Source organism: Hemitrygon akajei, chromosome 19 (assembly GCF_048418815.1).
Source record: "Hemitrygon akajei chromosome 19, sHemAka1.3, whole genome shotgun sequence".
NCBI classification, from domain to species: domain Eukaryota; kingdom Metazoa; phylum Chordata; class Chondrichthyes; order Myliobatiformes; family Dasyatidae; genus Hemitrygon; species Hemitrygon akajei.
In genome coordinates this window covers 45,123,323-45,267,501 of record NC_133142.1, presented here as the reverse complement: position 1 = coordinate 45,267,501, position 144,179 = coordinate 45,123,323, and the positions used below count along the sequence as shown (strand labels likewise).

Here is a 144,179-nt window from a genome sequence, read left to right as displayed (position 1 = left end):
CTTCCTAGCATTCATACCAAAGCCAGCGTGGTAAAACACAGACCCAGCGTAGTCTGTTTCACAGTATTGGTTAGTTGTCTGTTTCCTTTCCTTATGTTGGAGGCCTTGCTGACCGGGCTTATTGAGGCAAGTAATAGAGGATGAATTATGCACTGCTGCCTGGCTGAGTGAGGACTATCAGCCATTTTAGCCAGGTCACTATAGTCCTTCATGGGTGTATTATTGAGGGCTATACAAACATGATCAGGCATTTGCTGCATGAAGCATTCTTTAAAAATAAAACAAGGATGGTGGTTTCCCAGGAGAGATAGCATTTGGTCCATTAGCTCCAATGGCCTTGCATTGCCGAGGCTGGACAAGTCCAAAAGTCTGTTAAAGTTGAGCATTCAGCGACTGGTGTTTATTGTGTTCAAGTAGACTCACCACTCTCACAGCCGTAGAGTTGCTGAGTGACGCTACCACGTTGAAATATTTGGTGTTGTCAGAGATTACTCGAGGCACGAATCGGGTCTCGGCCTGGCAACGGCATTTTGCTCCCAAATCTCTGACAGTTTCGAAGCAACTGTGTTGGCCAATAACACCGGAATTATCCCAGAGCCTCGGGGTCACTAATGTATGTTTTTGCCAATAAAACAAAGTGAGGCATTTTGTGCTTAGGAAAAGCTGTAACAAATCATCTATTGTACTTCAAAACCTGAACACTAAGCACGGTCACTGAACTTCACCTAATATGTCATCGCTTAAGACCAGGCTTTTAAAGTGCAAACCAACTCAATGTGGTTGCTGTGAATTGTGTATGTTTCCACGTATCACATTGCCCTACACTGGGAACAGCGAATGATGGTTCCCAAATTGCCATTTGACTTGGGCATCCAGATCAATGAATGCTGAAGCTGTTGTGCCCAATCACCACCTAAATCAGGTTGTCACTCCAGGTGGAAGGGTTCCCCAAGACCAGACATCTGAGTGTTCCCTCTAGGTCCTGGTTGACCCTTTCTGATGACTGACTGGCAGGAACCCCAATTAGCTCACAAAAGAGCTTCCAAAGTCTAGAGGCAAACTGCAGGCCCGCGATCGGAGATGATATCCTCGGGGAAACCGTGAATCCTGAAGATATGCTGTAATATGAGCTTGGCACTCTCTGAAGCTGAAGGTAGTTTGGGGTGCAAAGCAGCAGGCCTTTTCTTGCTGAGGACCTCCAGCAAGGCTGAATTTTCTGGAGGTACTCTAGACAAATCAGATGTACTGGGGTTAGAGGTGGAAGGTTCAGCAAGTGATTTGGGAGGCATATCAGAAGTTGTCTCAGGTCCTTTGTGGAGGCATTTCTTTTTACACTGGCTTGAGCAGCCCAGAACAACACCAGTAGACCAATTAACTCTCGGGTTGTGGGATGAGAGTGAGGGAAGACCCAGACTGAGTGGTATTTCCGGGGAGTGAATTAGATGCAGCTGGATTGATTCCACTTGCCTGCCAATCCTGAGCTTGAGCAGTGATGCTTGGGGTTGATCTACCTCGACACCAAAGGTCTCCCGTTCAGAGCCGTGGCAACAAGCTGCTGGTTGAGAGACACGAAAAGAGGAATTTTGGCTAGTCCGAGCTCCAAAAACATTCCCCACTGCACCGGAATCAACAAAAGCATCTAGGGAATGTTTTTGGTCTCCCCTTGAAAGCCACATGGGAGCACCACTCTGGAGGGAATTGAACCGTGAGTGAGGCCTACAACCATCACAGTCCTCCCTACACTGGATAGTCCCAGGAGTTTCCCAGCAGCTTGCGATGAGGTCCGATATCGATGGCCTCGCCACAGTAAATGCCACACCTCCCCCTCCTTTTCTGTCTCTTTCGGCTCAAGAGATCCTGATCCAGTCTACGTGTATAGGCTCCTTGGAGGCTGGAATCGGTGCTGTCGAGGAGGAGTCCTGGGATGGCGCATAGTTAGGGGGAGAGTCTCTTCGGAACAATCCCCTTCATCTGTCCCTTCTCCTTTCCATTAATTAGTTATCAAGTTGTATCGGCAGGTACATAAGATCCTCCACTGGGTTTCAGGCCACAAGGGCATCCTTTAACTGGTCACGCAATCCCTTATGGAATCGAGCAGTTAGTGCTGCCAGATTCCAATCACCGTCTGCTGCCATGGTATGAAATTCTCTGCAATAATCAGCCACAGACCAATTCACCTGGTGCAAGTTGAGGAGGTATATCACAGACCCATATTCTCCAGTGGGATGATAGAACACCCTCCTCAAAGTCTCTGAAGAGGTCTGCACTGGCACAGATGGGTGAGTCATTCTCCTGGCGTGCGTTGACCCAGGCAAGGGCTCTTCCAGTAAGGACCGAGATGATACAGGCTACCTTACTGTGTTCCAACAGGAAATTGGATGGCTGTAACTTGAAGGCCAAGGAGCATTGTATCACAGATCCTCAGCATAATTTCGGTGTTACCGTCATACCACTCAGGAGCTCGTAGGTGCAGCGATCCTCCCCAAATATTGATGGAGCCTCCAGCCTGAACATGCCCAGAACTGGCAGCCGCTCCAGATAAACTTGGATCCAGCCTTCCAGAGTCGGAGAATGGTGAGGACCTCCTGAAGCATGTTGTTATGTCTGCCTACAGTTGCTCCCAAACAGATGGCATCTGCTGTGAATCTGTTGCCCCAGTAGGCAAATTAGAGCAGATCTAAGTTCCTTCTCAGGCAGGAATTGGTATGTTTCATCACCAACATCTCAAAACACTTCATCACTGTGGATTTAAGTGCTGCTGGTCGATAGTCGTTGAGGTAGGTCACCGTGCTCTTCTTGGGCACCAGAATAATTGAAGCCTGCTTGAAGCAGGTGGCTACCTCAGACTGCCAAAGTGAGAGATTAAAGATCTCAGTAAACACTTCAACCAGTTGATCAGCGAAGGTTTTTAGTATTTGGTGTTACGTACCCGTGGGTATCTTGTACTTGTCATGTGACAGTGGTGTTGAAGCTATACTGGACTTAAGGTAATGGTCTTGTGATGGTGGAGTGATGTCATTTTCCCGCCAGTAGAGGTCATGTGACAGGTTTTTTTTCAGGGTATAAAAGGAGGACCCCTCCCTGTGAGGAGGGGCAGTTCGTGTCTGGATTTGCCATTTTGACTCCATGCCACTACGTGGTCTAATATTATGACGCAGTTTGGTTGAAAGGTGGAGTTTTATTTAATGCCTAAAGTTTAAAAGGTCATTGCTGGCAGTTTCTTTATAATACTGCCAGTTAAAAATCAGTGGAGAATGAAGATCGGAGTTCGAGAGCTAAAAGATCTAGGAAAGTCAATTTCGTCTGTGAAACAGATTTGACCTTGTTTGATTCTCATTCGGAAGGAATTTGTTGGCTGTGCCCGTGGTAACCCCTGTGAACAATAGCAGAAAGGGTTGGGTACAGTTTTGTCAAGGAAAGGTCAGTGCCTTTAAGCCGTTTCATTTTCATCTTCGTAAATTCTCCGGTAAAAGTAAAGTTCGACTGGGAACCGCAACAACATGACGTGAAAGAGAATTTAAATTGTCTAAAAAGTCTCTCCTTTAATGGACTGTAAGCATTTTGAACTTTTGCAGTACTACTTTGAAGAACTGTTTTTGCAACATCGCTTTAAGAACTGTTTTCGCTTTATTCCTTTAAGAACTGTTTAAGCTGCCGCACAGCAGCTGATTTCCGGTTGCGTTAGTCATTTGTTTACTTTTTGGGAGTTTGTTTTTCAGTGTTAAGTAAATGTTTTATTTGTTGTAAAAAAAAACCCCTGCCTCACTTATATATTTGTTGTTGCTGAATCCGTAACATTGGCCAGGTACCCCGCCTGGGCCAGCTGTTTTTCGTGGGTTCACGCTCCTGAAATCTGCTCGCATGTCGGCCTCAGAGTCTGAAATCATAGCGTCATGATGGTTCCTCCATGTTTTGACAGTCAAAACGAGCATAGGAGGTATTGAGCTCATCTGGAAGCGAAGCCCTACCGCCTCCTATGTCCCTCGCTTTAATTTTGTAAGAGATGATAGCATTCAAGCCCCACCACAACTGTTACGCATCGATTCGAGTTTGATATGGAATTTCCACTTTGCCTGTGAGATGGCTTTCAGGTACGTGAGATCTTTCTTCATCACCAGACTTGAATACCTCTGATCTGGCCCTCAGCAGTTCGCGGATATCATGGTTCATCCGGGGCTTCTGATTGGGGATGATTTTGTGGGGACACAGTCATCGACAATTACTTTAATAACATGCATTACAACCATGATGTATTCATTTAGATCTCCAGATGAGTCTATGAACATGGCCCAGTCCATTGACTCAAAGCAATTCCATAGCCATTTCTCTGCCTCCCGTGACTACCTCTTTGTTGTGCTAATCTATGAAGCTTTTCTCTTTGGCTTCTGCCTGTATACAGGAACAGTAGGAGGACAGCCAAGTGGTCTGATTTACTGAAATGCATTTTGGGCTTGTAACGGTAGGCATTCCTTATCTTATATAACAGTGATCTAGTAGGTTGGGACCTCTGGTGCTACAGGTTATATGCTGTTGGTAATTTGGCAGGATTTCCCTCAAGTAAGCATTGTTGAATCCCCAACTATGATTTGAAATGATTGGGGATAGACTATTTCTCGTCTGGAAACAGTATCATGCAGTATCTCTAGCGCTTGATTATAGTTGGCCACTGGTGGAATGTAAACTGAGGTCAGAATTATGGAGGAGAACTCCGTAGGTAAATAGAATGGATGCATTTGACCCTGAGGTGCTCAAGACTGGGGAAGATGAGTTTGATAAAACCACCACATTGGAGCACCACCAAGAGATAATTATGAAACACACACCTTACTTCATCTTTTGCGTTTTCTGAATCAGCAGTTCAGCCCACTTGGTAAATCAAGAAAGCTTCTGGTTTCTTGATTTACCATCCCACCATCCCAGGCCCCCGACAGTCCTTTCAGGTGAGGCACCACTTCACCTGCGAGTCAACTGGGGTGATATACTGTATCCAGTGCTCCCGATGTGGCCATTTATACATTGGGGAGACCCGCCGCAGACTGGGAGACCATTTCGCTGAACACCGGCGCTCAGTCCTCCAGCAGTGGCGGGATCTCCCTGTGGCCACACACTTCAATTCCACAGACCACTCCCAGTCCGACATGTCTGTCCATGGCCTCCTCTACCGTCAAGATGAGGCCACACGCAGGTCGATGGAGCAATACCTTATCTCCCACCTGGGTAGCCTCCTACCTGCTGGCATGAACATCCAACTCACAGACCTCTGTTGATACCCCTGCCCCTCCCTTACCCCCATCCCTATCTATTATTTCAGTCTGGTTCTCTCTCTCTCTCTTTTTTCCCCCCTCATTATAATCTCCCCCCAGCACTACCTTTCTTTCTCTTTTATTTTCCATAATTCTCCACCTTCCCCTAGCCCATTTCCCTCCAACCTATCACTTCCTAGTTCTCTACTTTATCCCTCCCCCCACTTCTTATCCCCCCTCGACCATCCCATGTTACTTCACTCCTGATGAAGGGTTTCAGCCCGAAAAGTCGTCACTGCCTCCTCCCATAGATGCTGTCTGGCCTGCTGAGTTCTGCCAGCATTTTGTGTTTTTATAAACTTCTGGTTTGACTGCTTTATCGGGCATGCAGGGAGACATCCAACTTTCGTTCAGACATAGAATACAACAGTCTTTCATTTCCCTCAGGTCCTCAATCTTGTTCTCCAATGATTATGCATTTGCCAACAAGATGCTGGGTAGAGGGGGCCTCATCCCTCTGTGTTTCAGCCTGGTATGGAGACATATTCCCCACACCACCCCCCCCCCCACCCCACCATCTCACTTCCAGCCATAGCAATGATCTTCCACCCACTTAAACATGATGTACATGTCTGGTCCACTGAGACTGTCAGATGCTCATGAAATCTGTAGATCATTAAGATGGTTTAAAAGTACATTGCTTAGAGGGAAATTAATTGATGCAGATTGCAGTGAGAGTAATTGAAAAGAGGTAGATTTAAAAGTATATTTAGAAGAACTGTCTGCACATAACAGAATATCACTGTGGTTCATGGCGCCATTTTAAATGGGCAAAGATAAACATATGGGAATGCCTGAGAATTAGTCTCAGAATGTTCATCTCTTACCAATTGAATGAACGGTGGCTTTCATATCTGATTGCACTGAAACAGGAATCATTTTAGCATTGGAGGGTCAATAGCCCTCTCACCCAATAGATGTCTGCAGCAGAGCCTGAGGCCAGGGGGATAGTGTTCTACAGTGTCATGGTATTTGACTACAACTCTCCAGAGTTAACATTAGTTCCAAGGCAAAATATTTCAAACATTACAAATTTGAGACCTGGTCATAATGTAAGAAGATATGAACATCACATATTCACATAAAATAAATCTTGTATTGTTTCTGATAGAAATTATATCATTGTTCATAGTTCAATTCAATAAGGAATGTAGTGGAAACCTAGACAATAGATGGAATATGGAATTTATTATCAACTTAAGTGGTCTAGACAAGTTGTAGACATATTTACTGGCGACCAAAGATGCTCGATTTAATATTGCATCTTCTATATTTCCCCAAACTATTTTGCAACAGTGGTAAATTCTGAATTAACTATAGGGCATTAACACAGCAAATTTCCACAAACTATAATATAATAATCATGAGATTAGTTTGAGAAATGATGAGTGATTAAATAAGACAGGATATTGTGGTTAGATCCCCCAGTCGTCTTTGAATGGTGCCATGTTAAAAGAGCAGACAAGGCTACACATTTTTTCTGTCACCTATGACAGTGCATTACCAGCTCAGTATAGCACTGAACAGTCAACTTAGATTTATGCTCAAGCCTACAGGGAGGAACAAACTCACGACATTCAGGCACTGATACAAAAGTGCTAACAACTGAGCCACTGCTGAAAGAAAACTAAATACACAGATAGGAAGTACACAAGGGGATAAGCGGATGAAATTAGGTAGGATGGGAGAAAACTAGTAAAATATTAATGTACTGATTGAATAATGTTTATGATTTTTCAAAGCTTTCACTCATTTAACATTGTTTTGGACAATTCTAGAGACAGCATGCGTGGAGCTCCTCAATAAATTGATTTTGTTTGAGGTTCTCATGCCACATGTATAACATTGTAGACTTCGTTAGAGGGTAACCTAGTGAGAACATTATTATTACAAGGATAGTGATGAATCACAGCCATTAAAGGTGACAAAGGACATCAAGGGACTTCATGAGTACACTGGTAGGGTGTCTCAGAACTTCACAATTAACTATTGTCTGTCTGAGATGTAAACCCAAACTAGAAACCATTAAGGTTTTGCATGCCAAGTTGCGTGGCTGCCTTAAAATATCAAACCTCGTACTTGTTGAAGTGGTAACCAAAATAATCGGGCAGGCTAGTCCCAGACCATTAATGTTGGTAAACTTGAGCAGGGTGGGGAGTTACAATAATGTGCGTTTATGAAGTCATAAAGTTGCACAGTATGTAAACAGGCCCTTTGGCCCTAACTCATCAATGCCGCCCACGATGCCTATATGAGTTAGTCCCATTTGACCCATGTCACCTAAACTTTTCCTCCCCTTGTACCTGTCTACATGGCTCTTAAGCATAGTAATTGTGTCTGACTTTACAGCTTGTCCAGCCAGATCATTGCACACATTCATCACTCTCTGTGTGGAGAAACTTGCTCTTTCAGTTCCCCTTTAAATCTTGCCCCTCTCACCTTAGGTATATGTCATCTAGCTTCAGATCCTCCTTATTAAGGACGCATAATTATTCACCTTATTGATGCAGCTCATGATCTTATGTGCTTTTATATAACTGCTATGTCTGCGTCCTGTGTTCCAGGGAAAGCAACTCCAGCCTATCCAATATGTCCTTCTAACCCAAGTTCTCCAGTCCTGGTTTCATTCCTTGTGAATTTTCTCCACACCCATCCCTGCTTAATGATATCCTTCCTATAGCTAGGCGACCAGAACTCCAGTAATTACTCGAAGTGTCTCACCAATGCCTTTCAGAACAGTTGTGACATGACATCTCAGCTCAACTCCTGTACACAAAGCCAAGCTCTGAAATTTTCAAGATAAAATATGCTAAAACAAGACTACTAATTATCATAAAAACAGAAAATACTGGCAATATTCATCAAAGTTCAAATCAGAGGACATATATGTCAGCACATACAACCCTGAGGTTCATTTTTTCTGACGGCATACTCAGCAAATATATAGAATTGTAACTACAACAGGATCAATGGAAGATCAAACAGAAGCCAATGAACTGTGCAAAAGCAAATATAAATAAATAACAAGAACATTAAATAACAGGATTAAGAGCTCTTAAAGTGATATCATTGGTTGTGGGATCATCTCAATGGATGGACAAGTGAGTGGAGTTATCTGCTTTTGTTCAATAGCCTGATGACTGAGGGGTAATAACTGTTCCTGAACCTGTTGGTGCACATCCCAAGGCTGTGAAGAGGAAAATTTCTGGCAATTAACTTTTGTTGAAACTATAGATTGTCTAATTTGTTCGTTTTTCTTCTGAATGTTATGCATCTAATGTTATATGCTTGTAATGCTGCTGCAAGTAAGTTTTCCATTGCATCTGTGATGACACATACTTGAGCGTATGACAAATAACTTCACTCAACTCGGTTTGGCACTGGAGACTGCAGGTGCTGTAATCTAGACCAAATCATTGATTTCAGATACTGCCTGACCCTTTGAGATCCTTCAGCAGTATGTTACTTTTTTATCATATGAATATTTATTTTAGTTGCAAGTAGAACAAATGGAATACCTTTGACAGGGTGGAAACCACAATTGTTTAGGTGATACAAATTTTGTTGGTGTCATCAGTAAAAGGATGAAGGATACTTGTTAATCGTAGCTGAACCAAATGGAGAAATGTGAACAGAAGGATATGAATGTGGGCTGCAGATTTTGGACCGATATGAAGATGTGCATGTCTAAGGATTCATACACATGTTAAAGAGCATTAAGGCTACATCCACACTGGACCGGATAATTTTGAAAACGCTGGTTTCACGTAAAAACAATAGGCGTCCACACTATGCGTTTTTAAAAATATCTCCGTCCACATTGAAACGGAGATTTTGGCGAATCTCCTCCTATTGCGTATGCGCAGGACACATCTATCAAAAACAAGCGACATGTTTGGTGTTGAATCTCGCCGTGGAAGTGCATGTTCGTACAGTTACAGATTAGAAAAACTTAAACGAGGGGCAGCTGTTGGCTCTCGTGCAGGAGAATTTAAAAGTAAAAAAAAACAAATACCGGAGTGTACGGAGGCAACCGACAGGGAGTTCACGGACAGATTGACCCGGCTGATGATGATCATTGAAAAACTGACTAACTCTGTTGCATTAAAGCACCTTGTTAAATGTATAAAACATGTCTGCATCAGTGTTATCTTGTATTTCTATACAATGTTACATTAAGCTGTTACACATCTATTGTCAGAGAAGTACTTGCATAAATAGGTAAACCACCTTCATACAAGCAAGGACAGAAAACAGGGCAAAGTGAGTATACTTATTTATTCAGTAAGTTATGGGTCAAAGTATTTGGTGAGTACATTTCTAATTCTTCTGGTGTCAGTCACATTGCCATCTGTTCTGAAATTGTTAGGTTGTATTCAAGAAAACAATGAAATGGCGCGCTGCCGTCTGACAGTGTTTTCAGATTTCTCCGGTTACGCTGTCCACACTGCTCTAGCCAATCTGGTGTTTTCCAAAATACACGCTTTGGAGAGCGTTTCTGAAAAGCTCCAGTTTCAGGGGACGAAAACACTGTTTTAGTGTGAACGGAGGGTAAAAACGAAGAGAAAAAGCTTCGGTTACGGATTTATCCGGTGTAGTGCAGATGTAGCCTAAGTTACCACACATATCCAAAAGAATCCCAAATTGATCTATTGTAAATCCAGATCAGTAGTACACATACTGAAAGGTCAATTGGAAGAGGAGTTAAACAGGTGAAAAAGGGTATTGGTCAGTCATGGAGTAGTAGGGCCACACCCAATGTAGATAGAACCATCAGTCAATAACAAAGAGATAAAATCCTCTCTGTATCAAGTGTTGTACTAAATTACTACTGATTTATGCCTATTCTCAACTAAATGTAAGTGAAGAAAATTAACATTGTTTGAAAGTTAACCCTCACAAGGGGTGTTACACTTTACCAAGACACTGGAGGAGGTAATAGCATCACAAAAGATATTCCAGTTAATTGTGAATAACATGTATCAGAGTCCAGCATGTCTATGCAAGTGGGCGAGGATTCAGATCCTGACAGTCTCAAAGGGAGACTGAAGTGTTACAGAGACTTCCTCAACAGAATATTAAGATGACAAACAGTAAGTGCACCTCCATGCAAATGAAAGAGTTTTGGTAGTGGTGTGTGCCTATCCTGTCTAGTTACAGCCGGTGAGGGAAAAGAACTGAGGCCATCGTTAGAGCTAGAAAGCTGAACGTCGCTGAGCTCCCATCACTTCTAAATGATCCCTCCTTGTGATTGCTATTTCCCATACCATAAAAAAGATCTGTGCTTTTGTGGTTTTAAGTTCTGCAGAATGGCAGAGATCAAGCTTTCATCTTCCCAGCCTGAGGGATCTATCACAACTTAATGCTTTTTTATTGGAGTCCATGTAAGAAGAGAAAGAATGCTGACATGTATACTTCACTATGCCAGGACATTTGCTTGTCCTCTCCAGTTCTTGGTTCCAAGCCAGGTTCTGTCATTTTGTGTGAATGGCTATTAAGTGTGACTCTGCAATACATATTTTGATAGCTTCAAGTAACAACTGAGTTCTAATTAGGGATCTAGTACGTATGGATCTTGCCAGCCACTGTATTCCTGAGCATATGCTGAGCTAGCAGCCAGCAAAATTATTATTCACCTCGGTAGAACTGGACACCAGGGATTCAATTCCGTGAGTGACTGGTATCACTGAATTCATGTGTGTCCAGAGTAAATGTTTTCATGTTCCCATTAATGCAAACAAAAATAGCCATTCACAAATCACTATGATAACGAACCTGATATTTTTCAACAGCTAATCAGCTACTTATTACTTGGCAAACCAAGGTATTCATCAAAAAAATGTCATTTTAAAAAATGTTGTATCAACCTATCCTCCCTATTAGGGATGGACTTGCTGCCAAAGTGCATATTTTCACTTATTTAACGTTACATCTTGGAGACATCTTAAAGCCGCGATTAAGGGCTTTTCAATCGCTGTCATTGTTAAGTAACAAACCCAGTATCCATAGTGTAAACGTACTATCAACATTAATAAACTAATATGATCACAATTTATTTTTGGTGGCATGTTTTGAAGTGAGAATATGGGCTGGATCATCAAGTGAACTCCTAAACCAAGAAAATGGATCTCACACCCTTGGAGAGATCATGAAAAAGGGGCATACTGTCCCAGTTCGAAGCAGTAAGTGCAACCTGAATGTTAACATGTGGCTATTGATGGCAAAGTGCACAATGGTCTCGGAAACAGGACAGTTCAGTTAGTGTTCTCTCCACTGCAATTAGACCACTTCCTGTGTAGCATGGGTTCCCAAGGCACTGCAAGGAAGGCTGGAGATCAGAGCATGTGTGCAGAGATGCTGCAATCTGAGCTAATGATTCCTATTAAAAAATCAGCAGATAAAGAGGTATGTAGGGAAGTCAATGCTTATTAAAAGCTACATCTTGGGGACTTTCCTTAAATTCACTTGAAGTCTTTGACTGGCTGAACGATTTGCTCCTTGTGTACGTTGAATGAAAATAAAAGTTCTGGATCATAAATTCTGCGACAGTTTCTTCATGTTGATGATATCATTGTACACTCATAATGGGGAAAAAGCCCCACTTGCCTGGAAATGCTTGGCTCAATTCCCCAGTGTGTGTGCGTGTGATCTAAGCAAGGAGTGGGCATCACATTTCAAAGCATGTGTGCAATGATTTTAGGAACATTCGAGCTTATGCAACTTGTTGGAACTGCCAGTTATTTGGCCTTTATCAATTCAACTCAGTCAGTGTTGTCACAGAAGGCGTTAGTTGAATTTTCCAGTAAATGCATTGGCAGAACAGCTCCATCAGCGCCACGATGTTAAAGTTCCAATGATTTTTCCCTGATCTTGTTGGAACATTATTGCTTTCAACTTCTGTTAGAAGGTTATTATCCCTGCAACACACACAAAATGCTGGTGGAACGCAGCAGGCCAGGCAGCATCTATAGCGAGAAGATCTGTCAACGTTTCAGGCCTGACGAAGGGACTCGGCCCGAAACGTTGACAGCGCTTCTCCCAAAAGATGCTGCCTGGCCTGCTGTGTTCCACCAGCATTTTGTGTGTATTGCTTGAATTTCCAGCATCTGCAGATTTCCTCGTGTTTGCCTTTCAAGTTTATTATCTCTTCCTGTTCTGCCCCCCCCAATAGTAATTATTTTAAATCCTACCAATGATTCCATTCCCATATTACTCCCAACTGCCCACAGATCCTCAGATTTGCACCCATAATGGTCCAATGACAAAAAAACTTGATTTAAATAGTCTATTTTAAAGTTTTAAATCATCCCAAGTCTCTTCATGACTATTATTAAAGAAAACTGATAGAGGTGTATAAGATGATGAGAGGCATTGATTGTGTGGATAGTCAGAGGCTTTTTCCCAGGGCTGAAATGGTTGCCATAAGAGGACACAGGTTTAAGGGGCTGGGGAGTAGGTACAGAGGAGATGTCAGGGGTAAGTTTTTTACGTAGAGAGTGGTGAGTGCATGGAATGGGCTGCCAGCAATGGTGATGGAGGTGGATACGATAGGGTCTTTTAAGAGACTTTTGGATAGGTACATGGAGCTTAGTAAAATAGAGGGCTATAGGTAAGGCTAGTGATTTTTAAGGTAGGAACTTGTTCGGCACAACTTTGTGGACCGAAGGGCCTGTATTGTGCTATAGGTTTTCTATGTTTCTATGTAAAACAATACCAAGGCCCATAAATAGATATTAAGGCAAATGATCAAAAGCTTCATCAAAGGAAGTGGATTTAAAGACTTGAGATGAAAGAGAAGTGGCGAGGTTTAGTCAAGAAATTCCAGAGCTAGTGATTAAGACATCGGAATTTACAGCAGTGCAGAGAATTCAGAGGGCCTTAGACCTAGAGAATATTATCATGGCAGCAGGTGTAAGGATCTTGAAAGGAATGGAAATGAATTTGAGAGTTTTAAAATTGAGATGTTATTTTAATTAAGAACCCAGGATCTGGCAAATCTTCAGAAGTTGAACATGCACAGAAGTGATGAGAAGAACTCTGTTCAGATTAAAGCACAATATTCCAAGGATATTGGAATAACTATCTGCTGGAGGGACTCAGAGGACCAAGCAACATCCATAGGAGGAAAGGAGCCGTCAACATTTCAGATCAAAGCCCTGTGTACAGGTATATTGGTGGATTCAAGTCCAATGATAGCAATGACCTGGATTAGAGTTTCAGCAGAGTGAAGCAGGGGTGGGGTGCTACCTGCTGAGTTCCTCCAGCATTTTGTGTGCGTTACTCTGGATTTGCAGCATCTGCAGAATCCCTCGTGTTTATAGTTAAGGGTAAAGCTTCCATCTGTTGTAAAGGTGGAAATTAGCTGTATTATTGATCTTGTGCATGCTTGATCCAGCCTCACCTCAGCATCAAAATAGACTAAGATTTGAAACAGATTTCAGGGAGTCATCGGGAATGGGATGAAACAAAATAGGTAGGCAGGACAGGACAAGGAGAGGGTTTTGGTCTTCTTAAGATTTTTTTGAAAGAAGTGTTATTACTGAATGTAAATTCAGTTTTAACTTATTTATTTTCCTTTCTCTGTACTCCAAAGCCAATTATTCCATAAGTCATGGCAATGCACACCACTATTTTGAGAAAAGCAAGCAAGGCAACATGTGATAGAGAGACTATTCAATAATTGAGTTGTAAGAGACAAGCGGTTACCTGAAGAAAGATTTAGCATCTTTGGCTTGAGGTGTTGCCATGGGAGATTTATTGCATGTTCCAAATATGATACTTGTCATTATTCACAGTGCGTGCTCTGGCTCACCTTCAGAAATTAAGCTGCATACAAATGAGTAAGAATTAGGTCTATGGGTGAAAACATGAATATCTAAAATTATGGGCTCATAATCCCCTAAACTGGCAACTATACCTTGAGGACGTTTTTGTGATGTGAAAGTGGAGAGCAAATTGCCTCTCAATTTAATTATAGACATACTGCATTAATGTTTATGTGCAATAATCCTGCCAAAGACATCAATCTCCTGGTTATCAAGGGCATCCTGGAGATAAGATTTCGATAAATATAGTAAGGTATAAAAGTCATAGAAGGTTAATATTTTACATCACTTGTGGGCACAGCATTCCCTCTTGCCAAGATTACACCTTAAAATAAATCCTCTAGCACAGTGCCATCTTCTGAAAATCAGCATGCTTGTTTTCAGTTTAAATGATTTTCATTTTAACAGAACTTTCCAGTTTGTTTTCCAACAGAGAAATAGTGGTGCAGAGCAGATATTCCGCCACTAGGTGGCACTAGAACTCGTGAAAAATTGAAAAATTAGCAGTCTTTTTTATTTTTTTATCTAAGTTCATCATCAAACAAACATTTCCATAAGATGTATTTCAGACATTGTACATATATATCATATAATCATATATGTCACAAATCTCCACATAGTATTTATCTGAGGTATACACTAATAGAAAAGAGAGGAAAGAAAAAACAAGGCAAAGGTGCAGTCTTATCCAAAAATTGTTCACCAAATTTGCAAGATTCTGTGGAGCTATTGACCCCTTTAAAGTCCTCCCTCTTGTGCTCTTCATATTCTCGACAACCTGCCGTCCAATTTCATTTTAAATTCTCCACTCCATACATCGTACCTGGTACTTTGCTTCATTGTTTTATCAATAACTGAGTAAAGGCATTGCTTTCAGCAAAAGAGCAGACAAATGTAATAATTAGGACCGCCTGTGGCCCCTTGAGGCTGCCCCACCATTCACTGAGTGACCTGATCAGAACTTGACCTTGGCTCCATTTTCCTTGGGGTGGTGCATGCCCTTTGGCACCCTAACAACAACCAATTTGAATGAAGTCGGTTTGAAACTACATAGTTCATCTTCACTGCTGCTGCTGAGCTGGCATGAGTAGAAAACAAGTGCTTTGGTATCTCAAACAATAACAGCATCAATAGCAATAACAGATTTTGGGGGATTTTTTGAACTTGTTCTCCTGCCCAAAACAGCAAGTGAATAAAAAATGATTCATATTGTGGCAAGCATTTGGTCAATGACGATGGACGAGAAAAGCTCATTTATCTCAAATAACAATATTATTGTGAGAAGCACAATAACAGACTGAGGCAATAGTGAGAACGAACTCAGTCACATACAGAATCAGGTTAATTATCAACGGCACGTATCGTGAAATTTGTTAACTTAGCAGCAGCAGTTCAATGCAATACATAATATAGATTAGATTAAATATTGAATAGGTTAAAAATTGTGCGAAAACAGAAATAATATATATTTAAAAAGTGAGGTAGTGTTCACGGGTTCAATGTCCATTTAGGAGGCAGATGGTAGAGGGAAAGAGGCTGTTCCTGAATCGCTGAGTGTGTGCCTTCAGGCTTCTGCACCTCCTACCTGAGGGTAAAAGTGAGAAAAGTGCGTGCCCTGGGTGCTGGGGTCCTTAACAATGGACCCTGCCTTTCTGAGACATCTCTCCTCGAAGATGTCCTGGGTGCTTTGTACCCGGGGTGGAGCTGGCTAAACTTACGACCTTCGGCAGGTTCTTTTCGTCATCTGGACGTACAGACAGGGGAGGTGATTATTACACACCTCGGTTACATTCAGGCACACAAACACACAAGCAAACAACTGTATAAACTGAGCTAAAATGTAACAATAAATGAACTTGAACATGCTCACCAAAGAACGCATTTTTTGAACAGGGTGCAATGAACATTGGAGCGAACTGTCGGCCACACTAACCGCTCTGTCCCAACTGAGGGGTCAGCTGTCCCCAGCAACCTCAGAGGCCACAACAAAGTCCAAGAGTCCTGGTGGTGGTCGACACTGCTTCCTGGGGTGCCTGGAGGTGTCTAGAGTCTCCCCCACAGGAGGCACTGTATGGTGAGGCAAATGGCAGGACACCCAGTATGTCACCTCTTTCCCTCAGCCTCGCTGCGTCGGTGGTGGCCAAAGGCCGATATGGTGCCACCCAGTCCCAGTGCAGCACGACTGCCTTTTGCTGTTGAGGCAAACACACCCGATATACCCCATCAGAGGTGCGGTCGAGCACCTCTCCCGGCCCCTTCCACTGGCTTCCCAGCTTGGGGAGTGGTCCCTTCTTCCGGGAGGGGCAGTAGACCCATACTTGCTTCCCCACAGTAAAGTCCTGTCCCGTTTTTGGTGGCCTCTGGCTCTGCTTTGGTCCTGCCAAACTGCATTGTGAACAGCCCGCAGTTGCCCCCTGAGGGGCTGCAGGTACTCCAACCTGGACTCCCAGGGGATCTCTGACTCGGGGGGGGGGGGGGGGGGATCCACCCGTGTGCGCAGCTCCCGCCTGAACACGGGCACAGCCGGCGTTCACCCAGTGCTCTCCTGACCTGCTGCCCGGTATGCCCACTATACCAGGTGGTCCCAGTCACACTGGTGCAGGCTGACGAGGATGGCAAGCTACGTGGCCAGCGCGTGGTTAAATCGTTCCACCAGCCCATCACTTTGCGGGTGAAGGGGGGGGCGGTCCACATATTGGAGATTCCCAGCTGCACCTCAAAGTTGTGCCCCCTGTCACCGTGGAGTTCCTCAGGGGCACCAAGACACAGAAGACCCCCTGCACTAGTCCCTCAGCAGTGGTGGTGGTGCTCTGGTCCGGGCCAGTCTACACCTCCGGCCATTTTGTGAAGTAATCAGTGGCCATGAGGATGTAGTGGTTTCCTGCATCGGAGCAGGGTAAGGGGCCCAGGACATCAACGCCTACCCGCTCCACTGGGGCCCCCACCGGGTACTGCTGCACCGACACCCTAGACTGGAAGCCCAACCAATTCTGGGCTCCGCATCCTGTCGGCACCCAGGCAATAGAAACGTTCACGCAGCCTGCCCAAAGTCTTTTCAACCCAGAAATGGCCGGCCCCCATCAGCCTATGCATCGATCACAGCACCCTGTAGTGGCGACCACCAGCTGCAGGAGACGGTGCCACTGTTAGAAAACTACCACTGCTGGAGCAGTATTGCCTCCAGCATGCCCCATTGAGAGTACGGGGCTTCGATCTCTGGATCCAGGGCTTAGACCTCCCCTGACGCCAGCCTCCATCCCACGCTCAGCCATCCCCTCACCCTGGCCAGCGTGGGATCACCCTCCTGCTCACTGCTGGAGGTCAGTGGTGGGGAGGTCTCCCTCACTGCCGGCTGCTACCTGAAGTGTCGTCACTGCCATTTGCCCCTGGGTTTGCTCCTCGAGGCAGTGACAGTAGTGACACTCGGTGGCCTCACAGGGACGGTGCGAGAGTGCATCAGTATTGCCGTGGTGTCCTCCGGCATGGTCTGTACCTGAAATCGTAGCCCTGGACAGCCTCCAACCACCCTGCCAACTGCCCCTTGGGACCACGAACGCTCAACAGCCAGGCCAGTGACACATGGTCCGTGCAAAGCAGGAACCATCGGCTGAAGAGGTTGTGGCTGAAGTAGCGGAGGGCCTGGACCAGGCCATGAGCTCCTGGTTCCGTGCTGTGCAGCTCAGGGTGTGGCTGAAGTACACCACCATGTCTTCTCCTCGATTCCCTTGCTGTGACAGCACTGCACCGAGGACCCTGTTGCTGCATCTGTGTCAGTATGAAGGGGGTGCTGGACTGGGGTACACCAGCACTGTAGCCCGGGTACGTGCAGCTTGGAACTGCTCGATGGCAGCAGTGCAGTTGTCTGTCCAGGTGAAGGGCCTCCTTTTCTTGGTGAGCTGGTGCAGGGAACTGGCGATGGTGGTGAAGTCCTTAATAAACCGGTGGTAGTATGATGTCTGCCCCAGGAAGCTGTGAAGCTCGGAAACATTGCAGGGGATGTGCCATTCCCTAACCACCGCCACCTTCTCAGGGTCCGTTGACACTCCTTCTGCGCTCACCACGTGCCGCAGGAACTTCGTCTTGAGGCACAACTGGCAGAATTTTATGGGGTTGAGGCACAGGGTTGCCTAGTGCATGGTGGTGAAGACCTTCTCAAAGTTCCGCAAGGCATAAACAAAAATGACAGATGTGCTCCAGGAGAACGTCCAAATAGATGAGACGGCAACTCCGCGGACTGTGAGCCAGCACCCTCTCCTTCAGTCTCTCGACTATGGCCAGGGTGTTCCACAGGCCAAATGGCATTACCCAGAAGTGCCACAGCCTTGACTGATGGTGAAGGCAGGCTTGGGCTGGACCTCTGGGGCCAGTTCAACCAGCCTGTAACCACTGCAGAGACTGAGAGAGCTGAGCCAGGTCGAATCCACGATACAGTCCAGGGTATCATCAACTTGGGGCAGCGGGTAGGAGTCCTTTTGGGTCACGGCATTGAAATGCCGGGAATCTACACAGAACCACTACAACCAGTCTTCCTTCCTGACCAGTGCCACTGGGGCTGCCCAGTCACTGCCTTCTCTTTGGCCCACTGCTCTGCTGCCTGGTGTTTGGGGAGGGCTAGGCCATGGGACCACAGGTGGATGGTCTGTGTGTCCCTGGTGTTGGACCAGCCCCGTGCATCTGCTGCCCTCGTCCCTGGCTGCGAAGATGTCAGGGTGCTGGTCCAGGAGGTCTTTCAGCCACCGCCTCCGTTTCTGATCCAAGCCCTTACCGCCATTTTTGTTGCCGTAGCCCTGCACTGCCCGGACGGTCTCACTGGAGTGCTGCTGCTGATGACAGGGGCAGGGTGGGCTGTGCTGGGGTGACCGGTGGTGATTATTGCCGCGTCCGCCTGGTCTGCTCCCAGGAGATGCCCTGCCGGAGGGCCACGGTTTCAGCGCCAAGGTAGAGTGCTGCCTCTGGCACATCCACATGGGCCTCCAGCCGGACACTGGGTCCAGGCCAATGATGCAGGAGCCCTGGGTGTCGGTTAACCACTCATCGTGCGCCTCTGTGTTTTCTCCCCACTGCAATGTGCAGCCGCCTTCTCCCTCGCAATCGCCGGTGACCATAGCCAACTGGACCGCCATCATTGTCCACCCAAGCGGGGATGGCTGGTTGATGTTGGGGATGGTTGATGGTGATGGTTGACCCCATGGTCACCAATACACAGCATCTGATGTCCTCCACCATGCAGTGCACGTATACCCCTTGCTCTTCACCAAAACGCCCCACCTGGGGAGGTGACAATCGATGGATTCTGCTGCTGGTCTCGGGCTGTGTTTCCCTCATGGCGATGCCCACTCGGTGTTTCCCGATGGCTACACTGGGCTTTTCTGCGCCACACCGATAGCCGAGATTACTCCATGGCACCCAGTGGGGCCGGAGCGGGGCTGGTCGAACCTGTCTCAAGGGCCACGCTCTGTCAGTTTACTCCTCCGCCTCAGCGACACAACCCCAGGCTCGCGGTGTGCGGGGTGACATTGGAATGCCTCGGGGGGGGGGGGGGGGGGGCTGAAGTTTCTTCTGCCCTCTCCGCCTCGGCCAGCGGTGCTGGTGATGTCAGGCGAAAATGCTGCCGAAGGCACTGCAGCGCCAGCACGTTTACAAAGGAGTGGAGGGCAAGCTCTTCTTGGGCCGCGGGAGGGAAATGGGGAGGGGGTCGGTAACTACGCTGGGCACAGCGGTGGAGATCTTCCGCGAATGCCTCCAGGCTTTCTCCCACACAGCGCCACCTGCTGCCCAGTTCCTCCCTCGTTACTTCCTCCAATGCTCAAAAGGCCACTCTGGTGCCACGTGGGTACACTCCTCAGCCAGCACCGGGTCGAAGAGGGCAAGGTGCACCGCTGTCTCGGTGGGGCACCACCCATTGTATCTGGGAAGCTTCAGGGAGGACCTTGTGGTGTGAATCGCTTAGGGCCCATTCGTCCTCGTCTTTCTCCGGCAGCATTGGTCGTGCCTACCGTGCTTCCGTCCTCCCATGGCTGCGGCGTCTTGGGTTCTCCGGCGCGGACCGCTTGGGAAGCGGGTGATGTTATCCGCCATGTACCCCGGGTATACTCGCCCCATCCCTGGGGAAATCACGATGCTTGGTTCCCAGGTTCTCCCTCCGGAGTGGGGGCCCGTCTTCATGAGCGCGGGGGAGGCATACTGGTTGGTCCCTCGACATTTTCCCTGGGTCTTAAGGCACTCCATCCAAAGTCGAAGCTATTCAATCTCACTCTCAATTACTGACACCAATGTGGCGAGCAGTCGGTCCACGATGACAGACGTGAAAAGCTTGTTTATCTCAACTGATGTCTTTATAGTGACAAGCACAATAACAGACAGAGCGCAATAGCTGGCTGCGTAGCTCCGGCCACTAGGAATGCTGGGACAAGCTGTCGAGCACGCCCCAGGAGCACCACAATATATTTTAATTTAAAAGGAATTTGACCCTTGATTTATAATGCATCAGAAAGACAAAAGTGGAGAGGATAATGTACCAGATATTGTAGAGCTGCTGCTGAATTCCTGGCCAGAAGTATTAACTTTATCTTTCTGCAGATACTCCCTGTCCTTTTAAATGTTTCCAGAATTTTGTGTTTTTATTGAGATGCGGTTTATATGATCTGGTCCATGGCTTAATGGCATTCATCAGCGAAGATGGGGCTAAATATTCTCCTTATTAAAGGTTGCTCACAAGAATTTGCCACATGGAAACTGTGAAACGGACTTCCTTTCTGACATCGATTGTTATCAGGCAACACACCAGTTTAATCTTTGAAGTGTGACATCAGCAAGATGCCCAAACAGCTAACCAACCTGAGGAATTCTTGCAGGCAATAAATTAGGAAGAATGATCACAAGAAACTAATCCTGGAATTTGCTGTGGTGACTGTGGTAGATGCAGAAACAAAGTAGCTAAGCTAGAATAATACTTTTTTAAAAAATTTAAAACCAATTACATACAGGTTTCCCCCCGCTATTCGAAGATAGAGAGTTCCCATGAAACGGTTCGTAAGCCTGAATGTCGTAAAGTGAAGAAGCAATTACCATTTATTTACATGGGAAAAATTTGTGAGCGTTTGCAGACCCAAAAAATAACCTACCAAATCATGTGAAATAACACATAAAACCTAAAATAACAGTAACATATAGTAAAAGCAGGAATGATCTGATAAATACACAACCTATATAATGTAGGAATACTTTTCTGCAATTATTGCAGCGCTGTCCACAGCAGCGAAAATCTCACGCAAGCGCTCTCAGCAGCACTCGTGGCAAAAACACTCGATGCCAGCGCTCTTGGCAGAAACACTTGGCGCAAGCACTTTTGGCAGCAGCACTCTTTCCAGTAACCTTTAAGCTATGAAGCTGCCAAATCATACCAAATAACGCATAAAAATACACAGCATTTATAAAGTAGAAATAATGTATGTACAGTGTAGTTTCACTTACTGGATTTGGGAAGACAGCGAGCACATTGATGATGGTGTGTTAGGCTGAGTCATCGGAGGTTGGGGTGGTGGGAGGTAGAGGAGACTGGGGTGTCATCTCATCGTCATCAGTTTCCATCAGGGCAGACAGGTCACCTTCTTCTATGTCTGCCTGCCTCGATGTCGAAGGTCGAGTTTCATCGTCTGCTGTGGCTAGTGTAGAAGGCTTGAGAAACGACAGTATGCTTGACTGCTTAGCCTCGCGCATTTTTCTATCATACAGTTCTTTGTAAGCACTCAAACCATCCTGCAAATATGCCCTAAACCTACGTACCCTTTCAAAATTAAAGTCAAACGCTTCTGCAATCATTGCAGCATTGTCAATCTCAGTGAAAATCTCACGCAATTGCTTCACGTTCAGTTCCTGGACATCTTCACTTTCGGGCCATTCGCTACTGCGTTCAGTTTCGATTGTTATCCTTTCCTCTTCATCAGCTCTTCATCTCTCAGTTCTTGGTCATGGAATGCCAAAACCTCTTCAACATCATCTTCGTCAATTTCCACAAACCCTTTGCCAAACTCACTCTATCCTTACTTCGTTCACCACGATCGAAACGCTTTATTATGTCTAGTTTTACGCTAAGTGTAACACCGTTACGTGCTCTTTTAGGCTTTTCCCATACCTTAGAACTCATCTTGCTAACGGATGCACAAACTAAGTCGACATAAAGCACAGATGTTCACAGACACGTGTTTAAGTAATGGCGGCTAGAATGCAGTTCTGGGGGAGGAGCTTGGCTGCTCGGGGTGCGCGCTGCCTTTTTTCATAACAGTGAAAACACCTTCTGTTAGTAAAAACAGGTAACTAATGTAGGTCTTTCGTAAAGGTGAGGTGTCGTAAAGCGAACGTTCAAAGAACAGGGGACACCTGTATTAGAATATATATTTTACATTTTCTTCAGATAAATCTTATATGTTGTCAGAGGATTTGGTTAACAATAAAATGTTCAGTATACTATTGAAAGCTCTCATTTGTCTCAAGCAAAAAGATCCATATTTTCATTCCTTTTTAATGAAACTGATTTTCTTGGCAGATTATTGATTTCTGAAGGTTATGCTGGAAAGAATCGCAAAATAATTGAGCATATAGAGAGACTGAAAGTCATTTCCACCTTATGGGCCGCCATATTTAACTGTATATGTGTATGATATTAGCTGCCCTAGGATGACAATTAGAAACAGTTTCAACGTCGTTTCATTTACAAATCTGGGTCAATATACCATTTGAGGATTTTAATGTATATTGGCATTTGTTGTCACTAAAGTGGTTTTTAACTTGAGTCTGTCAGATACCAACTGTTGAAAATTTTTTCATAGCCTGGGGAGAAGGGATAACCAGTGTAACTGACACCCGTATAGATAAGAAGGGAAGATATTAAGAGGGACATGTGGCAATTCTACAATAACTTGCCTGTAGATAAATAACAAAATAAAACATAGAAATGTCAGTGTGTAATGATGAGGTACTAAAATATAAATGTCTAAGCAGTTAATCTTGTGCTAGTCTGTGCAATTCTCAGTCTGAAACATCTCAGCACAGTTATATAATTGGAGTCTAAGATTTTAAACAGTGACATCTTTTTAAACAATTCATCCATCAAAAACAATCTGCTTCAGGTATTTTCACATAAAAAGCTGTGTCTGTTTTTTAGCTTTGATATTTTGGCAAACTAATACCAAGTTCTGCACAGAACCATCCTATGCAAATCTTTGTCCGTCTTTGATGTGTGCAGTTCTTCATTGATCCTCGTGTGTATTTTTGTATTTAAAGTTGAAAGTACATTCATTATCAAAGTATATATACTGTACATACCCTTGAGATTGGTCTTTTTGTAGGCTGCCTCAGAACAAAGAAACACAATAGAACCCAATTAAAAGACCCGCACAATAAAAGCCATCAAACACCAAATGTGCAAAAAAAAGAACAAATCATACAAACAATAAAAAAGTAAATGAATAACACACAGAATATTAACTACAGAGAATGCCTGCAAGATAATGAATCTTATGGTAGTATATGATGACATATAAATACTTGGATAATAAACTTCCTTTGAACTTTAAACTTTGAAATACATACTTAATGTCTGGCTCTCATAGATAGATAGTTATATTACTGCAATTATAAAAAGTCATTAGGCATAAAATGATATTGTATATCATAGGTCTGTAATCTTGTATAAAGTAATTTTAACAATGCTTTAAGTTATTTATTTTATGTAAATAAGCATCTTCATTAAAACAACAGACTAAAAAAATGGACCACAATAAGCAATTGTATCCCAGCATTGTAAAGCTTAATTTCAAGGTCATCGTGTTTATTTACAGATAAATATCGACCGTATGGCTCAGAAATTTAAAGAACAAAAGAATACAGTGGCATTGTTTAATAAGAGGGCTTAGCAGTTTATCCCATTTGGGAGTGCAAGGATTTATGGAACATTATATGGTAACATGATCCAGACTTTAGTAATGCTCCATTTTCTGCAAATCTCCTCATCATCCCCACCTCTACATCAACACACTCACTTGCACATGTTGGTTAACTCTTTGCGTGTATGAAAGTTTAGCTACAAATGATCTTGACAGCTCAAATACAAACTATTTTGAGGTTTGAGTTATACTTAAATATGGCAAATGACTTGAAAGATAATTGATTGATTAAATTAATTTAGATAACTTCGATAAGGAACATTTTTAATTTAAATTCACTGACAAAGATATGATCTTGGGTTAAAACAAAAGAGAAAAGCTTGTATGTGCGTGGTATCCTTCACAATAATGTTCCAAAGTATATTAGACCTCTACAGAATACTTTTAAAATTGTTGATCTAATGCAGTTATGATGAGGGTTATTGTAAAGTGTAAGAACATAAGAAAGGGTTTGATGTGTGTGAATTGATTGCCTTCTGTTCTCTAATACACAAGTAGCTATATTTGTAAAGAATTTTGTTAGCAAAAACACTTTTTGACTCATTTGAAAGGAACATGAGATGCCCTGTATGTGCATCTTTCTTTCAAAAATATTTTCCCACCATATTAGCCTGAATCTGTGTAACATCTGTTTGTGTGGCACCTTATAAAATTCCTTCTGAAAATCTGCATATATTACATCAATTCGTTCTCCTTAATCCATAGTGTTAGTTTCACCTTCACAATGTGTTTGACTCCTTTTGCTACTGAGAGTCACGATTTAGTCAGGTATCAATTTTACAAGTCCAAACTTGTTTAAATCGCTTATAAGCACTGTCTGCCAACATCCAATAACTCAGAGGTTCTGAAACTGAAATTCCTGCTTTGGAAAGCACTCTGACACAGCAGATAGCACTGCTGCCTTGTACTATAGCTCTAGTAATCAAGGTTCAATCCTGATTCCCCCCCCCCCCCTCCCCAGTGATGCCTCTGTGGAGTTTGCATGTTCTCTCTGCATGCAAAGTTTGTGACTGCATTTCCCTCCTGATGTCCTCCCACATCCCAGAAATTTGCCAGTTGGAAGTTTAACTAGGTCCTCTAGTGTGTGTCAGTGGCAAGAGAACTGGTGGAATTGAGAGTGACTATAATTATGATGATGTCAATAAGAATTGGTGTGTGAACATTTTGGTAGTAATGGTCCACTGTTCACCACAGATAGAGTTTTTAACGGTGAACTGCAGACCATTCTACTTCCCAAGGGAGTACACTGCCATTGTGATTGTTGTTGTTTACACCTCCCCCCCCCCCCCAATGTTAGCGTGCTGGGGAAGTGCTGCAGGAGCTCTACAACGTAATCTGCAACCCCACAGCCACTCACTCCAGTGGTGAGTTCATTGTTGCTGGTGTCTTCAATCGTGCCAACTTAAAAAGTCTTGCTACCATTTTACCAGCAAGTCGACACTGCAACCAGAGGAGAAAAAATATACCTGGTTTGTACTAATGTTTGTGGAGGCTTCAAGGCTGTCTGCACTGTGGCCCCTCCCCACCCTCACCTCAGATACTCAGACGACATGGCCATTTTGCCAATCTCTGTTTACAGACTACAGGTTAAATAAGTCAAACCATTTCACAGGGAAATCAGGACCTGGCCAGAAGGGGCCACCTCAGCGCTACAGGACTGTTTCGAAAACACTGAGCACATTCAAGGAGGTGGTTACCTATGTTTATCACATCAACATCAATGAATATGTAGGGGAGGTGATTAGCTAGATACGAAATAAATTGAGGACATTACTGTGATTAAACATTACGATGCCAGGGAAACCGGAAACCATGGCTGACTGCAGAAGTTCGTGCACTGCTTTGGGGTTGGGATGCTGCCATCAGATCTGAGGATAGGAAGACTATAAGAGAAGCAAGAGCCATGCTCTCTCATGCCATCAGGAAGTACAAGCATGAGTACACATAGGAAATCCAGAGCCACTTCGTGACAGCAGGGACACATATGTGGCAAGGTATACAAACCATAACAGATTAAAAGTTTATTCTGCACGTCAACAACACCTCCCTTCCAGATTGGCTGAATGCCTTCTATGCACAATTTGATACAAGGAATGATGAGACATTGAGGAAAGCCCCCTCTCCCCCCTGAGGAGCAGGCACCCCATCTGGCCACAGCCGGGGTGAGGAGTATCTAACCAGGGTAAACCCACATAAAGCTGTGGGGCTGGACAATATACCTGGTCAGGTGCTGAGGAACTATGAGGCCCAGCTAACAGAGGTCATAACTGACATCTTTAATACCCCTCTGAAACAGCCCACTGTTTCTGCAGGCTTCAGGGCAGCCACCATCATTCTGGTGCCTAAGGAAGCGATGGTAACTGACCCAAATGATTACCGCCCTGTGGCACTGACTTCAACAATCACGAACTATTTTGGGAGGCTGATAATGGATTGTAGAAAATCCCACCTTCGAGCTACATTCGACCCTTTCCACTTCGTCTACAGCTCAAACTGGTCCACTGAAGATGCCATAAACTCGGCCCTCCACTCTTTCATTCTCCCCACCCCCATGGAAAATGATGCCTTATACACCAGGATGTCGTTCATCAACTTCAGCTTGACATTTAACTCAATCATCTCTCAGAGGCTGGTAAAAACTGTGCTAGTTGGGACTCAACACTCCTATCTATGACTGGATCTTGGACTTCTTGATGGGTAGACCACAGTCAGTCCGAGTGGTCAGCAACATCTCGAACTCCATCTCACTGAGCTGAGTACCGGTGCCCCCCAGGGCTGTGTGCTCAGTCCACTGCTGTCCATGCTGCTCTCCAGTGACTACACTGACAGGTCCTGCCCAAACTGCATCATCAAGTTCGCTAGTGTGGTTGGCCTTATCAGCAGCATTGATGATTTGGCATACAGAGGGGAAGTAGACAGGATTGTCAAATGGTCTGAGAGCAACAACCCAAGTCTCAACGTGGACAAGACAAAAGGAATGATTGTGGACTTCAGGTAAACACAGTTCAACCACTCCCCACTGCACGACAATGGCTCTGCCATGGAGAGTGTGAAGACACAATGTTCCTTGGATGCACCTAACAGATGACCTGACCTGGACCCATAACACTACCTCATTAGTCAAGAAAGTATAGCAATGTCTAACATGAGAAAATCTGCAGATGCATGAAGGTTCTCGGCCCAAGACATCAACTGTCTACTCTTTTCCATAGATGCTGCCTGGCCTGCTAAGTTCCTCCAGCATCTTGTGTGTGTTACAACAGTGTCTACATATTCTAAAGAGATTCATGCATGCAAGGCTCCCCGTCCTCACTCTAACAACTTTCTATAGGAACACGGTTGACAGTGTCCTATCTGACTGCATCATTGTGTGGTAAAGAAGTTGAAAGGCCCTACAGAGAGTAGTAAAAACCACCCAGAGTATCACCGGCATCTCCCTCCTCACTATTTGTGACATTTACCAGAAGTGTTGTAGACAAAGGGCCCCAAGCACTTTTGAGGATCTCTACCACCCATCCTATAATCTCTTTCACCCATCAGGACTACTGCCAGACTGTGGGGCTAATGAGCACCTTGCCACCACCAAGGTCTTGTCATGAGGACATCGAGTTGTTTACTGTACTGCTTACTGTTTACCCATGCTGTGCACTAATGCATTTTGATCATATTTTAATTAACTTATTTATCAAAGTGTTTGTTTTATGTGCTGTGTGTGAGATACGTTTTGTGGGTACGCTATGGTCTAGAGGAATGTTGCTTCATTTGTTTGTAAGTATGTACAGTCAGATGACAATAAACTCGAACTTGACTAGATCGCAGAGAAGAAAAGTGGGAAAGTATGAATAACTAGTATGCTCAGATCCAGTGTAGAGACAATTGGATGGGTGGCTCTTCCATAAATAATTTAAAGGTAATTCCTCTTACCCAACTTCGGTTAAACATGAGAATTGGCGATGAATTGAGAAAGAAATGGTTACAGGGAATGAATGGGAATGGGATTAATGAGGTGATTTTGCGATTTGGTATTAGCTCAAAGGGATGACTAGTTTCCTCTTATTCATGAGAAATAAATCAGACAGGAGGCTTAATAAGATTCAACACTTCTTTACTATAATGCCAGTTTGTAATTATAGAGTCATAGAGTACAGCACAGAAATAGGCCCTTTGGCCTACAGCAGTTTTTCAATAAAATGCCCAATTAACTCTTTTGTCCTGGAGCAAGGTAACATTTTTCACAGTCTCAGTTTCTTTTCTGTAGACCTTGACAGCCGAGGCAGTGTATCAATTAACAGTCAATGTGTCTCAGTGCCTCGGTAATTACAAAGTTTGTTTTACACACTTTTTTTTTGTTTGAAAGGCCTTGTAGCCATTCTTCTCAAAGCATTTTGGGAGGATCATATAAGGGTAGACTATACATAATGAAAGGTGAAAGGTAGGGTCGCTGAGGAGCATTGTGCACAAAATTACTGAAGGCAGCAAGACAGGAAAATAATTTAGTTAATGAGGCATGCAAGTCCCTGGCTTTCGATAATTGGGACACAAAATATCAGAGCGGGGAGGGTATAGTACAACTACTGTGTACACTCATCTATTTGTACATCCAGAACTCCCATGGAACCAGCGAGAATTTTTTTAATGTATATAAGCCCAGACAGTGAAATGTATTTTCTTATACGAAGTAAGTATGAAAAGACATGGGGATTGGAAAGGTGTCTGCTGCATAAAATTTGTTCAAAAAACATCATTGCAAATCCAAACACCAGTATTCAATGTATACATCTTTAAATGACTTGCCAAACTGTAGCCTTCTCCTTACCCTTTTAAATAACAATACTTTACACTCCAATGCTATTTTTAAGGCTCAACAGAATTAATGTAAAATATAGAAAAAAAATCAAGTTAATAACTGCACTTATATAGGGTTGCAACCTGAAATATTGACAATGTCTTTCCTCTCTTCTAACTGTTGGGTTTCTGAGGGAAATGAAAAGGAATGAAAATAATGCAAAATTTGAATGAAAGCTTATAGGGACAAAGAGAGCAAGAAGCCTCAAATTTAATTAAAATGATCTTCTGGATCTTTTCAGACAGAGGGTGCACGTTTCAATTTCATCTGCATCACGGTTGATCCTTTAGGATGGAGAACGAGTTTAATGCTGGTCTTCAACAATTCAGAGGCCCATTGGCACAGCTGGTGGGGTCGCAAACTTCAGCTCCAGCCTTGGTTTAATCTGTGTGGAGTTTACTTCATCTTCCTGGGACCGCATGGGCTTTCATCAGGTACTCCCATGTCCTCCCACATCCCCTTGCTGTGTAGTTTTATTGGCCACTGTACTGTACCTTGCCCCTAGTGTGTGAGTGGTCAAATCTGAGGGTTAGTTGATGGAATTGTGGGAGAATAAAATGGGAGTAGTGAAGGATTAAAATGAATGGGTGTTGGATGGTCATTATGGTCTTAGTGGGCCTGTTTCCATGATGTGAGATTCCTAGAATCTGTAACTGAAGATCAATGAAAGGAATATGTTCTTCCTTAATATTTAATCCTATTAGATGTCATTGAATCAGAGAGCAAGAACACAGATCTTTCACTTCACTATGTTCATGCCAACCATTTACACTATGTGGTAATCTATGTATACCTGTCTGGACACGCCCCTCTGCTGACTGCTCCTGTGGCTCCTCCCACAGACCGCTGTATAAAGGCGATTGGAGGCACTGCTCCTCCCTCAGTCTCCGAGATGCTGTGCTCCGTTTTGCTGCTAATAAAAGCCTATCGTTCAACTCCCGTCTCTGACAGTTATTGATGATGCATCACACTAATCCTACAGTAATCCCACTTCTATTCTCCCCTCTGTGAAATCCCACAGATTTTCCCTTCCCCCATTGCAGGGCTGCATCTAAAGAATAAAATTTTCTGATGTAAAAGGAAGTGCTATATTAGCTGCAAACACATCTAGGACATTCTATGATTGTGAGTGGTTCTCTTTCCATAGAACCATAGAACATTACAGCACAGAAACAGGCCTTTTGGCCCTTCTTGGCTGTGCTGTACCATTTTTCTACCTAGTCCCACTGACCTGCACCTGGGCCATATCCCTCCAAACCCCTCTCATCCATATACCTGTCCAAGTTGTTCTTAAATGTAAAAAGTGAGCGCACATTCACCACTTCATCTGGCAGCTCATTCCACAATCCCACCACTCTCTGCATGAAGAAGCCCCCCCCCTAATGTTCCCTTTAAACTTTTCCCCCTTCACCCTTAACCCATGACCTCTTTTTTTTCTCCCCTGGCATCAGTGGGAAAAGCCTGCTTGCATTCACTCTATCTATACCCATCATTATTTTATACACCTCTATCAAATCACCCCTCATTCTCCTACGCTCCAGGGAATAAAGTCCTAACCTATTCAACCTTATGCTGTAACTCAGTTTCTCAAGTCCTGACAACATCCTTGTAAACCTTCTCTGACTCTTTCAACCTTATTAATATCCTTTCTGTAATTAGGTGACCAAAACTGCACACAATACTCCAAATTCGGTCTCACCAATGTCTTATACAACCTCACCATTACATTTCAACTCTTATACTCAATACTTTCATTTATAAAGGCCAATGTACCAAAACCTTTCTTTACAACCCTGTCTACTTGTGAAGCCACTTTTAGGGAATTATGTATCTGTACTCCCAGATCCCTCTGTTCTACTGCACTCCTCAGTGTCCTACCATTTACCTTGTATGTTCTACCTTGGTTTGACCTTCCAAAGTTCAATATCTCACACTTGTCCGCATTAAACTCCATCTGCCATTTTTCAGCCCATTCCTCCTACTGGTCCAAATCCCTCTGCAAGCTTTGAAAACCTTCCTCACTGTCCACTACACCTCCAATCTTTGTATCATCAGCAAATTTGCTGATCCAATTTGCCACATTATCATCCAGATCATTGATATAGATGAAAAATAACAATGGACCCAGCACTGATCCCTGTGGCACACCACTAGTCACGGGCCTCCACTCAGAGCAGCAATCCTCCACTACCGCTCTCTGGCTTCTTCCATTATCCAATGTCTAATTCATTATTTTAATATTTTAATATTGCTCTCTTTCATGCCTACTGTGGCCCAGTTCTCAGGCTTGGTACAAAACATATTCAAGGGCTTCACAGTGCCTCTTTTACCCTTAAATTCTCCTCACGTGAGAGTCCACCATCAACTTAGGCAATCTGCTTCCATCTTCACTACAACAAAACAGAGAATGTGAAGAGCACACTGGTGGACAAGCACCATCAATGCAAAGAGTTGATAATTTAGGTAATTTTCTTAAAGTCTGGATTGGCACATCTGGGGCTGCACCAAAAACCTACTAAAGAGATCATCTGGATACTGCATTTCACAGTTTCACAACGCATTCCATTCTGTTCATGCTGTGGAAATGACAGGGGAGAGAAGTGACTTCAGTAGATATGTAATTAAAGATTTAAAAAGATTAAAGATGAGATTTTTTTGTCACATCTACATCGAACATACAGTGAAATGTGTCATTTGCATCAAATCAAATCACTAAGGATTGTGCAGAGCAGCCCACGAGAGTCGCCACATATCTGGCACAGCATAACATGCTCACAACTCATCAACCCTAACCGTATGTCTTTGAAATAAGAACATAAGAAATAGTAGCAGGAGTAGACCATCCGGCCCATCGAGACTGCCCTGCCATTCAATAAGATCATGACTGATCTGTCCGTAAGCTCAGCTCCATCTACCTGCCTTTTCCCCATAACCCTTAATTCCCCTACTATGTAAAAATTCTATCTAATTGTATCTTAAATATATTTAGTGAGGAAGCCTCAACTGCTTCCCTGGGCAGAGAGTTCCACAGATTCACCACTCTCTGGGAAAAACAGTTTCTCCTCATCTCCGTCCTAAACTTCTCCCCTGAGTCCTGAGGCATATCCCCTAGTTCTAGTCTCACCTGCCAATGGAAACAACTTTCCTACTTCTATCTTATCTATCCTTTTCAAAATTTTGTATGTTTCTATAAGATCCCCTCTCATTCTTCTGAATTCCAGAGAGTATAGTCCCAGGCGACTCAATCTCTCCTCATAGGTGAACCACTTTATCTTTGGAATCAACCTGGTGAACCTCCTCAAGTATGGAGACCAGAACTGCACACAGTACTCCAGGTGCAGCCTCACCAGTACCCTGTATAGTTGCAGCATGACCTCCCTGCTCTTGAATTCAATCCTTCTAGCAATGAAGGCCAACATTCCTTTTGCCTTCTAAATAACCTGTTGTACCTGCAAGGCAACTTTTTGCGATTCATGCACAAGCACTCCCAAGTCCCTCTGCACAACAGCATGCTGCAATCTTTCACCATTTAAATAATAATCTGCTCTTCTATTATTCCTTCCAAAGTGGATGATCTTACATTTACCAACATTGTATTCCATCTGCAAGACCTTGGCCCACTCACTTAACCTATCTATATCCCTCTGCAGACTTGCAGACTTTCCACATCCTCTGTACAATTTGCTTTTCCACTCAGTTTAGTATCATCAGCAAATTTTGTTACACTACACTCAGTCCCCTCTTACAAATCATCAATGTAAATTGTAAACAGTTGCAGGCCCAGCACTGAACTCTATGGCATCCCACTCACCACTGACTGCCAACCGGAGGAACACCCATTTGTACCAACTATCTGCCTTCTATTGGTTAACCAATCCACTATCCACACCAACACACTTCTTCTGAATCCATGCATCCATATCTTATTTAAAAGTCTCCTGTGCGTCACCTTATTGAACGCCTTCTGGAAATCCAAGTATACAACATCCACCTGTTCCCCTCTATCCACTGCATTCATTACGTCCTCAAAGAACTCCAGTAAGTTTGTCAAACAGGACCTGTCCTTTCTGAATCTATGCTGCATCTGTCTAATGGAACCACTCCTTTCTAAATGTTTCGCTTTTTCTTCCTTAATGACAGCTTCAAGCATTTTTCAGAAGACAGATGTTAACCTAACTGGCCTATAGTTGCCCATCTTTTGCCTACATCCTTTTTTAAAAAGTGGTGTGACATTTGCTGTCTTCTAATCTGCCGGGACCTGATCAGAGTCTAGAGAATTTTGGTAAATGATTACCAACACATCTACTATAACCTCTGCCAATTCCCTCAGCACCCTGGGATGCTTCCCATCAGGACCAGGGGACTTATCTACCTTCAGGCCCTCTAGTTTGGTCATCACTATCTCTTGAGTGATAGTGATTTTATTGAGGTCCTCACCTCCCATTTCATCCATAACATCATCCTTTGGCATATTAGACGTGTCCTACACCATGAATATCGATACAAAATAGTCGTTCAATGCCTCAGCCATTTTCTTATCACCCAATATCAATTTCCCCTTCTCATCTTCCAAGGGACCTATGTTGACTGTAACCACGCTCTTCCGCTTTATATATTTATAAAAACTTTTGCTATCTGTTTTTATATTTTGTGCTAATTTACTTTCATACTCTATCTTCCCTTTCCTTATTTCTTGTTAGTTGTTCTTTATTGCTTTTTAAATTTTTCCTAATCCTCCAGTCTCCCACTACTCTTTGCGACTTTGTACACATGAGCTTTTAATTTGATACTATCTTTTATTTCCTTAGTTATCCAAGGCTGGCTCTCCCCACACTTACTGTCCTTACTTTTGACTGGAATATACTTTTGTTGAGCACTGTGAAAAATCTCTTTGAACGTATTCCTCTTTCAAAGTTAGCCTGAGGAAACCCATGCATCACAAGGAGAAAATACAAACTCCTTACAGACAGCAGCTGGAATCAAACTCCTGATGAAATAAAATATCATTTCTGTGCTTTTTTGTCTGCTTACAATAACATCCAAGTTTTTCTACATACTTTATTGACTCTGTAAAATATATATTTGTTCATGATCTTTATTAAGACTTTTTATGATACATACAATTTTTATGAACACACAATGTTCTGTGAAATACTGCAAATGTGGGGCAGAATCCTGTTTCACTTGCTATCCTTTTTTGGCTGTTACAAACCTACTGTTTTCATGATTTAAGAATATCTGGCATCCAAGCTCAAATTCTTGATACACCTTGATAATGACTTATTGTGAGAACAGCCAATGTTGATGAACTGCTTTGGTATTCGTTCTTCCTTTGTAAACTAATATGCAATCGTTCTGAGGACGGAGCCACTGACCTATTGTAGATGTTATGTAGCAAGACAAAAATAACAGTTTGGTGACCTTATCTGACAATATATTTATAATATCCCTCTGGGGTGCTGAATATAACTGCAAAGGATTTAATGTAATGTTCTGTACCAGGTCCCAGGTTTTGTAAAATGTAGGAGCATACTTTAGTGGTGACTCATAAAACAAAGTAGACTTCGTTTCTGGTTACATCCACTGGTTTCAGCACCACATACAGGCAGCGAGCTCCATAAGATAGCCAGGCTGCCACAGAGTGGTTCAACTTTTCACAAGGTCAATTTATACCCTTGTCTGGCAACTTAATTAAGAGCGTGCTTCATTTTTGAACCATCTTCAGCTATGCGTTAATGATTTTGTATTTGATATAACATTATAACATTAAATAGATCATATATCAATTTGGTTTAGTAAATCTAATTTGTGTAATGACTCTTCTGGTTTACAATAATCTCCCAGGCTAAAAACAAAATGCCTTGTCAGAATCATTGGTTTTCCTGAATGATCAGGATTAATCAATTGTCATAAATATTGCTGTTGTATTTCCACCAGGGGACAGCTTTGGCATTGTTTTCTGTAGTGCTTCAACCTTACAAGTAACTCCAACACTTGGTATTCTTGATAGACTATTGGAAATTACTTGAGTTTGTTTTCTCTCAAAAGAAAACTGATTATTATCGGAAAGTTGGAGAACTGGGAATGTGTGGCTAAGGACCAGTCAGAACACAGGCTGTCATTCACAAAATTTCTGCCGCATATTGAACGCCAGCGGAGAAAGTCCAAAAAGACAGCTTGCAGTGTAACAAGCATATTCTTGAAACATACTCTCTCTCTTTTTCTTATCTGTCTCACACACACACACACACACACACACACACACACACACACACACACACACACACACACACACACACACACACACACACACACACACACACACACACACACACACACACACACACACACACACACACACACCACAATAAAGCCCAGTTTTCTATTACCCTCCTCTCAATACTGGCAGTATGCCAGTAGTGATTGCTGAAATCACTACCAAGAAGCTCTGACAAAGTGTTGAACTGCCTGCCATTTTGATTGCCCCTGACTACTTTGTCATTCTTGTATATCCTTTGTGGTCTTATAGCTCCCAGAGTCTTCTTTCCATCTCCCACTACGAGTGATCCACATCGTCCTATATCCCTCCATTCCTCTCTCTCAATTCAGTAACCTTATATGACTTTCTGTTGTGCACTTTTGCCATCCTGTTTTCTACATGCATGTATTTTTCTATAAGCCTGCCTTTTTAATTTTCTTAACTTACCCTTACCTTCATTTCTGCCAGACTCTTGGAGAGAACCTCAATGGGTAAGGTCGTGTTCTAGCTGTGAAGCTGTACCCTGATGGAGTTAATCGTCTGTCCAATTATCCATAAATGCGAGTAAGTCAACAAATGGCCCACCTATACATGGCTCAAGGGAGCAACAATGAATAGTCACATGACAAATGGAAGGCTCTTAATTTAATGTCAGCTGAGAAGCTCCAAGACCAAGAAAAAACACTTCCTCATAAGTGACTGGATCATACATTCACTGACTCATTCCAACAATTTAACACTGGAGAGGAGAGAGACAAAGAATAATATATAGAAAACTTACATTTATGCAATCTTTTTTTATTTACTTACTTACTTACTCCTTCCTTCCTTCCTTCCTTCCTTCCTTCCTTCCTTCCTTCCTTCCTTCCTTCCTTCCTTCCTTCCTTCCTTCCTTCCTTCCTTCCTTCCTTCCTTCCTTCCTTCCTTCCTTGAATAGGCCCTTCCAGCCACACCACAATTTAATCCTAACCTAATCACAGGACAATTTAGAACAACCAATTAACCTGGCAACCAGTACATCTTTGGACTGTGTGAGAGAACTTACAACATCAGTTTTAGCATGACAGTGTCACATTTGAAGTCCAGCCACAGTGTTGACTTAAAGCTGATTACTACTTTCCATTTACATTTTTAGAACTGAAGAGTGACTGCCATTTAGAACCAGAAGTTAAACAATGAAATATTAGTTGGAAGTTTACTTTTAACCCTTTGATCTTTCTAATCTGTGACTATCCTTTCCAGGTTACCAGTGCTAGAAAGGCTCTCTTCAATCTGATGCTCAAATAACTGATTGAGTACATTCCAATGCTCAGGTTTTTGGGTGATTTTCTCATTGGAGTATTCACCTCATCAATCTCAGCTGCACATATTTCCCAAACCTCAAAGGAATGTCACCATTGTAATTGTCCATAAACACATGACAACAATGAATCAATTTCCATATAATAAGTCCATATTAATACCTCTTTAAAATTTTCTTCCCCACTAGCAGTTCTTGCCACTTCCTTGATGCAAGTTTGAATCACCGTCCCCATCGCTATTGGTTCATCTGGTCAGCTGGCAATGTCCCTCAATAAGCTGAAGATAGTTTGTTTCTTTCACAGGGGTGTTCACATTGCTTTTGATGCAGTGCATGACTTTACTGAAAACGAGTGTTGTAAGCAAACTTTTTGACCTTGCTGTCTTCATTAGCCTGTGATCTCACATTTTAAATATAGAAAATTATTTCCATCAGCTACATAAATTCACAATATAATAATATACAGATAAAATGAAACATTTACAAAAGTAAGAAAGAAAACAGTTCTCATGTTGAGGATTCAGTATTTACCTTTAATTCTAAGCTCCCAGAAATAAACATAAGGGTTGGTTATGTTCCTCCTATGGGAGTGAACACCCATTGGTGTGCTGTAATTCAACATTCTGACACCAATCATACGATATGCGTAAGTTTCTTCACATTTTTGTGATTCTGAACTCTGGATATAATTGTTCAGGTCTTCTCCCTTTTACTTTGTTAAGGATTTGCCCTGACTGAGAAGAATTGACACAGCTTCCCAATTTTTGTGTTTTCCCAGAAAACTAACTGAACAAGGCAGTTCAGTCTGTTCTGTCAGACCATGTGATTTTATCAAACAAATATACAAATAATTCTAATAACATTAAGTATAACACGAGTAGCAATACTGGTAGGCTTAGTGATCCTAATTATATTGTAGTAGTAACACATACACATTATATGCTTATACCCAAATAGTAAATAAAAGACATTGCATCAGCTCGACCTTGTGCCAATATAATGCTTCACAGACCTTAGATGCTCGAGGTTTTTGATGCATTGCTTTTTCCAAGGAAATAACAGGAAAATAAGTAAAATGTTGTCAAGAGTATGGCATTCCTCAGGGAAAGCTACCTTTCTCCTCCTTGTAAGTTCTTTACCATTGAATAACATCACACACAAAATACAGTAAAATAAATGGTTTTATAGTCAAAGGTTTAAACCATAATTTAGAGCGCTGTTCAGAAGCAATGAACATTATTCTATGTTCACTAGCCGATGCAAAGTACATTATATAAAATCTTAAAAACCATATATATATATGAAGTTACCCAGTTTAGAAAATTAAAATATAATATTCAAATGGGTAAGAAAAATATTATGCTTGTCGACTCATCTTTCTGTGGGATTGTGCTATTGGACCAACTATTCATGACACACGTCTCACCACCCCCCCAAGATGAGGTGAGAAACATGCTACATGCTTACCCATACACCTCGTTAGTGATCCAGACTAGGAAAAGGAGAGGAGCAATGATAACATGATCAGGTCAGTCCTGCTCTTCACTCTTTTGGGGTTGAGGATGAACCAGAGCAATAGATAAGGAGGCGAGTACAAGGCAGTGTATAGCAAAGCAGATATAGTCTTACAAGAGATAACCCGTAGTACTGCAGGTAAATGTGCAATAGCTGGAAAGGTTTTTGCTACTGTTTTAACAGGAGCATCAAGCCAGTCAGAGGCTTAGTATGAGTCTGCAAAGGAAACTTGTCAAACTTGTGTGCCTCAGACATCTGACTATGTCAGTTCAGTTACTCTCATCACGTATCAAGACATATTCTTTTAATTTATCTGAGTTTTTTCCAGTCATTGTTGATGAATGTCAAGTTCTTGTAGATATTCATTGTTGTATCTCTCATAAATCATTCCTTACAACTGGATTTGTTGTGTTTCTATTGTGAGGTATCAACACAGATTAAATAATCAAATTGTTATAAGGGTTATTGCCTTTATAAATGTTAAAAATTGTCTGGTCCTCAGTATGTCTGAACAACTTCTGTCATCAGAAATTTCACCGTCCAAGTGAACCAAAGGATCACATCAGTGCTATTATGAAAGGCATAACTGTCCAGGGATGGCTGTGCAGACAACTTTACTATAATATTTTATGTAAATCATGAACATTGTCTAGGACCAAATCATTATTTCTCTCGGCCTGTTGATGGTAACACAATGCAGCTGCATACACCCTTGTAATTGAAAACTTGTCTGTGTATGTAACATTGTCTGTTTGGGAAGTAATGCTTTCCTGGTAACCCAAAAATTCAGCAATTGGTCTCCAACAGTAACATCTGTTATAGGCTTGTTTCACCATTTTCCATCTTGTAGTCAAAGCCCGCCTGAGATATAATTGAATTCATAAGGACACCAATAGTTCTGAACTAATTTTCATTGTAAGGTATTTTTTTGCACCACAGCATGAACTAGTCATGACTGTTTGGTTAAGGGCTAACAGGAAATCTGGGTAGATACAATAGTCTATGGGACTAAAATCACTGAAAAACTTATTGGACTTATGAGTTTCAGTTGACCAGGGAAGTAAACATTTTTATTTTGTTTTTCATTTTTCCATCTTATCCTCCCACAGATCAAGGGCTTCAGTGAACCATTTAGAACATAACCCAGAAATTCAGAAATTTGTCATGTTATCACGACATTTAACAATGAAGTGGAATAGTGGCCATAGTTGGAGAAATGGAAATGTCTAAAATCTTTGTATTATGTGTGTTCATATATTCATTGGCAATAAAGAGAAAGTGCAATGAGATATCTGTCTAATGGAGAAATCTTCATTACAAAAATGAGAGTTTTCACAATGCTCTAGTTTAACAATTCCAATGTCATGGTCCCATGAGAGGGACCAGTCAATAACATAACAGTGCATATACTTTTCTTTAAGTGTAGAGGGAATTCCTCTATTAGTTTACCTTCAATATCTGGGGTGGATTCTTTTAGTTTTGTTAGGGTGTTATTATTAATCATCTCTGCAAGTGATTCTTTGCCTCTCCATCTATCTACGCTCATTTCATCTGCAATGTGGTAAGAGTAAATGTTTAAGTGTACCGGAACAATTAAGGGTTCCAGTGTATTAGTTTATATATATGGCCAAGAGGTAAGGGCCATTTAGTGATATTTAAATTAGAATCATCATTGTTCTCAGAATCAGAATTATAATCAGGTTTAATATCACCGGCAACTGTCATGAAATTTGTTGTCTTCGTGCATGACAGCAGTAAAATGCAATACATAACATTAGCGGAAAAAAACTGCATTACATTAAGCATATACAGTATATAGATACATTAATTAGTTAAATTAAATAAGTAATGCAAAAGTAAAACATTTTTAAAAAGTATTGAAGTCATGTCCATGGGTTCAATGTCCATTCAGAAATCAGAAGGCAGAGGGAAGGAAGCTGCTCCTGAGTTGTTGAGTGTGTGCCTTCAGGCTGCTGTACCTCCTTCTTGATGGTAGTAATAAGAACAGAGCATGTCCTGGGTGATGGGGGTCCTTAATGCTAGGTGCTGCCTTTTTGAGGCATTGCTCCTTGAAGATGTCCTGGAAGCTAGTGCCCATGATGGAGATGACTAAGTTTAAAAGTCTCTGCAGCTTATTTCAGTCCTGTGCAGTGGCACTCCCCATACCTCATGGTGATTAGTTAGAATGTTAGCCAGTTAGAATGCACTCCATGATACATCTGTAGATGTTTTTGAGTGACACATCTACTCTCCTTAAATCCCTAATGGAATACAATTGCTGTTGTGCCTTCTTCGTAGCTGTGCTGATATGTTGGGCCTAGGATAGGTCCTCAGCGATATTGTCACCCAACAACTTGAAATTGCTCACACCTTCCACTTCTGATCCCTCTATGAGGTCTGGTGCGTGTTCCCTTCACTTACCCTTTCTGAAGTTCACAATCAGTTTTTTGGTATTACTGACATTGAGTTGTTGCTCTGATAACACTCAACGAGCTGATATACCTCGCTCCTGTACACCCTATCATCACCGTCTGAAATTCTGCCAACAATAGTTGTATCATCAGCAAATTTATAGATGGTACTTGCACTGTGCCTAGTCACACAGTCATGGGTTTAGAGAGAGTAGGGCAGAAGGTTAAACACACATCCCTGAGGTGTGCCAGTGTTGATTGTCAGTGAGGTGGAGATGTTATTTCCAATCCACACAGATTGTGGTCTTCCAGTTAGGAAGTCAAGAATCCAGTTGCAGAAGGAGGTACAGAGGCCCAGTTTCTAGAGTTTTTAGATCAGAATTGTAGGAATGATGGTGTTAAAAGCTGAATTGTGGTCAATAAACAGCATCCTAACACAGGTATTTGTACTGTCCAGGTGATCCAAGGCCGCATGAAGAGTCAATGAGATCGCATCTGCCACAGGCCTATTGTGGTGATGGGAAAATTGCAGTGGGTCCAGGTCCTTACTGAGACAGGAGTTAACTTTAGCCAATACCAACCTCTCAAAGCACTTTATCACCGTAGATATGAGTGCTACTGGACGATAGCCATCAAAGCAGCTCACTCTGCTCTTCTTGGACACTGGTATTATGGTTGCCCATTTGAAGCAGCTGGGAAATTCCAACTATAGTAATAAGAGATAGAAAATGTTGTTGAATGCACCCGCCAGTTGGTTGGCACAGGTTTTCAGAGCTCTACCAGGTACTTCATTGGAGCCTGTCACCTTGCGAATGTTCACCCTCTTGAAAGACATTCTGATGCATCCTCAGAGGCAGAGAACACAGGGTCACTGGTGCTACAGGGATCCTCATAGCTGTGGTTTTATTCCCCCTTTCAAAGCATGCATGAAAGGTGTTGTGCTGATCTGGGACTGAGGCATCACTGCCGTTCATGATGTTAGGTTTTGCTTTATAGGAAGTAATGTTTGACAAACCCTGCATGCGATTCTGCCTCCAAATTCATACAAAATTGTTCCTTTGCTCTTGAGGTAGCCCTTTGTAAGTCATACCTGGTTTTCTTGTATAGTCCTGGGTCTCCAGACTTGAATGCCTCAGACCTGGCCCTCAGAAGACTATGAAACTCCTGTTTCATCCACAGCTTTTGATTTGCATATGTGCAGTCAGTTCTTATAGGCAGGCAATCATCCACACAGGTTTTAATGGTTAGTGACAGCTGTGGTGTACTCATTCAGACTCAAAGATGAATCCCTGAATACAGTTCACCAATTCAAAGCAGTTCTGTAGATTGGATCCCCTTAATCTAATATTATCTGATTCATTAAGTTTTAGGGATGTCTGGGGCAGATGACACAATTCCCATAATAAATGCGACTTCATCTGCGAAAAAGCAAATGGTAAGTATTTCAGCACAGAACAATATTATTTTAGAACATACATTAAAATTAAAATATAACAAGTGCAATATTTATTCCTGGAGTTTGACTCTTTCTAACTCTGAAAACAGCAACACAATCTGCATGTGTTATAAGCAATATGTCTTTAAGATCTTCCATAAATTAATAGGAATTTTTTCAATGCTTTTCAGGTCTAAATGTGTGCTTTATCTTTTCAATACCTCTCAACACCTCCCCCAATTCCCGTTGGCGTGTAGGAGTTTTGTGGTGGACTCATGCACCTAATATAAGGATTCCACTCTTTCTGGGGCCGGTTTGATGCTACTTATGATGACAGTTTTACCTATAGTCTTTTCCCCCTCCTGGTCTCGATTAGCACAGTTCTGTCATTGAGAACCTGGTTAATGAGACAAGGAGTTTTCCAGTTAGGATGGAAACTAGGATTGGAATTATTTTTATGGAAGTTCTTTTTTTGGACCCAGTCCACTTTTCCTGTCTCCAAATCAGGTTCTTTTGATTTCTTTCTTAAATTCCTATAATACAAAGAGTTGTATTGGGTGTAGGCGATGGTTAGCCTGACTTAGCGATCAGGAGTGTATTTAGGTGGACATTGTATATTAAAAAATAAGGTTCTTATGATAATAATATAATTATATTAATAATTATTAATATAAATCAAATTATAAATTAATACAATATACATATTAATAATATAACTTATAATAATAATTCTTATGTACTTCTATCTTCACAATAAGCACTTTGTTTATGGACATTTGCACTTCAGGGACAAGTGTAGCCTTCTTTGCCTCCTTAATCTCTTGATTTCTTTGCACCGCCATGCCACTTGATTGCAGCTGTCCTCCACTTGTATGCCTTGAAAGCCTTGCTCACTGAAGGAAGGCCATCAGTTGGCATGTATGCAGGGGTGCCAGCATATGGGAATATATAGTTTTGGAGTGCTGTGACAGTTGTGTTCTCAGTACAAGAAGTTGTGGAGACTAATAATGTATATCCTGTACAAAGATCAATTATCACAAGAATATATTTATGAGGTTTCCAATAAGGTGGGCTGCCTTGGGATGCCAGAAATAGGCCTACATAATCAACTTGCCTCACCTGCTTTAGTGCTGTTGGTTTTGTTTGTCTTATCAGAGTTAGTCTTGTGACTTCTCCTTTATTATAGACCAGACATTCTTTACAATTTGAAAATTAATTGCTTATAATCGCTAAATGTGTAAGGCCACCAGTATAACATGGTGAATTCTCCTGGAGTGGTTTGTCTATCACCATGATTATGTCTGAATCCTTGGCAGGCTTCTTGAATCAGTGCTTCCTACTTCCAGGCAGGAGGCATTTGTTTCTTTTCTCAGGATGTCATACCCAAACCTTACTTTCACCATCAGCTTCATATTTGTACCATGTTGGAAATCTTATGGAATTGGGTTTAGTAGTATCTAATAGAATGCTTAAAATATCATCCAGGTTACTTCTTATTTGTTGCTTAGTTACCACTAAAACCCCAGCCTTCCTTACCATAGTAAGGTCTAGCCCAACAGCTTGTTTCACTTTTTTATTGGCTAACTATTACACAGAGCTTTGTAAGAGGCCTGCAGTATGTCCTGGGATGAGTAACACCTGTACTAATAGTCCAGTCAATAATAATTCACAAATATACTTCCACTTGGGCAAATGTAGGAGCAGTTTACCTCTGCATGTTCTCTATCCAGTATCTGAGCAGATGAGAAGATCTCTTCCTGCCGCATTCCTAACATAATCAGAGTCGGCACATATCAGGACTGTTCTGTTGTATTTACTTGTTTTAGACATAATTCTAGGACTTTAGCCTATGCAAATTGAGTATGATGACTGCAAATATGTTTCCCTAAAGGATGCACTTGCAACTCCTAGTTCCAATTCAGTTTCCAAGAAAAAACTTTCCTCTTATCATCAGGAACAGGAATTATAATTGAGTGGATCCACCTTCGTGAATTTTATCCGCTGATCCATCCGTATTTGAGATTTGTGCTCTGAAGGATGCCATAGAGAAGATGGTTCTGTATCTTTCATGAAAGGTAGGGTTTATAAGTCATAGCTCTCAGGAATGTATTCCCACTTTAAGGTGTCATCGTGTAAAAGTATTTGCCTTTTCCCATATCCAGTTATGGTAGCTCTCTATTAATTTGTCGGAAATTTGCTTTCATTTTTCAAAACTGCAAACTCTACTGGTATAATAATTGATTTGTCCCCTTGTCTTAATGAAATGAGTGCCTACAAAAGCATTGTAAGATATTACTTTAAGTCAATAAGTTTCTGTTCCATTGGGATGAAATTATATGAGGCATAGGGTGTGGAGAATTGTGTTTCTCATCTCACATTACAGAAGATGGCTACAGTGGTTTTTGGAGAAACATGAATTTGCAGAACAAGAGATTTTGTTCAGTCACTTGTCCGGATCTCTATTGCTTATTGAACTGTTTTCATCAATTTCTCTAGTGTCTCATAATCTTCTGAGGTAAATCTTTTTGGTTCACATCTGGCATAAAATGGTTTTAAAAACTGAGCATATTCAGATATGAAAGCTATAGCATAATTCAATAGGTCTAAAGATGAGTGAATGGCTTTAAGGGTATTTGGATATCTTACTCGTGTGATTTTTTTGTCTAAATTCAGGGTAACTGTCATACCTAGCAAATTTACTTTTGTACAACAGAGTTGAGATTCTTTAATGTTAATTACATTGCCTCTTCCTGTCACTCTCAAGAAGTGGGTGTGACCAGAGGTCATTGGCCAAGGTTTATACTTTTCCATGTCAATCTTTGCGGCATTTGTTGTAATGTCTGTTGTTTCAAAATGGTGAGGTTGAATTTTTACCAAAAATACAAGCCTTAGCATATGGAAAGGCGAGTCTAGGTATGCCTGTTGGCCAGATGGAAAATTTTGAGTAGAGTTGTTGCTGAAAATCTCCTGTGCAGTTTTTATTATATCAATATTAGCCCTCCCCTTTATACTTTATTTTCCCTGAGCTGCAGAGGAGGGAGTGAACATTTGGGATGGGCCTTGTCCCATTATATACGTAGAGGGTGAAGGACGAGACAGGTCTCGTGGTGTATGCTCACTTTCATACTCCTCTCCATAATATCGATAGGACCTCTGAATGTGCCCTCAGTCCTGGAAGGAGTATTTTGGTCTAAGACTTTCTTCTGCATACAAAGGGAGTGGAGCTAAAGGTCTCATGACTAGCCACGGAGGTTGTGGGTGAACACCTTTTCCTAAGGCAGGGAACTTGCTTGGTTTGTTGATTACGTCTTCCCTGCTGAGAGGTAGGTGTAGGAGAATGCTGTAAGTGTGATCAGCCCGAGGAATAAGGTTGGCTTGATGATTTTACTTACCGACCCTACATTCCCTTTCGAGGGAAAAGGAAAAGCGGAAGACTCTGCGCTGACACATTGTTACCCTTGTGCGGGAATGGGTGGTAATCCTGCTACCACCATGTGGGTACACGGGATCTCTTCAACAGCCTGAAATTGGTCAAGTATCAGGTGTTGATTAAGGGCAGTTCTGCATATGGTACTGGGGTTTTCACTAGGATAAAGGGGTAACATTATAGAATGAATTGGGCCCCAACCTGCCCTGGCCATTTGTTCCCTGATCTTATAAGCTGTTATTAAGCCCTGGCTTTTGATTATTTTACTCAATACAGTACTAAGTCCACCGGAACATCAGCACCATTTATTTGTTCATAAACCCACGCGTATCTCTGACATGGGTTTCCACACTCATGTGGAGGTGGTACCAAAGCTATAGGAAAGCACATTAATAAGAATTGCTCAATATGTTGGGGAGTATGACTGGCCTAGAAAGCCTGTAACTGCCTGCCATTCTGCAGTAGCCACTTCAGAATTCCTTCGGCGTCAGCTGGAGGCATGGTGCATACTGCCTGAAAACTCTGAATAAAGTACAAAAACTTGATGGGAAGTTTGTATTGGGGAAGCTGAAGTGGCTCCCTGTACAACAACCAATCCCTGTATTCTTTTACTGGCTACCACTTGAGTGACTTCATACGATATTTCTTTGGCTATCCTTTCAACACAAATGCAGCTTGGAGACACAGATTTCAGCTTAATATTCAGTTCATAATTAATGCTGTAAAACTAAATTCTCTGAGTACATAAAAAACCTAACTTTAACACATCAGTTATTTGAAATGCTAAGTAGCTGTTTCCATCTGGTCTGCAAGCTTCCTTGAAATAATAACTTAAGAGTCAGGTTGTCTGATTTGAAACAACCTAAATTAAACAACCCATTGACTTATACAGCATCTTGAGCAGCAGTAAAGCAGGTGTAGTGAGTTACATTTTACTTCTCACAGACACAGCATCTGTGCTATAAATAGAGCTTGTTTGCAAAGCTTTTCTTAACTTCAATCTGATTACTGATTTACATTTACATTTTAAGAACTGAAGACTGACTCACATTTTGGACCAGAAGTTAGTTCTAAGATTACTTACAACTGTTTGATCTTACAATCGGCAGCTGCTGTTTAGAAAGCCAAGATCAGCAAACAACCAAAGAGTGAATATCAATCAGAATACAAACATCCAACAGGACCAACTACATAAAACCTAGGGCAACAAGAGCAGGTCAGGGGCTGGGTACTCTTCTCCTGATACCCTGAGGCTTTTCTATCATTTATGAAGTACGTCAGGTGTAATGGAATCCAATCTATTTGCCTAAGTGAATGCAGTTTGGATCACCTTCGGGAAGGCTCTCCACCATCCAGTAGGTAACAATTCATCCAAAATATTCATCCTCCCTGCCACAAATGCATAGAGCTTGCACTATGTAAAATCTACAGAATACACTGCAGTGATTCATCAAACTTAGTCCAACAGCACTTCTGAAATCCACAACCTCTACCACCAAAATAATTAAAGGTAGCAAGAGAAAATGAACACCATAACTTACAGCTTTTCCTCCAAGTTGCACAAATGTTCACTTGGAACCATCAAGCTGTTCCATCATTCTAAAAATAAATCTTGGACACCAAATTGGGACAGCACGGTAGCATAGGGGTTAAAGGAACAACACCTGAAACCCAAGTTTAATTCTACCACTATCTATAAGGAGTTTGTAATATTCTCCTCTGACTGCATGATTTCCTATAGGTGATCCGGTTTCCTCCCTCGTTTAGTAGGTTATTTGGTCACATGGATGTAATTAGGCATCATGGACTCATGTGCTGTATCTCTAAAAACAAAACATTTCTCCAATCTATGGCATGAGGAACAACGATGTTCAGTTTAAGTTTTAATGCTCCAGAATTTGGCACCCAATGACTTCACAGACTGCTAATTTATTACTAATACATTCCCTTTAAAAAAAGTCAGCAAGAAGCATGAAGAATAGGCATATTCTCAACCACATGTTTTCCCAATGCTCTGATTTTGGTTTTGCTTGAGTAGAATGAAAAGAATAAGACATAAGCACTTGGGCTCATCTTCAACAATTGACCTATGTGTCCCAGTATTAAAGGAAACAAAGCAGCAAATCTTTGGTTTGTACCTCTGGTTCATTTAATAGGAATGGAATTCAATCATGAAAGAAACCAAATCAGTCAAATAGGGCACATTTGCAAAGAAGAATTTGAAAATCAAGTCCAAGGTATGTGAATATAAAGGGTTCTTTCCTAAAGCTAGGAGACAGCCTTAGATAGCAACCTCTCTGGAGCTGACATAATAGAAACTATACCTTCATGGATCATCATTTAAAAAGATTTTTACCATTTTATTGCAGTTCATAATCACTCCAATTTAAACGATAACACTCATGATCTCCGTGGACCACAATTCAAAGAGGTGAATGATGTCAGCACAATGTTAAGAACATTTCCTTACCAAATTAGGAGCGTTAGGAATTTGATATGGGTAACATATCCATTGTAATAATTCCCTGAGTTAAGAGACTGGAGTCAGTAAAGCAGAAATACTTTCTACCCTCTACTACAGTTTCTTATCAGAAGGATGACCACAGGAAAAGATTCATGTGGAATATGAAAGATGTTTTCTAAATAGGGTTGCTGAATCCATTCAAAGTAAAATATAATATCTATTAGTTTCTCCGGGCAACATTCCCTTACAGTCTAGGCAGCAGCAGTTAAAACAAAAAGCACAATTTTATAATTTTTCTGGAAAGATGATAGGATCCAAATCCATGGATTGAATTCAATGAGAACACCCATCTTTCAATAGCTCACTTTGTTAGGAAGCTCTGCAGCTGACAGCATGATGCAAGAAATCCTCCCAAAGAGAATTCCAGTGCAGATCTGCCTAAACCATTAGGATAAAAGAAAAGGGCGGAAAGAAAAGAAACAATGCAAGTCTTGACTTTAACTCCCATGACACAGTCAAGCACCTCAGCCAAATTGCTGTCCATTACTGTGGCAATATGTTAACATGTGGATATTGTGCAAAAGGCACAGACTACAAGTAGGGGATGTGGTTTTCTCCGTATGAAGGTTCTCTTTGTCCAAGTCTCTCAGCTGTTTCACCTAAATCTTAAAAGTAAACAGAGTGAAATCACAGGGTGCAAAAATTGCCAAATTAACCAAAATTGGAATTCATAGGATATCCCATTCATAGGATATGTTGTGTTTCATCAACACATTCCAGGTTAAATGTTCAAAGTCCAAAATTCTAAGTAAATTCATTTTCTTGCAGGCATACTCAATAAATCCATAATAAAATAGGATAATAACCATTATGTGATGAATGAAAAACAGGACCAACTTAGATATTCAACCAGTGGGAAAAAGAAAACAAATTAAGTAAATACAAAAATATATAATAGTAAATAAATAAGCAATAAATATGTTATTACACTAGTCTGATATTTCCTGTGTTACGTATTCAGGCAACAATAAATATAGATGAGCTAGGCAAAGGTTTAACAACAAATAACATGTTTATTAAACACTGAAACAAACCCCCTCAAAAGTAAACAAACCCAAACGTAACCGGAAAACAGCTGCTGTGCGACACATTCACAGTTCTTAATAGCTTTGCAGTCCCAAACAGTCTTTAAAGCGGTATTGGGAAAAAAAACAGTTCTTTAGAACGATATGCCGAAAGTTCAAAAGCTCACAGTACTTTTAAAAGGAGAGACTTTTTTAAAGCGATGTAAATTCTCTTCCACGTCGATGTCCTTCGATTCCCCGGCGTCGAACTTTCCCACGAAGAATTTTATTAAATATAACGGCTTAAAAGGTACTGACCTTCCTTCCACACTATTCTCAATCTCCCGCTATTTCCAGCGGAGACTAACACGAGAATAGTAAACGAAATCCTTCCGAATGAGGATCAAACAAGGTCGAACTTTTCCACCTTCGAAAATCGATTCTCCTCGATCTTTACCTTCCAAACTTTTCTTCACTCTCCATGGCAAAGAAACCATTGGCAATGACCTTTTAAACTTTAGGCATTATATAGAACTTCATTTTTAACTAAACTGCGTCATCACATTAAATCACGCAGTGACATGAAGTCATCTTAGCAAATTCCGCCACGAACTGCCCCACCTGACAGGGTGGGCCTTCCTTTTATACCCTGTAGAAAAAACCTGTCACATGACCTCTACTGGCGGGAAAATGACAACACTCCACCATCACAAAACCATTACCTCATGTCCAGTATAACTTCAACCCCAGTCATGTGACAAGGGTACCACTGTCACGTGTCACGGGTACGTAACACCTGCCTTGCCTATCCCAGAGATACATTGCTAGTCTCACTGTGCTTTCATTTATAGTTTTGTTTTAAAGTCTGCGTTACTTATTTTTCTTCCAGGGGAGTAATTGATTCCAGGATTGCTTCCATTTTGATCAGCCAGTGTCAACACTCAGCCAGATACAAAACATCTAATCCAGCGTCCAACATAAAGACAAATTACTGTTGCCTTTTCTCTATCCCAGAAAAGTAGATGGTCCTGCCATACTTTCCCACCACTGCATCCTGTGGTGACTGAATCAACTTACCCATTGTGCTGTGGACTCAATGGGAACTCCTTTGTGACTGCACAAACTTATTACAGAGGACAGAATATACTATCTTCTCATTGATTTGCCCAGAGATTTCTAATTTAAACTCTGGTTCTAGGAACCCTCATAATAAACTAAACTTTGCCCACATCACTAAACAACAAAAGATCTGAAATGCCAATATTTGTCTGAAATTATTTCAGTGTGCTTTATCCAATATTGCTTCCTATCAGCATTAACCAGCTTGGCTCTGTAATACACTATGCTGTCCATAAACGCTGATGAGGAACTTTTCACCCTGTTTCAAAGTCAGCTGACCAGCAAATTAATTTGTGTTAGTGATACTCCACACGAACTCTGCAACCCTTGAAACTAGAAAAAAAAAGACCCTGTAACAAGGTTGGAAGAGCAACACCTCATATTCCATCTGGGTAGCTTCCACCTTCATGGCATGAACATTAATTTCTCAAACTTTCGGTATTTGTTCTCCCCCTCCCCTTCTTCTATTTTCAATTCCCCATTCTGGCTCCCCTCTTACTGCTTCTTTTCCCCTCACTTGCCTATCAAAACCCTCTGGTGTCCCTTCTCCTTCTCGTTCTCCCATGGTCCACTCTATCAAATTCCTTCTTCGGCTCTTTGCCTTTTCCACCTATCACCTCCCAGCTTCTCACTTCATTCCCCATACCCCACCCACCCACATTCCCCTATTACCAGACAGCCTGTACACCTTCCCCTGCCCCCAGCTTCTCATTCTGGCTTTTTCATCCTTCCATTCCAGTCCTGATGAATTGTCTTGGCCAGAATCATTGACCGTTTATTCCTTTCCATAGATGCTGCCTGACCTATTATGTTCTTCCAGCATTTTGAGTTAATCTGAATTTCCAATATGTACAGAATCTCTTGTGTTAAGGAATCACATTTCAGTTTTGTGCTTACTCAGCTGCCAGGCCTTTTATTTTGCTCACAGGTCAATATGGACACTGGAAGCTCTGAAACTGATGATACCATACAGACAAATACTTGTTCTACATTGTGTTGCTTCCCTGTCCAGACTCTGCAGTGAGCATTACCAACTACCTGAGTGGTGGGTTCCTGCTCCCTACCAAGGAGGAGATACTTCCAGTTAAACACAGTTTATTTTATTTTTAATGATATGCATTTAACTTTGGACAAACAGTCCTTAACACATATTTAAAACTCACAGCAGATTTCTGATTTACAAAAGATTTCCAAATTTAAAAATATTATAAATTACAATGGATTTCCATACAGTAGATACAATCCTAATGAACTGAAATAATATGTCAACAAGTTGCAGATGAACAAGTTGTCTTTCACAGAAATCAAACACTGAGCAATGAATTCTTGTTTTTCTTTCTATCTCTCTGTCTTTGTGCCATTCTCCTTCTTATTCCTAACAATCCCCAGTGCTTTCAAACATTTATATGGTTTTGCTACTAGTTGACATTATCTACATATGATGCTTTTCCAGATACTTTTGCAGGGACAAAGTAATTCACACAGATGGTCTAAAAGCTTCTAGGACAGAGATCCAAGATACCCAAAATTAATGCTGTGCTGGCTGACTCTCTGAGTACAAAAATATTCCAACTATTGATCGATTAGCAATACCTACGACCATATTTGAAGTACCGGTACTAAGTGATAAAATCAGCCCGGTCTGAAATCTTCTTTTAACTCAGTCGCAATGGTGCAAATAAATTAGCCAGTATTGTCTGGTTTGATGCAGGCCAATTAATATTAAACATGGGACTAAAAGATCTCACTATTTACTTGTTTACAACAAGAAGCTGAGCAACAATATATGAAGGACACTTCACATTCACAAAAAAATAAAATCAAAGCAATAGTGATAAGCGTGGATGCTGAAAAAGCATTTGATTTGGTTAATTGGAATTTTCTTTACAGAGTTTTACATAGATTTGGTTTCCAAGACACAATTTTTAAAAAATTATTATTTATTTATTAAATTTTAGAAATTACAAGGAATAAATGTGATGATAAAATAGTAAGAAAAATAATATTAACCCTCCCCCCTCCCCTTAACCATTATCTAAAGAAAGAAAAAAAGGAAGGAAGAGAAAGATTGCCTGCATATCGGAGGATCCCCACATGCTCCATGGAGTTCAAAATAATTTTGATATTTATTTTTACTTTCCCCCATTACTTTATAATTTTATCTTCAAATGACCTATGTATTTAATCCTATCTTTTGTAAGTATGGGAACCAAATTTTCAAAAATATATCATATTCATTTCTTAGATTGTACGTAATTTTTTCAAGTGGAATACAACTATGTATTTCATTATTCCAACGATCCATAGTTAAATATAAATCAGACACAATTATTAAAACAATACAGACACTATATGACAATCTTACTGCTAGGATTAAAATCAATGGATACTTATCAAATAGCCTTACCCTAGAAAGGGGCACGAGACAGGGTTGTGCATGGTCACCACTACTCTTTGTGTTATATCTGGAACCATTAGCTCAATACATCAGACAAAATGAAGATATCAGAGGAATTACTATTAAAGGGACAGAGCATAAATTGGCTTGTTACGCAGATGACATTTTGATCTATCTAGGGCAACCAACATACTCTTTACCTAAGTTGATGCAATCCTTTGAACAATATGGTCAATTATCAGGATACAAAATCAACATAGATAAAACCCAATTACTTTCATATTACTATAGCCCACCAAGAGAAATTGAAAGTCGATACTCCTGGGCATGGCACACAGAGTCTTTCAAATATTTGGGCAACATTATGCCAAAAGATTTGGCAAAATTATCAGAATGTAATTATCAGCTTTTATATTAAAAAAAAATTAAGGAAGATCTGGCAAGATGGAACCTGATTCCTTTTTTCAGTCTCAGTTCAAGGATTGAGTCTATTAAAATGAATATACTGCCCAGACTGTTATATCTCTTTCAGACACTACCAATAGAGATTAATCAAAATCAATTCAATGAATGGAACAAGATGCTATCAAGGTATATTTGGCAGGGTAAAAGGCCTAGAGTTCGTCTCAAAACTTTGCAATTAGCAAAGGAAAAGGGGGTTGGGGCCTACCTTCTCTTAGAGATTATTATTTTGCAGCACAGTTGAGAGCTGTGATATGTTGGTGCAACCCATCATATGACGCTCAATGGAAAAACATTGAGGAATGGGTACTTCCCATCCCCAAACAAGCAATTTTGGCTGATAACAACCTGCAAAGGTACATAAATACTATTGATAACCCATGGGTGAAATTGACTCTTAAAATATGGAAAACTACTATAAAACAATATAATCTAGAGGGAGATATTGCAATTCTTAAATGGTGTGCATATGACTCAGATTTTACACCAGATAAATTGGATGCTAGATTTAAGGACTGGACAGCTAAAGGAATAACAGTTCTTTGCAACATAATGAAAGAAGGAACAGTCTTCAGTTTTGAAATGCTTAAAGAGAAACACTTATTAGAAAAACAAGATTTTTATCGGTATTTACAGATGTGACAATATGTTAATAAGACACTTAAAAATGTAACCAATTTACATTTGATAGAGCTCTTTAGAAAAGCATATAATTCAGATAATGGTAGTAGAATCATTTCAAGCATGTATAAGGTGTTGTCAAATCTTAAAACACATTCAACTTCATACATTAAAACAAAATTGGAGAAGGAAGGAGGGATAATGTCTGAGAAAGAATGGACAACAATATGGAGATATCAATGGAAGTGTACCAGTTCACAGAAATGGAGGGAGTTTGGATGAAAAAACTTGATAAGATATTTTATTATGCCCTCTCAGAAATCCCATTATGATAGTAACCTCCCTGTTTGCTGGAGAAATTGTGGAAATCAAAATGCAAATCATTATCATATTTTTTGGGACTGTTATCAAAAACTATTGGAGGGGGATACACAATGCCCTACAAGACATCTTTAAATGTGAAATACCCTTAGAGAGTGGTGGTGGCATCTGTCGGTCTCGAGAGACCATGGATCTGCGCCTGGAGTTTCCAGGGCGCAGGCCTGGGGAGGGTTGTATGGGAGACCGGCAGTTGCCCAAGCTGCAGGCCTTCCCCTCTCCACGCCACCGATGTTGTCCAAGGGAAGGGCACTAGGACCCAAGCAGCTTGGCACCGGTGACGTCGCAGAGCAATGTGTTGTTGTGCCTTGCTCAAGGACCCAAACACGCTGCCTCAGCTGAGGCTCGAACCAGTGACCTTCAGGTTACTAGTCTGATGCCTTGCCCACTAGGCCACGTGCCAACCTTAGAGAGTAAAACCATATATTTTGGATATATACCTCAAGAATGGTTGAAAAGAGATAAATATTTAATGAATATACTGTTGGTGGCTGGTAAAAAGACTCTTACTAGGAAATGGTTATCACAGGAGAGCCCAACTTTAAATGCATGGATGGAAATTACAATGGACATTTACAAAATGGAGAAGATAACAGCATCTGTTAACCATAAGCTGGAACAATTTGATTCATACTGGGAAAAATGGTTTAACTACATAATGCCTCATAGGCCTGATTTTATTCTCACAAATCAATGAATATGTTGTAAAAAAAAGATCACTCCCTACTTGTACATAGTTCTTTCCTTTTGTTTGTTTTTTTTTCTTTCCACTCTTTTCTATAAGTGTATATATGATATATATGTACAATGTCTGAAATACATCTTATGGAAATGTTTGTTTGATGATGAACTTCAATAAAAAATAAATTCCAAAGAAGCTGAGCAACAATAATTGGTTAGAAGTTTAACTTTGTCATAAACAACTATGACCCTTTGGGAATGTCATGCTGCTGTGGTGGAAAGCTGAGGTTAGCAATAAGCCTCCATCACATACTCAACAGTGGCAAAACACTAAACTATGGTAGAATATAACTGAGGGCATCTCTAGAATGAGTGGTATCGATTCTCTTCACAGATAAGACCAAGGGCTATAAAAATGAGAGGAAAATATCCAGGTGGATGTAAGGAACCAGGAGAAATTGGAGTGAAAAACGTTGTGTCAAAGGTTAAGGTTCCTCCAAGAGGGCCACAACCTTGTGCTTTGGAGGCTTGCGTGCCTCAGTGATTCTGAGAGCTATGCTGGCTGGAATTAGGGCTTTGCCTCTTGGTAGGGTCACCCATGCAAAACAGGTTAAAGGATAGAGGCCAGTAGTCCACTGTCCTCCAGGTTTGGGGGTTCAGTTCAGTTCAGGGCTAAGAACCCTGACTGATAAAACAAAATTGTCACAGAAACAGCAGTAAGAATTCTTCCACACCTAAGTGCGACGGTATTCTTAAGTCTCCACCCGGGACTTTGAAGACTGACCGTAGTGAAAACCAAGAAGAAGCTCCTGGCATGACGAAAGAAGCCGTGAACACCACGGGAGACGGAGGACCTTCACTGCTGCCCGAAACACCAGCGGCGTAACGGGCAGCACGTAACTAAGTAAAGGTTGTGTTGTGGGAGTGAATGTTGGTAACGCTAGTCATGGAGCAAATACCGGGCCAGGGATGAAATGCCACAAGATTCAGACCGTGACGGGCGAGAAAACTGTGGAAGGCACTCAAACATTTCGGCACAGTGAGTTAACGGCGGGGGATAAAAATCATCATTCCATCGATGGTGAAAGATCGCAACGTACGCGCAGCTTCATAGCTCTCTGCTGCCTCATGAGAGCTGCGCAAAAATGAACAGTCAGTTGGGTTATTCTACGAAAAAGAGAGGCATTTAAATCTGACTAATAGTTTTCCTTTCAATCCTGTCCATTGATTCAACAAATACTTTGTGGGTTGGTGTTTATGTCTCGACGGCATTACCGGAAGCCGCTTCCTTGAATGGGAAAAAAGCCGATGATAAGAAGCAGGAAACAACCCCTCATCGCCGGGCTGAAAAAGATGAATCAAACATTTTTTCTGCAGTGGGTCAATGGGGAGCTGACAGTCCGTGTTGACGTCAGGTCTGCGAGGAACGGGCGTTCCCCAGGGCTGGACCTCCAATCTCTCTCGTGGAAGGCGGGGAATCCCGTTCCCTTACACCTTGTGATTCGCTCCCGCAGCTATCGAAGCCCTGCCTTCCCACTCAAATTAAAACTACCTCTGGACTCCTGGTGCAAAATTGAACTGACCTGTGGAACCGGCGTGCTCCTGAAGACTGATAAACTCAATCGGAACATCCGAGTACTTAGAACAGAGCAAGAGGAGGGGAAGGAGGCACAGATTCTGATCCGGACGATAAATACAAGGGTGCTGTGTAACAAGTTCCACATGGATCTGAGCACGGGGGTGCAGAAGGTAAGCCGAAATGGTTTGAAGTCTGCGGCTGGAGTTGTTCAGCTCGCTCTCTGAGGCGATCTGAAACAAACTGCTTAGGTTAAAGGGGATTTTTCCAGCATTCGTTTGTGGTCAGAGTTCACCTAACTTAGCTGTCGAGTTACGATCGCAATGTGATCCACCTCTGAAAGGTATTTGCACCAAATGTACTGCCAGTGTTGTCTGACCACTTTAGATAGCGGGCCGATTGTTCGGTTTCTTCACTCTGGTTTAACGCTAGCTACCAAAGTGGATTTGGTACTGAAACTGATGCCCATCCTAACCCTCTCCTCGATCAACTCCCTCTGGGCACTGACGGAGGTGAATTATTTGGTCGTCGTTAACCTGTTCTTTGCGTCGATGGTGACAACTAGAGGGAGAGCCGAGGCTGGAAATTTGGAGTAGCACGCACGCCAGCAATCTTTATGTGTTGCTCTTTGAGTCGGTGGCATTGGGAGCTTTCCTGATCTACCGTTACCCAACTTGCGCGGGATATTGGGAGCACAGGGAGCCAGACCCCTCGGTGTGGCGGGGCAACAGAGGAATCTCAGAGTAAATGATATTATGCGGGGAGTGAGTAAATGGAACTTCGGGATCTGATTCACAGGCTGCCAAAAAGAGGGACTACTCTCAAGAACCCCCCCCCCCCCAACCCCCGGAATCGGTCAGATAATAAAGTTTGCTTTATATCGTTATACCATGAGTAAACCTGCCGACTAGGAGTTAAGGGTCACTTCTTCTGTACACGCACACGATGTCTATTTTGTTTCATTTAGTCAACCCCATGCTATGTTTGCTGCCCATGGGCTGGGGAATGAATGGGGTGTTTATACTTAGTTGCAAGGTCCTCAGGTTATATGTATTATCGTTGGCGGGACGGAACGAGTCCATGAAAGTGACCAAGTGGCATTTACGGACAGCCGGAGATCCTAAATCCAGATTTTTGTTTAGCAGGTACACTTTCTAAAGTTCTACTCTGACATGGAAAGTTTGCCTAGTCGTTCGCTTTAGAAAATACCGTTCGTGGAAGACCACTGAATGTCTGATTTGCTTCTGATTCATACAGGGCTTGTAGTTTTGTTGCCCATCCGCAGACGTTTTTAATTCAATTCAATTCAATTTCTCATTCCTCAGCACACGAGTGTAAAGGAGAACGAAATGATTGCTAAGAAATCATTAAGAAACACGATAAGAAACTAGAACGCAATAAACATAAATGTAAAAGCAAACGGGCGGTACGGTAGCGGAGCGGTTAACACACCAGCGTTACAGTGCCGGCTGTAAGACTGGAGTTCCATTCCCGCCGCCCTCTGTATGGGGTCGCCCCGTGACCACGTGGGTTTCCCGCGGGTACTCCGTTTTTCTTCCATAGTCCAAAGCGTACAGGGGATGCTTAGTGAGTTACAGGCTATGCCATACTTGCGGGCTGCCCAGCACGGTCATCGCTGATTTGATTGACGCTAACAACGTATTTCATTGTATGTTTTTGTTTTGGTATACATGTGAGAAGGGTGCTGTGGGGTGTCCAGGGAGGGGCACCACCTCTGGTGAAGGCATTTCACTCGCTGTTGGTCCCCAGTGTCTCCGAGTAGCTGCATGGCATGCGTCAGTTACCACACCCCGTCCACCGCTTCGACACGCGGGCTAAACCAAGCGAGGGTAGCCCGGCGACTGTACAGGGCATGCCTGACTGAGCATGCGAAGCCGGCTCTGGTGGGCTGGCGGATGAGATCTACAGTGATATCCAACGGCCAGGAAGGCGGTAGTGCCGGACGCTCCGTGGAGAGCGAAAGGCATGACAAGGCACAGAAGACGACGTGGCCATGCACTGCAACCAAGGAAGACCCCAGTCTGTGACGCCTGTTCGTACCACTGGACCCAAACTTCTGCGGCTGAGAGCGTGGAACTGCCCGGAGCTTTTCCACTTAAACAAACTCCCGCACAGATCTCCTGTCATCGTCGAACACGGACAAATACTACACGTGACGAATAAACCTTATCTTTAAATGTTTAATCGTATCCTCTAAAACACAATGTACACGTAACTGATTTAGATCACCAGGTGAACACGCTAGTCTCCTTAAGGAAATGGATTGAATCCTTGTCTGCTTTTGGGACTAACATGCTAGTGGTTGAAGTAGAACAGTCCATTCTCTCAGTATCCTGGGCTGTACTGCAACCAGTGTCGTTAACCACGCCAAACCTCTGTGCACTGAAGCAGCTGACTGTACCGGAAGCGCAAGATGAAGACCTTCCCTTGCTACAGAGGTGCCGGCCATCTGTGATACTGGAAGTTTCAAGATTTTTTTAAAAAAATCTTTGAAAGTAAAGGAACAACTGATCGAATCCATGGTCTTAAAAATACTTAATCATAAGAGATACTGCTGGAAATCCAGAGTAAAATACACAAAATACTGGAGGAGCTCAGCGGGTCAGACAGCATCTGTGGGAAGGAGTGGAGTCCACGGTTTGGCCCTCCCAGTTCTTTCATTAGGACTTGGGGGGGGGGGGGAGTCAAAAAAGATGGGGGCAGGGGATAGGTGAAGCCAGGTAAGAGGGAAGGTAGGTGGGAAGGAAAGTGGAGTTGAAGTGAGAAGCCGGGAGGCGATAGATAGAAAAGATAAAGGAATGAAGTACAAGTAATCTGATGGGAGATGAGAGTGGACCATGGGAGAAGGGTGATAGGCTGCTGAGGAGAAGAGTGGGGGGTAAAAGGGGAACCAGACAATGATATTTTTTGAAACAATATATGAAATTAATCAAAATATATTTATTATTGTGGGTACTAGAACTTTTTTTAAATTAAATCAATTTCAATGAAAATCAGGTGTGCATTCTAATAATAAGAAGGCAGTAAGTGGCCCCAGCCTTATGGCAGGAATCAAACATTACCCACTTAGAGAGACATAGAGTTCATCTTGTACATGCTGACTAGCTGTCAAACTGTGCTAGTCCTATTTGCTTTTACCACTTAGAGTACCAGTCAGCAGACCTGGCTATCTCCACTATCTTCAGTAGCACTGGTAAAGTCACATCTTTTCCTCATTGTTGGATCTTCAAGCATTTGATTAATTTGCATTTTTGGCTTGAAGCAGAAATAGTTTTGTTGTTGACATAAGGAAGTTGTCAGGAAATGACAGCCAGCAGAAGTGACTTCTGGCGGAAGGGAAATTTTACACATTACAACATGAAAAGGAGGCAAGGGCAAGAGTGATGATACCAGCACAATTTTCCATCCTTTTCAATCAGAAGGTTGACAGAACAGAATATTTGAAAGGAAGAATGGCTTCCATATAGATACTGCCTGTAAGCACAGGTGCAAATAATTTTCTGGAAGATTTGATTTCTACAAATCTTTTGCAATTGTTCAACAGTTTATGCGGAATGCTGTGGAGACATTTACATTTGTGTTTTCACAAACTTTTTATTCATTGCAAATGGTTGAAGAGCTTCAAACCATCATCCTCCTGCCAATCTATTCCATCTCCCATTTTGATTGGTTAAAGGCACCCCTTCCAGTGTGACCATTTGATATATGGTGCTGGGTCAAAGAAATGAATGATTGAGAGAAATGCAGCTGTAATTTTCTGAATGGAAAATGTACACATGTCTGCTGTCAGCCTGGACAATATGGCTGAAAGTTGCAGTAGGCAAGACAGTAACCAGATCCCACATTATTTGCTGTTATTACACACTCTGTGCAGTTCTAGGGAGATATGGAATGGAACCAAACCCTTCAGCCCACTGAGTCTGCACTTAAACACTTAGTTAATGCTAATACTTTCTGAGCTCACTTTACTCTCTTTCATTCCTTTTAACTGTGTCCACAATTTTACCACTTGCCCACATGCAGATGCAGTTTATAGTGGTCAGCTAACCTAGCAATGTGCATATTTTTGAGAAGGAAACCAGGGCACATGGAGAGAACACATTGTTTGGTGGTCTTTAGCAGTTGTCCCTCAGTGCCACCTTAGTGTTTTCTCTGGGATTCTTCCTTAAGAAAGGAGATGGAAAGTAACGTTTTAAATCAGAGATGTGGTGTAACTGTAATGATAAGCTTCAATCATGCAGCAGTTCTTTACCATGGTGTTGATGTGTAGGTATTTTGAGATACTTCGGTCCGGTATGAGAAAGGGCTCTTGACTTATCCTGTCCTTTTCAACACCTTTTGACTTCAGCTGTTGTTATTAGTTACCAATCCCTATTTGTACTCGTGACAGAAGTTTACTTTTCTTAAATCATAGATAAATCAATCTCAAAGGTCAAATTGATTATGGAAAGAAAGCACCAAGGTTAAGACCTTATAGAACAATTTTAGATAGTAAAGCCCTAAAAGATGGTAGCAATCTGAGCAAAAAAAAAACCATGTAATATTTCTTCACTTCCAAACTGATGAGAAGGAGAAGTTGATGCATTTAAGATAGGCGAGCGGGAGATTTTGGACACACACTAGCCATTAATAACTGAAGGACAGTGAAGGCGGTGGAAGTGGATTGGTAAAATGTATTGGGGATGAATGGCAAAAGAAGGTTATTAGATGAAGACAATTTCTTTTCTGGCTCTCTGTATAGGAATATGAGAGACAGGGTGAATGGAAAGGCTGCCATAGATATGCTAGCAATATTAAAGCTGTGCGTTAAAGAGATAGAGAGATCACAGTGTGGTGTGTCTCTCTCACACCATCTGTTTCTAACCACTTCCTGGCTGCGAAAATGTTAGCAGCGGAAATGTGTAGCGGTGATGTATGATGGAGCACACATGCATTTCAAGAGTCTTGGCTCACCAGGTGACTCCAGGCTCTTTCTGATCCATACCAGCACCTTCTTTGTCTTGGCAGCTGTCTCTTGTAACCCTGCCCTTATTTACCATTATTGCTTTGCAAATCAGTGTTTTAGGAACCAGAAGAAATACTTGTCTCGTGGTCAGGAATTGATTGTATGATTCTTACTTTACTAACAAAGGATCCTTTTGGTCATTTTGAAGTATTTGTTGGGTGAACTGGTCACTAATCACAACAACACATCTAGTGACTCTGAAATTAATCTGAATGTTTTTGATTTGCTTTGCACACCTTCACAAATTTCGCTGGCATCAACATTAAAAACAGAAAGAGAAAATCAATGTTGTTTACCTGAAATAGTTAAATGAGTTATTTTTATGGCATTTGTGACAATTATATTATGCCTATAAAGTTAATATCAAAGAGTTTACGCTAATTATTGGATCAATGCCTGATGGGAGTCTTGTTAACTCCATACATATGCAAAACATTGTTTTTCATTTAGTACTGGGATGCCAGAATGAGCTAATTGACTGCAATCATAATGCTCCTGATTAAAAATGGAAGGGGGAAAATAAAGAGGGAGTCCTGCTGCAGTGTTTCCAGTGGTTACTTAGCAAGATTTAACTACTCAGGCTGCATCAGGGGAATTGAACTTGTAGTTAAACTGGATAGTTAGAAGGAGGTATGTGCGTATTTTATTGACAGTCAGGATGAACAACCAATCTGCTGAATTACCCTGGACCCACCTACTGTTGGACTTGGTCGCTCTGGCCGCTGCAAACCCCACTAATATTTTTTCCCAGATGTGAAGGGCTGGACAAGCTGACCTACAGCACTCAGAAAACACTTGCTGAAGTGGAAAAGGTTCCAAAAAACAAGAGGACCTTGGACACCACATCCTGAGACTCCACTCTCTGGACCACACTGAAAGCTGTTACTGCTCCAATGTACAATTACAATGACAGGAAGAACGCAAGCTAGACCTCACTGGGGAGTCTTTTAATGATTTTTTTTTATGTTTTGCACTATGCTGCTGCCACAAAACAACAAATTTCATTGCATATGTCAGCAATAATAACCTTCATTCTGATTCTGAACTCATTGGCTGTAAAAAGCTTTGTTAAACTTTTGCACATGCCTGACGGAGACACTTTGAAAAGCTCCAAGTATATTTAAATAATCTAAAATAATTAATATTTTTTCATTGTGTAACACTAAAAAATCAACAGAATTAAAATACTATATAATAATGTGAGTTAAGCCTCTTTTACTTTCAAGATATGCTTAAACTAATCCAAGACATTCATGACCATAAAACAACACTAGACAAAGGGGAATATTGGCTGTAATGGTATATATCTATTAGGTAATTTAAATTATGTACAATGAAGTAATACTGAACCAAACAGTACTCACAATCTGTTTTATTGAAACCCTAGAGAATCACTCCAAGTGAGTGCAGTGTGGTCCCATGTTCCCCTCCTGCGTCCTATAGACTGTAAGTCCATTTTCCCCAGTTTCTTTCTTTCTCTCTCTCTGTCTCTCTCTCATATTAATATATTTGCATTAATAATGCTTAGTTGTTAATAATTGCTGTTTGAAATATTAGCATTAAGCATGCTCTGAAATGCTATTTTGTTCCAACAAAGATATTGATACAACTTGGCCCAGTGCTGTGACACTTAGTGCCCTGCCTGCCACTTCCACGAACCCATGTTCGATCCTGCCCTTGGCTGCCCTAGGTGTGGAGGACTTCTTCCCCCTGACTCTGTCATTTTTGCAAGCTTATTTTCCTTGGATTGCGAAGGATGATTTTGACATGATGTCATTCTGGAGAAGGACTGAAATATCTAATGGCAGAAGACAAACATGTGGAAAAGTAGTAGCCAAGTGGGAAACCTGCCAAAACATTTACACCAATTCAATAGCCCTGTTCAATAAATTATGATGGGAAGTCGAGGTATGAATGTGTTCTAGAGGTATTAAATGTTTCCTCAGAGAGAGAGGGAATGAGGACTATGGTAAATTAGAATGAGTGCTGAAGATCCATCAAAAAGGAAAGAGCTTGTTAGAACGAATGTTTCTCATGTTTGACTGGCACATATCAATATGTAAAGGCAGCTGAGATATGTTAGAAACAAGAGAAAATCTGCAGATGCTGGAAATCCAAGTAACACACACAAAATGCAGGAGAAACTCAGCAGGCCAGGAAGCATCTGTGGAAAAGAGTACAGTCAATGTTTGGGCCAGCCCAAACATCAACTGTGCTTTTTTCCTCAGATGCTGCCTGGCCTGCTGAGTTCCTCCAGCATTTGTGTGTGTTACTGAGATATTTTAGCCTAGACTTCACCAATATCACATAAATCTGGAAGGGCTACACTAATTTCTCAAATGTTCTGCTTTTTCCTCATACTGCCCATTTACTCCAGTTGTGATCAGGATATCTATTTCTGCGTAATCAATGTCGAATACTCTTGCTGATATATTGGCCTGCAGCTGGTGGTTACAATCACAGGAAAACTCAGCATTGGCTATCATTACATGTTAACCTGGTCAATCCAGAGTTTGCTGTTAATAATTCCTTTCCCCTCCACAGCCTTCCAGAATTTAATCTTCTGAAATCTCAAGAGCATGTACAGGAATGTCAAAATGATCATTTTTGACAGGACTCATTGATCATATTGTACACATTTAGCCATGTCAAAACATCAGCTTGAAATAAGCAGCCATATGTTCACCATTTCAACATGAATACACGTGTTATGAAGCCAAAAGAATAATTGAATCCACAGAATTTTCTACATTTGCCATAGTTGGAGTGGAGTAAATGGTGCAGCTGTCAGTGTACGAAGGGGAGCAGAAAAAATTCCACACTCTACCAGGCCAACACAAGCTGACAGCTAATGGGAATAACCTGCCCCACAGCTAGGAGAACAGGCACCCACCATTTCTAACCCTGTAACCAAATACAGCTGCGCACGTTCCAGGGATCACCTGGCTATTTCAATGCAGTCATCTCTTTTTTTTTGGTCAGCACATTGTTCTTGGTAATGTTCATTCTTAATATGCAGTTGACTGGGAAACATCGCCAAATGTGTGTATGAAGAGAGAATAGCCTGAGTGAAAAATATTGAAAATTAGCAAGCTTAGAGATGAGAGTATCTAACATTTCACACATGACAGCACTTTGGCAAAAGCACAACTGAGTTTCAGTTTAATCTGCATTCTCTAGAAAGGATGAAAAATGCCTTCTTTTTCCCCTGGCAGAACTACATATAATCCATGATTATACACTTAGTGACCACTTTATTAGGAACTTCCTGTACCTAATTAAGTTGCCACTGAGTCTGTGTTTGTGGTCTTCTGCTGCTGAAGCCCATCCACTGTAAGGTTCAACGTGCTGGGCGCTCAGAGAGGGTCTTCTGAACATCACTGTTGCAATGTGAAGTTATTTGAGTTACTATCACCTTCCTGTCAGCTTGAACCATTCTGACTTCTCTCACTAACAAGGCATTTCTGCCCACAGCTGCTGCTTACTGGACGATGCTTTATTTATTTTTCACAACTCTGTAAACTCTGGAGACTGGTGCACATGAAAATCCCGGGAGATCAGCAATTTCTGAGGTGCTCCATCCACCCTGACTGGTACCAGCAATCATTCCATCGTCAAAGTCACATTCCTTCCCAATTCTGATATTTGGTCTGAACAACAACTGAACTTCTTGACTATGTCTGCATGCCTTTACGTATTTGGTTGCTGCCACATGATTGGCTGATTAGATAATGAACCTGTGTACCTAGTGAAATGGCCACTCAATGCAGATCGTTAAAGGACAGTGCTGACTCCAGTGCTGAAAGCCAATATTAACATATTTACAGTGCCTTAAGGAGACTTATCATGAAAGTCTGACATTTCATAGGCTGTGATTACTAATATTGATCCACTAACATGATGTATATCAGTCACAAGTTTCAACACGTATAGTGAACCGGACTTCTTCCATTGGCAACACATTACCAGCAACCACTGATCAAAAAACTTCTTATGAAACAAAATGGGAGCTATGCTTTCAACATTCCTTTGAAAATACCAGACTGAAACAATCCAAACGTCCATGGGACTAGTCCAATGACCACAGGCAAATTCCGCTGCCTGATCAGAGAAAGATGAAAACATGTGTCTCCTCCCAACCTCAATGGAATTCCAAAGCAATTATGCATTTTTACATTATTTTGATTTTTGCTTTTCAAAAGTCTGCCACCGGATTTTTAATACAATATAAATATTTAATGAAGTACAAATGGGACATAACCAGATTAATTGAATTGATAACTTATAAGATTAAACACACGAGTTCTGAAATCAGCGTAACTACGCAGTGCTGTGATTTTCCAAAATGCAAACTGCATTTTGATCTAATATTAAGTTGACCAACTATTGAGTCTGCAATTGGAAAGGGACACGAATATAATTGTTTACGCTAGGCACTAAAATACCTACATATTTATAACTAAGTTTAATAAAATATGTTTTCTACAGTTTCTAGACGAAATTCGAATTAAGTTCAAATTCATACATGAATATAAACAAATGAAGCAGCATTCCTCCAGAGCCAAGGTAGACACGTTATCAACGGCAGATAGCACATAGGTTTCTGATTTCAAAAATGTATACTGTCACAAAGAAAAACAAATGAAGCTCAAGTCCCTGAGTGGCAGGACTGTAGATTTTCATGGTGCAGCTTGTTCTTCCACTGAGCAAACATCAGAGGCAGTGCCTTCGAGAGGGGCTTAGCACCCCCCCCCCCCCCACCAGCAACCCAGCATGAATTCCAGTGCGCCCAGCAGAGTCGCCTGCTCTCTCCCATGGGTGGCTGCAACAGGCTGCTGCACCCAAGGTGGCTCCATGGACGAGGCATAGCCCTCACCACAACTGAATCAATAGAACTCCCCTGCCATCGATCTTGGCAATAAACCAATGAACTGAACTTACAGCAATCTACATTACCAATGTCCAACAGGGTCTTGCAATCCCAATAAAAAGTCTAAGACAATCACTCGCTCCACTTGTTGGATCATGCACTGTCTTGACACAGTGGTACACAACAAGCCCAGGTGACAACACAATGATACACAATATGTCCAGCTCAGTTTCTATTGAACAACTCACCTACGGTATAGTCCTGCAGTACTTGATGTTCATAGTGTCCAGCAGTGACTTGTGATTCTCAAAAAATTCTCAAGATAGACAATTGCCCCTATGATTGGGTCTGGAGCTTCCTGGAAGCTACCAATACTAAATATAAATGGCAGGGAAATGATTTACAGAAGCATATATATTTTAGATAATCATTGGGGATGCTTCCTTTCCTAATTGTCACCTTGGCCTCAGCAACATCCCAATGTGGGCAATTCCAGGGAATCAGTCAGAAATCAGGTGCTTACTAAATATTCCTGTCAAATTCCCAAGAATATTATATTTTACTGGGTAAGCAGGAATGAGCTTTTAATGACAGACTAAATCATTATTATTGCTTGAACAGCCATTATAGTCATAAAAATCAAATTTTATGATATACTTGTTTTTTCAGAAAAATATTCAGTTTAATCTATTTATCTTTTTCAAAAGAAAAAAATGCAGATTTCACCACAGAAATGTAAAAACCAAATAATGTGACATGAAATGTTAGCAGTTTCCTTTTCCACCAATGTTGCCTGACACACAGAGTTATTCCAGTATTTTCTGTTTTTGTCTATTGACTTTGAAATGGCTATTGATGATATGCTGGAACCTACCTTAATAGCACAAATGCATTAATAATTGTTTTAAAATTAGGTTCAAATCACAGCATCCTGCTCTCTGATTTGGTGCCAATGAGAATTAGTTGTCTACATAGAAAGGCTATTCAGCCCATCACACCCATGCTGATCATTAACCACTGATTATACTTTAAGATCAAAATTAATTTATTATTAAAGTATATATACAATGTACAACGTTGATATTTGTCTTCTTGCAGGGAGCCACGAAACATAGAAACACAATAAACCTGTTCAAAGAAAAGCCCCATATAAGACCATCAAACACCAGATGTGTGGGGGAAAATGGACAAATCGTGCAAACAATGAGAAGTAAACCAATAACATTAATCACCGAATCCTCAAAAGTGAGTCCTCAGAGCTGTGCTGATGGTCATCCTCAGCACTGCTCCGATGGCCGCAGACCACAGTGCAGAGATAGTCCAGCCCAGACGTGCACCAATCAAATCTCACACATGGTGAATAAGGAAGTAAACAAAAAACACTGGGAACATGAACTGCAGAGTCCTCAGAGTGAGTGCACAATTGTGGAGCATATTCCGCCTGAGGCGAGCCCATCCAGAAGTCTAATGGTTGCAGGCACCAGCTGCTCCTGAACCTGGTGGTATGGGACCTAAGTCTCCTGCACCTGCGCCTAGACAATCATGTCTCACTATAACTACTGAACCAAAGGGTTACCGTTTCATAGACCATAGACACACGATTCATCTGATGGGTGGCCTCTTTGAAACATCCAAGATTCTGGGATTTGCAGGATAGATGCCAAGCAATTTTTAAAAAAATATAGTTTAAAATATTTGTTTTCTCTAACATAAGCAAATACAAGGCTGAATAGAAATTTCAAAAACAGAGTAACTGTGCTTGTTGGAAAAGCAGAAAGCGAAGAACTAAGCTTTGGATCCCAATGTTTCCAAATTGAAGAACATAATAACTCAATCTGAAAATATGAAAAAAATGCTAGTGGAAAAGTAGTTATTTATTAATTGCCTTCTTTTATTATTGAATGCAATTATCTCAACCTGTCTCTTCTAATTTCAAAAAAGAAAGCACATTGATAACAGTAACCTCTTTGCCTTCCTTTAGAACTTTCCAGAACTAATGAGATGTCCTCTTTCTTCAAAGCAAGGGGCTTTCTTTCCACTGCTGTCAACGTTGCCCTCACCCGCATCTCTTCCATCTTGCACGCATCTGCCCTCACCCCATCTACCCACCACCCCATTAGGGATAGGGGTCCTCTTGTCCTCACCTACCACCCTGCCAGTCTCTATGTCCAGCACATAATTCTTCATACCTTGCACCATCTCCAGCGGGATCCCACCACCAAATATAACTTTCCCTCCCTCCCACTTACCACTTTCTACAGGGATTGCTCCCTACATGACTTCTTTGTCCATTTCCCCCCCCCCCCCCCCCACTGATCTCCCTCCTGGTACTTATCCTTGCAAGTGGAACAAGTACCACACCTGCCCCTACACCAATTTGCTCATGACCATTCAGAGCCCCAAATAGTCCTTTCAGGTGAGGCAGCACTGCACCTGTGAGTCTGTTGTGGTTATCTGCTGTATCTAGTGTTCCCAATGAGGTTTCCTGTGTATCGGTGAGACCTGACATAGATTTTGAGACTGCTTCACTGAGCACTTACATCTCCATCTGCCAGAAAATTCAGGATCTCAATTCTACTAGCCATTGCCATTCTGACATGTCAGCCATGGCCTCCTCTACTGCTGCGATGAGGGCACACTCAGTGTGCAGGAGCAACACCATATATTCTGTCTGGTTAGCCTCCAACCTGATGGCAAGAACATTGAATTCTCAAACTTCCTGTAACTGAACCCCCCTCCTTCACCATTCACCATCCCCATTTCCCTCTCTCAGCTTATCTCCTTACCTGTCCAACACGTACCTCTGGTGCTCCTCCCCATTACTTTTCTTCCATAGGCTGTCCTTTCCTATCAGCTTCCCCTTCTCCAATCCTTTATCTCTTTCAACATATCAGCTCTTTACTTCAACCCTCCTCCTTTCCCAGTTCACCTATCAACTACTACCTTGTACTATATGCTCCCCTTCTCCCACCACCTTACTCTGACTTGTCATCTCTTTTTTCCAGTCCTGAAGAAGGGCCTCAACCCAAAACGTTGACTATTTCCTCTTTTCCATAGATGCTGCCTGACCTTCTGAATTTCTCCAGCATTTTGTGTGTATTACTTTGACTTCTACCGCCTGCAGTTTTTCTCTTGTTTGCCTTCCCATAGTTGAGGTAAACATTCTTTTGGCTGATACTTGAGAGAGTCAGGCCCTATGTTAGGGTCATAAGGCAAATCCAGCCTCCTGAGATGTCAGTATCCTTTCAATGATTATACTTAAGTCTAACTATTTCTGTTTCAAATGCGTTTCTGTTTGCTTAGCAGAGCATGCTTCACGTAATCTCAAACAAAATATTGTGTAATGTTAGAAACTTTCAGGATTTTCTGAAGCCAAAACTAATATTACTGCAATTCTATGAATGCTGTTCAGCTTATTACATTTTACAGTTGAATTTTCGTACAACATTGCTTTCAGGAATTCCAGAAATGTTAATTGGAGACAATAGAAGTATGTAGCTAGACTAATTTGATGCTCTATGTAAATTTGCTCAGACCCAAGTGGGATAGAGAATTAAAATGCAACCAAAAGCTTGTGGTTGTTCCTGCAAAGTAAAGGCAGGTATTCTGTGAAGTTGTTAGTGTTTAGGTTCTCCAAAAGCAGAGCATTGCATTGAAAGTGCAACTAAATTGCTTCTGACCAAGGACTCTTTTGGTCACTGGATGGTGGGAAAGAAAGGGGTAAAAGGACAGTGATTGATAGTGGTTGTATGAGAAACTACCACAAAGAGGGGAATGATTGTTGGAGATGGAAGAATGGCCCAGACACTCATAAATCAGGGCAGGTTGTTTATCAGTTTTCATAGTGAGAGACCAGTCAGGATACCATTGTAATACACAAGACAGGACAAAACAATGATGAGGATGAAAATTTCAGCAGCAGGTGAGCTGAAGCATGGTCAAAGATTTAGAATTAGAAGTAGCCAAGCTTAATGATACTGTAGGGATGGGGTTGTGACCTGAAACTCATTACCAGCAATTATGATACAGATAGGCTGGTTTAATTTCATAGAACACTGCAGGCCTACAAGATGTTGTACCAACCTTTTAACTTTTACTAACATGCCCTGCTAAACAAACAGAAATACATTTGAAACAGAAGTAGTTCGACTTAAGTACCTATGCTGGATTTGCCTTATAACCCTAACATTGGAGGCTGACTCTCTCAAGTGTCAGTCAAAAGGATGTTTACCTCAACTATGGGAAGGCAAACAAGAGAAAAACTGCAGATGTTGGCTATCAAAGTAATACACACAAAATGCTGGAGGAATTCAGCACACCAGACAGCATCTATAGAAAAGAGGAAATAGTGAACGTTTTGGGCTGTGACCCTTCATCAGGACTGGAAAAAAGAGGTGAGAAGTCAGAGTAAGGAGGTTGGGGGGAGGAGGGGAGTTAATAGATGAAACTGGGTGAGGGGGAGGGGTGAAGTAAAGAGCTGAGATGTTGATTGGTGAACGAGGTAAAGGATTGAAGAAGGGGAATCTGATAGGAGAGGACAGAAGGCCATGGAAGTAAATGAATGGTGAGGAGCGCCGGAGGGAGGTGTTGGGCAGGTAAGGAGATAAGGTGAGAGAGGGGAATGGTGAAGGAGGGGGTGGGTCCTAACTGAGCATTCCAAATCTAGTTGTAAGAGAGAATGATGGAATTAGTGGACTAGAAACTGATGAGGAAAGTTTCCATTGGACTTGTTCTTCAGTATTTTGTTTGGTAAGATTTTAGTTCATTCATTGCTGGATGTCTGACAAGCAGTGTGGAAGTTTAGAGACAGAAGCCTCTAGCAAGGCCTTTGACAAGGTCGAATGTTACAAGCTGGTTAAGAATTTAAGATCACATGGAATCCAGGGTGTGCTAGCCAAGTGGATATAAAATTAGTTTAGTGGCAGGAGTCAGGGAGTGTTGGCTGAGAGTTGCTTTTTAGATTGGAGACCTGTGACCAGTAGGGTGCAATAGGACTCCTGCTATCTGTCATGTATATTAATTTGGATGCGGATATAGCTAGTGAGGTTAACAAGCTTGCAGATGACACCAAAATTGATAGAATAATGGAAAAAGATGTCAAAGCTTACAATCAGATATAGACAAACTGGGAAAATGGGCAAGACAATGGCTGATGGGATTTAACCCGCACATGTATAGGGTGGTGTATTCTGGGAACTTAAACCAGGACAGGCTATACATGACCATGGTTCTTAGAAGTGTTGCTGGACTGAGACGAACTAGTGACACAAATACATGGCTTCCTCAAAAAACAAGTAAGCAAGTTGATGAAGAAAGAATCTGGCATGATTGCCTTCTTTAGTCAAAATATTGAGTGTAAGTGTAGAGATGCCATTTTACTATTGCCAGAACATTGGTTCGGTAGCATTTGGAGTATTGTGTGCAGTTCTGGTCACCATAAAAAAGGCAAGGATGTGATTAAGCTAGAAAGAACACAGAAATGTAAATGTAACAAGGATCCTGCAAGGATTGAAGGGCTTAAGTCATCAGGAGGGATAGAATAGATTGTGTCTGTTTTCTCTTGAGTGAAAGAGGCTTACTGGTGACAAGATGGAGATTCATGAGAGACTTAGTGTAGAAAGCTAGTACCTGTTTCTCAGGATAGAGGTATCTAAATCTAGAGGGCATAGGTTTAAGATAAGAGGGAAGAGTTTTAGAAAGGTTCTGTGGGGTAAACCTTTCACACGAAAAATAGTTGATATCTGGAATGAGCTACCAGATGTAATGGTGGAGACAGGAGCAGTAACAACATTTAAGAGGCATCTTGACAGATACTTGAATAAACAGGGCATAGAGGGACATCTAGTTAATGCAGGAAAGAGAGAATAGTATGGGATAGACATGCATGATGGTCAGCATAGGTATAATGGGCCCAAGGGCCTGTTCCTGGGCTGTACTGCTTTATGATTCTATGACTCCTGCTTCATTCTGCCAGTTCCTTGGAAGCTCGCCTAAAGTTGAAGGAGTTAAGCCAAGATTGAGCATTCCAGTATGGGTTGTTGGCTGTTATCAAATTTATTCTTCACCACTTACTATCAAATATATTTGCAGTTCATAGCAAGCTTTCTCGTGTTTAGTTCTCTGAACCTAATATTTGTAAGAATAAGTATCTGGCCTGTTATTAAATTCTACTCCCTTTATTTTTGTGATGTGAACATTGCTGACAAGGCTAGTATTCCTGTACTAGGGAATTTGATGGTAAATCATTTTCCAGAACGGCTGCAGTCTAGGCATTGAAATGCAACCATTGTGTTCTCAGCTCAGATAATCTTCAAGTCTATCTAGATAAAGTGAGAGGAGATTGGAGCCAGCTCAATCATATTGTCAACTATAATTGCATAACATTTATATTTCATTCCGTAAGCATTGTTACAGTCCTTTCTGGATCGCTTAGCAACACTCAGAAAAGTGATTTGTTTTTTCTTTGTGTGGTATGGCATGGTGAATTGTTATGCAATATTCAGTGCTCCATTTGGAGGACCACATTACCTTGAGTATTGCCCGCCATCTATTCACCGTCCTCAACCTCACACAGCATTGCTGGTGTGATTTTCTTTCCAACTCCATATATGTAGGGCCAGTCGGGCCTCAATCTCTGTTCCAAGTACATTCTCCTCCTGAGCCTTGGGAGGATGACTAAGAGATATGTATTCAAATACGAAAATATGCAACACTTAGTTGGTCATAGCTGAATTTTATGGCAGTGGATTGAATATCATGTCACACTACACACCATATCCATGCCATTCTACCACAGCCTTTATGTGGTAGAATTTTTCAACCTCCTATTATTTAGATATCAGAAGTTTAAGATTTGTTGGATATAAACCTTCACAGGTTTATAGCTGGGGCCTGTTGGAAATTTTTAACATGTATGGATCATGAAACTTCGTCCTTGACAATATCTCTTTTAACTTGCCAATCTTGCTTGCATTTGGTTTTACCTTTTGTAAAAACTGTTTGCATCACAACTTCCAGAATGCAGCCATATTTCAGTGAACAATATGTTGAGTAATTAAATATCTGGGCAATGATAGCATATTAAAGGAAGTATACTCGAGTTAGAGCAAAGTATTTAGAGCAAAGTGATGACATTAGCTTTTTCATATTAATAGTTGATAACAGGTATACTTTGTTAAACATTGAGGAATTGGAACTCTTCATCATTTTCATCTAAAAATTTGTAGAAATCACTTTTGAATGCAGTAACATTTCTAGCCATATTATTAATTTAATATGATTTGCACCAACACTATTTCACATTAATATCCTAGGCTTTTCAAGCAAACTCTTAACAAACTATACTGTCTACATTTCTGTTCAACAGAGAGGTCAGATGTAAGTATCAGTCACTGATGACTGAATATTATGTCAAGGTTAAGTGTGGGTGAAGGAAGTGGAGCAGAAGAATCGAGCTAATAGGAAAGCATTTTCAGAAACACAATGGGCCGAAAAACCATCTCCTTATGTGGTATCCGTGCATGGACCAACATGAATTCTTTGCAGTTAATCAGCATAAATGTCTACAGTGTTTTCTGCCTAGAGTTTGTTCATTGCCATATTCAAAATTTCTCACTATTCTGTGGAAGTATTCATAAAAACATGGGTTTGGCAGACTTGTGACAGAACAGATTCTGAATAGTTGGTTAGTTAACTGTGCTCATTGGGTTGACTGTTTTTTTATTAATTCTTTAAAAAAAAATTTTTTTCAGATGTCCATTCTCCATCAGGCTGGAAAAGGAACCCCCTGTCTTGGATGTAGAGGGATGTGTAAATCGTTTGAGCCTCATCCTTGGAGGTAAATTGACTATCTGGATCCATTCGGAGCCTATTTGACTCATGGTGCTGTGCCTTTTCTTTTTGCAAAACCTACTTACTACTCTTCCTCTAGATGGATTTTATTACTCTTTTCTACTGTTTATTCGGTTTCCTTTCAAAAGTTACTATTGAATCTGCTTCCTTTACCTATCCAGCCAGTGAGTTGCAAGGACGATGTGTGGATGCTTTTTAAACATTTTTTAAAGGAAGCTGTCCATTACTAATAAATGAATATTTGTCATATTTAGTAGCTGCTGGATAAATGCAAGTTAATGCAACTTCTGTTGACTTCAGTGTCCTAAAATGAGAAGCCTTTTACTTGATAATGTACAGTATAATATACAGGAGAAGCAACACCTTATTTTCCGTCTGCAGCCTTCAACTTGATGACAGGAATATTGATTCTTCATTCTCCAGTTTAAAAAAAATCTTCTTCTATTCCCCACTGTCGCCTTCTACCTCTTCTCACCTGCCTATCTCTCCCCCCACCCCTCCTGGGCCTCTTCCTTCTTTTTCTCGTATGGTCCACTCTCCTCTCCAATCAGATTCCTTTCGCTCCAGCCCTTTACTTTTCCTACCCACTATCCTCCTTCCCCTACCCCCACCCCCCAACTTTCTATTCTTGTATCTTCCCCATCATCTCTAGTCCTGAAGAAGAGTCGCAGGCTGGAACATTAACTTCATTTCTACAGATGTTGCCTGACCTGCTGAGTTCCTCCAGCATTTTGTGTGTGTTGCTCTGTATAATTGAACATGTTCTGTTTTCTAACCTATTAACGAGGTAAGGTTTGGACACTTAAGCCTTTCCTTTTGATTGTAAAGAAGCAATTCAGAGCACCGCCTGGGTGCCAGACCCTGACTTGAAGCATAAGCAAGTATAGATGACTTGAATAATTTTAATTTGAATTACAAGTGACTGAAGCGTTCTTGTGTTCTCATTTTTACTTTTTTTAAACTGACTTCTGTACCTGCAATTTGGATGATCATTCAGGTGCTATAATTAGTAAGTTTGCAGATGACTCCCAAATTGGTGATGTGGTGGGCAGTGAAGAAGTTGTTTGAGGTTACAACAGAATCTAGATCAACTGGAAGAGTGGGCAAGGGAATGGCAGATGGAATTCCAAATCAGAAGCAGGTATTTTGCCACTGTCTTATATACCATGAAATTTGTTGCTTTGCAGCAGCAATGCGGTGCAGAAAAATAAAATTGCTATAAATTAACAAATCAATTAAAAGTGCAAAAAAATTAATGACTTACTGTTCATGGATATCGTTTGGAAATCAGATGGCAGGGAGGAAGAAGCTGCCCCTAAATCACTGAGTACGGGTGTTCAGCCTCATGTACCTCCCCCCGATGGTAGCAACAAAAAGAGAGCAAGTCCCAGATGGTGTGAAGTTCCTTAGTGCAGGATGCTGCCTTCTTGAAGCACCACCTTTTGAAGATGCCCTTCATGGTGGGGAGGATTGTGCCTATGATTCAACTCCAACACATGGGAAATGATGCAGTTTGGGAAGTTAAACCAGTGAGTGCCAGGCCCTCGGGGAATGTTGTAGAACAGAGAGCCCTAGAAAAGAGGTGGTAAAAAAGGTGTGTGGCACATGCTGGCTTTTGTTACATGGGGCACTAAACACAAGAGTTGGGCCTTCGTGTAACAATTGTTCAAGTTGTTGGTGAGACTACACCTGGTATATTCTGGGCAGTTCTACCTGCCATACTATAGGAAGGATACGATTAAGCTGGAGAGGGTGCAGAAAAGATTCAGAAACATGTTGCTGGGAATGGAAGGCTTGAGTTATAAGGAGAGACTGGTTAGGCTGGGGCTGGTTTCCCTCAAGTGAAGGAGGCTGAAGTGTGACATGTAAGTTTGTTGAAAAGGTTTAAAGTGAGAGGCGAAAGATTTTAAGGGGATATGAGGGGCAATTTTATCTCACGGGGTGGTGGTATATAAAATAATCTGCAAGAAAAAGTCACAGAAGCAAGAACAATTACAATGCTTAAAATAAATTTGGACAGGTAGAAACATAGAAAACATACAGCACAATACAGGCCCTTCAGCCCACAAAGCTGTGCCGAACGTGTGCCTACCTTAGTGCTACCTAAGCTTTACCCATAGCTCTCTATTTTTCTAAGCTCCATGTATCCATCCAGGAGTCTCTTAAAAGACCCTATCGATTCTGCCTCCACCACCGTCGCCGGCAGCCCATTCCACACACTCACCACTCTCTAGTAAAAAACGTACCCATGACATCTCCTCTGTACCTACTTCCAAGCACCTTAAAATTATGCCCCTTCATGCTAGCCATTCAGCACTGGGGAAAAGCCTCTGACTATCCGCACGATCAATGCCTCTCATTATCTTGTACCCCTCTATCAGGTCACCTCTCATCCTCCATCGCTCCAAAGAGAAAAGGCCGAGTTCACTCAACCTGTTTTCATAAGGCATGCTCCCCAATCCAAGCAACATCCTTGTAAATCTCCTCTGTACCCTTTCTATGGTTTCCACATCCTTCCTATTGTGAGGCGACCAGAATTGTGCACAGTACTCCAAGTGGGGTCTGACCAGGGTCCTTTATAGTTGTAACATTACATATCAGCTCTTAAACTCAATCCCACGACTGATGGACCTGGATAGAAATGATTTAAAGAGATATAGGCCAAATTCAAGCAAATAGGACTTACTCATGAAAGCATCTCTACAGTATGGGTGTCCTGGTGAAGGGTCTCAGCCCAAAACATCAACTGTTTATTCATTTCCATAGATGTTGCCTGACCTGCTGAGTTCCTCCAGCATTTTGTCTGTGTTGCTCTGTTAGTATGGATGAGTTGGGCTAAAGAGTCTGTTTCTATACTCTGTAATTCTAAGGCGCTAATGAAAAAGCTGAAGTATTTGCAAAATTGCTTAACAAAATGCGAAATAAATGATCCATCTCAACTTCTCCTGCAATTCTGCAATCCATGCCTCCACTTTCCTTAACAGAAGCCTGATTCCAACCAATTCAATTTATTTCACATGATCTCAAGAAAGAGCCAGGAGCAAAGGCTATGGGACCAGGCAACGTCACAACAGTAGTACTGAAGATTCATTCTCAAGAGCCAGTAGTGCCCTTGGTCAAACCATTATAAGTACAACACTGGTACCAGGATGACAATGTGGAAAATTGCCCAGTTATTTCCTGTTGACCGAAAGCAGAAATCCTATCCAGCTAAATTACTACCCAATTAGTCTATCCCCAATCATCAGCAAAGTGAGGAAGTCATCAGTGATAGTGTTATTAAATTATGTGTATTGATGTCCAGTATAGGTTTCACCAAGATCACCTTATCACAACCTCAGTCCAAACACAAACAAAAAGAGTCAAACTAATTGAGATATGGGTAAGATTTTCATTGTCTTCCCCCTAAACTTTCCCTGCTGTGGAATATAAGTAGGAATCATTGGGTAGTAGGCAAAAACCTTGTCTTTACCTACCTCATGCAACTCAACATTGATAAAGCAACCAATTTTATCCTGTTATTGCACATTTGAACTTGACTTTCTTCACAGAAGTAACTGAAAGCTGGTTAACTTATCATAAATCATCACTCTGACAAAGGGTCTTCAACATTGAAACGTTAGATCTGGTTCCCTTTCCACAGAAGCCTATCTGCTGCCTATTTTCAGCATTTTCTGTTTTGATTTGAGATTGATAGCAGATTTTCCCAGGACATTAATCATCAGTTAAACTAGCTCAGCTGTCAAAAGTTTTTTTTGGGGGGGTGAACTTGTTTTACTCTTGCTTTTTAAATTGTTTGAATAAGCAATTTAATTTTCTTTTTTCTATAAAATACAATGGTTGGTTTAAAACACAATAAAAATAAATTTAATAAGATATTGGACTTCGGTGAAACCTTTCAATCTCAATGCTTCTGATTTGTTACGATCAAAAGAAAATTTCCCACATTATTCTTTGAAGCAGAGAGCTGTATTGTGGGTATGGTGATGTGGCAGTTACATTACTGGACAAATGCAACAACATGAATTATAATCACACCAAGGCAGCAGGAGGTGCTAAATTCAGTTCATGAAATAAATAAATATGCACCAAAAATGATGGTAATCTAATTTTAGGACTGTTGCTGAAACCCATGCAGAAGTGTAAGTGTATCAAAGGGCTTGCAGTATGTTTTGAAAATTTGTACATAGTACATAGAACATTGAACACAGCCTAGGAATTGGCATTCAGACCACAATTTTCCCCTGAACTAATTAAGCTAATGAAATCTAGTTCCATCTGGCTACCTATGATCCATTTCCCAAAATTTTCTGCATATTCATTGCTTATCTAAGATCCTCTAAAATCCCACTATCGTATCTGCCTCTGCCACCACTCCACACCCACATCCTCCTCTCTCTGTGTTTAAAGATGAATTTCCCTCCTTTTACCTTAAACACAGGCCCTCTAGATTTAGACACCTAAACCCTAGGGCAGGGTTTCCCAACTCTTATTATTGCCATGGACCCCACCATTAACCAAAGGGTCGGTGGACCCCGGTTTTGGAACCCCTGCCCTAGGGCAAAAGAAATCAGCTGTGTACTCTATCTATGCCTCTCATAAGTTTATAAACTTCTGTCAGGTTTCCCTCAGCCTCTGCCACTCCAGAGAAAACAACCCTAATTTGTCCAATCTCTTCTCATGGCACATGTCCTCTAATCCAGGCAGCACCACTCTTATAAACCTCTTCTACACTCTCTTTAAATCCTCCACATCCTTCCTATAATGGAGCAATCAGAATTGAATTCAATATCCCAGATGTGGCCTAACTAGAGTTTTATAAAGTTGCACCAAAGCTTCCCAACTCCTTAGCTCAGTCTTCAAGCATGCCTTTCTCGTTCTTTACTATCCTAACACTTTCAAGGAGCTGTGGACTTGGATCCCAGGATCTCTGTATCCATCAATACTGTTAAGGTCCTGCCAATAAATGCGTACTTTCCCTTTGCATTTGCTTTCTGAAAGTGCCACACCTCACATTTGACCAACGGTGAAAAACTATTTCCTCAAAGGCTGGGGTTCACAACCTTTTTTATACCATGGACCACTAAGCAAGGGGTCTATGGACCCCAGGTTGGGGTCCCCTTGCCCTATGAGAATCCTGAGTAATGAAACTGAGTCTTGCTCTTGGAAGTTGGGTCATTCAGGAGTGATGTCCGTAAGCAAAGGATGTGAGAACTTGGAATTCTTCACCCAAAAGATTACAGCTTTGTGGTCCGTAGAATTCCTCTGGATTATAGCAAAATCAATGCATTTTTTGAAATTGAGGGAATGGTGGGGGGGGGGAGGGAGGTGGAGACAAGAATAATGAGCTAAATCAGGATACTGCTGGTAAGGTTGATCAGCCATAATCTTGTTGAATAGAAGTAAACACAAAAGAACTGAATGGCCTGCTAATTTTCAGGTTCTTATTAAAACCATTAATTAATTTGGAGCAAAGGTAGTTAAAAGATGTGGAGAAGCTGATCAATTATAATTTAATTAAAAGGCAAAGCTACCTCAAGGGACTGAAGAGATGAGCCCTGTTCCAAAATTATTATCAATTTTTTGTCTTTATTTTAATTTCATATGGTTGGCTGATCTTAGATTCAACTGCAAAGCACCAACAAACACAAACTAATACAAACACATGGTGAATTTTACACACACACACACACACACACACACACACACACACACACACACACACACACACACACACACACACACACACACACACACACACACACACACACACACACACACACACACACACACACACCATTGCAATTGCAAGATTTTATTGACATTGGAACTTGGAAACCATGCCTCTCCTATTCATGGGGAAACCAGCAATTTAGTAAAGGTTGAAGGTTAATTGCCTGGAGAGACAGGAGTTGCTTCTCGAAAATATTGGTTTAATTACTCTGGGGCTTTTACAGTATCTGTAAACAACATCTGTCCACATTTTTTTTATAAACTAGCAATCTGAAATGCTTACAGATCAAGTTAAGTTTTCTGCAGCTCTAAGTTGTCTTTCCTCTTGGGACAGAGGGTGGTGGATGCTGATGAGGAGGGAGACCCTGACAGATTGAGTATGAATCTTCATTTGAAATTCATTACTTAAATTTGATTCTCAAGGTAGTTTCTGTGTTTTTTTTTCTGGTTGAGTTTTTCCAGATGGGAAATAAGGCAGCTTTCATAAGTGTTTTCTTAAATTTTAAGGGACCGTGGAGCTGGCAGTGTGTAAACACTGGCTGGCCAATGCAACAGTCCAGCAATATTTCCACCCAATCCCATGAGTGCTGACATCTGTGTGGTTAGGAATGTGCAGAAAATCAAAACCCTAGCCCACCCTTCCATAGATTGATTGAATGCAGGGATGTTACAATCAGGCGAGAGTTCCTTGCTCAGATAGAGTCATGTAGCATAGAAGTGGGCCTTCTGGCCCACCAGGTTCAACCTGACCCATTTTGTCCATCTAGACCAGGGTTCCCAACCTGGGGTTCAAAGACCCCTTGCATAATGGTATTGGTCCATGGCATAAAAAGGTTGGGAACCCCTAACCACCAATCCCATGAAGTCTTAAACTGAGTTTACTATTAAGTGTACAAAGTACACTGAGGTACAGGTACAATGAAAACCTTGCTTCCAGCAGCATCACAGGATTCAGACAGCACACAGAACTTAATTCGTACTTAAACTGTGCATAAATTAGACAAGACAATGGTGAAAAAGACTCTATTTTTACACAATTAAAACCAAATCCATGGTAATGCAAGAGCAGGTCTACAGTATTTCTCTGCTGTAGTATGATTAGGGTTGTACAGGTTGGTTCAAGAAACTGATGGTTGTAGGCAAGTAGCCTACCTGAACTTGGTGGTATGTGATTTCTCAAGCTTCTGCTCCTCCTCCCTGATGGGTAACAGTCAGAAGAGGGCACGACCCAAAATCAGGCTGGTGCTAGATTACAGGACGGGGAATTCCTAGAGTGCCTACAAGATGGCTTTCTAGAGCAGCTTGTAATATAGCCCACCAGAGGATCAGCTATTCTGGAGTAGGTGCTGTGCAATGGACCAGAAATGATTAGAGAGCTGAAGGTAAAATAACCCTTTGGGGAAAGTGATCATAACATGAGCGAATTCACCCTGAAACTTGAGACTAGTTAGGATACTTTCCACAGTGTATTGGTAGACATTTATTAGAGTATTTAGTAAATTTCAATAGCTCAATGGCTCCATTTAATATCAGAGAATGTATACAACCTGAAATTCTCAGTCTTTGTAGATATCCATGAAACAGAAGGAAAAACCCCAAAGAATAAATGGTAGGAAAACATTTGAACCCCCAAACCCCCCTCCCCTCTCCCACTCACAAGCAGCAGCAAAGTGTCAGTCCACCCCCGACCTGCCTCAGCAAAAGCATCAGGCCCCACCACCCACCATGCAAGCAAAAGCAAAGCCATAACCTAGAGTCCATCAAAAACCACTGATCATCCCAACATCCCACTGGCTCTCTCTCTTGCACTTACTCCTGCCACAGCGGGACAGCAGACCAACAGCTTGCTGTTTCAGTATTACAGTCTGCTGCATTGCTTTATTTCCAGTTTCTTTGACTCTGGAATCAGCAGCAAATTCTCTCTCACCGTTAAGAGAGAGAGAGAGAGGTCACTCGAGTGCAGAGGCCTCTGACAGCTGCAGCTGCTGCCTCAATGGTTTGATCTCCTGCGATGCTTCAGTTGGCGAGGAACCGAGTCATCCACAGGGCCGCACCCTGAAGGTACACGTCTTCCAGGCTGCTCCTGGAGATACTGAAAACGCTAGGCCGTTTGGTGAGCCCCAAGAGTGGGAACCCGCCGCCGTGAAGAACGGCAGTTGTAGATCACGGGCTCCAACAGGACCCCAGCCACCTTGAAAAGGAAAGAAGAGACAGTAAAGAGAAGAATTTAAACTGTTGCGCAGATAAATTCAAAAGATGTCTCACTCTGGTGCCATCATTAGCTCCTCCTATTGGGCTACATCCTTCTATGGTAATTTAAGTGTCTATCTAAATCCCCTTAAGCATCATAGTTATATTTCATTACACTATCTCCTCTGACAGTGAATGCCAGATCTCAGCCACTTCTGTATAAAGTAAGCTTGCCCCTCAGATCCCCTTTAAAATTCTTTCCCTATTTTATTTTCCAAAGTACGTTACACATCTGGTAAAATTCACTGTGTGTGAAATGCATGGAAATAAGTAGCAGACTTGCAATTCATTTTATTCCCAACCTGTTTGAATCAACATGTGGGTCATCGGAAGACTGCAGGGTGTGGAAGTTGTCATAGGGAAAGAGATTAATAGGAGTGTCCTATTATTCCCCAAACCTTTAGGCTTGATCTTGTATCTGTCATTACCCTATGGTCTGTTTCTAGAATCGAATTAGGTCTGAATTGAGGCTTGCTTTTCTTCTTTTCCTGCCAAAATTTGTCTTAAAACTTGCTTTATTAGGGATTGTGTCTTGCCAATGAAATACAGGCTGGAAAATGTCCAGATGACAGTGTTAATTTTAAGTCGGGAAACATGGTTCACTATTTTTTGGCATGGAAGATCCATGAGGATAAGGAGTCTTAATTTGTTGCAGGGGTTAGAATTAAGCAGTTTTCACTTTCACATGCATCTGCACAATCCAGCTCGGTTCCTTTCACATGGTGGATTCCTGTTTTTCCAGGTCTTTAGTTGTTTCAGGTGTTTCTGAAGCTGATGTGCTGTAGGGAAATTTCTTAGAAGTTTGTTATTTCTTATTCAAAATTTGCAACAAAAGAAAGCTGAGTATGGAAAAAAAACTTGGAAAATGTTGGTGGTGGGGGGTGTGTGTTGTGGCTGGTGGGAAAAGTGAGAGAAAGAGAAGGGACAGCTTATTGCCCCTTGATTTGAGGCAGAGAAAATAAAACAGACAGTATTGCTGGTAATGTTGCTAATTTTTTTGTCCAACTGGGACTGAGAAGGCAGTGGAAAGAGAAGTGCCGGCGAGATCTCATTAGTGGGAAGAGTGGATTGGAAGGGAAAGGATGTGGCACAAGGGATGACATCTCCCCCCTCACCAGGCTTCACTATCACCTTCCAGCTTGTACTCTTTCCCCTCTCCTCAACTCCTTATTCTGGCTTCTTCATCAAAAATGCCAGTCCTGAAGAAGGGTCTCGGTCCGAAATGGCAACACTTTATTCCTTTCCGTTAATGCTGCCTGAGTTGATGGGCTCCTCCAGTGTTGTTCCGCAAGAATGTGAACTTTGGGGATCCACCTGAGGTTTTATTTTTCGTATGTCGCAAAAAGTAACATCATGGCATATGCGAGTGATGGTAAACCTGATTCTGATCTGGGTCTCCATTATGGACTGAGAGTGCGAATGGGACAGGGAGAGGTGAATCATGGTTGGGAAAAGGTGAAGGGACAGGGGTGGGAGCAGGAAGCACTAGAGACACATTCTATAATAGTCAATAAGCCAATTGGTTGGAATCCAATGACTTTGCCTGGTGTTTCGGGGCTGGGTGTGTCTGCACCCACACCCTGGCACTCCTTCTCTGCCACTTGTCCCACACCCCTCCTACACCACTCCGCCCTTGCCATTCACAACTTCCTTTACTCTTGCCATTCTTACAAACTTGCTCTCCCTCTAAGTGAACAAATACAGTCTGTATTTGCAACAATATATACCCAAGCTATATATATTTGCCTAGGACTTTTGCACAGGACTGTAGCTTGGCAGCTTTCTCATGTGTGGAATAGAAAGGTCGGTGCAATAGAAAGGTCTGTCACTTTAAGCTTTGTCTCCAAAAAGGATTTTGCAATCAGTTGGATGTGCATTGTTGCTCAGCTATTTCAGTATATCTCAGCAGTTCACTCCAACTTCAGAAGAGTTCCCTTTATGACATTGCAGTTCTTGAATTATTTACTCTGGAGAGCTCAGAGGTGCGAACAGATCAGAAATGTTGTTTTGTGCCAGGTTTAGAAAAACACTCTGTGCTCATGGGCTCTTCCACCTGCAAAGAGGAACTGGCCAATTTCTCGTGACTCTTGACACTAAGAGGGAAGCAGAAACCAAGCTGCTTATTTCAGTCTGGCTTGAATCCCAGCTATGTTCCCAGATGTTATTAAGGCAATGTTTTTGGACATTGTCTAATAGGACCAATGGTGCAATGGCTTGCTGTAGAGAGGCTGAATAGTCTGTATTCTTAAATGCAGACTTTATTGTTCTAAGTGCAGTTTTCCCAACAGATGTTGTCCAAGCTCTTCAAATCCTTTGATCTAATCCTGTGGCATGACTAATTCTATTGATCTGCCAGCTGATGGTCATTCCTTCACAGAGAGATGCAAGCTATCTAATGTTACACTCTTACTTTTAACACAGAAAGATATGCAAGTCATGCAAATGCAGTCAAGAGGATCACAGCCCGCACTCTGATGCTGAGGATGATCGGAAAATTGGCCGGCTCTTGGCTGACTCCAAATATTCCAATCTGACAGCTCGGGTGAAGGGAGGAGACGGAGTTCGCATTTATAAAAGGAACAGGATGATTATAACCAACCCTATTGTGTCCAGAAAAGATCCAACTTTTGACACAGTCACGTATGAGTGGGCCCCACCAGGTCTGACCCAGAAACTGGTAAGCTGATCTGCTCAGCAGAACAGAGGCTGTTCTGCAAACTTGTTTTACTAGAAGTTTCAGCAGTCTTTTGGCCACATGGAGACATTCAGAAATGTCAACATGGTAACTGAGGATTATTTTATTAAAGTAATGTCATTTTAGGCAGCCAACTGGATTCTCTTTTTCACAACTGACTCAAGACATTCTGTGCTCACTATAATCTGTTGGCTATGGCTTAACCAAATATGCATATAAAACAGGAAATATGTAGTTTACATACTTAGTTTGCAACATCTTGTGGGTTTTAAAGGTCCAATATTTCATATTTTTTAACGTTTTACAATATCCCCGGAATAAGCCTTCCAAATAGATACAAGCATCAGAGATGTCCAGTCCAGTCAGTATTAGACTTCATTCCTAGACTCAGCTAAGTTTATTGATCCCAGCTGAATGTTTTACTTGGTCTAGTGAGAGAGAAGTGTATCCTGGCTCCTACTCATTATTGCTATTTGGCTCAATTATTCAAACTGATAGATGGTGGTTCCTAACAAATTGCTACCAGCTACTGTTGTCTCAGGAGAACTTCAATTTTCATAACTGTATGGAAAAAAATTTAGAAATCTATGATGTCTTGAGGTTAATATGTATACATTTAACTGCTTGTTCCATTTCTGGGCACACTGAGTCCAGGGGTACATCAGTGACAATCTGCAAAAAGGTCCAAATGCACTTTGCATCCTTCCATCAGCCTTATATCAGAAGGTCCGGCATAGAAACAGTGACCCACATTAAATGGTTGGAATCACCAGCTATATGATTTAATGTGCTGTATTTAAAACTTTAGATTAATCTTTTAAATTATATGACTTTCAAAGACAGTTTAAATCTGAAATTAGAAAGTCTCTGCAGCAAAATTAACAGTGAAATATCAAAAGCCCTCCAGGTGTCCTGGTTATGGGCTTTCAGGAAATGCTGCCTGAACCCTACTTGTCACTCATCCTTTCTGAACATTAGGTGCCAAGGGTCAGCTGATTCAGAGTCTGGTTACTTAGCACATTCCTAGCTTCGCCTCCCTATCCCAAACCCAAATATGATCTCTAACTCCACACATCCCTGTCTTTAAACCCTAACCTGACCCCTAACTCCCCCCCCCCCACTGTCGCCAAAACCATCCCTACAAACATGAAAAAAACTACTATGTCTGAGCTACAACCTCAATAGTGACCGCAGCTCAGTACCATCTTGAAGCGCTTGGTCATCGCTCAGTGTCGGGTAAACGTAAATGCAGTGGTGAAAGTGGGAGGTGGTAGAGTGGGATTGTGTGGTTGCTAGCTCTGGGTAGAGGAGCCAGTTCAGAATATTGCAGCTTCACACCTTCACCTACTCAGGGTCAAACCCGACTTCTCTGTTGGAGTTTGCTTGTTCTCCTCACCACTGTGTGGCTTTCCACTGGCTGCTGCTGTATTTTCCTACAACCCAAAGAAATGCAGGTTGGAAGGATAACTGTCCACTGTTGATTGTATATGTAAGTGTGTGGTATAATCTAGAGGTAATCAATGGGAATATGAAGAGAATAAAATGGGATTAGTGTAAATGGGTGCTTGCTGGTTGGCACAGATTCAGTGGGCTGAGGGTTTTTTACTATGAGGTTTGACTCAGACTCAATTAATAGTGGTTGCTGAAAGGTCAAACTTCAGAAATGGTTTTACATTGTTGGTTGGCATGGATGAACAGCCTGCAATTGACCCGTCCTGACCTACCAGATTAGAATGGGCATTGAAGTCCATGTTTGTACAATAGTTTGAAAATCTGCTGATCTCATTGGAATGGTGGGAAGAGAGCCACAGTTGATCTCCATCTCTATGAGTCAGAGGATTGAGAATGAACTAGGAACTCCACCCCTGCATATCACATCCCAGAAGAATCAGTGGCTGAGAAATAGCTTAGTTAAAACAACAAGTTTAACTCAGTGCAAAATGAATCATGGCACGTTCGGAAAACTAGTAGAAATTATTTTCTGCTTCATTCTTGAGATGAGTTACTTCCCAATTGTGACCAAACTATCAACAGCAGATTTTTTTTAAATTCCTGAATGAAGTGGCGTGAGGTTATGTATTTGAAATATGATTTTGAAATGTTTGAAGTTTAACTGTGAAGGTTGGAGCTAGAGCAGTGACATTAATAAGAGTTCCCGTTGACAGTATCTCATCTGTTTCCCGCACTTTTCCAATCTCCGGACTCTTCTTCCAAACGGAGCAAGGATAAAGTCACCCTGGTCTTCACGTTCCACCCCATCAGTCTCTACATTCAGCAGATTACCTTTAGAAATTTCTGCCACATTCAACTGGATTTTCTGGGAACATATTCATGCAGCCTTTCTTATTGCCTATAAAGTCACTTTTAGGTTAAGAGGCAGTGGACTGTTACAGGACTTGGTCTGGGACTCCAGCAGGTCAACCTCATTTATAATGAATGGGCTGATCAAGTGTGCTAGTGATTCAGTGCTAGATGGAGTGTGGGAAGGAGAATGGAACTAGATTGGCAGGTTAAGACAATGGCTAAGGATGTGACAGTTGAAATGTTGCAGCAAAAATAAAGGCAGAGTATATTTTAACTGGTGTGAAATTGAAAATTATGTTAGTCTTGAGAGGCACTTGCGAGAAATTTGCATGAATCTCTGAAAAGTTAAGGTGCAAGTGTAACACGCAATTAGGAATATATGGAGGTTAAAATGATTATTTAAAGCATAAAGCATTTAAATAAAAGCCAATATCCAAGAGCTGAAGAGCTGATAAATACAGAACATACATTTAATGGCATTTGAAAAAGAATCAGAGGTGATTTTCTTCTGAACAATGAATAATTAAGATTTCAAATTCATGATGAATGAGCCAGTGGATGCAGGCTTGATAATGGCTAAAAGTGTTGGAGAAAACATCAGGTCAATACCGCAAAATGTAGGAGTAGAATTTGGCCATTCAGCCCATTTATTCTGCTCCTACATTCCATCATGGCTGATCTGGGATCCCACTCAGTCCCATACACCTGCCTGCTCTCCATAACCTTTGATGCCTTGACCATTTAGGAAACTATCAATTTTCACTTTAAATATACCCACTGTCTTGGCCTCCACCACAGTCTGTGGCAGAGCATTCCACAGATTCACTACTCTCTGGCTAAAAAAAAATCCTCCTTACCTCTGTTCTAAAATGTAATCCCTCTGTTTTGAGGCTATGCTCTCTAGTTCTGGACACTCCCATCACAGGAAACATCCCTCCCCATCCAGTTTATCTGGTCCTTTCAACGTTTGGTAGGTTTCAATGACATCCCACTGCTTTTCTCTAAATTCTAGTGTGTACAGGTCCAAAGCTGCCAAATGCTCTCAGCATGTTAACCCCTTCATTTCCTAAATCACCTTTATGAACCTCCTCTGGACTCCCTCCAATGATTACACATCCATTTTGAGATAAGAGGCTCATCACTGTTGACAATACTCCCAAGTGTAGTCTGACTAGTGTCTTACAAAGCCTCAGCATTATCTCCTTGTTTTTACATTCTATTCCCCTTGAAGTTAATGCCAACATTGCATTTGCCTTCTTTACCAGAGATTCGACCTGCAAATTAACCTTCTGGGTATCTTGCACGAGGACTCCTAAGTCCCTTTGCACCTCTGATGTTAGAATTTTCTTCCCATTTAGATAATAGTGTGCAATTTTGTTCCTTTTACCAAGACCTATTATCATACATTTCCCAACACTGCATTCCATCTGCCACTTTTTTGCCCATTCTTCCATTTGTCGAAGTCCTTCTGCAATCCCATTGCTACCTCAGTACTACCTACCCCTCCACCTATCTTTGTATTATTTGCGAACTTTGCCACAAAGCCATCAATTCCATTATCTAAATCATTGACAAACAATGTGAAAAATAACAGTCCCAATACTGACCCCTGAGGAACACCACTAGTCACTGGCAGGCAACCAGAAAATGCCCCCTTTATTCCCACTCGCTGCCTCCTGTCTGTCAGCTATCTAAGCCAGTATCTTTCCTGTAATGCTAAGGGATTTTATCTTGTTAAGCAGCACCTTATCAAATGCCTCTGAAAATTTAAATAAATGACATCCACTGCCTCTTCTTTGTCCACCCTGCTTGTGACTTCCTTGAAGAACTCTAACAGATTAGTCAGGCAAGATTTCCCTTCACAGAAACCATGCTGACTTTGACTTATTTTATCATTAGTCTCCAAGTACTCCAAAGCCTCATCCTCAAAATGGATTGCTTTTTTTAAACTGACACAAATGACAGGCTAAGAGAATAATTCACTGGGAAAAAAAAACTGCAAACTGGAATAATAAAGGGTTAGGTAAAGATAACAGTTGGTGAACCTTGTACTGATTTTAATGGTTAATGGCTCAAAATCCAGAAACCAAATTCCATTTGGCAATTAGACTATGAGTAACGTGCATTCATGTGACCAAACATTGGACTTCTGCTTGCTTCCTGTTAAGCAGCATGCATATCAATTAAAAGTGATTATGTACTTGTCTGTTAATCCTCTCATCAGATTGGAATGGAGGTAGAAATATGGAATCTAGCAGGAAATCCTTTCCCCGGGATGTCAGTGATAAATTGACTGCTTCAGTTGTCTTACTCACTAAGCACATTAACAGTGCAGGACTTTAAAATGAATCAGATCATGGCACTGCATAATCTGATTTAATTGTGTAGTCAAAGCTCACGTTTGTCCTCGGTGTGGTATTTCCCTTGCTTTACTTAGTTGCATTCACTCGGCCATTGACAATCACTCTCAATGTGAAAAATGCAACAGTTTTAGAAAGACAGAAAAGTTACCTAACCTGATATTGCAAAGCAAAGTGATTTAAAGAGAAACTGTAAGTTCTGCCTGTAAAGCAGGAGAGGGAGAGGTTCTGTGCCTTCAACCTGATTATCGCCCAGTGTCCTTCAGAAATTGTTTCTCCCTTGATTTGGTTTGGAAACTTAAGCTACATTTAACTGAAGATCTCACACATATCTCACCCAATTCACCTTCCTAACTTTACGCTAGATGCCTGACGGGAGCTTCACCCAGTAGAGCATGGCTTCAAGCCACACCCCTAACCTTCTCCAGTCGGAGGACAGAAGTGTAGATGGGATGGTGATTATGGGTCCTATTCTCAACTGGAGGCAAAAATTCCCACAGCCAAATATGGTGTTAATGAATAACAGCAAGGTGTGGGACACAGGCTTTATTTTGTTTACCTAAGCTAGGTATTTTAAGGTGTTCTGAAATACCTCAACGATTTTTCCAAGATGTGACCTATTAACTCAGTACATACAGTGGGATAAATATGGGCCTTCTGATCTCTAGTGCTCTAGACTAAACAAGTCAGTCCACCACAAGTCAAATACATAACCATGCCTAAGGGTTTCTCATCCATTTTTCTCTTGGCTTTGGAAGTTTAACTCTGTGAGGTACAGCTGAGCTTAAGGCTTGAAATGCTTACTTAAAGGGAACAGAAATAAAACCAAAAACTAATGTAAATACTTAAACAGCTCAGATTGGATCTGTGGAGACAGAAATAGAATAAACGCTTTGAGTCAATGACCCTTCATTAGAAATGGAGAAATGAGACAACAATTTGTAGAGAGTGCAAAGATGGAGAACAAAGAAAACATTTGTGTACAGGAAAAGAGCAAGGTTGTCCAGGCTCTCTGAGCCAAGAACAAAGAAGACAAAATAATATTTTGGGGCACATTGAATGCACATACAGCCATTGCTGGGAATCTGAAAGAAGGACATACCCAACATAAAGGAAAAAGCAAAATGGATGACTTTGCACGAGAGATGGCAAGCCCTGACACAAACAGAAAAGGCTGGTTATCGGAAATTGTTGAATTCAATGCCAAGTCCCAGGGCATGCAAAGTGTCCGTTGAGGTTCATTGATGTCAATGATTGCAGAATCTTTAAAAAATATCATTACTAATATTGTCCTTCAGTTAGAAGGCACCTTTGAACTCAGTTTTTGAAAGTTTGGATTATGGAGCGTTGTCTGGGTGTGAAGTTTGTCCTGAGATTCCCCCTCCTGTGTGAGAGCTGCATTTGAAGTCTGTGTGATGGAACACTGCCTGCAGCTTCTTTAGATTTGTTCAAAGCCGTATAAGTTGAACAGCTGCCATCTGCCTTTGGTTTTTATGAGTCTCTGTGGTGGTCATTCTGCTTATTGGGAGATTATCAGGATCACTGCAGCAGTGCTCGTATCAAATCCGCCTTGATTAATAGCCATCTAATGCTACCTTGAATTTCTAAAAGGGATCAGTGATGTCATTGAATCAAATGATCGCTGTAAGTGATGGATCTTGTGCCATTATCAGTATGAATATTTTGTGACTGATCTGGCAATTTGCCAAATTTCAGATTAGATGAATCATTCTCAAATGAAATTCCAGCTAAGGAATGCTGCAGAAGTTTTAAATGCACTTTAGTTAGTGATTCTCTTGAATAAATTCGTGTTTTTACAGCTTGGAGTATAGTCGCCTGATCTAGTTCGAAGTGCCAAGAGGCCCATATGCTCTGATCACCACATTATATATTATGTATGTTTAGCAGATTAATGGCAATCACTGGGAAATTGAAAAATTGATTGAATATGACCATCAGATTTTTATATTCCCTTGCGCCCTCTTGCCCTCTCACCCTCTGTTTGTCACTCTGTCGCCCACAGTCTGTCACCCTGTCACTCACTCTTTCTTCCACTGTCGCACTCTGACCCACACATTCTCTCACTCTTTCACCCACACATTCTCACTGTCTCCCGCTCTCTTTTTCTCTCCATCTAGATAAAACCTGCAGTTATCACAGTTCTGTATAGCTAATTTCGGGCATAACAAAAGTTAGTAGCCAGCGAACTAATTTATCTGGTCTTTTCCTGAAAGAAATGTCATTAATAAAATATAACAGCATCTCTTGTTTGGCAGGAACTTCTACGTTTCTTCTTCAACCTTCCTTTCTCTCTGTTTTGGCAGTTTATTCTATAAATTGAACAGTCTTGTTAATTTAATGATTTTTTTGAATATTAATGCAGCTATTTTTTAAAACTGCTAGCAATGGAGAAAGAGACTCAACCTATTCATATGTAAATGCACTAATCTGTCACCTCCCTTCATCAAAAAATACAAAGAGAAAGCCAGTCATTTGGGGAGCTGGATATTCAAATGTTTCTGTCTGCAAACCAATTAACCCCGAGAAGACCTTTGAAATTTACAGAAATTAAGCTGGTAGCCTTGTGGCTATCTTTAAAAACATCTCTGTTGGTTTAACAGCGGAGTTCAATGGTGTGCATTACATATTCTTATATTTCTGCAGCTAGGATAAATTATACATCTATCCTATAATACTGCTGGAGAGCCCTTCAGTGAACATTAAAAATAAATAGTGTCATTTGTTCCTAGTTATTTGATCTTGGCAGAGATTGCTATGGTGTTGTTGCAATTTCCCACGGACCCTTAGGTGCAAATCAGGGTTGCACTCCTAGTCCCAGATGACTCCCACCTGGCAACACATGAGTCTGGAGATTGTCCACATTGTTAGGAATAACAAGGCTAGAATCCATAATTACAAATACCCAGTACTTTTCTCTGGAAATGCTGTCCATCAGATTTTTATGCTTCAGTGTAACTAAAACTTCTATGTATGCACAGTTGAAAGGTTGTAGGCTAAGATACCAACTGTAAACTCCATTGCAGGACTTGTAGTTTTTCACAAATAAAACCTAAGGCACTTTAAGTTTAATGAAACCCGCAACACATTTTATTGAGCTAGAAAACCTAAACACAAAAGCCGGCTAAGAATCTTTAAGCAAGAACATGGTTGTGAATTATGTAGATTTCTCCCAATTACGTTGCCCTACACAGGCCCCCCAGAATTCACTAAGACCGGCATTGTGAGCCTGTCTGGACAGGCTGTCTGACAGGCCACCTGGCTCAGGTCCTGTGTTCCACGCGTGGAAGAACAGTAGGTGCCTCTGGCACATCCAGAGGTGTGCTGATGTGCTCATGGTCATGTTGTGATGCTAGCTAGGAGCATGGAGCAGAATACTCCAAATCTTGGTGGGCCGGTTTAAGTTGATCTACCGAAATATATTCAGGTTTACCCCTCTTACTTATGATAAAAGACTTGTCTGCCTGTTCCAAAATGTGGAACAGGCCATCATAAGGGGGCCTAAGGGGATGCTGCTGTGCATTATAGCAGGTAAAGATAAATGAGGCAGAATGTAGGTCAACAGGAACCTAAGAGTGCTGTACACCATGAGGGGAGGTAGGAATAGGTGAAAAGAAATTGAATTTACTGAGGAGGGTAGAAGTCAGTTGAGAGGCCGACCAGATGATTGTGGTGTCAGGAATGAAATTACCTGGCACTCGTAATGGTTGCCCTATACTAACTCTGCCATGGACAACTGCAGCTTCTCTTTTGGAGCTGTTCTGAGCCCCAGCAGGACCCATGGGAGATGATCATACCAACACTTCCTCAATCAGGGATGCTCTCAGAGCACATAGGTAGCTGATTGTAACCCCTAACTAGATCGACTTTGGAGAAAGTTAACTTCTCAGCTACACGTGCCAAAAAATTTGGATTTGTGGAACTGGATAATGATTGAGGTTGGTGCACCCCTATTGTCGGTAATCAACACACAAGGCAGCAACTACCGTCGGACTTGGGGACCATATGGAAAGGTGAAGCCCAGGTGCTATTTGACCTGCGCACAATGCCAAGTCTTTCCACGTTGGCAAACTCAGCCTTGGTTATCTTGGTCCAGTCTATGTGCGCGGGCATGGGCTGGTGGGCCAGTAGTGAGAATGTGGGGCCTAATTCCATGCTTTGCGACTACAGTAGAGAATGTGAGCTTGGTGATGTTTGGGAATTCTCCCAGCAGTTGAGTAAATTCACATGCAGTGGTGCGTGCGCTTGACAGAGTCATTGTGGGGAACTTACTGGAGAAGCAGGGTAACGACCCAAAGTCCTTGATATCCACAAGCCAACGGTTCTTCAGGTTGACTAATAGTCCTTGGGCACACAGGGAATCAGCACTGAGCAGAGGTCTAGCCACTTTAGCCAGGGTGAAGTCCCGTGTATAACATCACCCACTGAAGCAAAGTTTCACCCTTTGTGTCCCATGAGTCTGGATCCTGCTACTGTTGGTGGCCTCCAGCGAGGGTTTGGTGCTCTTTGCCCTCTCGTCAATAGACAATGCTGGCAGCACACTCTCTTGAGCACCCATGTCACACAGGAAGTGTTGCCCTGAAAGGGTGTCTGTAATGAACAGTAGACAACCCTGGCAGCTGGAACTCACAGTGTTCACAGACCTCTGATGTCCCGATGTGCTGGCACTGTCGAAGCTGCAAGGTGGTTGGCAGTTCCTAGCGTTTGTACCAAAGCAAACGTGCTAGGAACACAAGCACAGCATCATCTGTATCGCAGCTGAGCACATCGTTATGTTGAAGACCTTGATGACCAGGCTTATTGAAGTAGAGAAAGGAGAAGGAATGATGCACTGCTGCCTGGCTAAGTGTAGACTATCAGCCATTTTAGCAAGCTCCCTATAGTCCTCCATGGGTACATTAGTGAGGGCAATGCAAACTCGATCAGGCATCTGCTACGTGAAGAGTTCTTTAAAAATAAAACAAGGATGGCGATTTCCCAGGAGAGACAGCAGCAATGTCTCAGGCATTGCTGAGACCTGGCAAGGAGAGCAACTGTTATGTACGCTCAGACTCCGATAGTTCAAAAGTCTATAAAAGGTGAGTTTTCAGCGATTGATATTTATCATGCTCTGGCAGGTGTTCAAGCAGACTTACCCCTCTCACAGCTGTGGAGTTACTGAGCGCCGCTACCATATGGTAGAATTTGGCGTCAGCAGTGATTTCTCGTAGAGTGAACTGGACTTCAGCTTGTGTGAGCCAAGGGACGGCATTTTGCTCCCAAAACTCCATCAGTTTCAAAGCAACTGCCTTGGCTAGCACGTTCAATAATTCGGGAATTGCCCTAGATCATGCGGTCACCAGTGTAGCTTTTCATAAATAAAACAAAGAGAGACGACTTCTATTTAACAAAACCGGCAACACATTTTATTGAACTCCAGAACCTAAACACAAAAGCACAGCAAAATTCCTTGTCAGACCAGCCTCTCAAAGTGAAACCCTGACTCAATTTTGGTGGTCGTAAATTATGTACATTTTTCTCAATTATGGGACTCACCATTGGGTCGATTGGTAGAGCAGTGAAGTGGTCCAGGTGCATTTCAGTTTACCCCATGGAACAATGGGATTTGAATGGGGTCTCTAACTCTATAATGGTGTGGAGCTGTTGGGGAAACAGTTCATTTAGACTAAGTAGTGAGATCAAAGTTAGGAAGATGTGGTAAGTCCAAGAGTGAGACAAAGATGGAGAGAAATGTAGGAAATAATGACAGGACAGAATATAATACTAATAAAAATAATAGAAAAAAAATGAAAGCCTCAGTTTTGAAGTGCACATAATGTTTGAAAAAAATGGATAAATGAATTGAGAGTACAAATAGTAGTAGAGCTACTAGGACTTGATGTATCAATCCCAATGATAAAGTCGGCACTCTCGATGTTGGCAGTGTGCTTGGAGTGGTGACGAGGAGGGTAGCTATGTCATCGGGATCATCAGGTGGGCACCCTCCTTCTTTGACGTTTTGTTGATAAGCCCACGTCTCCAGAGGGCTCAGCAGTGCTACCTGGCGTCCCAGATACACCCCCCTCAGTTCCGTACCCTCCTGTCTTCATCTTGCAGCCCAGTTGTTGTCTTTCCTTTTAATCCAAATTCAATTGCTGCTTTCCTCTGCTGCATTTGGCAAGGACTTGATTGCTTGTTGGAAGGAGACACCACTCACCCCCACTTTCTTCAATAGACTGGTCGTAGACGTAGCAACGAATCCCCTGCATCCCACTTCTACAGGGAAAATCTTGGTCTTCCAGCCGTTCTGAGCAGCTTCAGTTGCCATTTCAGAGTACTTGGTCTTTTTCCTCTCATAAGCTTCTTCAACGCCATCTTCCCATGGTACTGTCAATTCCACAACGTATGCCAGCTTGGCTGTTGTGGACCACAGGACTATGTCTGGCCGGAGTGGTGTAGCCACAATGTCTGGGGGAAACACAGTAATGAGTGTGATTTTATTGTTGTTACAGAGCCATGCCTGCAGTTTGACAGATTAGGATCTGAACGTTGATGATATGTGACATTTGCGAAGAAAAGAATGGAGGTGGGGCTCAAAACAGAGCAATGGCCTAAGTTCAGGAAAAGGAATTTGGGTGGAGATGAGAATTAATAAAGGCAGGAAGTGTTCAGGCTGTTGAGCAATAATCTCAAGGTAGGTCAGAGTATAAACAAGGAAATAAACGAGCTTGTTAGAAAGATGCATCAATAGCCTTGGCCTAAAAAAATAGCCTGGAAATAATCAGATAAGCACAGGAAGCCTGAATTAAGAATTCATACAGCATTTATTATATAATTTATTGGAACAACCCATCCTGGAGCTAACCAGACCCAGAGGCCAAACCAAAGTTGAAAGTAAATTTAATATCATATGTCACCATATACAACCCTGAGATTCATCAATGCAACAGTTCTACATTCTTGATGGAGGATCATGACCCAAAGCATAAACCATCCTTCTGACTCCACAGATGCTGCCTGACTTGCTGAGTCTCTATCTCGGTTTGATTTCTGATGCTCCAGGTGATAGCATATTAGGAATGCTATATTAGGTATTCTGTTAAAGATCAAAATAATTATTGATCTCAAAGTAAAAGCTCCCTCTTGGAACCTGCAAATCATAATATGATTAATATTTACTATCAGTCTGAGGGAGAGAGAAATAGATCTGTAACTAATCTGCCCCTACCATTCTGATTTCTCTTTTTTCCCAGTCTTGATGAAGGCTCTTGGGCCGAAATGTCAACTGTTTACTCTTTTCCATAAGTGATGCCTGGCCTGCTGAGTTCCTCTGGCATTTTGTGTGTTTGCCTATAACTATGTAAAAACAGGTTGTAGGTCAGAAGATTGGGAAGAATATAAGCAAATTAATATGGAAGGAAACAGAGTACAAAAAGCTAACTAGAATAGTAAACTGCAAATAGTAATAGTTATGGCAGGTACTTTTAAGAGTTATAAAAGTTGACTGAATGGAAGAGTTAGAGGAATTAATAATAGAAAACAAGCAGATAGCAGTTGAACTGAACAAGTACTTTGCAGCATTCTTCCCTCTTGAAGATAAAGTGACATTCCAGAAATAGCTGTAATCAGGAACTGGTAGGGAGGGAAGAGCTCAGGAAAAATGCACTCACCAGGGGCGTCTACTGAACAAATTGTTGCAGACGCAGGCTGACAGCTCTAGGGTCACGGTGGACTTCATCTGTCTCTTAAAAGAAATGGAAAATTCCATTACATTGGAAAGTATTGAATTCAGTTCCATTATTCAAAATGAAAACAAAGCATAAACCAATACCTTAGAGTTACAAGAAAACTGTTAGAAGCTATTAAAGATATTATAGCTGGGCAGATAGAAAAAAAATCAAGGCAATCCAGCAATGTCAATTTTTTTTGCGAGAGAACTCATGTTTGATAAGCATTGAAGTGCTTTTAAGAAATAAGGGAACTAGTGGAAGTTCATGTTATAGCAGGTAATATATTGGTGTGGATCAAAGATTGTTTCTAGTTAGCCAGCCAGAGTGTAGGTATTAATGAGTTTTTCTGATTAAAAAGACATCAATAAGTGCTGTGCCACAGAGACTACTGCTGGGGCCTAAACCTTCTACAATTTACAAAATACATAATCTTTTGTGGACACCATCAATATTGAGACCTGATTCAGAACAGAGACCAAACTGAACTTGGCTAATTATTCTTAATGTAAGGATCATTGTGTCATCTATGGCTGGTATAAGAATAAAAGGGCAGGAATAAGGTTCTGAGGTATGGTTGGCCAACTGAAATGTTAACTCTTTCTCTCTCCAAACAAGCTGCCTGACTTGCTGATTAACCCTAGCATTTTCTGTTTTTATTCCATCCCTTTGGCTTGTTAAGTTACAGATGATTCTACACTCAGTGGAAGCCCTGTGATAAGCAAAAGGTCAGATGTGCTCACATCTGGCCTCCAGCGCATTCTGTACTTGCTTGCTCTGGTGCATGGGCGCAGAATTTCGGAGCAGGCTGCTATTCACGGTGCAGCTGGCTGCAGGTTCTCTGTGGAACCATCAGTGTGATCGAGTCTAATGAATTACCGAACTCCAAGTAATGGTATCCATTTTTTTCAAGAGAACAGATGCAAAAAAAAGTGCATGTTTAAAAGATTCACAGTAAATTTGAAATAAAAACAGAAAATGCTGGAAGTTCTCAGCAGGTTACACCGCCTCTGTGGGAAGTAAAACATAGCAAACATTCCAGGTCACGGATCCTTCATTCTTTTGATTTTTCACAGTAAATTTGAGTTTCCTTCAGCTATACAAATTAAAATAAATACTGTGATAAGCCAGCATGAAGAGATATTCATTCCTGCCTTTTGCCTTTGTAGATTATTTGCACATGGTTTAATTGTTTCTTTAGGTCACCAGGAGTTGTAAATCATGTTTTCTTGGCCCTCAGAACTATATTCCGCAACATTTCACATAAGATCTCTTTGGTACTTGTCTGTGCCACATGTGTATGTGCTGGAAGAGCAGATGTACAGCACTGATCTTCCTTCAGTATTTTAGCATAATTTATTTTCATTCCTTGGGCTATAAGGAAGTTTTAATGTCCAAGTAGATGGTGGCTGATCTGGACGGTGTATGTCACCATTGGGCCTGCTGCTTCTTTTCGTTTAGCTCCATGGTGACTTGGGAAGAGTGCAGAATACTTGAAGTGTCTTGGTAGGATAATCTGAGAAGGCTGCGTGGGTTTGGGCAGAGAATGTGCTGTGAAAACACTCCCTCAAGGGCAGAGCTCGCTGGCATTGCCTTACATTCTGCGTTTTTAGTGCTCACTAGCATTGGGTATTGTGACGTAGCTGGGCAACCATAGCAAGTTGAAGAAGTCAATCCAGCCTCTGCACAAAACCACAGCACTTTAGTGTGAGGAATTTATGGCCGGCTGTGGAGAAATCCAGGTAAATAGTTCCTGTTATTGTTAGTGTAAAATCTTCAGCATGTCACTGCTACATCACAATGTTGCATAGCAATGTGTACAGTAAGTTCAGTGTCTCAACTCCAGCCACCCATGTACAGTCCCGACCTCTGGTACTTTCAGTGTGGAGTTTGGATGTCCTCACTGTGGCTAAATAGGCTTCCCACTGAGTGCTGTGGTTTCTTCTCACATCCTAGACATTCTGGTTAGTAGGTTCATTGGCTACTGTGATCAACCTCCAGAGTAGTAGGATGTTAGGAGAATTGGAAGTTGATAGGCCTGTGATGCAGAACAGGGTGGTAAGTAGGACATTTGGATTATTCTGAGAGGACGCAGAGACCTGATAGGATGAATGACCTCCTTCTATGTCAAAGTTTGCTTTAAATATCCCACTCTATTATGCCGTGGTTCAATGTCAGGATATATCTAATATATCAAACATTATCTACAAAGACGTTATGGGGAGGGGAAGCCATCCAATCATATTGACCTCCAGATGGGAAATCTGCCCAAGTAAAAGAATGATTATTTAAGACTCATTGCCATGCAGATGTTCAGAGTTCCCATCTGAACCTTGGAGCCTGAAATGACATTTTATGCAGTATTTGAAATTCTCCAGTTCTGTGGTAGTGATGGGGAAACCACAACCTGATTTCCGTGTGTGGCTGCTATCCAATAACTCCCAAAGGGCGACCAGCAGCAGACTGTACTTCACAGAGGGCTCTCTCGCGGACAAGGTTCAGAGATGGTCACTGAGATACTTGGTCTCCTCCTCCCAATCTAAGCGCAATCCACAAGCTTCCCAAATGACTTGACTGTTGCCCAGCATTAGACAGATATAAAGAAAATTGCTGTTTTTTTTTAATTTTCCATTTGTTCCCTACCTGTTGAGTAACCAGCAATATGGAGAACGTAGGATTCCCCTGGAGGCAACTCTCAGTTTGCACCCTCTCATCATGGAGGAGTTACCATCCCAATCCTGCCAAACTCTAGTCCAAGGTGCAGTCAGGAATTCTGAAAGAGGTCAGGTGGCACTTGGAAAAGACAGGAAGCAGAGAGACTGCATGGAGAAGAGAAAGCTGCTAGTTCAATTTCCCCTTTCCCAGGAAAACCCATGTGTCAACATGGGATTGGGAATTATGGTACAGAGTTACTTATTCTTTTTAAAATGCCTGGACAGCAGCCAATAAGGATATTTCCTGATAATATATTTGCAAAATCACATCCACTAACTCCACTCCAAATCTGTGAAACCTTGGGCAGCTCATTTTCAGCCTCTAATGATTATCTTAGAGCCAAAAAACTGTCTGGCTATAATGATAAGAATTACCGTATAAAATCATTTATCTGTAATTGATCTGTTGTAACATAACATTATCTTCAGTAGGACACACAAGAATAATCAGCACGGATTTACTTAGAAAATATGGCTCAGGGACTAAGAATGTATTAAGAGAAAGTGATTTCTCATTTAATATAAATGTACAGTGTAATCGGCACAAACTGTTCCAAACAACACAATATTTGTAGAATTCCACGAATACATCAGAATGAGTAATAAGCAAGCACTACCACTGGCAATAATTTATGACCATTTATAGTAAAATATCACAATTTAACAAAAATAATTCTAAAACTTGAAAAGACGGGTGAATGAAATAGCTGTTTTATACTTATGTACAATGCAGTTAAATTTTGAGCAATTAAATCCATATGTTTGCTGTTATAAATCAGAGGTCATTTTTTCTGTCTCTCCCTTCATCAGGCTATTCATTATATGGATTTCATTCCAAAGGAAATGCAGCCAATTGCTGGAACCGAAGGGGCCTATTATCGCCGTAAGCAACTAATGAGGCAGCTGCCTGCCTATGACCAGGACCCCTTTCAGTGTCACGCCTTGTCAGAGAGTGAAGTGAAGAGCATGCAGGAGTTTGTCAGAAAGTACAAGAGTGACATGCTGGGAGTTGGAGAAGTGGCACTGCCTGGCCAGGCAGCTAGTGCCAAACAAGATGCCAACCAGCAGCAGAAGGCAGAAGCTAAGGAACAATTTGCCAATGGCAAAATAGCAAAGGAGATACCACAGGCCACCCCAGCTGCATCCAATGGGACACTGGGAGAATCCCAGCAGAAAGACAACTATGTGAGTGACCATTATTAATTGTTTTTATTTTGTTAACAACTTACTCAGCAAAATTGAAAGAAAATATTTGTGAATCCTGTTCACCCTCATGTGAATCTATCTCAAATTCTCTAACTTAAAACAAGTACTTATCTTGGCATAGGTATAAGCAAGGAACAATAGCTGTGCTATAAGAATGATTACACAGTTCATCACTTAGATCTCAGTTTTGTGCATAGACAAAATGCAACCACAGATATAAAATGTCTTTTTTATCTTTTCTATGTCTTTCAAGTTCTCTGCCTATCATGTGTATAAGCTCTTCTTCCTTTCCCTTTTCGTTCTTTCCTCTCTTTGCCACTGCATACAATAAACAACATAATTGAGAATTCAACTTGCTTACAAGAGACATAAGCCAAAGTCATCAAAGTCATCCAAGATAGAAGGGTGGCATGGTAGTGTAGTGGTTAGCACAGCGGTTTACAGTACCAGCAAACCAGGTTCAATTCCCATCCCTGTAAGGAGTTTGTACATTCTCCCTGTGATTGCGTGGGTTTCCTCCATTGCTCTGGCTTTCTCCCACAGTCCAAATCTGTACTGGTGGGTAGGCTAATTGGTCATTGTGAATTGCCCTGTTATTAGGCTAGGATTAAATTGCTGGGTGGCGCGGCTGGGAGGGCCTATTCTGTGTCAATAAATAAAAATAAATAGAGCCTATCTTCTTTATTTCTTGATTTTCTGATACCACCTTAGCTATTGGGCTGTGAGACTGACAAGCTCTATAATTTAACTGGCCTACATTCAATTGATCTTTCAATAGAATGAGCAGTGTAATGACAGGGGGAACATGGCTTAGCTCTTTAATCATAAACTATCAAGTTCAAGATCAAAGGATCTTGTACTGCCATGGGTCACTGACTTGTGATTTTATTTATTTTCCTTCAGTCATTTCGAATACTGTTGACCGGAACCCAGCCACACACATCCAATTATTTTACAGACATAACATGAAAACATAATTTCTTTCAAGGAAAGTGGTAATCTATTGTTTACCTTTCTGGACACGCCCCTCTGCTGACTGCTCCTGTGGCTCCTCCCGCAGACCCCTGTATAAAGGTGATTGGGGCACTGCTCCTCCCACAGTCTTCAAAATGGCCGTGCCCGTTTTCGCTATTAATAAAAGCCTATCATTTTGTACTCTACTTCCAGTCTCCTAGAGTTATTGATAGCGCATCAAGGAAGCTTCAGAAAGAACAGGGAAGTCAATGGACTAAGATTTCCCTTTGGATTTGACCAGGCAGAGGTTCACTCTTAGGTGTGGATTGAGGAATTCTCAAGGTAGTTGAAAGCTTACTGTAGAAGCTGTGTATTCGCATTGTATCTTGTACAGATTTTCTCTTCATTCTTTCACCCTATTCTCTCAAAGGTAATGGACTGTAAATCCATCAGTCAGCACTACAGCCTTCTAGTGCCTAAGCCTCCCGGGCCAGTTCATGTCTTTTTCATAGGCAATTAACAAAATGACAACTTTAGCATAGTGATAGTTGAAGGTTGACCCTTATGTTCTGTACCTGCAACATGATGAATTACATTAACATCTAAAGCAATATATACACTCAGAGGCCACTTTATTAGGAGTACCTCCTGCACTTAATAAAGTGAATGAGGACCCCTCTCAATCAATGTATTTTTAATTGTTCTGTGCTTGATTGCCTGCAGGAATTATCTCCTTGGAACCAAAACAGGCAGTTCCCAAACAGTTGTCCTAAATTGTCAACCAGGCTGCTATGCTCACTATCTAAATTGCCACCAAATGGCCATATACAACTTGGGATGAGCATTCAAAAAATTGCATGTTAGCTAGAAGAAAGCCTCTTCAGGTTAAGGAAGGAAAAGAAATGGGCCATTATCTGCCAATCTTGCAGATTTTCTCAATGCATCTCTCTTTTCAACCTTGGGAATCCTTATACTATAACCTTTCAGGTTTGGCAGACTTCTTTCTCCGTGGAGATCTTCAAGGTTTTCTCTCAATAATCCGGCTCTAATTGTGGGTCGACAAATAGGATTTTATTTTCACTTTCTGAAAGCATTCTGATTGTAAGTTTTCCCTCTAATTTGTAAAATACAACCTTTTCAAGGAAACAAAAGTTTATCTTCCACTACTAACCTAATGTTATAAGTTTACAACCGTATTTGTGTGCTGCTTCTTTGACAATCTCCATGGGAGGTTCTCAGTGGTCAATTATACAGATGAATCAAGGGCTGGGAGAGCCATGGTGTCCATTTGCTTTAATGAAAGATTTGAAATAGATACCTTGATATAAAAAGTCTAATGCTTATGTGTTCTGGAGCATTCAATTTACACCTTTGTGCCTGTCCTATTTGACCCCCAGCATCAAGAATATAGGACACGGTTGATCTATCTTTTGTTCGAGCCACTTCTACTAGTTAAAGTCATAGTCATAAACAGCACAGAGACAACCCCTTCAGCCTATCTAGTCCATGCCAAACTATTATTCAGCCTGTACCATCAACCTGCACCAGGACCGTTGCCCTCCTTTCTCCTTCTCCAGCCATCTACCTATCCAAATTTCTCTTAAATGGTGATTTCAATCCTGCATCCACCAATTCCACTGACAGCTTTTTCCACATTCTCACCCCTCTCTGAGTGAAGAAGTTTCCTCTCATGTCCCACTTAACTATTTCATCTTTCATCCTTAACCCATGAACTCTTGTTCTAGTCTCACCTAGCCTCAGGGGTCTGTATTCCCAGATTCTTCCGTTCTGCTGCACTCCTCGCTGCCTACTGCTTACAGTGTTAAGTCCTGCCCTGATTTATTCTGCCAAAGTGCAACATGTCTGTAAATTCCATCTGCCATGTTTCATCCCATTTTTCCAGCTGGTTCAAATCCTGCTATATGCTTTGATAGCCCTCCTCATAGTCTGCTACACCCCCAATCATGGCATCATCAGTAAATTTGCCACATTTTCATCCAGATCGCTGATATAGATGACAAACAACAATGGACCCTGCAACACACCACAGTTAAGTTTCAGTCAATTAAGATTGTGCTTGGTTTGGACCTTGCCAAAACCTTCCAGCCTTATTTCTTATTCCAGATCTTCCAATACCTTCTAGGCTTAATTCCAGATCTTTTCTCTTACCCAGCTTTGCACACCTAAACCTATGATCAAACTGGAATTATAGACGTGTATTGGGTTCACTTCATGCAGTGACCCAATACAAAGGGAGAGCGTGCTTGTAATTCTCCAGATGGATTTCATGAGGATAGGAAACACACCCAGATTCTTTATTATAGAAAATTGCCAAAGTACTGGTGAGGTTTATCATTATAAACTTTGGAGTTGATCCTTGGGAAATGAAAAGAGGTGTGTAAGGAAATTATAGTGGTACTGCCATGATGAAATTACCAGTTGTCACACGTGCCTTGCAGTATTTTGCGTGGAGGTGGGGGCCTTTCATGAAATTCATTCTCTGGTAATCTTATGAAATGAGAGAGCTAAAGGGGAATTTACCACAGCCTAGTACCCCAACACCCTTCATCAGGCTTGTTTTGGTCTGACAGTATCATTAAGAATGCCTTTTCTTTTGTTTCATAAACGCCCCAGGCTAGTAAGTTCATTACATTTTCCCGCCTGGGAGAGCAAACATATGTCAGATCCGCATAGTAGCTCCACTCAATGGAAGTTGACCTTTACAGTTTCAGAGAGGAAGGATAGTAGTAACTTGGAACAGCTACTTTGAAACACTTAAAATGATAAATGGAATGCATTAAAAATGAGAATGCCCAGCTGCAGTTTGGAGCCTGACTAAACTCTGAAACAGCAGTGAACTCTGACCCTCACCTGTTCTATACCACGAATTACGAAAGTGGAGCAGCCAGGGCCAAAAGTAATTGAGCTCAGATATCTGTGTTTTTACATAGTACCCAGATTAATTACCAGAACACCAAGTCTTCCTTTGAAATATGCAAGCATTTCTACTTCAAACAGGAAAAATGCAACTCTCTGCTCACATAAAATTACATTTTATAGACTTGCCAACTTCAGCTCATGAATTTAAATGTATTTCTCTTTACTTAGAAGTAATTATGAAATGATTTTTCTTGCGGATGGAATGGAGCCATTAATCACCTTTGCTATCACTTGTCAATGATGTGAACATGTGCATTTTTTTTCAATGGCAACTCTTCTCAAACAATTGGGTAAAGCCTGCAAAAGGAAACAGTAATGCCACCAACCTGACCTCTTAGGAAAGCCATACGGTTGCATAAACTAAAGTTAATATTTGTGAAAACTTTCATTTTCAGAGGTACTGACTATTTGTAGTAATTCAGCCTTTGCAGGTTTTGCTGCTCCCCATCAAGTTTCTGTTCTGATTCTAATCTGATTAGTGGTCTTACTGTGTTGAAAATTGTTACCATGTGTGAAACAGCTAGCCGTGATAAGCAGGGTTCACCGTTGCCCAAATTCTGATTAAAATCGGCTACACGGACTGGTTCAAATTACAGGCTGGTTGATATATCCCAGAACTTGGCCCCTGGAGTGTGAGTTTATTTGCATTTGATACACGTCAACAAGCAATGGGTGTTTTGTGGCTCATATCACAGGAGCACCAAGAAAAAGGAGAACGTGAATACTCATCATAATTGATGGTCTCGCATAAACAATGGGAATAATCAAACATACAGGATATTTGCAATAGAGCGGATGAAAGGATAGTGTGCAAATTGCCTGTTGACGTGCTTGATGCTCCACTCCATACCACTGGCCTGTTGCCTACTTCTTTCGGTGCTGATAAAGAGCAGACTGCTTATGTCTGATGGGCAACTGGATTCTTTTCAGTAAGGTTTTAGAAGTTTAGCCCATAAGACAGTGGAGCTGAATTAGTCCATCAGATCTATGAGTCTGCTCTGCCATTTAATCATGGCTTTCCCCCATATCCTTTGATGCCCTTACTAATCAAGAGCCTATCATCCTCTGCTTTAAGTATACCAAATCGCTTGGCAGCCTCAGCTGTCTGCGACAATGAATTCCACAGAATCAGCACCACCTGGCTAAAGGAATTCCTCTTCATCTCTGTTCTAAAAGGACATCCATGAGATGGAATGGTAGCATAGTAGTTTGCACAACGCTTTACAGTACAGGTGACTGGAGTTCAATTTTCTGCTGTTGCTTGTAAGGAGTTTGTACATTCTCCCCGTGACCACAGGTACTCTGGTTTCCTCTCACTGTCCAAAGGCATTCCAGTTGGTAGGGTAATTGGTCATTACAAATTGTCCTGTGATTAGGCTAGGGTTAAATCGGGGTTTGCTGGACAGCACTGCTCAAACGACCAGAAGTACCTATTGCATGCTGTATCTCAATAAATAAATAAAAATCCTTTTATTCTGAGGCTGTTCGCTTCAGTCTTAGATTCCCACTCTATTGGAAATATCCTCTCAACTTCCACTCTGTCCAAATTTCTCAATATTTTACAGGTTTCACTGAGATTCCCTCCTCATTCTTCTGAATTTCAAAGAATATAGTCCCATAGCCCTCAAACACTCTTCATACATGAACCTTTTCACTACCAGGATCATTTTTGTAAACTCTTCTGGACTCCTCTTCAATGCCAGCACATCTTTCCTTAGATATGAGACCCAAAACTGCCCGTAATACTCTCAATGTAGTCTGAACAACAAATTATAAAGCTTCTTCATTTTATCCTTGCTCTTATATTCCAGTCTTCTCAAAATAAATGCTAAAATTGCATTTACCTTTCCTGCTACTAACTCAGACTTTAGGGATTCCTACACTAGAACTCCCAAGTCTCTTTATAACTCTGACTTCTGAAGAAGAAATGGGGAATCTTTTGCTCCCCATTTCGAAAAAGAGCTCTCCCGAACCTCAATTATAATCCGTATGTCTGAGCATTCACATGAAATGCCAGAGGAACTCAGAAGACCAGGCAGCATCTATGAAAAAAAGTATAGTTGAAGTTTCGGGCTGAAATGTCAACTGTACTTTTTTCCATAGATGCTACCTGTTATGCTGAGTTCCTCTAGCATTTTGTGTGTGTGCTTGGAGTTCCAGTGTCTGCAGATTTTCTCCAGTCTTATGTGTGTCTGGACTGCTTTGCACAGTAGTGCAGAGACATTGTCACTTTCAGATTCCGAGCTCCAGATTATTCCAGGGTGTTGCTCCTGATGCCATATCTCACTGTTTCTTGCTTGCTGCTATTTTATTGAGGTCTTTATCCAAAGAGGAGCCTTCATTAACAATTTCCTCCATGTTCAGAAGCATGCAGAATAGGAACAAACATCTGCTTGCAGTGCAGGCTTCTCCAAAGCACAGGCATTTAGAAACAGTGGCGTATCCTCAGAGAGACCTTCCATGTACCTTTTTGCCAGAACATCTGGCAGTGGCCAGGTACAAAGTACATGAGATATGAGAGCTTTGTTCTTCACCTGGCTATCCAGGTTCCTCAGCACAACACATTGTAACATCTAATTGATCATTCCCTGTAGCTTAGCCCTTCAAAGCACCTTACAAGGACTGTACCTGTTTAATTGCATTGTATCAATAAGTATGTTGGTGCTAATAACAGCATTTTCATGTCCAATGTGTTGGGAAACCTAACAAGGCTTCTGTAAAGTTTCTGTTGGCTTTTTAATCATTTTGACACTTAAGCATACAGCATTAGTTAAACTGCAAAGCAATTTTAATATTTAGATAAACACATGAAACTATTTTTTGACTGTGTTTATGTTGACTTTATTGTAAAAGCAACAATATCTGTCTTTAATATTTCTAAATATGCATGTATCTCCACGCAAAGGCTCTAGCTTTATTTTAGCTATACTGCTATGGCCTCTCCAGTTATGTTCACTGAAACCCAAATGTATTATTCTGTGCTTTCACCCAATGTACACTAAAATCAAGAATTATTGTAACAATAATTTCCTTTCTTCAAAACCATACGACTCCTCGTGTCTGTCATTCCCCTACTCTCAGATTCCAGATTTTTGAAACTTAGTTGATTTATTTCTCATTCAGTGTTGCTGCTGTGATGTGCTATGTCTCTTCAGGCAATTTGAGCCAAAAGTTTAAGGAATAATCATATTTAATTCTATACTATCCTTTAGTGATGTTTTCAATTAAACATCACAATGATAGGAGTAGTTATACTTCTTGCCACTAACCCACTCCAGACCAAATAAAATTCAATCCATTTTTGCTTCTGGGTGCTTTACTTTTCTGGATTTAATTGGGCACAGTGCATGAAATTGATATATCCATCATTTTTTTTTCCTAAATCTCTTCAGATGAATAAGAATAATTGTAAATGTATTTAAGGTTTGGTCTTCCTGGTGAGTTTTAGATTTTTCCTTGGAGGTGGTTTGAGAGCACTGATGTCACGTACACATAGAAGCACACATGCTTATCAACACTTCCTGGCATGTGTGAGTAAAGGCTCAACCTACCTGTGCATGATAAAAATAAATACAAACTGATTAGAGTAAAGCTAATGTCAATAACCAGCAACATCTCACGAGCTCTCAGTCAGCGTTCTGATGTATTAAAAAGGACCTTGTTTTGCTTTGATCCAGGGTTCTTATCTCTGACTTCCATTACTATACGTAAACATCAGAATCAAGAGGAGATGCAAGACAAGAGGGAAGATCAGTGAGATTCCTTCTGGAATTCTCCTAATATCATGTATTGCACATCTCCATAATTATTTTTTTTTTAAATCCTCTCCTCTACATCAGCTTAATCTACGTTTAAAAAAGAAGAACAATTGAAACCCACAAACATTGTAATAATATTGACCAGATAATCTATTTTTAAAATTGACCAGGATACTAGGAATCAAATAAACAAAACTTGCGGAGTATTTTACTCCACCGAAGACTTTATGTGGAGGCTCATTTTACAGACTACTTCTTGATGGTGCCTTCCCCAGCACTGCATTGGACAGACAACTCTGATACTTGCCCTTCACTGAGCTGATGATCTTCCAGCAACATGATGTCTGTTTCTGGGTGTGCCTTGAGGAACAAAGTATCCTCCATTACGCAGTTGCTTGGGATGAACTGTGATGTAGCTCTTTGCATCTTTCTCCACATCTTCTCAACGAATACACAATTTTCAAAGAGGTGGGCGACCATCTCACCCCACTGCAGCCGTCCTTGAGGAAATGGGCATTGGGGAAGATATTTCTCTGTACAAGAAGTCACTAGCCAAGCAAGATCTTGGTGCCTGTTGGTGAGTTCCAGTGAAGAGGCTTTCTGCGAAATGATTTTGGCAGTTTACTCAGAGAATAAGCCTGCAGTACAGATGGAGTCCCTGTGTCACAGTATCTGCAGGATGTTTCATGCTGACCACTGACTGCTGGACTTGTGGTCAAAGGTGTTCACTTGGGAAAACACTTCCACATGGGACAAGTAATGCAGCAATGTCCAGTTGATTGAGACATTAGACCATTAGACACAAGTTAAAAATTAGGAAATTTGGCCCATCAAGTCTGCCCCACTATTCAATCATTGCTAGATTATTTTCTCTCTCAAATCCTTCCATCAGTCTTCTCCCTGAAACTTCTAATCCCCTTACTAATAAAAAGCTATCAACCTCCACTTTAAATATACCCAATGACTTGTCCTTCATATCTATCAGTGCCATTGAATTCCACAGATTCACCACCCTCTGGTTAAAGGAATTCCTCCTCATCTCTGCTTTAAAGGGATGTCCTTCTATTCTGAGGCTGTGCCCTCTGGTTCTGGACTCCCCACTATTGGAAACATTCCTTCTACATCCAATCTGTCTATCCTTTCAATATTCTGTAGATTGCAATGAAATCTCCCCTTATTCTTCTAAACTCCACTGAGTATAAGAGCAGAGCCATCATACGCCCCTCATACATTAACATTATGCATGCTCTCTAACACCCTAGAATTCATGAAGCATATGAGAAAGGCGGATAACTGGTTAATGACGTTTGGCAGAATCCATAGGATCACTGCTGTTGTGCAAAACATATTCTGTACTGAAAATGTGTCCTGCTCATTGACTAAAGTATGGATTAACCACAGGTAATGAAAACACAGCCTTTTATTTCACCTCCATTCACTTACATAAAGTTCTTTAGCTTCATAAGTTGCATTGTGGGTTGATTTTCTGTGATATGCTGAAGTCTTTGATATTTCTGTCACTTTGATCTTGTTTAATTGATGCCAAGTTTTGCCAATTTCAAAAGCGAATGCCTTTTTTAAAGAAAGCTGTAAATGCCAAACCAGACAGAGGGAAGATGGGCTAGAGAATTACTTTAAATTTACTTTGAACTTTGGAAATGAAATGAAATGCATTGACTTGATTGATGAGTTTCTCTGCAGACAAGGCATCTGAGTGAAGGTGAGGCAAGAGACTTGAGTCAAAGAATTTTGGTATTTCATGCAAGCTTTATTATCAGTTTAAAGAATTACCACATTAGACATTAAGGCATTGAACACATCAGCTGACTGATTACACCTGAAGGACATTCATGGAAATGTTGGTAAATAATAAAGATTTTAACTGAATATATTAGTATTTAGTGTTATTTGCATAGAGCTAAGAATAATTATCCCAGAATCAAATTGTATTTGTTGGCAGACAATTATAAACAGTGGGACCGGGGTTTATTTGGCTAGTACTAAACAGAATCCATGACTTATACTCTCATCCCAATCCAAGACTTTGTTCTCACCCCACTTACACATTCAAGCAGTCCCACGATTTGCCTCATTACACAGGAACTGGATCCCAAAACCTGTGATGAGCACAAAGTGCACACATAGCTGATTTCAGAGCCCAGTTACTTCTATATTTTCTGAAATCTTGTTTGTCTTTTTGTTGTTTTCCAATGAGTCTTGAAACCTGTTTGTCTCAGTGTGTAATCTTATGCTATTGTTTACTGAGAGGGGAAGTGCTCTTAAAATCCTCGCCAATATTCTTTCTCTACCAGTTTCATTTGGAAACAAATTTACTAATCCATTGCTTTTTTTCCCTCTTGTTTTCCTTGTTTCCGTTTTACATGAACAAGTGGGCATTTTGATTGTTGGTTGTGTGAAAGCTTGAATGTCTATATAATTAGGTACAGCAGTGATTTTAATTGTGGTATGTGAGGATTAGATAGAAAATGTCAACAAAGAAGCTTGATTATCTACCTGACTATGAGATTAACATCTTATATCACTGACTAGAAGTAATAAAATCAGAACCAACACAAACTTCAAAAGAAATGCTTTCAGATTTTATTTGCTTGGATAGTGAAAACTTATACTATTTTCACCTTGGGGAAAATAAAAGGAATAAAAATTCAGCCCTGAGGCTGGTGTATTCATCCTTGAAGTGCAAAATCTAATGCTCCAGTCAAACACAAACAAGCATTTAGATGGGGTTGTGTCTGGTGCCAATTTACCCAAACAATGAGTTGTTGTCATATTTTAAATGATGACATGTACAGACCTTTTGCAGGAAATATTAAGAATTACGTGCTCTGCAATGCAAGATAAAACTACTTAAATTGGATGGTAAATTCCACCTGAAAACGTAAATTTGAAAAGGCCATTGTTACATCTCCATATACCAGCAGGTTTGTGATGCTGCTCTGGTATTCCTAGATCTGTTGGAATCCATCAGTGCCATTAAAGATCATTTTTAAATCATTCAGAATGCCCTGCCTGAAGAAACTATATTTCTGGACTGTCGATCAGCTTCATATGGATTGCTGGAATTACCCTGTGATTGTAATGGATTCTTTTTCTTTATCTTTGGACTGAACTGATGGCAAATCAAGTAAACTGTGAGGTCAGTTGTAGCACAGTCCTTGGAGCTTAGCCCAAAAGTGCAAACTGACAGCAGCCCTATTTAACAGAAAGCTATTCCTTCAATATTCTTCCGGACACAGCACATGTAAAATGGAAGTGCTGGAAATGGGTTGGCCACATCTAAAAGTCAATGGCTATTGTTTCAAGGGTGAGGCACACCTCAAGTTTTGGATCTGTTTTCCTGATAGAAGCATTTATCTGATGTTATTATGTTGGCCTGATTCTTTTTTGCACTTTGTTTTGCAGCATTGTGAACTTTGCAAGCAGACTGTCAGCAATGAGAGCCCTGTGGTGTATTGTGAGCGTGCTGGATATGCCCGCCTTTGGCACCCAGCATGCTTTTTATGCACCTGGTGCAATGAACCCCTGGTGGATCTCATCTACTTCTGGAAGAGTGGCCGGCTGATGTGTGGGCGCCATTATTGTGAGAGTGAGAAACCTCGCTGCATTGCCTGCGATGAGGTGGGTTGTTGGGAGGATGGTGTTCAGTGCATTACCAATCTAAGCACACAGCATCATATATTCCCTTGCAACCGAAGACAAGACATGATAATTCAACTGGGTATCTAGGTCACCCTTGCTGTGGTTAAGTCATTTTGGCAAAGTTAACATTGTCTATCCTGGAAGTTCATGTAACAATCACATCTGTGCCAAACTCACTTTACTTCAATGACTTTATTTCAGCCACTTGCTCCAAAATCATGAAAAAGTTATAGAAACAACCAACCCTTCAGATAGTCAATCTAAACAACCAGGAGAAAAATATAGTAAAATACAGAGTTCTTCTCTGTTAGTTTTATGTCTGGATTTAAACACAATTGCTGGCTATAGTTCAGGAATAATATCCTATGTCTTATCTGAGTATATTCTGAATATGACATTCACAGTGGGGTGTTGTCAAATACACTGAGCCTTAAGTGGAAGCTGGTTCACATCCAATGTGATGAAAACATAAGGTTCAATGTGGAACAATAGTGGCAATGGCTGTGAAAATTAAAGTTGGCTTTCAGTTGTTATTGAAAGTTTGATGTGAAAAATCATCTCAATACCCCATACATGCATGCAGGTGATCTGAAAATAATGCTTAATGTGTTTAGAAATGCACTGACATGATATTGAAGTTAACGGGAATGCCTTTGCAGTGCATTCGGTAATTTACAGAGAGTTGTAAAAGGAAAATTTAGAGGCATGTGCAAATTCAATTGTAGTCTTAGTTTTAAACTAATGACAATGGTTTTGTTCTTTTTTCCATTTTTTTCTTGTCAAGTATTTTGATCTGTCATTCACTCTTACAGCAGACACTGACAAAGAACTTCCTTTCTCTCTTCCACTTGATAATCCAGTCTGAGCCTCCATAACCAATAAAAACTTAAAGAAAATAATTTGGTTTTGATTTTATGATTCATATATGATGCTTTATATAAATTCAAAACCAAAGCATGCTTTCGGATTTTAAACTCTCCTTTGCCGTTTATGGCAGTGACAGTCCAAGAGCACATGATAAGTCACTTTGCACACTGTATCGCACTGCCTCCATGGGATTCTTTTAAGCTCCAGAGACAATTATCATCAACAACCATTTGATATCTGACTACTGTTACAAAATTGAAGAAGTTTTAAAATCTGTCAGCTGCTGGTTACAATCAATTTAATAAAATAAAAACAAGTAATCCTTGGATAGGACAACATCTATATTGCTACAAATGAGATACTTTACCACATAAAATCACAACTCTTCCAAACTGTGCATTATACCCTACATAAGTGCCATAATCATTTCTATATCAATGTCTCACAGCATAGAAATGAGAAGCAGTGTTTCTCACTCAAGGCCCCAAATAGTCCTTCCAGCTAAGACAATATTTCACCTGTGAATCTATTAGGGTCATCTTCTACATCATATCTGGTGCTCCCAATGTGGCAACCTCCACATTAGTGAGACCCAACATAGACAGCGACACCACAGCAACTCAATGCATAAAAGCAGGCAGACATGGTCAAGAGGCTCAGTTGCTGCTCCACCAAGCATCAGAATTGGGAAGAATTGTGATTTAAGTGGCTTTGACCATAGAATGACTGTTGCTACCAGGCAGGGCGGTTTGAGTATCCCAAAAACTCTTGATCTCCTGGGATGTTCATGCACACCAGTCCCTAGAGTTTACAGAGACTGGTGCGAGAAACAAAAAACATCTAATGATCAGCAGCTCTGTGGCCAAAAATGCCTTGTTAATGAGAAAGGTCGGGGGAGAATAGCTAAATTGGAAGGTGACAGTAACTCAAATAACCACATGTTATAACCGTGGTGTGCAGAAGAGCATCTTTGAATCTACATGTCAAACCTTGAAGTAGATGGGCTATAGCAGCAGAATACCACAAACGTGCTCATTGGCCATTTTATTAGGTGCAGGAGGTACCTAATAAAGTGGGCACGAAGTGCAAATTTCATAGTGTATACTGTGTTAATTTCTTTTATAAGTGTTTTCTGTAAACTAGTTGGCAATAAAGCTTAAGATGTGCTGCTGCAAAAACACATCATGGGTTAACTGGTGGCTGCAAAATGCCCCATGTATGGGTGAATGGCAGGAGAATCGGTGGGCAGGAAAGGGATTGATGGGAGAAAATATGTCACAAGGAAATAGTGAGGAATGAGATTACTGCCATTGCTCTGAGAGCTGCTATAAACTGTAGATCAAGTAGCCTCAATCGAGGTTATTGGAGAGAATGATAAATATTATAGCGGTTTTCAATCAGCAATTATAAAATCAAGCTTTTTAGTTGGTGGAGAAGATCAGTGGTGTTTACAACTGAAGGAAGAAGTACTTTCAGTTTTTACATTTCCAGCCCCAAGAAAGCCATATTGGAATTTCAGTGCTGGAGTACAGTTAATCGGGATGGAAGTTTAGCATATGAAGATAGGAAGTTAAGGGACAAGGTGTAGCTATGAATGACAAAACAAAGATGTGACACAGTTTAAAGACGTTTGACAATTCAGTGAGCTGGGTCTGTGTGAATAAAAGTGGGGGGAGTTTTTAATTTGAAAGTTTTCTTTTAAAGAAGGGCTATTCAGTCCCTCTGCCTACTGTCTTGTTCAAATAGATCTCTTCCATATCTCAAAGCAGTGTTGAGCTGTCCTTTCGTCACCAAAAATAAATCCTTGATAGATGGCCAATGTAGTTTAATTGGCTACTCTAATCACACCTTGGTGTCAAAGGGGAGTTCTTGGACATGTGGGAAAAGACAACAAACTTGCAGAGCAATAGGGAAACAAAGAGGAGGCAATAGATTCAATAAGAATGCCCTGTTGAGAGCTGGCTATAGAAAAGATGAGCTAAATGTTCACCTTCTTCAGAGTAAATAAGTTGCCTATCCCAGCTTCACGTAATGCAGAACTTCACCATAATTCTGTAGTATGTGTGTAATTGCTGTAAGTACTGGATTGAAATGGCTGCCAAGGTTTTGTTCTCAAGCAGTGGCAGCAAAGGTGAAAGAGATAGCAATCACCATGTAGTAATAATATCTTGTGTTTCATTGTGATCTCTTTTTGGTTGCAGCTAATTTTCTCAGAAGACTTCGTAGAATGCAAGGGACTGACGTGGCACAAGAAGCACTTCTGCTGCTTGGAGTGTGATCAGCCACTGCTTGGAAAGGCCTATGAACTGGAGCAGACCAAGCTATTCTGTACAGCCTGTAACAAAAGAAACAAGCACATGTGAAGGACTTTCACTGGAATGACGATCATGCTCTAATTTACATTCACCGTCTGTATAAACTAACGAAAGAAACTTTGGTCAGCTAAATAATAGAATACAGATCTAGCAAACTCTAGTAGAAGCTCTGGAGAGTGAAGTATTTACACAAAGTGGACACTCTTTTAAAATTGTCTAAGATTCATTACAAAGGTGGTAGTGATGTCTTTGTTACACACACAAAATGCTGGAGGAACTCAGCAGGCCAGGCAGCATCTAGGAAAAGAGTACAGTTGATATTTTGGGCTGAAAACCTTCGTCAGTCCTGCCGAAGGGTTTGGGCCTGAAATGTCAACTGCACTCTTTTCCTAGATGCTGCCTGGCCTGCTGAGATCTTCCAGCATTTTGTGTGTGGTGCTCAGATTTCCAGCATCTGCAGATTTTTTCTTGTTTGATGTCTTTGTTATTGGTTTATTAATTTTGCAAGACCCCTCTGAGAAAAAACTGTGGTTTGGTATCATGCGCTTAATTCAGTGAAATGTACACCCTCTTCAATCTGAGTCCAAATTTACCTGAGGAATGGAAGACTTTTTAAAAAATTATTTATTTTTGCACCATATATATAATTGAAAAGCTGCACTTCAATCCTTGCTATGTTTCTGTATTGAATGTAGAATTCTGTAAGATCATGAGAACATGACTGGTGGGTGAGTTAATCTGGTCTACAGGTATGGCATCTTTGTGGGAGTTCATTTCAGCTGAAGTTAAATTCCTGTCAGAATTTAATCGCTGGACCTATGTATTAACATACTGGTTAAGTCCATTTAGATGATAAACAGTAAAACATTTGAACTTAGGAGCAAATCAATATCCAGTAAATTACATTTTAAATTACTCACCAGAAAATGAGAGAATTTCCAAGGAGGTGCCCTCCTGATACAAACTGGCAAAAAGAGCGCAGAGAATATACAGTATAAACCACCGGAAGCCTATCACTCTCTGGATTTAATAACCTGATCTGATCATGACAGTAAATGTGCTGCACCTCGCCTTGGGGCTATTGAGGGAGAGTATATCTGGGATTCGCCTGCTAAATCGCTTTACAGTGACCATATCCTTAAAGAACCTTTTTCACGATGAAAGTCAAATCAGACTGAATTATAAATGTACACTACAGTTAGCTAATTTATGCTACTCCCAGTGATGTAGAGCTACATGGGTGCAGCCCAGGAATAAGCCCTAAAACACTTGGAACATACCACATAAGAGAGAAACAGAGATAGTAAATGGCTACAAGAAATACTGGCGTTCAACACCAGTTTTAAGTTACACCCTTGAGGGTGGTTAAGTCAAGATTTAGATTTGATCATATTGGAGTACAGGAAATCAGAACAGCAGATATTGGGGATGGAAGTAATTTCATTGTTGTCATTTCTTTAGAAAGGGTTTGCAGGGTCAAGGCTTGTCACCTTTAATGTAACAATGCTCTGATTTAAGATAGTACTTTAGAAATGCCTATTCAATATCCTCAAACCTATGTTTTTCTTGTATCAGATGACCATGTTACAGTCTGCAATTCAATAGCTACCTAATGGTTAGAAATGTTTTATGTTGTTTAAACCTTTTTCCCTTGAATATTCAGAGGAAATCAGCAAGGGAATGAATATCTGATTTCTAGCCCTATCAATTAATTTAGAATAATCTACAGTAGGTTCCATGCTGAAAAGAGGGAAGGTAGCAAGTTGAGCTTGTGCTTTAAACAATTAGTTATGGTAGAGTATCTTGTTGCTTGACAGAAGACTAACATTCATTTAAAATCTTAAAAGAATTGAATGTTAATTGTATCTAATTATGTATAATTCTATAATTGTTGAATAATTCCATAAGTGTTTAATTCTATAAAGTAGCTGTTACGAATTCACAGGGCTGGCAATGAGATTCACCAGCAGAGAGTGGTTGCTGGGCTGTTGGACTGTGAGGGCTAATCAGTTGGAGGGAGGGTGCAGGGGACATTTGGAATACAAAGGATGTGCACAGACTTGGGGAGTGAGAGCTGGGAAGTATGTGGAAATGGATCACACAGCAAAAACGTTCTCTTTCCTTAAAAATACCTTCAAGTCCTAGGACTCATTTGGGGTTAGTTTGATCTATCTGCTCAACTGGAGAGATCCATAGCATGAGGTATTGTCTCTAATGTAAAATGCAAGACTGGCTGGTGATCCAATTTACCTGTTCCCCAGTAGGCGGGTTAGGTTAAAATTAACAGCATAAATTTTGATTTTGTTGCTTGCTCTTGAGCAGCTCCACAGTGCAAACTGTTAACACTAAAGTGGAAGGTGGAAGGGGAGGACACATAAGAATGCCTGCTTCTGCTTGGTTTGGGTGGGTTTGCAGGAAGAAGGACAACAGAGATACAGGGCCTTCAAACACCAAGTAAATGTAATCTATCCAGTTTGCGTTCAGCATTCCCACCACAAAAAACATGCTTGTACATGCCCTCATCCATTTATACATTTCGCCACAGGTGAAAGCACAAAAGGAATATGTTAAATGAACATTTTTGAGATGGGGGAGGTTCTATTTGTGAAAATTATATAGTTAGCATAAGTTAAAGACAACGTGTGACACTTTTGGTGAACAGTGAATGACATGTCTAAGTATAGATTTCTGCAGTTATTTAACCCTTATGAGAACATCAATAAAAACTGAGAGCAAGACAAATTTATGTTTCATTGTTTAACTGTGCACCATCTGTTTCGTACATCTTCAGAATCATTTACGTGGTTATGAGAGCTGTTTTAAGGGTTCACATGAACATTCAAAATGTACGATGCTAGGCTCTGTATTAATATTCATCAGACACAGCACTCATGTTAATTCAGGTTACATTATAAATTTCAAAACACATGCACCAGTGGTTCCCAAACTTTTTTGTGTTACTGGTCCCTCGGCTCCCAAACCATATCCCCAGCAAACCCTCTCACTTTCTGGCCACTTTATAAAAACTATTGATAATTTGATTTATGATGCACATTGAAAGAAATTGGAAACTGCGAATTCAAAGCAGTGACAAATAATTGCAAAAATATTCAAATATATTTAAAGCTACAGATTTCTTTCTTTATTTAATTACAGTAAAAACAACTTTCATCAACAGTTAGTAGTCCAACTATTCACTCCTTAATTGCTTTTCAATGAGATGGATGGGCATGGTGCTGTGATATCAGCTTCTTAACATCATGCAGAATGTCACTCGAAGGAGTCACTCAGAGTCTCAGATCCCCAGAAGGGTGGGAGACAGCAGAAAAGAAACTATAGACCTGTCAGCCTGACATCAGTGGTTGGGAATTTGTTGGAATTAATCATTAGGAATGAGATTATGGAGTACCTGGAAGCACATGACCAGATAGGCCAAAGCCAATATGGTTTCCTAAAAGGAAAATCCTGCCTGACAAACCTACTGCAATCCTTTGAGGAAATTACAAGCAGGATAGACAAAGGAGATGCAGTAGATGTGGTGTACTTGGGTTTTCAGAAGGCCTTTGAGAAAATTCTGCACAAGAGGCTGCTTAGCAAGATAAGAGCCCATGGAATTACAGGGAAATTACTAGCATGGGTGGAGCATTGGCTGATTGGCAAAAACAGAGAGTGGGAATAAAGGGATCCTATTCTGGCTGGCTGTCAGTTACCAGTGGAGTTCCACAAGGGTCGGAGTTGGGACTGCTGCTTTTTACTTTGCACTATGGTATTAATGGTTTAGTGGCTAAATTTTCCAATGATACAAAGATAGGTGGAGGAGTGTGTAGTGTTGAGGAAACAGAGAACCTGCAGAGAGACTTAGATAGTTCAGGGGAATGGGCAAAGAAATGGCAAGTGAAATACAATGTTGGAAATTGTATGGTCATGCACTTCAGTAGAAGAAATAAATGGGCAGACTATTATTTAGATGGAGAGAGAATTCAAAATGCAGAGATCCAAAGGGACTTGGGAGTCCTTGTGCAGGATACCCTAAAGGTTAACCTCCAGGGTGAGTCAGTTGTGAAGAAGGCGAATGCAATGTTGGCATTCATTTAGAGGTATAGAATATAAGAGCAGGGATGTGATGTTGAGGCTCTATAAGGCACTCGTGAGACCACACTTGGAGTGTTGTGTGCAGTTTTGGGCTCCTTATTTTAGAAAGGATATACTGACTTCTGTCTGCAAGTTTTTCCTCCATTCTTCCTGTTAATTCTCCATTGCAAGTGTTCAGGAATGTGTTTATTATCCAATCTGGAATTTGGATTGAGAAAAGATCCTGATATTTCTCTGACATGTCTATATATGCAGCCCATCCAGGTGAGCACAGTATACATGGACTTGAAAATAATCATCTGGTATTCTTTCTTTATCTTCCAACTTAGAGAATCTCAGAAATTGGAAAGGCTCATTACAGCCAAACAGGAAATAGGAGTAGGAGTTGGCCATCTGGCCCGTTGAACCTGCTCCATCATTCAGTCAGATCATGGCTGACCTGGTCATGGACTCATCTCCACCATCCTGCCTTTTCCCCATAACCTACTATCCAAAAATCTATCCAAACTTGTCTTAGCTATTGTTACTGAGGTAGCCTCCATTGCTTCATTGGGCAGAGAATTCCACAGATTCACCATTCTCTGGGAAAAGCAGTTCCTCCTCATCTCCATCCTAAGTCTACTCCCACGAATCTTGAGGCTATGTCCCCTAGTTCTAGTTTCACCTACCAGTGGAAACAACTTTCTTGCCTCTATCTTATCTATCCCTTTCATAATTTTATATAAGATCTCTTCTCATTCTTCTGAATTCCAGGCGACTCAATCTCTCCTCATAGTCTAGCCCCTTCATCTCTGGAATCAACCCAGTGAACTTCCTCTGCACTGCCTCCAAAGACAGTATTCTTAAGTAAGGAGACCAGAACTGCACACAGTACTCCAGGTGAGGCCTCATCATAACCCTGTACAGTTGCAGCATAACCTTCCTGCTCTTAAGCTCAATCCCTCTCGCAATGAAGGCCAACATTCCATTTGACTTCTGGATAGCCTGCTGCACCTGCAAACCAACCTTTTGCAATTCATGCACAAGTGCTCCCAAGTCTCTCTGCACAGCAGCTTGCTGTAGTTTTTTTATGTTTTAAGTAATGATCTGCTGTTTCATTTTTCCATCCAAAGTGGATGAGCTCGCATTTACCAACATCTCCATCTGCCAGACACTTGCTCACTCACTTAACCTATCTATATCTCTCTGCAGATTCTCCATATCTTCTGCACAATTTGTTTTTCTACTGAATTTAGTATCATCAGCAAACTTGGATGCACTATACTTGTTCCCCTCTTCCAGATCGTTAATGTGTTTCGTGAACAGATGTGGACCCAGCGTCGACACCTGCGGCACGCCGCTCACCGCTGATCGCCAATTTGAATATCACCCATGATTCCCAACTCTTGCTTTCTATTAGTTAGTTAAACCTCCAACTATGCTAATACATCACCCCCAACTCTATGCATCCTTATCTTATGGATAAGTCTTTTTACGCAGTACCTTGTCAAACACCTTCTGGAAATCCATGTAAATAATGTTCAAGTGTTCCCCCCTTAAATAGGACAGAAATATGGAAAAAACTTATTTGAGTTTGATAAGATTCACATAATTTCCCTGCAAATGAAAATTCATTGAATTAAACTTTGTAGATAATTCTGACAAATAAGCAAAGTCGTGCCTAATGTTCTTGAGTCAATTACTGAATGAAGCATTCAAGTCTTCAAAGAAGTTTATCACACTTTCAAAATGTGCTTATAGGCATAGTTTCCTTTTGAGAGCCATCTGACTTCTATGTGCAACAGCAAGCATTCAGACTGTTCATTATTCTCAATACAAAGCTCTTGAAATAATTGAAAATTAAGAGCATGTGACTTAATTTTATTTATCGCTGTGAGAACAGTACTTAATGACTTCTGCAGCCAATCACTTATGTTTTTTATGACAAGATGTTGTCTGTGAATTACCCAGTGAATGGTACATATTTTAGGTACAGCTTTCTTCAAGAAAGTCATAACCCCATGGTGATGTCCTGTTATTGATGGTGCTCCATCTGTTGCACAAACAAGAATGTTGGTGAGCATAATGTCCTTCTCCTTGAATATTTTTCTCAACATCCCAGCATTTTGAGTCCCCCTTCATATCTTTTTCTAGTCTTCTTGCAAGCATCAACTCATGAAGCAAACATAACGAAGAAGCAAAGATTTGTTGCAGGATCACATCATAAGTACTGACTGCACTACACAAAATTAGAGTGCTTGGATCCCTGGACACTGGGCAGAGAGGAGTTAAACAGTCACATCCATCATCTCCCGCAGTTGCTTAGAAAGGTGCTGTGAAGAAGCCACAGGCTTCTAGTAGAGGTGGAATCTGAGTGTCATGGAGAGATCAACCATTTTGGAAATCTGAAAGGAGAGGTGAGGGGAAGATGTGGGATCACATTGGAAGTGTTAGAAATTGCCAAAAGTGTGTGTGGAGGCTAGTGAAGTGAAACATGAAGACAAGTAGAATCCTTGTTCAGGTGGGATGAGTGGGTTAAAAACAGAAAAGCAGAAATGGAATGGAAAGATTGAGACTTATTCAACTATGGTGGAAAGGGACCCATGTTTGAGGATAGAAGAAATCAGATTAAAACCATAATGTGGAGTCCTGTGTGGGCTTAACTTTTGGTTGAGAGTATGAAAGATAAACATATCTATGCAATATAATGTACTTATAAGTGTTAGCGTACATGATCAATTTATTTTACAGGGAGATATGACAGCATAATGGTTACCAGAACACTACTACAGCACCAATAACGGAAGATCAGTTCCACTGCTGTCTGTAAGGAGTCTGTACGTTCTCCCCATGACTGCATGGCTTTCCTCCTGGTGCTCCAGTTTCCTCCCATGTTCCAAAGATGTACGGGGTAGTGAGCTAATTAATCAGACGTTCATTGGGCCAGGCAGGCTGTTATATGTAAATCTAAATTTACTTAGCCTTCAGTTAAAAGCTTAAATATTAAATTGTTTTTCCCCATGTTCATCTCAATACAGTAAACACTTTTTTTGGGGGGGAAAGCAGTTTATTGCGACATGATTACACCAGCCTCACATGGTCATCATAATTGATTGGAATTGGTTAATTATTGTAACGGTGCACCAAGATACAATGAAAGGCTTGCCTTGCATATTATTCATACAGATCAAATCATTACGCAGTGCATTGAGATAAAACAAGATGAAACAGACACAGAACACAGAATAAAGTGTAACAGTTACAGAGAAAGTGCAGTGCAGGTAACCAATATGGTGCAGGATCATTACAAGGTAGATTGTGAGGTCACAAGCCCATTTTATTGTACTATAGAGAAACATTTAGTAGTCTTATAAAAGTAGGGTAGAATCTAACCTAGATCCTGATGTTATGTACTTCCAGGCTTTTTTATCTTTTGCCTGTTTCAAGAGGGTAGAGGAGAATATGTCTAGGGTGGGTCAGGTCTTTGATTATGATGGCTACTTCAGTGAGGCAGCAAGAAGTATAGACAGAGTCCATAGAGATGAGGCTGGTTTCCACGATGTGCTGAACTACGTCCACAGCTCTCTACAGTGTCTTGCAGTCATGTGCAGAACAGTTGCCATACCAAGTCATTACACATCCTCTGCAGATGCTTTCTCTGCTGCATCAATAAAAGGTGACAAGGATCGATGTGGATATACCATATTTCTTAAGCCTACTGAGAAGGTAGAGACATTGATGAGCTCTCTTGGCTGTGGCATCAATGTACTTAGACCAGGACAGACTATTGGTGATGCTCACACCTAGAAACTTGAAGCTCTCAACCCTCTCAACCTCAACATCATTGATGTAGTTAGGGCATGTCACTACTTGCCTTTCTGAAAGCAATGACCAGCTCTTTTCTTTTGCTGACATTAAGGGAACAGTTGTTGTCATGACATCATGTTACCAGGTTTTCTATCTCTTTCCTGTACTCTTTGTTATTTGAGATATATAAACTGGTATCATCTGCCAACTTGTTGATGGAGCTAGAAGAGAAACTGCCACATGCAAGTCTACAGCGACTGGAGTAAGGGATTGAGGATGCAACTTTGTGGAGCACCAGCGTTTAGAACAGAGATGTTGCTGCCTGCCCACTGAGGACCTGTTTCAGCAGTAGGAAACTTGTAATTGCAGTATGTTGGGGTTGTCTGGAGTTAATGACCAGCTTCTCAATGCACTTCATGATAGTAGGTATCAGAGCCACTGGGCAGTAGTCGTAAGCCAACACAGATGCCTTGTGCAGGAAGGCACAGAGTCGACTGTACTTCCTTAGAAGGTTGGCGTCATTCAATGTCTGCAGTGAGATGCTGAAGATGTTCTATAGGTCAGTTGTTGAGAGCGCCCTCTTCTTTGTGGTGGCGTGTTGGGGAGGAAGCATTAAGAAGAAGGACGCCTCACGTCTTAATAAGCTGATAAGGAAGGCGGGCTCTGTCGTGGGCAAAGTACTGGAGAGTTTAACATCGGTAGCTGAGCGAAGGGCGCTGAGTAGGCTACGGTCAATTATGGAAAACCCTGAACATCCTCTACATAGCACCATCCAGAGACAGAGAAGCAGTTTCAGCGACAGGTTACTGTCGATGCAATGCTCCTCAGACAGGATGAAGAGGTCAATACTCCCCAATGCCATTAGGCTTTACAATTCAACTGCCAGGACTTAAGAACTTTTTTTAAAGCTATTATTAATGCTTTTTGAGTTAGTGATTTAGATGCATATCATATTATTACTGAGTTAAGTATTGTATGTAATGAGTTTTTGCTACAACAAGTGTATGGGACATTGGAAAAAATGTTGAATTTCCCCATGGGGATGAATAAAGTATCTATCTATCTATCTATCTATCTATCTATCATTATATGTTTTTCTTAAGAACCGGGATGATAATGGTCTTCTTAAAGGGGTAAGTGTCACAAACTGAAGAGGGGGATAAAAGTGTCTGGCAAGTGCCCCTGCCAGCTGATTTGCACAGGATGAAAGGACACTGTGGACACTAGATTGTAGGGCTTCTGATAACCATTTAATTCCACCATCAGGAAGAAGTACAGAGACATCAGGACTCACACCGCCAGGTTTAGAAACTGTTATTATCCCTCGATCATTAGGCTCTTGAACCAAAGGGATTAACTTCACTCCAGCTTCACTTGCCCCATCATTGAAATGTTCATCTCATATTCTCAAAATGTGTTGTTTATTTATTTACTTTTATTATATCTTTCTCTTTGTATTTGCAAATTTGTTGCCTTTTTTCACATTGGTTCAACTCACACGTCAGTGTGGTCTTTCATTGATTCTATTACAGTAGTTATTCTACTGTGGATTGCGTATACCTGACAGAAAATGAATCTCAGGATTGTATATGGTGACATATGCAATATGTACTTTGATAATAAACTAATTTTGAACTTTGAACTTTGATGTTGAAATTCCTTGCTATGGCAAGTAACACTATAGTCCTAAAATTTGTAGTCCTTATACTGTGGAAGTTGAGCCTATCTAATCTGTTGGACATCCTAAATGTAGAGATATGTATAAATTTGAGTCCAGTTGTCAGGAAAATGGCAATGCAATATTTAACAAGCCAAACCAGACATTGCATAATTAACCCTGTGGATGGTGAATTTTGTTCCATCTGGACTCAATTTGTAACCAGAGAAGGGTTGTTTCAACTTGAATTCCCAGTGGTTAATTAAAATTGAACATGCATTTAGTTTTTTTTTATTCTGAGCCATTTTCTAGTGAGGCAGAGTCATGCCATAGTCCTGAAAGGAATATACATTTCTTTCCTAATTACAATAGTGACAAGTGATTTGCAACAAGGAATTTTGGTCCTAATTTCACCCCTTCCTCCATATCTTGCCCATAGCATGTGTAAATGATGTGTTCTTTCCCACAGCAACTTGATGGTTAATTCCATGAAGTTTGTCCATTACAGGTACCACAAAGAGGGATAATTTTCTTTAATATCTACATTTGTCTCCAACACTTCATAAAATTCCATGGATACATTTGCATCCTAGCTTCTTCCTAGCTGATTTGCTGTTGCACAGGCAGTTATTGCTATTATTTCTTGCTACCCAGTATCTATGTCCTTGCGTCCTGGATAACAAGGAGGACTAATGTATTCCCCCTTCCTAACTCCAGTATGTTGTGAGAATGTACTGTGCCCCAGCAAGCTCATTAAAAACTCAGGGCTATTCTGATGTGTACAGACAGTACAAATGTTTTCTGACTAAGGGCTTTAGGCATCCCAACTAAATCTGAATGATGCATCAGATCTACGTGACCATTTGTGTATAAGTATATGAATGTGTGAATTATTGAGTGCATAAGTACAAGTCCACGAGATTATGTAGCTACAGTATGTGAACATGTGTATATTGTTATGACAATGGAGATAACACAGCACAACACAGGCCCTTCGACCAACATCTCTGTATGATTTCATATGGTTTTGAATGTAGTTATGTGATTGTGTGTCAGATGAATTGTGCACTTGCATTTGAGCATGGGTATTCATATGTGTATGAATATGAATTGATTATCAATCTCATATGCCGTATATAATTGCTCGTGATTTGATAGAGTTGTATAAGATAAGGAGAGGCATAGATAAATTGGACAACAAGAGACCTTTTTCCCCAGGGCAGAAATGGCTAACATGGGGGGACATAATTTTAAGGTGATTGTAGGAAACTATAGGGTGCATGTCAGATGTTTTTACATAGAGAGCAGTGGGTGTGTGGAATGGCCCTGCCAGAGTTGCTGGTAGAGGAAGGTACATTAGGTGCATTTAAGAAACTCCGAGATAGACAAATGGATGAAAGAAAAATGGGAAGGGTTAGAATGATTTTGTGTAGATTATAAGGTCGGACAACGTTATGGGCCAAAGGGCCTGCACTGTGGTGTAATGCTCTATGTGTTATGTTTAATATGCACAGCACAGGTGAACCTGGCTGAGTTAGGTTGTGTGAAGGAACTGCATTCATGTGTTGGCATGGCTCCAGGAGGCTGAATGAGACAATTATGTTTTTAAACACAGGAATCCAGGCATATAACTCAGGAGGTGGCGTGCTCGGCAGGGAAAACGATCAGTTATATTCCCTTGAAAACATTTTACTGTCAGTGCTCAACTGAAGCATAATCACAAAAGATAATTAAGGTGCGTTCTCCCAGTGGATTACCCCATAAAAGCAGTATATAACTGAACAGAGTGGAAAATAAAGCTGTTGGGTCGGCCGACCTCAATCAAGAAGGCAATCAAAAATGTTCAATGGACCTTATGTCACAAGATTCAAGGTAGTATCTTAGCCAGAGAATTTGCAGCAAGGTGCTGGCCGGTAATATAATAGAACATGGTTTAGTTGTCTTTGGTTGAATGCCCTGATATTGTCAGGATTTAGTTCAGTAATTATTGCTTAAATGTTACTCAACAAATGGAGGGGGCCAAGCATGAAGCAGATTGCAGTTCTTAAATTAAAAGGGGGATTGTATTATTCATGTGTGGAACTGCAAAAACATACAAAAATAGCATGTTGAATATTTGACCTCAGTCTCAACATAAGATTCACCTGACTGGCCATCCTCACACTTCACCTATATCATTATTATCCTCCTTACTGGGAATCACCATTTCACAAGTACCATACTTGGTTCTCAGAGCAGGCTGCGTTGTTAACAATGCTTCGGTTTCATCTTGACTGAAGAACCTTCTTGAGCATTCTTACATGACGTAGTTGAAATGGTTCATTGGACTCACATGTCACAAAAAGCAAGCCATTTTTTGCAAGGAAGTTATATCTGAAATAGTACTTGCACCTTTATGCAAAGGATTAATTCCATAAAATCAAATACTCAAAAAATTACAGTTACAGAATATTTTTTAAAAATATTGCTGCTTTATGAAGAAACACTATAGATTCTGCTTCCAGTTTAACCTGGTGTCTAAGAGTCCTGATCAGCACAATAAAGAAAGCCACATATCCATCAGCTGTATCAGAATGTTCTTACAGATCTCATTAAAAATTTGTATTTGTATTTTAAGCACATTCCTGTTTTGTTTTCAGACGCTGGGTTACTGAAAGACTGTTATTCATTTTTAAAGCAGGTTGATACCAATGTCTGTTTGCCACATCATTCCAGGATTGAAGAACCAATTGCCAGGAATAAAATTACTAGAATTTCCCTTTGTAAGCAGCATTGAAAAATATTGACTTGGGGAGAAAATACTTGTGGTCTGCCGGCAGACAAATGCTGTTTCTTGTGAGGGTGTACAGGTTTATTTATCCACGTGCACAGAAATGTGTCAAAGAATGAAAGACCATTCTTGTTGAAGCAGTTGTGTGTTATGATTTCAGGGGAGCGTGTGGCTGTTGAAGATGGGGGTGCTGGAATAGATTCAGGAAACACAAGACCTATGTGTGATGAGACTAAGGAGGTGGCAATTGTCAATATCTACTCATAATAATAGTATCCCCTCCTGCCATCTCTCTCTCTCTCTCACACACACACACACACACACACACACACACACACACACACACACACACACACACACACACACACACACACACACACACACACACACACACACACACACACACACACACAGTAACGAGCCACCACTGGCAATAAGGCAGACTCAGGTTACTGAATGGATTGATTGTACCTGTGCCAACTTCATGCTGAGTGCTTCCTTCATAGCCTCAAAAAAAATTATTAATAGCCTCATTAACTGTGTGACTTGAAAACTACTTAAAAATAAGTAGGATGCGGTCTTAACTTGGGCTGTGGTTCATGAATTACTAATAAATTTCTTGTCTTGCATTAAAGAAAAATTCAAACCTTGGATCTTATTACCTGTGTGATATAATATGGGAGCAATAAACTTTGGAAGAATGAATTCTTGGTTAGTGAGCAAATTGCTTGGGGGCTTTATAAGAATGTCCTTATTTTATTTATTTAACCCTTTCCTCCTCCTTTCTTTCCAAAAGAGAACATTCTGGAACAGTTTCATAGTTTAATTTACACAAAGGCCAAGTGTTTTGACCTGTCATTCAGAAACCTCTTTAAGAACCTGCTCTCACGAGAAACCTAATTTGCTTATAATTAAACTGTGTTTAAAGTGACTGACTGAATCTTCAGTTAACCTCATTTCCGATGGGCTAAGTGCTGTAGCAGACATGGCTTGTGTTCCATAGTGACAAGGCACTGCAAGTTTCAAGCAAGGACCATCACAGACTGAGGATCAAAGTCCCATTAAGGTTAGGAATATAAAAGTAAGGATGTTTTGCCGAATTGCATAAGATATTTCTGAGAGCACCGTAGACTAAAATAAGAAGATGCATTGAAGTGAAGTGGACAAAGTCCTGTGCACGGCTTAATAATGCCCACAGCAGCCCATTATGTTAAATGCCCTATATTTGTACTAAGTGTTGTACATTATCTCACTGTAAGCTGGCAGCATGTCAAATAACTTACTTTTCTTCACCATATTCATTCCTTGCTTGCCTCTTGCTGTGGTCTTTTTTCACCATTTCCTGCCTCATTGTCCATATATGTTCTATGTTTCTGTCTGCCAACACACATGCTAATAATCCATTTCATGATCGCCTTTCAACATATCAGCTGTGGTTTTGTGGTAGCTTGATTATCTTTGAATCATTGGTCATGGAGTAATGTTGCAATCCAGTGAATAAAGTACACAAGAACAAAAGAAAGAAGAGGCAGGACAAAGTCACCAGGCCCTCATGTTTGTCCCGATCTACACTGGTTGCAACTCCTCTGCTGTGCAGACCCCCAGAGCTCGTAGTTTCTAGATATTTGAAATATCCATCTATTGCCACCTTAAATATTTCCAATTATCTTCCCGCTGGAGCAAAGAATTCCAGAGTTTCACCAGCCTCTAAGAAGAAATTTCTATTCACCTCAGTTTTAAATGAGTGGCCGCTTATCTTGTGACTATGATCCTTTGTTCATGGCTCTCCCAAAATCTATGTGATTATGTGTACAGAATAATCTGACTTCATAGATTGCTGGAGGACCCTTATCAGTGAAGAATAACTGAGGGAACTCTTTCATGAGGTAATGCTAGCATCACACTTACACATACTCAATAAGCTTATTCCCATTTTTATGTATGTTAATTTGCTGTTGCTTACACTTTGAGGTCACTGTGTAATTTTTCTCCTAATTCAAGGCCTAGGCACTGAGCAGCTATTGAATTTTTAGGACATCTGGGCTTTTTAAGGCATTGCACAGACTGCAATTGGAGTGTTGTGAGCAACTTTAGGCTGCTTATGTAAGAAAGGGTGTGCTGGCATTGGAGAGGGTCCAAAGGAGGTTCACGAGAATGATCCCAGGAATGAAAAGGTTAACCTATGAGGAGCTCTTGATGGTACTGAGCATTTACCCAGAGATTATATGATTGAGGGGGATCTCATTGAAACCTATCAAATATTGAAAGGCCTAGATAGAAACATAGAAAACATACACCACAATACAGGCCCTTTGGCCCACAAAGCTGTGCCGAACTACCTAGGCTTTACCCATAGCCCTCTATTTTTCTAAGCTCCATGTACCTATCCAGGAGTCTCTTAAAAGACCCTATCATATCCGCCTCCACCACAGTTGCTGGCAGCCCGTTCCACGTACTCACCACTCTCTGCGTAAAAAACTTAACCCTGACATCTCCTCTGTACCTACTTCCAAGCACCTTAAAACTATGCCCTCTCAAGCTAGCCATTTCAGCTCTTGGAAAAGCCTCTGACTATCCAGCTCTTGGAAAATGCCTCTCGTTAGCTTGTACACCTCTATCAGGTCATCTCTCATCCTCCATCGTTCCAAGGAGAAAAGGCCGAGTTCACTCAATCTATTCTCATAAGGCATGCTCCCCAATGCAGGCAATATCCTTGTAAATCTCCACTGGACCCTTTCTATGGTTTCCACATCCTTCCTATAGTGAGGCGACCAGAATTGAGCACAGTACTCCAAGTGGGGTCTGACCAAGGTCCTATATAGCTGCAACATTACCTCTTGGCTCTTAAACTCTGTCCCACGATTGATGAAGGCCAATGCACCGTATGCCTTCTTAACAACAGAGTCAACCTGCATGGCAGCTTTGAGTGTCCTATGGACTTAGACCCCAAGATCCCTCTGACCCGCCACACTGCCAAGAGTCTTACAATTTATGCTATATTCTGCCATCATATATGACCTACCAAAATGAACCACCTCACACTTATCTGGGTTAAATTCCACCTGCCACTTCTCAGCCCAGTTTTGCATCCTATCAATGTGCCGTTGTAACCTCTGACAGCCCTCCAAACTATCCATAACTCCCCCAACCTTTGTGTCATCAGCAAATTTACTAACCAATCCCTCTACTTCCTCATCCTGGTCATCTATAAAAATCACAAAGATCAGGGGTCCTAGAACAGATCCCTAAGGCACACCACTGGTAACCTCCATGCAGAATAAGACCCGTCTACAACCACTCTTTGACTTCTGTGGATCCAGTTCTGGACCCACAAAGCAATGTCCCCTTGGATCCCATGCCTCCTTACTTTCTCAATAAGCCTTGCATGGGGTATCTTATCAAATGCCTTTCTGAAATCCATATACACTACATCTACAGCTCTACTTTCATCAATGTGTTTAATCACATCCTCAAAAATTTCAATCAGGCTTGTAAGGCATGACCTGCCTTTGACAAAGCCACGCTGACTATTCCTAATCATATTATGCCTCTCCAAATGTTCATAAATCCTGACTTTCAGGATCTTCTCCATCAATGTACCAACCACTAAAGTAAGACTCACTGACCTATAATTTCCTGGGCTATCCCTACTCCCTTTCTTGAGTAAGGGAACAACATCTGCAACCCTCCAATCCTCCAGAACCTCTCCTGTTCTCATTGATGATGCAAAGATCACTGCCAGAGGCTCAGCAATCTCCTCCCTCGCTTCCCACAGTAGCCTGGAGTATATCCCATCCAGTCCTGGTGACTTATCCAACTTGATGCTTTCCAAAAGCTCCAGCACATCCCCTTTCTTAATATTTACATTCTCAAGCTTTTCAGTCCACTGCAAGTCATCCCTACAATCGTCAATATCCTTTTCCGTAGTGCATACTGAAGCAAAGTATTCATTAAGTACCTCCGCTATTTCCTCCGGTTCCATGCACACTTTTCCATTGTCACACTTGATTGGTCCTATTCTCTCGCATCTTATCCTCTTGCTCTTCACATACTTGTTTTCCTTAATCCTGTCTGCCAAGGCCTTCTCGTGGCCCCTGCTGGCTCTCCTAATTTCATTCTTAAGCTCCTTCCTGCTAGCCTTATACTCTTCTGGATACATATCCTTACCTAGTTTTTTGAATCTTTCGTAAGCTCCTCTTTTCTTCTTGACGAGATTTATAACAGCTTTTGTGCACGACGGATCTTGTACTCTACCATCTGAACCCCACACAAATATCCCCTGAACAGTTGCCACATTTCTTTGGTACGTTTCCCTGAGAACATCTGTTTCCAATTTATGCTTCCAAGTTAATGCCTGATAGCCTCACATTTCCACTTACTCCAATTAAACGTTTCCCTAACTTGTCTGCTCCTATCCCTCTCCAATTCTATAGTAATGGAGATAGAATTGTGATCACTATCTCCAAAATGCTCTCCCACTGAGAGACCTGACACCTGACCAGGTTCATTTCCAAATACCAGATCAAGTACAGCTTCTCCTCTTGTAGGCTTATCTACAGATTGTGTTAAGAAACATTCCTGAACACACCTAACATACTCCACCCCATCTAATCCCCTCACTCTAAGGAGATGCCAATCAATATTTGGGAAATCAAAATCTCCCACCACAACAACCCTGTTATTGTTACTCCTTTCCAGAATCTGTCTCCCTATCTGCTCCTCGATATCCCTGTTACTATTGGGTGGTCTATAAAAAACACCCAGTAGAGTTATTGACCCCTTCCTATTCCTAACTTCCACCCACAGAGATTCCATAGATAATCCTTCTATGACTTCTTGCTTTTCTGCAGCTGTGACACTATCTCTGATCAACAGTGCCATGCCCCCACCTCTTTTGCCTCCCTCCCTATCCTTTCTGAAACATCTAAAGCCTGGCACTTGAAGTAGCCTTTCCTGCCCCTGCAGCATCCAAGTCTCTGCAATGGCCACAACATCATAGCTCCAAGTGCTGACCCACGCTCTAAGCTCATCTGCTTTATTCATGATACTCCTCGCATTAAAGTAGACACATCTCAAACCATCAAACTGAGTGCATCCCTTCTCTATCACCTGCCTATCCTCCCTTTCGCACTGTCTCCAAGCTTTCTCTGTTTGTCAGCCAACGTCCCTTTCCTCCTTCACTTCAGTTCAGTTACCACCCCCCAGCATTTCTAGTTTAAACTCTTCCCAATAGACTTAGGAAACCTTCCTGCCAATATAAGATGATGAGAGGCATTGACCGTGTGGATAGTCAGAGGCTTTTTCCCAGGGCTGAAATGGTTGCCACAAGAGGACACAGGTTTAAGGTGCTGGGGAGTAGATACAGAGGAGATGTCAGGGGTAAGTTTTTTTACTCAGAGAGTGGTGAGTACATGGAATGGGCTGCTAGCAACAGTGGTGGAGGCAGATACAATAGGATCTTTTAAGAGACTTTTGGATAGGTACATGGAGGTTAGAAAAATAGAAGGCTATGGGTAAAGCCTACTAATTTCTAAGGTAGGGACATGTTTGGCACACCTTTGTGGGCTGAAGGGCCTGTATTGTAGTTAAGAAGGCCTATGGGATGCCAGGCTTCATTAGCAGGGGGATTGAGTTCAAGAGTAGAGCGGTCATGTTGCAACTCTACAAATCTCTGGTGAGACCGCAGTTAGAGTATTGTGTTCAGTTCTGGTCACCTCATTATAGGAAGGATGTGGAAGCTATGGAGAGGGTGCAGAGGAGATTTATCAGGATGTTGCCTGGTTTGGAGAACAAGTCATATGAAGCAAGGCTAGCAGAGCTGGGACTTTTCTCTTTGGAGCGTAGAAGAATGAGAGAGGACTTGATAGAGGTCTACAAGATTATGAGAGGCATAGATAGGGTGGATAGTCAGTACCTGTTTCCCAGGGCACCAATAGCAAACACCAGAGGGCATATGTACAAAATTAAGGGAGAGAAGTTTAGGGGAGACATCAGGGGCAAGTTTTTTTTACACAGAGGGTTGTGAGTGCCTGGATAACTTACCAGGGATGGTGGTGGAGGCTAAAACATTAGGGGTATTTAAGAGCCTCTTGGACAGGCACATGGATGAAAGAAAATTGGAGGGTTATGGGGTAGTGTGGGTTTAGTACTTTTTTTTAAGGATTATATGGGTCGGCACAACATGGAGGGCTGAAGGGCCTGTACTGTGCCATAGTGTTCTATGGTTCTATTGTGCCGTAGGTTTTCTATGTTTCTATGATATTTGACCCCCTCAGATTTGAGTGCAACCTATCTTTTTTGTATAGATAGAGCATGATTCCAATAGAGGGTGATTACAGGACCCGAAGATATAGACTCAGACTAAAGAGAGGCCCATTTAAAACAGAGAGGAGAAGGAGAAAATTCTTTAGCCAGATGGTAGTGAAACTATTGAATTCATTGCCATAGACGGCTGTGAAGGCCAAATGATTGGGTTACATTTAATGTGAAATTTGATTGGCTCTTGATTAGTAAAGGTGTCAAAGTTTATGACTAAAAGACAGGATAATGGGTTTGAGAGGGATAATAAATCAGCTACAGTGAAATGGTGGTGAAGACTTGACGGGGCAAATGGCCTAATTCTGCTCCTATGTCATATACTCTTATCTGCATTATAGTCATTTCTGCAATCTTCACTCATTGCAGACAATATGTCACGGTTCCACATATATATTGCAGCATGTGATTGAAAAATATATTATTTATGATGCAGAATCTTAGTGCTAAATATTGGAACACCAGCGCCTGAACTCCAGCTCCTGTGAATTTATGATCTTGGGAAACATGGATTGGTTCCCGGGTGGGGGGATGGAATATGTTGCCTCATGCACATTTGTCACTTTTCATATGTGACTAATTTTGGTCATAGATCTTTTTGTTTATTTATAATGAGAGCACTTGAAGCAGCATCAATGTGTACTGCATCTTTTAAAATTATTCTATCTACAGGGATCCTAATTATAAGAATTGTCCAGTTTTGAGTATTTGCTGTGGGGAGAGTAGGTCTTTAACTTAATCATGCTATTCAAAAGCTTTGGGATCTTCCTCTTTTTGAAACAACTGCTCACCAAAAGGAGAAAATGGACTTGGGAGATACACCACTGGGTATATCTCATAAACATAAGAAATTCTGCAAATGTTGGGCAACGCACAAAAAAGCTGGAGGAGATCTTAAATACATTCTTTAGGTTCATATTTGTTCTGGAGATGGATATAGAGTCTATAGAAGTGAGGCAAAGCAACATCAACTTCATGGACCCTGTAGAGATTACAGAGAAAGTGGTGTTTGCAAATCACAGTGGATAAATCCCCAGGGGCTGAAAGGTGTTCCCTCGGACCCTACAGGAAGCAAGCAAAAATTGCCAAGTCCCTAGCAGAGATATTTAAAACATCCTTAGCGACAGGAGAGGTACCAGAGGACTAGAGGATAGCCAAAGTTGTTCCATGGTATAATAAAGGCTCTAAACAGAAAAAAAAAAACAGGAAATTATTGGCCTGTGAGTCTGACATCAGTTGTGGGAAAGTTATTGAAAGGTATTCTAAGGGACTGGATATAGAAGTATTTGGATAGATATGGACTGATTAAGGAGAGTCAGCATGGCTTTGTGCGTGGTAGGTCACATCTAACTAATCTTACAGAGTTTTTCAAGGAAGTTACCAGTAAAGTGGAGTCAATGTTGTCTACATGGACTTTAGTAAGGCATTTGACAAGGTCCCACATGTGAGGCTGGTTAGGAAGGTTCAGTTGCTCGGCATTCAGGATGAGGTAGTAAATTGGATTAAACATTGGCTTTGTGGGGGAGGCCAGAGAGTGGTAGTAGACGGTTGCCTCTCTGAGTGGAGGTCTATGACCAGTGGAGTGTTGCAGGGATTGTTGCTGGGTCCGTAGTTGTTTGTCATCTATATCAATCACCTAGATAATAATATGGTTAACTGGATCAGCAAATTTGCAGATGACACCAAGATTGGGGGTCTTGCGAACATTGGGTGGCTATCATGCTTGCAGAGGGATCTGCATCAGTTGAAATAATGAGCTGAAAAAAGGCAGATGGAATTTAATACAGACAAGTGTGAGGCTTTGCACTGCATTAGGATCAACCAGGGTAGGTCTTACACAGTAGGCAGTAGGGCTCTGATGAGTGTTGTTGAACAAAGGGATCTGGGAATACAGGTCCATAACTCATTGAAAGTGGCGTCTCTCTTTTTGGCATGTTGACCTTTACAAATCAATGTATTGAGTAAAGAAAATGGGATGTTATGTGGAAGTTCTATAAGATGTTGGTGAGGCCCAATTTGGAGTATTATGTGCAGTTTTGGTCACCTACCTACGGGAAAGATGTAAACAAGCTTGAAAGAGTACTGAGAAAATTTACAAGGATGTTGCCGGGTCTGGAGGTACTGAGTTATAAAGAATGATTGAATAGGTTAGGACTGTATTCTTTTGAATGTGGAAGATTGAGAGGAGATCTGAGAGGAGTTGTACAAAATTCTGAGGGGTATAGATAGAGTAAATGCAAGCAGGCTTTTACAACTGATGTTGGATGGGACACCAGAGGTCATGGGCTAAGGTGGAAGATGGAAAGCTTAAGGAAAACAAGAGGGGAAATTTCTTCACTCAGTGAGTCATGAGAGTGTGGAATGAGCTGCTAGCACAAGTGGTGCATGTGAGCTAGATTTCAATATTTAAGAGATGTTTGGATAGGTAAGTGGATAGTAGGGATATGGAAGGGTATGGTCCCTGGGTAGTTTAATGGAGGTAGGAAATTTAAAATGTTTTTGGCATGGACTAAATGGGCCAAAGGGTCTGTTTCTGTGCTGTACTTCTCTACGATTCTTTGACTCTATGAACTTAGCAGGATAGGCAGCATCTATGGAAGGTGAATAAACAGTTGACATTTCATTCTGTGGAGTCCTGATAAGACCATAAGATATAGGAGCAGAATTAGGCCATTTGGCCCATTGAGTCTGCTGTGCCATTTCATCATGGCTGATCCAATTTGCCTCTCAGTCCCAACCTCCTACCTTCTCCGCATATCCCTTCATGTTCTGACCAATCAAGAATCTGTCAAACTCTGCCTTAGATATACATAAAGACTTGGCCTCCACAATAGTCTGTGGTAAAGAATTCCACAGATTCACCACGCTCTGACTAAAGAAATTCCTCCTCATCTCCATTCTAAAAGGAAGCCCCTCTATTCCAAGACTGTGTCCTCTCGTTTTGAACTCTCCCACCACAGGAAACATCCTCTTCACATCCACTGTCTCAAGGCCTTTCACCATTCAATAGATTTCAATGAAGTCATCCCTCATTCTTCTTAATTCCAACGAATACTGCCCAAAGCCATCAAATGTTCTTCATATGACAATCATTCAATCCTAAAGCATTTTTGTGAACCTATTTTAAAGCCTCTCATAAGTCCCTTTGGACCTCAACTTTTACATTTTCTCTCCATTTAGAAAATAGTCAACCCTTTAATTTCCTTTACCAAAATGCATGGTCATGTACTTCCCAACATTATATTCCACATACCATTTCTTTGCCCATTCTTCTAATCTGTTTGTCCTTCCGTAGCCTCTCTACTTCCTCAAGACTACCTGCCCCTCCCCTATCTTCATATTGTCTGGACACTTTGCAACAAAACCATCAATTCCATCATCCAAATCATTAACATACAACGAAAAAGAATAGGTCCCAACACAGGCCACGGTGGAACACCACTAGTCACAGACACTCAGTCAGAAAAGTCTCCCTTTATTCCCACTCTTTGCCTCCTGCCAATCAGCTACCACTTTATACATGCCAAAATCTTTCCTGTAATACCATGGGCTTGTAGCTTGTAAAGCAGCCTCAAGTCTGGTATCTTTTGAAAATCCCATTAGACAACATCAACCGATTCTCCTTTGTCTATCCTGCTTGTTATTTCTTCAAAGAATTCCAACAGATTTGTCAGGAAATATCTTCCCTTGAGGAAACCATGCTGACCATGGCCTATTTTATCATGTGCCTCCGAGTACCCTGTGCTTCCAAATTGCTTCCAGAAATTCCAGCCATTGCTGCTCTGTGTCATCCTTGCCAGTGTCTTTTTCCAACCAATTCTGGCCAACACCTCTCCCATGCCTCAGTAATTCCCTTTACTCCAATGTAATACTGATACATCTGACTTTAGCTTCTCGTTCTCAAATTTCAGGCTGAATTTGATCAAATTATGATCACTTTCCCCTGTGGGTTCTTTTACCTTCAACTCTCTAATCAATCTGGTTCATTGCACAACACCCAATCTAGAACAGCTGATCTTCTAGAGGGCTCAATCACGAGCTGCTCTGAAAAGCCATTTTTGCAGGCATTCTAGAAATTCTCCCTCCTGGAATCCAGCACCAACCTAATTCTCCCAATCTACCTGCATACTGAATTCCCGGTGACTAATGCAACATTGCCCTTTTGGCATGCATCTTCTATCTCCGGCTGTAATTTGTAATTCACGTCCTTACTACCGTTTGAGGGTCTGTATACAACTCCCATCAGGGTCCTTTTAACCTTCTTAGCTTTATCCACAATGATTCAACATCTTCCGACTCTATGTCACCTTTTTCTAATGATTTGATCTTATTTTTTTACCAACAGAGCGATGCCTTCCCCTGTGCTTTTCTTCCAGTCCTTTTGATACAATGAGCCATGATTCAGTGATGTCTACAATATTGCCTTAAAATCTGCAACTGTACTGCAGGTTCATTTACTTTACTCTGTATACTGTGCACATTGAAGTAGAGCAGTTTCAGTCCTGTATTCACCCTTATTGATTTTATATACCTTTCACATTACAACTTATCCTGTTGACAGCAATTTTGCCCTATAAACAGGCTCTCCTCACTACACATTGCCTCCATTGTAAACCAGCTACCTCATATTCAGCACTACTATCAGCTCTGATGAAGGGTCTTGGCCCAAAACATCGAGGAACTATCTCAACTCTATTTCTCCTTTAAGGTTATGATCCTCATGAAATTTTACAGGGTTAATCCCACATTTCCACACTGCAGGCTATGTTAGTATTGTCAATTAAAGGAGCATTTGCAACTTTGTAATTTGGGGGGCAAATTAAACATTTTCCAAGCAAAGCAAGTTTCATTATAACATTTTCCCACAATGACTTTCTACTGGTGATATAACACAATCAAAAAGGGGACATTTTCTCTTTGCACCATATTTGGCAAAACATTATTTCATTTGTTAAATTTAGATCTACAACTGTATCATGTCTGAGTAACTGGGAATTTTTCAGTATAGTGAATTTTGGTTCTGTCACTGGCTCAAAGTTTTTTTGTTCTGAACATAACTGCCCATAAAGCCAATTTAATTAAGCACATAGAAAATCACACATATTTAGTCTTTTGACTTGTTGCTTCATTAGACTGTGTCTAATATCCTCCTCTGTAGCCTTTCATGCCCTCTAAGATGCTGAGATACAGTCATGAGTAGTTATCTCCTGCTCCCCACTTGTAATCAAACTGAACTCCAAGCTATTTTTATATCCACTTATGCTTCCCTCCAAAGAACTGCCATGCATAGGAATTCTCTCAGTACAGTGCCAAACCACCGAAGAATTTTTTTGTCCATCTCCCAATGTATCAGTTTGAAACACTGATGTCAGTTAATTACCACAATATGAGCAAGCACAATTTGTTCAACACAAAGAACACTGCAGATGCTGTGGTCAAAGCAACACGTACAAACTGGAGGAACTCAGCAGGTCGGGCATCATCAGTGTTTCACTCTTCATAAGGGGCAGAAGTTTTTATATCAAACATTGTTTAGGTTATAAGCACAAGGTGATGCCATTGTTGACTTCATGCATAAATCAACCTTGCACTCAACATCACTGAGACCAAGGAATTGATTGTGGACTTCATGAAGGGGAAGTCAAGGGAACACACTCCAGTTTTCATCAAGGAATCAGAAGAGGAAAAGCAGAACAGTTTCAGGTTCCTGTGTGTCAATATCTCCAAAGATCTATCCTGAGTCCAACATTTTGATGCAATTACAAAGAAGGCACGACTGTGGCTATATGTCATTAGGAGCTTGAAGAGAACTGGTATGTCATCAAAGACACTCAGAAATGTCTACAAATGTACCACAGAGAGAATTCTAACTAGTACATCACAGTCTGGTATGGAGGGCCACTGTATAGGATAGGAAAAAGCTGCAGAAAGTTGTAAACTCAGCCAGCTCCATCATGGGTATTAGCCTCCCCACCATTGAGGACACCTTCAAAAGGTGATGCCACAAAAGGCGGCATCCATCTTTAGGGACCCCCATCATCCAGGAAATGCCCTCTTCTCATTGCTACCCTCAAGAAGGAGGTACAAGAGCCGAAAGACACACACTCAACATGTGAGAAATAGCTTCTTCCACCCTGCCATCCAAATGGACAATGAACCCATGAACACTACCTCAGTATTTTTCCTCTCAATTTGCTCTACTTATTTTATTGAATTGACTTCATTTCTTACATTCTTCACATACATGAGGAGTAAAAATCTTTACATTATATCTGTCTAAATGTGCAATGTGCAATCATAGTAGTTTATAATAAATAGAAGAGTCAATGTAACATAAAAATACACTCAAATCTGGCCTGGTGGAAGAAGCTGTCTCACAGCCTGTTGGTCCTGGTTCTTATGCTGCGGTACCATTTCCCAGATGGTAATAGCTCGAGTAGATTGTGGTTGGGGTGACTTGGGTCCCCAATGATCCTTCAGGCCCTTTTTTCACACCTGTCTTTGTAAGTGTCCTGAATACAACTACATATGTGCTGGGCTGTCCGCACCACTCTCTGCAGAGTCCTGAAATTTAAGGGAAGTACAGTTCCCATATCAGGCAGTGATGCAGCCAGTCAGAATGCTCTCAATTGTGCCCCTGTAGAAAATTCTTAGGATCTGGGGGCCTATACCAAACTTTCTCAACCATCTGAAGGGTGAAAGAGGTGCTGTTGTGCCTTTTTCACCACACAGCTGGTGTGTACAGACTGTGTGAAGTCCTCGGTGATGTGGTTGCCGAGGAACTTAAAGTTCCCTCACAACTCCAGATCCATTGACGTCAATAGGGGTTAGCCCATCTCCATTCCTCCTGTAGTCCATAACCAGCTCTTTTGTTTTGCGACATTGAGGGAGAGGTTGTTTCCTTGATACCACTGTGTCATGATGATGATACAGACTTAATTTATATATATATATATATATATGTATGTGTGTGTATATATATGTGTACACACATATACACACACACACACATACACGGTGTATATATATATACATGTATTGTAATTTATAGTTTAATTATTATGTTTTGCTGCCAGAAGGTAACAGATTCCACAACATATGCCAGTGATATTCAACCTGATTCTGATTCAGGTTCAGTAAGAAAGGCAACCATCTACTACCACTCTCTGGTTTTTCCCACAAAGCCAATGTCTAATCCAATTATAACCTCATCCTGAACACCAAGTGACTGAACCCTTTTGGCCAACCTCCCATGCGGGATCTTGCCAACGACTTTAATAAAGTCCATGTAGACAATATCCACTGCCTTCCTTCATCAATTTACTTCTTACAAATACCCATTGTTATTTGTATTCTCCCAGGCAATAATTCCAAACCAATAATCTCTAGGCCAGTTCATTTTTTTAAAAAAAAGTTATTTCTGACTCTGGTCAGATTCTTATTTATTAATTTCTGATCATCTTGTTAAATTTAGAATTTTTCCCTGTCATGAAAAGTGAATTGTGGAGGAATATAGATTTTCACAATGGTGTAAAAACACAAGAAGGAAGCAGTAAAGTCAACTGCTGTGTGAAGTTTGATTTCAACAATTTAGATCTTGTGTTAAGGTGTATTACTTCAGCTTTTTTACAAACAAACTATTCTGTCAATCCTGGGCCTTTTGTTAATAAACTTATTTCTATTTCACAGATCACATCTTATTCCATGATTTTGTAATAGCTGCATAATGTTTTAAGAATTTTTAAATATTTAGCTATCTATAATCTATATATCACAATAGTTGTGGATGTACAAGTCTTCACTCGGCTCGTTAAACATGTTTGCCTTCCTGAGTCCTTCGTGAATACTGCTTTGCCAAATGCACACTGATCTCTCAAGGTCATTTAAAATATAAAGCAAAACATAAACATCTTTAAAAACATGCAATATGCAGGGAACTGACTGTCATGACCGGCATAATTATTTTGATAGTTCACTAACCATAAGCAATTAGCCAATTTCTTTCAGATGGAAGGAATTGATAGCAGGTTTTGTCGCTCATGCTGTAGCCATGTAAACCATTTGTGGCCATGAATGAAGTATTTTCTTCTTGTTTGGTGTAAAGCCAGAATGCTTATGTTGTTCCTCTCAAAAGCTCTTTTCAGCCATTACCTCTACTCCTGCTCACTGACTCTATGAAATGAATACTACTATCATCCTTATTGTCATTATCAAATTGGTAATTAGTCATTGGTTTTATAATGGTACTCACCCAACCACACCAGTCTCCAGGGTTTAGAAGCTCAGATTCTGCAATGTGGTACCTTTAAAGAGTCTGGCCCATTCTGCTAATCGGCAGCCATGTTTTGGCTCCAAGATATAGATATTTAAAGAGCACCTGAACTTAGCTTCGGTGCTCAATCATCAGCTCAATGTTGGTTCAGTCTGCAATAGCGTTCAGGATTTCAGTCTTGTTTGCATTCTCGTCGGTTCTTGTCTAACATGTAGTCAAGAAACCTGTTCTCGTCTCAGTCTCGAAATAGTGTTTCAGCTCTAGTCTCAGATACTGCAGCACTTGGGTGCTTACCATCCTTGCCTAGGCCTCTCGTCACAGGTTTACTGATGTCAAATGTCTAGAGAAACTATGGAAAGCTTTCATCTGCATGCTGACAGATCATTTCATGAGTAAGTAAATAGAGGTAGTACGACAGATTAAAAAAAAACAAGCACCAAATATAAACACAAGAGCTTCAGCAGATGCTGGAAATCCAGAGCAACATACACAATGTGCTAGAGGAACTCGGCAGGTCAGGCAGCATCAATGGAAATGAAGGAACAATCGACATTTTGGGCCAAGACCCTTCTTCAGGACTGGACAGGAAGGAGAAGATACCAGAATAAAAATTTGGGGGGAGGCGAAGGAGCACTAGCTAGATTATGATAGGTGAAGCCAGGTGTGTGGGAAAGGTAAAGCTTTGGAAAAGAAAGAATCTGATAGGAGAGGAGTGTGGACCATGGAAGAAAGGGAAGGAAAGGAGGGCATCAGGAAGGAGATGATAGGCAGGTGAGGAGAAAAGGTAAAAGGCCAGAGTGAGGAACAGAAGAAAAGAGAAGAGGGAGGGAATTTTTTTTATCAGAAGGGGAAATCAATGTTCATACCATTGGGTTGAAAGCTACTGAGACAGAATCTGAGGTGATGTACCTTCACTCTGAGAGTGGCCTCAATGTGGCAAAAGAGGGGCCATGGAATGGCATGTCAGAATAGGAAAGAGGATAGGAATTAAAATGGCTTGCCACAGGATATTTCGCCTTTGGTGAATGGAGGAGAGGTGCACGATGAAGCAGTCCTCCAACTTATGTTGGATCTTACCAATTAGAAGCCACATTGGGAGCACTGGACCCCAAAAGATTTGTAGGTGAAGTGTTGCCTCATAGTGTTACAGAGAAAGTACAGAGAAAATGCAAAGAGGGCTGACAAATAACTGAACTTAATTCCCACTGACTATTCTAAAAATTACGTTGTAGTGCAAAAACAGAAATGCTGGAAGAACTCTGTCAATAGCACCTAATGAAGGGGTTATGGCCTGGAATTTTAACTGGTTTCTCTTCCACCCAGCCTGACTGGCTGAGTTTATTCAGCATTTCTGTTTCTAATTTCCAACCAAATCTCCAATTATACTTATTTTCCACCTAGAGAATATTCGTTTCTTCTTGTATTCAGAGTCACTGAAGTGGACATATACTACTGGTCCTTCATTATTACCGGAATTAAATTATGGAGTCGTCTACCCACTAACACTGCAGAACTACAACACTTCAAGAAGTGGCGCACCACTACCATCTCAAGAGCAAGAAAGGATGAAAAATAAATTTTAGTCACGACTGCCTGAGAAGTGAATTTAAATTGTGATGTTTTTTAAGCTATTAACTTTGTTTTTATGATACCATTTAATCACGTCTGATGAATAATTTGGGTCAAGTGATTGAATTAAATTGAATTGACTTTATTTCTTACATCACATACATGAGGAGTAAAAATCTTTATGTTACATCTCTGTGGAATGTGCAATTTATAGTGATTTGTAATACATAGTATGTACAACAGGACAGTCAATATAGCATAGAAATACAATTGTATCAGCATGAATTAATCAGTCTGATGTCCTGGTGGAAGAAGCTGTCCCAGAGCCTGTTGGTCCTGGCCTTAATGCTGCAGTACCCCAGATGGCAGCAGCTGGAACAGTTTGTGGTTGGGGTGACTCGGGCCCCCAGTGATCCTTCAGGCCATTTTTACGTACCTGTCTCTGTAAATGTCCTGAATAGTG

At 41.2% G+C, this 144,179-nt stretch overlaps 1 protein-coding gene across 1 annotated transcript; it reads left to right on the top strand.

Moving 5' to 3' along the window:
* The first annotated feature begins 55,384 nt into the window (after positions 1 to 55,384).
* Positions 55,385 to 117,997, top strand: lmcd1 (LIM and cysteine-rich domains 1). Its single transcript, XM_073072443.1, has 6 exons — positions 55,385 to 56,201; positions 73,676 to 73,761; positions 84,180 to 84,435; positions 100,366 to 100,740; positions 111,837 to 112,052; positions 115,142 to 117,997. Exons 1-6 carry the CDS (start codon positions 55,746 to 55,748, stop codon positions 115,301 to 115,303), a joined length of 1,551 nt encoding a protein of 516 aa, XP_072928544.1. The 5' UTR covers positions 55,385 to 55,745; the 3' UTR covers positions 115,304 to 117,997.
* Positions 117,998 to 144,179: the final 26,182 nt, after the last annotated feature.

What these genes read in the sequence shown, in the direction of transcription:
- lmcd1 (XM_073072443.1), top strand. Translation starts at nt 55,746, where the DNA reads ATGGGAAAAAAGCCGATGATAAGAAGCAGGAAACAACCCCTCATCGCC. An exon ending in TTTGAGCCTCATCCTTGGAG is followed by an intron (nt 73,762 to 84,179) that starts GTAAATTGACTA and finishes CTTTTAACACAG; the next exon opens with AAAGATATGCAAGTCATGCA. An exon ending in CAGGTCTGACCCAGAAACTG is followed by an intron (nt 84,436 to 100,365) that starts GTAAGCTGATCT and finishes TCCCTTCATCAG; the next exon opens with GCTATTCATTATATGGATTT.